The sequence below is a fragment of the Urocitellus parryii genome, chromosome 2 (assembly GCF_045843805.1).
Source record: "Urocitellus parryii isolate mUroPar1 chromosome 2, mUroPar1.hap1, whole genome shotgun sequence".
Lineage (NCBI taxonomy): Eukaryota > Metazoa > Chordata > Mammalia > Rodentia > Sciuridae > Urocitellus > Urocitellus parryii.
The window spans coordinates 184,622,924-184,732,731 of record NC_135532.1 but is presented as its reverse complement, the minus strand read 5'-3'; the positions used below and the strand labels follow the sequence as shown (position 1 = coordinate 184,732,731).

General features: G+C 38.8%; 1 protein-coding gene and 1 pseudogene across 1 annotated transcript; one reads left to right on the top strand and one right to left on the bottom strand.

Moving 5' to 3' along the window:
* Positions 1 to 46,369: 46,369 nt before the first annotated feature.
* Ehhadh (enoyl-CoA hydratase and 3-hydroxyacyl CoA dehydrogenase) lies at positions 46,370 to 80,511 on the bottom strand. Its single transcript, XM_077795023.1, has 7 exons — positions 80,399 to 80,511; positions 71,506 to 71,609; positions 65,922 to 66,094; positions 62,623 to 62,734; positions 58,503 to 58,607; positions 49,654 to 49,995; positions 46,370 to 49,043 (listed from the first exon to the last, which is right to left on the bottom strand). Exons 1-7 carry the CDS (start codon positions 80,470 to 80,472, stop codon positions 47,782 to 47,784), a joined length of 2,172 nt encoding a protein of 723 aa, XP_077651149.1. The 5' UTR covers positions 80,473 to 80,511; the 3' UTR covers positions 46,370 to 47,781.
* A 19,488-nt stretch (positions 80,512 to 99,999) lies between these two features.
* On the top strand, positions 100,000 to 102,932 carry LOC113183090 (transmembrane protein 101-like; annotated as a pseudogene).
* Positions 102,933 to 109,808: the final 6,876 nt, after the last annotated feature.

The following is a 109,808-nucleotide window of genomic DNA, read 5'->3' as shown; positions in this document are numbered from 1 at the left end:
AGGTTCGATCCTAAGAACCACATAAAAAATAAATAAATAAAGGTATTTAAAAGAAAAAGGAAAACAGGCTTCCAGATCCTCTTCTGCAGTGAGGAGGTGGCGTGGAGTAGGTGAGTGGTGTCAGGAGTCAAGGGTTCCATGTGTTAAGTCACATGGGTGACAGATGAGTGAATCAGCCTAACAGTGAGGACCCCAAGGGGACACAAATGGAAGATGGAAATCTGGGTACTAAAAGGATCTCCGGGGCAACACGGAGGGGAAGGTGAGCTAACCACAAATGGAATGAAAAGCTGTTTGTCTGTAATGGTTTCTTCTGGCTTGGATTTCACAGAAGAGAGTGCTGTTGCTGTTCTTGTAGTGTCAGTCACATCCCAAGCGCATTTATTCTGTTTTAAAGAACTAAGGACATAAGATATGGCTCTGCCCGTGCAAACCAAATCCTCAGGTTGTGCTTTAAACTTTTGTTTTCCTGGGCAGCCCTCAGTGTAGGGGACAACCACTGTCCAACAAACTCTAAGAAGAGTCCTATGTAGAGCAATGTCAGGAGATCCCAAGGCAATTGAGCAGAAAACAGTCTTCTTCAAGCTGGAGAATCTCATTGCTCACCCCTTCCCCCCCAGTTTTCTTCATTATTCCTTTTCCAAACTTAAAAAACAAAACAAAAACAACAAACAAACAAACAAAAACTTCCTGGAATCCTTTCTAGATGTCGTTCTATATTTCCTCTAAATTATCCTGTCTACTAAAAAAGACAGGCGTATGGCTCTAATGGTAGCTTGCTGCTAATTCACTGTGATGACCTTTTCTATGTAAATCAAAAATCTGCCACCTTCCTACTGTTTTTACTTCTTGTCTTCATCATGTTGAAAATAGTGGCATTTCTTGAAGCTTTGGGAAGAGACCAAACCTGGTTCTTTTCTTTTTGTCAAAGAAGCCAGTTTTCTTCCTGATTTTCCTCAAATGCTCTTGCCTTTCACATGTAACAATGAAAACAAAGCATTCCTTGATAGTCCCCTATGTGCTGAGTTCTGTAAACCTCAGTATTTAAGACTCATTTCACACCATTAGAACTTTGAGTGTTTCATGCTTCTTTGCTTCCTGTTTTGTCTTTTGCACAATCAACTGTCTCAAGTGCTTTGATTTTCTCTAGTATTTTGGATGGTGAGCCTCATCTTAAGAATTCTAAATCAGACGCTTAAGATAGTTCACCCTCTTTAACATGTATTTATCATATCATTGTAAATTAAAATAATTTGTCACTTGATTTTTTGAATAAATCTAATACTTTCAGTTCTTCTACATCTCCTGTCATATTCTAAGGAGTCATAATACCCACCTCATTTAAAAGTACAAAGCCATTTTTTTTTTACTGTATATAGAATCATATTCTCAATTTGGCCCATAGGCAGTTTTATATTATAGTTTTTCTGTTGAAACATACAGATATCTTTTAACAATTCTCAAACATTTTAGTCTTTTTATTCTTAAAAATTATGAAGGAGTCTCAAAAGCTATTATTTAGTAGGTTACATCCACCAATATTTACTACATTAGAAATTAAAACAGAACTTTAAAAATGTTTATGTGTGAATCATTTTATAATAAAAATGATGAACTCATTACAGGTTAACATAAATTTTTATGCAAAATAACTAAATTTTGAAAATTTTAATGATTTGCTCTTTTATCGTCTAGTTGTACTCAGAAAAAAATAGATATGGGAATGATATTGTATAGCTAAGAATTATGGCGTTCTTACCATATCCAGGTGAGTTCTAAGCACACTGTATTAACCTACCTAATCTTCACCATATCACCATATGTACATTATGATAAATCCAAGCAAAAGAAAGTTAAGATGAAAGACCCAAGATCTCATAATTATACTGGTATGGAGCAAATTGCATATGTTCTTTCTTCCAACTTTACCTCAACTGAAAGTCCCTTTATATATCTCACAAATCTAATATTTGGAAAATCTAAAGGGGATAAAGGGTTACTGCTACTGGATATAAAGTTTCTTTTTTGTGAGGAGAGAATTTTCTGATATTGACTGTGGTGATGGTTGTATAACCCTATGAATATACTCCTACACCATGGAACCACATGCATTCCATGGGTGAACTGTATGGTAGGGAAATTATATCTCAATAAAGCTAACACCAAAGGAAAAAAATAAATTTAAAAAGGTCACACAACAGCAACCTCAGTCCAGACAAGGGTGAACTTGAGACCCTAAGTGCCTCTCCTGCCATTTAAAAGTAGCCAAAATTCTGCCAGTCATTTCCAGTCACAAGAAGGAATAGGAGGCACCGAAATGCAAACTTTAAGGTAATTAGATTGTCATGTCAATAGCTCCAAAATACCTTGGCTATTTGGTGCCTCTCTCATAGGAGGCTCTCCTAATCTCATTTCACCATACTTTCTCCACTGCTCATTTCTACCTGCTGGTTTATGGCTACTGACCTGTATGTCCACTCATTCTGTTGAAGGTCATGCTGAAGGGGACACAGAAAAGGTACACATAGGATTTACATGTGTCTTCATAAGTTTTTAAAAGAAATTAAAACACTGTAAGGAAAAACTTAAAAAATTGATACATGTTGAATACCCTTTATCTGGAATGATTCATGTCAAAAGTATTTCAGATTTTGGATTTGGGAATGCTTAAATATATACCATGAGATATCTTGGGGATGAATTCCAAGTCTAAACACAAATTCATTTATACTTTGTACACATCTTGTACACATAGCATGAAGCTAATGCCATACAATATTTTGAGTATGCTTGCCTTTTGAATTTCACCTGTCATATGTGGTCAGATGTGAAATTTTCCACTTGCATCATGTCAGCCCTTAAAAATTAAAAATGTAAAGTGTTTTGGATTTCAAGTTAGGAATGCTCAATCCATGTATCTCTATGTTATAAAACTATTCAGCCTTCTAAAATGATCCTTTTAAAGACTATTTACAAAAAGAATAACATGATTTCTTACCAGAATCCATGGAGACCAGAGATAGGAATTATATATATATTCAAAGTGCTAAATGAAAAAAAAAATCAACCAAGGATTCTGTCTCTTGTAAAACTATTTTTTGAATATAAAGGTCAAATTTACACATTTCAGGTAAATAAAAACTGAATTTGTTGCTTCAAATTCAGAAGAAATCCTTTAAACTGAAATGAAAGAACATTAGATAAATGATGATTTAATAAACATGAAGAAATGAAGAATAGTGGTAAAGGATAGTTATACAGATGAACATGAAAGATAATACCTGCATACATTTTTGTTTGCAATTCCTCTTTTTCTTTTCTCATTTAAAAGACCACTCGAAAAAACAATAAGGATAGGATCATATTGATGGTCACATTATATAGAAATACAGAATTTGTGGGCTGGGGTTGGCTCAGCAGCAGAGCACTCACTTAGCACATGTGAGGCCCCGAGTGGAATCCTCAGCACCACATATAAATAAATTAAATAAAGGTATTGTGTCCAACTACAACTAAGTAAATAAATAAAAGAAATACAGAATTTGTGACAGTAACTGCATAAATGGGCAGGTAACAGCTACAGGGGAGAAAATGTTTTGTACACTATTAAATTGATATTAATCTGAGCTAGATTGTCATAAATGAAGATATTAAATACAATCATCAAGACTACCACCCCTAAGAAAATAGCTCAAAAATATGTAGGAAAAGAAACAAGAAGAGAATTCAGAGGGCACACTAGAAAATATCAATTTAACACAAGTGCAAGCCCTAATGGAGGAACTGAGGAACAAAGAGAGAAGACAGAAAACAAATAGCAAAGTGACAGAAGTTAATATAAAGCAGAAAGGGGCGCGTGAGATTAGGAACCATGGAACAAAGAATGAGGCATCAAATAAAGACTTATTGGGAGATGCTCCTGGGCAAGATTCAGGGTCTGTGAAAGGGCCAGGGCTGGTGAAGTTGCGAGCGGGAAAGGCAAGCACAGGGTTATAAAGGAAACTGGAGGTAGGAGGACCTAGGCCATCTAACTTGCAGCTACCGACAGCAGGTTGGCGGAGCCCAGTTTAGGGGGACTGTGCCTATCGTGGGGTTGGTCAGGGCTGGTTGAGTTAACAAGGCGATTGTTTCCGCAGGTGGGAACCCTTGGTGGTTGGGGGTCAGCTGAGAGCCATAGCCAAGTGGCATTTTTGCTTGAAAGGTGACCCCAGCAAGCCATTGAGATGATAATGATTATGTTAAGATGTGCATTCAATTGGAGATTAGACCCCTGCTGTCTGCCTAGGCCTGCTACTTTGGAGCTTTCTCGGATTCCTGGAGAGTTCCCATTGGTTGGGGAAGTGCGGTAGGAGGGAATTCCGGAGGAGGGATTTCCTGTTGGTGTAGTGTGTCCGGAGAGGAGCTGCGTGGCGTGGCATTCGGCATTTTTCCCGGGAGCGTGTGTGGAGTGTGCTGGTGGAGTTCAGAAATAAAGTTTGTTCCTGCTTCAGTGGCTCGTGATTTGTGCCCAGCCAGACTGCGGCAGGGGTCCCTTGCCATGTCAGCTTCTGATTGGCCATTTCAGGTTTCTTCAGCCAGGTGGAAAGTCCCCATCTACAGGGGAGGGGGAAGGGAAGAGCCTGCCCACCTAACAGTTTTTCGTACCAGTAAATATACTAAATGTAAATGTGTATTGAACTCTTCAAATAAAAGGCAGAGATGGAGCAGGGAATGTGGCACTTCCCTAAGATGCACGAGGCCCCAGCGCTGCAAAAATGCCAAACAGTGAAACATAATGAACAAAAAAATAAGGCAGAGTCAGGCAGAATAAATAATATTTAATATTGGGATACATATTGAAAGCACATGAAAGAGAAAGTAAGAGAAACAGAGACAGATCTCGATAGATCAGCAATGTTTTATTAAGCAGCACAGTGACACATTTTCAAAAGAGAAAATGGTAACTAGTCACAATAGGGGTCTGAGTTTTATGGGGTTTAGTGAGACTTACTCATAGCAGAGTATGTCCCCGGGGCAGTCAGGGAAACAGATGTAGAATGGGAAATTGTGAAAGTTCAGAGCCCATTGTTCTTCTTCTCTCCCTGGGGGTGGTTGTTTCCAAATCCTTCAGATATGATAGTGATGAGTGGTGATGAAAATCAATCAGGGCCGAGTTCCATTTCCCCAAATGTGAAGATTGAACACTCAAGAAATGCTGAGAGTGTAAGGGGGGGTCCGGCGGAACGTCGGAGGAAGAGACCACACACAAGAGACTTACTCCATGCAATTGGCAAAAGGGGATTTATTGGGGATCCATTCCAGCGCGCTGGGACTCTGTGCCCACTCAAGAAGGGAGCGCAGCTCAGAGCCCAGAGCAAAGGTCAAGCAGAGCTTAAGTACACTTTTTGGAGAGGGCGGTGGGCTTTGCATACATCAGAACAAATCATCATGAGGCGCGGGGAAATTGAACAACAACTCTGAGATGTGATTGGCACATTCATTGGCGGGAACAGGCCGGGCGGCGGTGATTGGTCATTCGTAAGCGGGTTACACATTCAAACTGATTGGTTGGGGCCCTGTGAGGAACTGCCCTAGGCTAAACGGCCAGTAGGGCATTATTTTAACTATCTCAGGAATCTGGGTGTAACAGAGGAACTTAATAATACCTAATCTTTTACATTCAAGCTTTCCAGCTTAGAAACTTTACCCTTTCAAGAGAAGCGTAGAAAGCAACTTTTACTTAAAGGGTAGAACAGAGATAGACTTCTCCATAGAGAAGGGGCCCCAGAGATGGATATCCAAAGAAGTGGGGGTGTCCTGCCCCTTTTATACAGTTTAGATTTCCTTTTCTCCTGCTCTACTTCTCCCCTTATCTGACCTCTCTCCTCTCTCCATCCCGCATAGGTGACCAGTGGCCAAAAGGTGGATTCCAGGGCTGAATGATGCTGCTTAGGGGTAGGGAAGGAAGGGACCAGCCTAAGAGGCATTAAGTAACAACTCTAACTCCCTGCGGGGAGGAACAATTCCAGGGGCAGGTTACCTTAGCATCAGGTTGGAGGAGGCGGGGAAGGGCTTTGGAGATGTCAGCAATTGATTTCTTTCCTTTCCAACCAGCCCCCATCTTCCTGATCATGAAGGGTAAAGTTTCTAAGCTGCAAAGCCTGAACTAAAATGTAAAAGACCGGGCATTGTAAAGTTTCTAAGCTGCAAAGCCTGAATTAAAAAGTGAAAGACCAGGTATTGTTAAATTCCTCTGCTACACCCAGAACCTGAAATTCCTGAGGCAGTTAAGACAACGCCCTACTGGCCATTTAGCCTAGGGCCCTATGCAGCTTGTCACATAGGCATACAGGGCCCGAAACAGTCAGTTTGAATGTGTACCCTGCTTAAGAGTGACCAATCACACCTCCCCCCCACCTGTTCCCGCCAATGAATGTGCTAATCATGTATGAGAGTTGTTGTTCAATTTTCCCGCGCCTCATGCTGATTTGTTCTGATGTATACAAAGCCCCCCCCCTCCCCAAAAAGTGTACTTAAGCACTGCTTAACCTCTGCTCTGGGCTCTGGGCTGCTCTCTCTTCTTGATGAGCCTGGAGCCTCAGCGTGCTGAATTGGATCTTCAATAAATCCCCTTCTGCAATTGCATGAGTCAGTCTCTTGGTGGTCTCTTCCTCCCTTACAATCAGACCCAATTATTTATTATCTACATTGACTGCCTTTTGTCCCCCAGTTTCAATATTAGTATAAAAGTAGAGTATAAACTAAAGATGATTAAATCCTACGTTATTTTAAAAAGATACCCAAAGAGGAAAAACTGCAAGTAAAATTACATAGTTAAAAGACCAGTAGAAAGTAACAAAGAATGGAGTTCCCCTTTAGTTAGTGTAATCCTGGGAGGTCCTAAGGTTAAGGGAAGCAAAGAGATGGTCAGAAGCTCAGAGGGGCCTGTTTACCAACCAGAATGCAAGTGTTTCAGCCCCTGGAACAATCGCTGAACCCCTACAGGAAAGCTCAGCACCAGTGCTGGAGATACCCAGGACTTGTTAACCAGAGAGTTAACCATTCAAGGTGCCCATCTCTGATGCTCATGACTGTATGTTTTGACACAAAAACTATAATACAAACTGTGTATAAATTAGAAAATAATATCATTGTATATGCATTAAAAATTACTTTTTTTTTTCTTTTGTGATACTGAGGATTGCACTCAGGACCTCAGGGATGCGAGCTAGGCAAATACTCTACCACCTCCCCTACACCTGCTTCCAAAGGGACAGAAGATCCTACCCAGGACTCCTTCTCCTTCAACCCAGCAGATGAGCCCCGACCATACCACAATTCTCTTTCTAATGAAGCCTCCATAGCAACTGTCCCCTTGACCTCTTTGTCCTTCTCTCCTCCTGCTACATGCTCATTGGCTGTCACTGCCCAACCTGTAATGTGTCCTCTACATGAGGTGGCTGGGGAATATGGTGTAATTCAGGTTCAAGTGCCTTTCTTTTTGTCAGATCTTTCACATATAGAAAAGTGGCTCAAGTTCTATATCAAAGAGTTTCAATATCTGACTCAATCATTTAATTTGGCCTTCCACAATGTCTATATGATCTTGTCTAACACTCTCCATACAATCTCCTACCCGAAGAGTGCAGGCAAGTTTGGGACCAAGTTAGAAATTATGCTGATGAGATACATCAGACCTCCCCTACCCATCCAATTGGCACTGAAGCAGTCCTTCATTGGGACCCCAATTGGGATTATAATTCACCTGGAGGAGTAACTAGTAGAAACTGATTCATTACTTTCCTCATGGCAGGACTCAGAAAGGCAGCTCATAAGGCTATCAATTATGAAAGGCTCCAGGAAATCTTCCAGGATAAGAATGAAAACCCTTCAACATTTTTAGACCACCTCATCAAGGCTTTATAATAATACCTCAAACTCCAGTTGGGAGACAACTACTAATGACCTACTTTTTCTCCCAGAGTTTCCCCTATATTAAGGCTAAACTAAGGCTCCTCCAGAGGGAGCCTGTAATTCCCCAAGCCGAGGCACTGGAAGTGGCCTTTAAGGAATATAAAGGGAGAGATGAGAAGGCCTGGAAGCAGAAATATCAGATGCTCACTCTAGCTGTCCATCCAGCCTTAGCTTCTGTTCCTGAGTCTACTGACTCACGGAAGGGTCCCTTGGAGTCCCTTCTGTTTTAAATGTGGTCAGATGGGTCACTGGACTTGTACATATCCTAAGCCTCACAAGCCTCTGGGCCCTTGTCCTAATGACATCAGAAGGGACACTGGGCCATTGACTGTCCCCGAGCCTATAGTGGCCCCTGGCCATCTGGCCCTTCTAGTTCCCCTTTCCAAATATTGGGACTGGCTGAAGAGGACTGATAAGGCCCAGGTGAGGATCACCCAACCAAAACCATCATCACTCCATGGGAACCCAGGATACCTCTGTGTATTTCAGGTAGGCCTGTCTCCTTCCTCCTAGACACTGGGGCTCAGTCCTCAAGGAGTTCTGGGGGGCCTACCACTCCTTGTATGACCTCTATTGTTGGGTAGAGGATAAACCCTACCAACCCTTACAGACACCTAGCCTTGTTTGCGCTTTTGGCTCTCTAATTTTTACTCACTCCATTCTGGTCATTTCACAGTGCCCTGTTCCCCTTATGGGAAGGGACATCCTCATAAAATTGGGGACTACGCTTTCCTTCTCCCTTCATTTATACTTCCATCCAGACTCATCTGCCGCTCCCCTGATCCTCACCCTTATCTTAGGACCATCCCCTATTCCGTCTGCCAGTGCCTTCCCATTACCCCCTTCCAAGGTGGACCCTACTGTCTGGATGTTTCAAGTCCTTCTTTTGCCTCACACCACAAGCCCATTCACATCTGTCTCAAAAAACCCCATCCTTGATCACATTCTCTCATCAGCTTTGCTCTCCCCTCCAGGGATTTGAACTGCTTTGGGATCCTGGCCTGAGGGCCCAGGACAATCACCACACACCTTCTCCCATTCACCCACACACCAGCCTCATTTGGGGTTCCCTGTAGAGGATCCCAGTCTTACTTTCCACACGTGTTCACCTTTAAACCCTGCTACTCTCCTCTCTGCTCCTCAGGACTCTTCCACCTCTTCTCCTCTTATCCATTCATGCATTGAAACTCTGGAGGAGCTTCTTCGACATCCCTCCCACATACAGGAAGGCCCCGTGCACCAGGCAACATACGCAGGGTTCGTAGATGGCTCCCTCTCCTTTGGGAGGGAGTTCTTCCGCAGGGTTTGATATAGTCCCTCTAAACTCGGTTTTGGAAGCAGCTCCCCTCCCCAATATCAGCAGGCTGAACTTGTCACCCTCATCGGAGCCTTCACTTTCGCAAAGGGAGCCTCCCTCAATGCCTACTATCTCTTGAATTACATTTAAATTGAACTAAACTCCTTCCCTTGGCTCTTCTTAGGTTAGGAGCCCTCCCAAAGAAGCCACTCAACATCTCCCCTTTTGAGCTTCTATATGGACGGCCTATCTCCCTGATCAGCTCTCCACTCTCTGATTCTCCACTACCCCTTGCTCCTCCTCTTTTCTGGCCCCTTCTTGCATACATTAGGAACCTTCTTTGGCAATACAGCGATGATGCTCTGGCAAAGCCTAATTCTGCCTCTTCCCCTTCTTCCACTCTGTCTCCTGGCGACCTGATACTTTTTCTTTTTAATATTTATTTTTTAGAAGTATTTACACACAATATCTTTATTTTATTTATTTATTTTTATGTGGTGCTGAGGATCGAACCCAGGGCCTCACATATGCTAGACCAGCGTTCTACCACTGAGCCATAACCCCAGCTTGATCTAGTACTTTCCCCCCCCCCAGGCCCCCCCCCTCCTCTCAATTCTCCACAAAATGAACTGAACTCTAAGGGGTCATTCTTACCACTCCCTCAGCGGCCTGTCTTGAGGGCATCCCATATTGGGGTCATAACTCCCATTTCAAACAGTCTTCTTCACCTTTAATACACTGAGACTCACAGGCCCTCTCAAGCTGTGTTTCTCCAAGGCCAGAACCCCCAATCTTCCTTCAGTCTCTGAGGACCATGAGGACACTGCAGAACCATGAGTACTACTATCCTTCCCTTTTTAATTTTTGCCCTCCTCTCTCATTCTGCATTTACCTCCCAGGGGTACCATTATCAGAAATTAGCATTCCAATCTCTAGAAGACTTACAGCAACTTGCTCAGACCATATTAACCATACAATCCCAGCTTGATTCTTTAGCTGCTGTGGTTCTGCAGAATCGAAGGGGCATTGATCTTCTTATTGCTGAAAAAGGCAACTTTGTACCTACAGGAGGAATGCTATTTTTACCAAAGTTGGGCTGCTAGGGACATCATTCCACCACCACTCAACCTTCATCATCGTTCCAATGACATCCCATACCTCTAATGAGGGATTCAAATGCCACCCCTTCCCAGCAGAAAGCAGTTATAGAAGATTGACCTATATCCCTGTTCTGTAAGGAGCCCAATAAAAACCAAAACGGGGGAATATAAGGTCCTTGCTTAGCATCTGGACAGCCATCTTAAAAGACAGTCACCATTTTAAGGAAAAAGTTTCACTTTCCCACCCAAGGGCCTTTCTGAGAAAGATTCCCCACTCCCTCATACCAACCCACCCCTTAACCACTCACATTAGGACCCAGCTGGCTCTGATTCCTGAGCCTCCCCCGAAAAAGTCCCAGAACCCAAGCCTGTTTTGCCTATCTCTCTTATAGAGAGAGATGGGCTTTATTTGTCAGCTCTGACAAAGGAACTCTTGTGTGAAACTCTGGTCTGGTCTCCGTCTTTCATTTCTTGCTTACCCATCTCTCATCCCTCACTTTCCCCTGATTTTTACTACAGCATTATCTTGTAAAGATTATTTCCTTGGGCAGCCTTTTCAATTATTTCTTTTTGCTACCTGCTTCTCAAGCAGCATCAACCCAGAGCTTATGCTTATTTTATTATTATTATTATTATTATTATTATTATTATTATTATTATTTTAGTTTTAGATGGACAGCATGCCTTTATTTTATTTGTTTATTTTTATGTGGTGCTGAGGATCGAACCCAGTGCCTCACGCATGCTAGGCAAGCTCTCTATCATTGAGCTACAGCCCCAGCCCAGGACTTATGCTTTTTGCACACCAATTCATCAAATGTGACTCTCCAGTCCAGTATTTTGTTTTGTGCTGTTCTTAAGATTCTTTTTCTTTCTGCAGAAATTATATCATTTTCATCTGGAATCTCAGGCCCATCATTCCTATAACTTTAGATTCAGATGGGTTTTCATGAATAATAGAAATTAACATTTATTGGACAAATACATCAGGAACTGTGCTAAGTAGTTTCATATAGCCTCTCATTTAATTGTCATAACATCTAGGTTAAATAGTTTAACAATTCTTATTTTGCAGGTAAGGAAGTAAAGATTTTGAGATGTTAACTGATTAGTTAAGGCACAGGACAAGTAACAGATGGAATAAGGATTTAAATTAATGCAGGATTTAGATTACAAACCCGGATTCTTAAATGCTCAACTATAGTCTTCCATTTATCACATAAGGGTAATGTTGTTATTGCAAGAAAGTCTGTTAGTCCATTTTCAAAATACATTATTAATTTTCCACTTAAAAATTTTTTTTTAGTTGTAATTGGACACAAAACCTTATTTCACTTGTTTATTTTTGTATATGGTGCTGAGGATCGAACCCAGGGACTCACACGTGTGAGGCGAGCACTCTACCACTGAGCCACAACCCCAGCCCCCAAATTACAGTTTTTAAATGTAAAATTATTTGGGATGTAAAAAAAAGGCAGCTGGAAGGGAGAGGAGGATGTGAAAGCAAATGGAAGAGAATACAAAAAGAAAAAGAAATGGAGGCAGACCTCAAGGGACCAACGGTGCTTTATTAAACAATGGAGGGAGGGAAAATGGTCTGGGTTTTATGGGGTTTAGCAGGGCCAGGTCACTGAGGAATTGGGGTGGTGGGCTCATTTAGGGTGGGGCAGGAGGGCAGGAAGGGAAACAGTTAAAAGTTAGATAAGGGAAGTTCCCTGGGGCCTATTTTCCAGATCCATCAGGATGAAAAGTTACAAGCAGTTAACAGCCTCTTGACAAAGAGGAGGTAAGAAGGAGGGGTCCTGACCTGACCAGCAGAATGCCAAAAGGCACTCAATCCAAGGGGACTTTCTTTACCACAAGAGAACAAAGGGAGGTGGAGACAACCAAAGACACATTTCTTTAAAGAACCCAATAGGAGACTGTAAAATCTAGGAGACATTACTACTCAGCCAATGAGGAACTGGGGGGGGGGGCTTGCACTCTAGGGGATAAAATGCTGGTTGTTACTGTGGAAAGCAGTATGGAGATCCCTCAGAAAGCTTAGAATGGAACCACCATTTGACCCAGGTATCCCACTCCTTGGTTTTTAAGTCAAAGGACTTAAAATCAGCATCCTACAGTGGGGCAGCCACATTGATGTTTATAGCAGCTCAACTCATAATAGCTAAACTATGGAACCAACCTAGGTGCCTTCAACAGATGGATAGACAAAGAAACTGTGATCTGTATACACAATGGAATATTAGCCTTAAAGAAGAATGAAATGATGGCATTTGCAGGTAAATGGATAGAGCTGGAGAATATCACGCTAAGTGAAATAAGACAAATCCCAAAGAACCGAAGGTAGAATGTTTTCTCTGATATGTGGATGCTAATTCACAATAAGGGGGCAGGGGCTAGGGAAGAATACAGGTAGTTTGGATTAGAAAGAGGGGAGTGAAGGGAGGGAGAACATATGAGGGTAGGGAGGATAGTAGAATGAATCAGACATTATTATACTATATGCATATATAACTATACAATTTGTGTAATTCGACATCATGTACAACTAGAAGAATGAGAAGTTATACTCCGTTTATGTATGATGTGTTGAAAAAGCATTCTACTGTTATGTATAACTAATTATAATTTTAAAATGCTGGTTATAACTGCTCTGAGGGTGCTTGCTTCCCCCTAGGCACCCACTCTTGCAAGACCATCAGCAAAAATCCTTGCTTTTGCTATACCTTGTGTCTCTTAATCCATTCTTTGGGTTTGGACAGGTGAGCATGTTTCTTACATTATTATCTCAATTTGGCAGAAACCGGGGCATAGACAAAGGTATGGTGATTTTACTTTTTAATTATTTTTCAGAATTAATAATTCAATTAATTTGGGGACATTCATTTTATATCCAGCAAAACTGCTAGATTCTCTTATTAATTCTAACAAATTTCTGTTACTTTGGTTTTTTTAACCAAGATTATAATAATCTTCTGAATAATAAAATTTTCTGTTCCTTTCCAATCTTATACCTTTGACTTGTTTTTCTAGCTCACTGGGATGCCTACAACCTCAAATATAATGTCAAATAGAAATGGCGAGAGCAGTCAGCCTTCTCTTTCAATTTACCATTTGATTGGCCTTTGCTGTAGGTTTTTAAAAATTTGTTCTTTTTGGTTACACATGACAGTACAATATACTTTGATACATTTATAAAAACATGGACTATATCTTATTCTAATTAGGATTTGCTGTATGTTTTTTAAAAACTAGTATCTTTAACCTGATTGTCATTGCTTTCTATACCTAATTTACCTAGAATTTTGACCTTAAATGCATGCCAAATGTTATTGATTACATCTCTTTAAATAATACCAATTGTTCATTTGAATCACTTAATAGAATGAATACCATTGATCCAGTGTTCAACCCGTCTGATATTTCTTTTTATTTAATTTTTTTTGGTTGTAAATGGACACAATCCTCTATTTTGTTTATTCATTTTTATGTGATGCTGAGGATTGAATTTAATGCCTCACACATGTGAGGCAAGTGCTCTCCCACTGAGGCGCATCCCCAGCCCCTATCTGATATTTCTAGTGTCACTGGCCATGTGAGTCCTTTAGCTTATATGGGAAAAAAATCCAACACAACAAAGAGAAGGTAAGTAAGAATTATTTATTTTATTGATTCACACAGCAAGGTGTGCCAGGTTTCTGTTCTCGTGACTAAAAGGCTCAAGGGTCACTCCAGTTGAACTGGGCTAACTGGACTGCGCAAGATAACCACACAAGTGACACAAATACCTTTTTCTTTGGGGTCGCTATGACGGCTCCTCTGACCTTAAGGGTCCGCAGGAAGAGAGAGCGAGAGCATGTGCTGACCCCTTTTATTGAGGAGAAGCCATTCAAATGAGGCAAGGGGTCAGGTTTTTGTCAGCAGGTTGACTGACACCTGGGTAGGCCACACCCAAGGACACAATAAGAGAAGGGGAAACACACAAGGCACTTCCATGGAAGATTCTATCCTAAACAGGGCAAGGGGTTATATTACAAAAAAAACAGGTGAGCATAGCTCCACCCATGGGGCTGTAGCAAGACACACCCATGCATGAGACACATTTCTGTGACTGAGTGCCTTAGCACCCAGGCAGGGAGTGTGACTCAGTCACGTGTGAGGTTGGTCTCCCACAAGGTTGCTACCCCACAGGCAGAGTAGCAAGGAAATCAAAGGGTGAGTGGCATATATATGTTTGTGGGTTAGAAATTAGCATATTCATAAGCTATGCTTATGTTATTACTGTGCCCTCACCATTTTGCATTCCTGTGTGCATATGAACTAGGGATGGTGTCTCATGCATGGGTGTGTCTTGCTACAGCCTCATGGGTGGAGCTATGCTCACCTGTTCCTTTGTAATATAACCCCTTGCCCTGTTTAGGATAGAATCTTCCATGGAAATAGTATTGTGTTTTCTTCTACCCTGTGTGTATCTTTTAGCATGGGAATGCATCTAAATGAGGGTCAGGTTACTTTCAGGCAAGCAGTGTGGTCAGATCTGCTTGCAGTGATTCTTGTTGTTTGTGTTAAGCAATGGATGTGTTTGGGAAGGTTCTCCTACCACTTACCTCAAGTATAGAGTGTATAGTTCTTTTCTTTCAACAGTTACCAAATTAAACTTTAATCCCATACTCTTGTCTCAACCCCCCCCCAAAAGACTTAATCCTCCTTATTTTTTAAGGGGAATAGAGGAATGAAGGTCCATCTTCTGTAGCTTCTTCCAGGTTAGGACTTTCTCCTGGAGGAGTAAAACTCTCTGGCCCTAAGCTCTAAATGACTGGTGACTGTCAAAGGCAGGTCATCTTCTGCAGGAAGCAGTTGGAAGTCCTGAATGACTATTATTGTAATTCAAAATGGTTGCAATCCAGAAGAGACAAATTTAACAAGGAGGTTAAAAGATAGCAATGGGAATAGAAGCACAGGAAACAAAGGTCTCAATGGTGTCAAGAACCAGGAAGTTTAGGCAAGGGATTCTAATAATTTTCCATATGTCATTGGCATTACCTTGGTAAATAGTTTTAAGCCAAGCAGCCTCTTGCAAAATCTCTTCAGCACTAGTTTCTTTGTGCCCAGAAAACAGCAGGAGGTGTTGGCCAAAGCGCCCACTCCATCTTTCTGAGCTAACAAATAATCCAGAGCTAATTTATTATCTATCGCCATCTGGGTTAATGAATCCAAAGATTGTGCTGACAATTTAAAGTCTTGTCCAGTTTTGGTGGCAACGCCTGCCCCACCATGGTTGCTAAAATGTTTTTGGCAGTCAGTGCACTGTAGGTTATGTTTCCTCCAAGTCCAATGAGCCATTCAATTAGAGTTGTTACCCCACCTGTAGGGAAAAAAGCAAAACAACAAACAACAAAATTTTTTCTTTTGAAGATGTGAATATTGGAACCAAGAACACAACTCTAAAATTTGGCATCTCTAAAATAACTAAAATTGTATCCAACTATATTAGTCATGTCAGGTTCAAAGGTGAAAAGACCCACCCAGGGGATGAGTGGGAAGGGTAGCTTTAAATGTTGGGTTTAGGCAAGTGGCATTAGCTCAGCAGGTAAATTCTGAATTACTTCTGTTTCATTTGTCCAAATACCCTTTAATGCTGGACCTCTGTCCCTCCTATAAATAAGCTGATGATTGCAAATCCAACATTCTGAAGAGCAATTGTTATTTTTCATTACATCCTGAGTCAGCAAATACAAAGAGTTGTTATACCAGGGTGAGAATAAGAGAAAAGAACAAACAAATATAGTTCTAGTTCAGTTGTGGAGAGCAGGCTGTGCCCTGCTCAGAGTTATTACATGACATATTGAACATCAGTTTTCAGGCTATGCCTAAACCTGAGTACTTCATTCTGTAAAGCAGTAGTTTGTCATAAAATATTCCATTTTGAGATTAAGACTGAAGTGGAATGATTAAATCTTGTTTGTACAAGTAAACAACCACCATCTGCCTGGCACAGCCATAACGTACAAACTGATAAATAAATTCACTGTGTTAATCAAATGACCACCTGTAGACTTATCAAATTAATTAGAAGCACATGGATGCATGGGCTTATCAAATTCTGATCTGAAAAACCAGGTCCACTGAGCTTATAGAACATATCAGACCACTGAATAAAGCAGTCCCCTCACTTAAGGCCCATAAAAGGAGATGTATCCCAAAACTGGACACTGCGATATCCTGACCCTATCACCTGAGTCCTCATCATGAACCTTGCCCAGGAAAATCGTCACAGGGAGGAACTTCAAAATCTCTATTCTGAGACTTCAGCAGAGCACAGTTTCTCCTGCCCTTGCCAACTATTCACAAACCACTCCAAGCTGACACTGTGAAATTGCCATCTTTCTGGACCCTACAGTGACTCCCTGCATTCTATCTACTCTCTGCTTTTGCTCTCAGTTCAGCCTCCTGAACCCCTGTGGTTGTCTTAACCTTTCCTTAGCCTTTCTGTAACATATATGTCACTGTGTGAAGTGTGATGTGGGATTTGAGTGTTATAGATATCAGAGATTATGGTTGGAATAAAAGAACTTCCATTTGCCTGACTTATGACTATGAGGCGACTCACAAGTATTCAGTGAACTGCCACTGACAAAAGTTAGTCAATAAATAATGACATTGTGGAAAGACACAAATGTGTTGGGTCTATGTTAACGGCCTAGCTAACTCATGACACAGTGTCGCGACCCCTTGCCCGCAAGGAAGACGCAACTCGGGAATCTTCTCTCAGCAGTTTATTCAGGTCCTTGATACTTTTCTTCTTTTTTCCCCCCCGGATGCCCCTCCCAGCCTTAATAAAGCACCTCAAGCCCCAATGCGAAGCTGCCACGTGGACTTTTCTTATAGGGTGCCAAGTCACAGCGTGCCAACTCATTCTGATAAGGAGTTGTTTGTCACAGACTACAGGGGAAACCAGCGCCATCTTGTAATGGCGGCCACAGTTCACAGAAACGGCTCACCACAACACAGGTATAACACGGAGAAAGTAATTTACTTTCTCTGTAGCCCAAGCTTTTTTGTTTGGGCTAATATTTATCTGGAAGAACAATATTTTTTGCTATGAACTCTAATTACACATTCTTACCAAAAAAAAAAAAAAAAAAAGTCAAGTGTTCCATAATTCTGGTCCCTCATTCCACATGTTAAAGTCATTGTGTTGAACACCCGAGTTTCAGTGTCCAAACAGCCAGGAAGGCATTTCATAGCTGATTAATGATTAGCACATTAATTTCTCTCAGGCTCAGACTTTTCAACTGTGAATGGGAGGGAAGGACTTATTAAATCCACAGGATTTCTGTGAGAAGGTTTAATACATTCATTCAGGGGAAAAAAAGAAGAGGTGCTTAAGATAGCACTGAATAAATCACCACTTCAGATGCTTTTGCCATACTTGTGCATTTTCACAAAAGGACCCAAGAAAGCAGTGCCACGGGCACTGAGGAGGGTGCCCACCAGAAGGAAAAAGAACTCCTCCTCAAGACTCAGTGTGAATTGAAGGGTGATGCTTATGGAATCTCTTCCCAAAACCACTGTAAGATACACACAGCTGTCCTTACAGGACAGACACAGAAACTGAGATTTAGGAGATCAAGGAGATTTGCCCTGGCTCAAACAGGATGGAGATCTGAGCAGAAAGATTCATATCAGCAGCTACCCCCGCCTGGACCTAAGTGTCTTCCAAAGGCCCAACCTAGTACACAAGAGATGAAGGCCAAATTCTCATCTGGGGGACACTTGGAAGAGACCTGGGGGACACTTGGAAGAGACCCATCCCTTTCTCTAAAATGTTTCTCAGTCCCTGTCTAGTCCCCTCTATCTGTTAACCACACTAAGTTATGACTAAGAGGGACCGCTAATGCAGTATTGATCTCAGTCTGTGGCTGGATACTAGAGATAAAGGGAGAGGGTCAGACAAGCGTTACCTGCAAAGAACATTCCATCTGCTCTGGAAACCACAATGACTTTGATCATATTGTCTATACAGCTCTCTGAAGTTTTATTCCATGGGAATGCAGCCTGACTAAAAGAAAAAAAAATTATATGAAGCAAATGAGTTAGAATTAAATTTCTACCATCTCAGAGATTTTGCCTTTCCCTAATAATGAAAAATAAAGCTCATGAATAATGGATAAAAACCATAGATAGTCCTCCCTAAAACTTTCACTCATTGGTTTAATAAACAATGTACATTTCTATTGTGAATTAAGCAGTGAGGTGATTTAATGAATCTACTTTTAAAGCAATATTATTTTCTTGTACTGTGTTTTAATTTGACCACTTAGATTCAGCAGTAACTATTTCAAAAATATTATTCTTAATATTTTGTTAAGTTAAGGATAATATTAAAAATGTTAATCTTAATATAGCAAAGTACAATGAATTACCCGATAAATGTATATAACTATTATATAAGGTGCAATAAGATGAATGCTCTACTAAAGGTACAAAGAAAGTGATGCAGAAATTCATAGGGGAACAAAATTACTTACAATTTGCCATATTGACAGAAATAGAGGGAAAGTAAAGGAGAAATAGTAAAAATGGTGTTCATAATATTATAAGGAATTTAATATTATAACACTATAATACTATACTATATATAATTTGTATAATACTGTATGTAATACTATAATACTATACTATAATAATATAATATTACATTCATCATAACAGTATAATACTAGTATAATGGTATAATAATAGCATAACAGTAATATAATGCTACAATAGTATAATACTATATTTAATACCTTTTTTTATTTTTATATGGTGCTGAGAATTGAACCCAGTGCCTCACACATGCTAGGTGAGCACTCTACCACTGAGCCACAACCCCAGCTCCAGTATAATACTATTTATAATACACAATGAAAGATACATGTTATGTAAATATTTGTTAGACTGCATTGTGCAGGAAAAATGAGAAGGAAAAAAAAGATTCTACATGCTTATTAGAGATCCAAACATCATGGACCCAACTACATTTTCTGTCCATACTGGTTGAATGGTGGATATATAACCTAGTGACATAGAGGACCAGCTGCATTTCCTTCTGCATAGAGGATAGCCACAAAATGAGCCCAAATTAGGCCAATTAGTGCCACTGACAAGAGGCTAGCTTTTCCCATTTTGACCAACCTCACCTGTTTTATTTAGGTTCTTATTAATTTTTTTGATTTTTTAATTAATTTTTTTTAGTTGTCGATGGACCTTCATTTTATTTATTTATATATGGTGCTGAGAAATGAATCCGGTGTCTCACGCATAGTAGGCAAGTGCTCTACCACTCCAGCCCCTGTTCTTATTAATTTTGAAAAATTCAAAAGCAGAAAAAAAGAAAAGGAAAACCTTTGTAACAGATAAAGCTTTACCAGATTCAGGTGACAGGGACCACAGCCTCCCAGCAGAGTAAAACATCCAAGAAGTAGTTTCCCCCTTAACACTGCCAGATGTGGAGAACGGAGTGTGGAGGAAGATGACATTCATGAGGGCTAACCACAAGGCTTCCCGTTCTGGGACACAGTCCTTTGCTTTGGGACGGATGCCTTGGCATTATGGTTTTGTTAATGAAAGTTTGTCAGATCAAGGTTTTGGCTTGTGATGGTCATTTTTCAAATGAAGAAATAAAAAAAGAAAATAGAATCGGCCAAATTGCATAACAAGTTTGGTTTTAGAAAAATTTCATACCAGTTTTGCATTTATATATTTGTCTTTGAAAAACATTAGGATTCTTACTATATGGATTATAGTTTTAAAAAAAAAAAGTCATGAAAGTCATTGTTCTGGAAAAGGCCTAGTCATCAGTCACATCCTACACTTGTAAAGAGAACTGACATTCAGGCAGGGGATGTAGCATTTGCCCAGCATTCGTGAGGCCCTGGGTTCAATTCCCAGCACTTTAGGGGGTTAAGCAAGCAAATAAAAAAAAAAAAAAAAAACCCAGTAAGAATCTCTCAGTGAGCCAGGAAGAGCTTCCTACATAAAATTAGAAATAGGGAACAAAAAAAGAAGGAAAGAAAGAAAAAAATGGGGGTCTGTAAAAACAAATGTTAAACAATAAGAAACCTCCACACAGGCTATGTGGTTAAGAACACCAATGAGTCAGAAACCACTTGGAACAGAGGAGACACCTACCCTTGCATGATAATTACCTTTTACTTAGTTACTTTTCACCTTCTAACCTAGACAATCTTGTTTTCCATTAGCTATTTAGACACCAAATCTGGTCATGAAAACAGATTCTGAACCATTATGTAACACTGAGAGGTCCACCACGCACGCATTTCCTCTGGGTAAAGGAGAAGACAAAATGAGCCAAGTTAGCACGATCAGGGCCACTGAGGAGAGGACACTAGCTTTTCCCACTCCAACCAACCCGTCCTGTTTGACTTAGGTTCTAGTTTATTTTAGTTAATTTTTAGCAACTCAAAAAAGGCCCAGTCACGGTCTTTCCCCGCCCCCCATCCAAAGGTCATCAAATATGTTGTGGCTTATGAACAAAGAAACAGAAGATAAAATGTTTGAAATTAAATTCAAAATGTTTGAAATTAGATTAGAAATTAGATTCTTCAGTCTGTGAATTGACGTCTTTCATCAATTTGAATAAGCTCTTGACCACTCATTCTTCAAATATTGTGATTTCCATATCCACATTATTTTCTTCTTCTGGATCTGTGATTAGATATGCATCCTATGTTTTCATGTCATCACATATACATTGCTTTTAACCACTGTTTGATAGTGTGAATTCCTGCATCACTACTATTGTATTCTGGAGAATTTCTTTAGATATGGCTTCCAGTTGGGATCTAATTCAGGATGATTTACCACTGAGTTACATCTCCACCCCTTTTTATTTTTTATTTTGAGAGAGGGTCTTACTAGGTTGCTGAGGCTGGCTCAAAATTGAGATCTTCCTGTTTCAGCCTCCCAAGTCACTGGGATTACAGGCATGTGCCACCATGCCCAGCTAATTGTTCTTTCTTTATACCCCTGTTTTCAAGTCCTTTTATTTCTTCCATCAGGATAGACATGCTCATTTTATATTGTGTGTTCTAGTTTGGATCTTGAGTGTCACCCCTTAAAGGCTCCTGTGTTGAGCGAGGGCTTGGTTCCTAGACACAGGCTTTCCTGGGGGTGGTGAAAACTTCAGGAGGTAGGACCTGGATGGAGAAGAAAGGTCACTGGGGGCACACCTTTGAAGGGTGCCCTTTGTCCCTGGCCCTTTCTTCTCTTTGCTTCCTGGCTGCCATGACATGAATAGCTCTCCTCCTTCACATACTTCTGCCATGATGGGCTGCCTCTTGATGGGTTCAAAGCCACAGGGTCATGTGGTCATGTAACCATGACCTCTGAAACCATGAACTCAATAACTCTTTCCTCCTTTGTCTCAGATATTTTGTCACAGTGATGGATACTGAGAGTCCCAGTATTTTAAGTTTTGCAGATTTAATTCTACTGTATTCTATTATGAGCTTTGCTCGTTTGCATGTTTTGTGGTTTTTTTTATTGTGAGCTCCCGTTTCTTGGAACATTATCCTTTGGGATTTTCTGCAGATGGGATTTCCTTTTTTTTTAGCAAGATGCCTGAAGGCATTATTGAAGCAGGATTGCTTTCAACCAACCAAACAGTTCAACATATTTGTATTACCAAGGAAATACAAAGTTTGGTTGAAACCTATTGAAGTGATAGGATAACTTTTTCCTTATGCATTACTATTTCCTCGGTTCATTGATATATTGAGAAATGTCAGAATCTTTTCCAGCATTTCTCAGTTATTTTCAGCAGGTTAGTCAGGTTGCCTACTATATTTCATGTTCAAAAATAAGTCTATTAAAAAAGTTCCGGGCTGGGATTGTGGCTCAGTGGTAGAGTGCTTGCCTAGCATGCATGAAGCCCTGGGTTCAAACCTCAGCACCACATAAATGTAAAATAAAGATATTGTGTCCACCTAAAAACTGAAAAATAAATATTTTTTTAAAAGTTCCTACTATATTGTGTCTTTTACTAGGTTGCATGAGAACTTTTTTGAACAACATGGAATATAGATATATGTACTTAGGAATTCAGCATAATCAGAGAAAGTGAGTATATGAATGCTCTGTTGAAACAGATGTTATCACGTGTCTACTTTTTGTTGAGTGGTAAGCACCGCCACTGGGGACACTGAGGAAATTATCACGTAAACAGAGGCTTGTTATGGTTAATTTCAGGTAAATTGCAACTTCTGTAAAGTTATTTTGATTTGGCTAACGTAGATAGTCATTAGTTTACCTTTTTATACTGTCAAACCATTTTGGAATTACTTTGGTGGGGTTTGGGGGTGGGGTGGGTAGGAGATGCTAGGGAGGAACCCAGGGCCATATGCATGCTGGGTAAGTACTCTACCATTGAGCAATATGCCCAGTGGTAGGATCACTTTTTCAAGTAACAATGAGATATGAGTTTACACCTGCTAGGATGGCAATATCAAAAATACAGATAAAAACAAATGTTAGTGAGAAGGTGAAGAAATTGGAGCTATCAAACATTGTTGGTAGCTAATCTAAAATGGTAGAACCACTTGGAAAACTTTGGCAGTTACTTAAATTATTGAGCAATTCTATTCCTAGATAACCCAACAGAAATGAAAATATATGTCTACATAAAAATGTGCACATATATTCATAGCAGCATTATTGAGTAGAGCAAAAAAGTGGCAACACCCTGAATGTCTATCAATTGATGAATAGATCTATGATATGTGATATGTATGTGTATATATGTAGGTATACATATGTGTTTGTATATATGTATTTGTTCATATTCACATGTATTTATGTGTACACACAGATTACTATTTCACAATAAAAATTAATGGCCTGGAGTACAGAAACATACTAAAACCTTGAAAACACATTCAGTGAAGGAAGCCAGGCACAAACCCCTACATATTGTATCATTCCATTTACATGAAATGCTCATAATAGGCAAATCCATTCAGGTAGAGGAGGTTAATGATTGTTGTGGCTGGGAGATGGAAGAATACAGAGGGGCTGAGATTCAGTATGGGAATTCTCTTGGGAGCAGTGAAAATTTTCTGGAATAAGATAGTAGTGATATTTGTGGAACTTTGTGAATATACTAAAACCCACAGAATTGTATTTTTTTAAAGGATGAATTTTGAGGTATGTGAATGATACCAACTCAAACTGTTATTAAAATACTCTTTTAATTTCATAGCTTTTTATATTGAGAAACTAATTTCCTTCAATATTTTTGTTTATCTATTTACTTACTGTGGTCCTGGAGATTGAACCCATGTATAATCATAACGAAAGTCCTGTCTACACTTTGCTCTACTCTAATGTAGACTTTATTTTCTGGATGTCATAGAACTTACTGTTTTACAACTTGCTCTTAACTCACAATGATATGAATAAGCATGTTATTAATTTTTTTGTTTTAATATAAATAGTTTGGGGAAAAGTAAGTCTAAGATTGCCTTATTAATTAGACAGTAAGTAGATTAAATAGGCATTAATATTGTTAGCATGTATTTAAATAATTTCACTTTATTATATGTTTATCAATTTATATTTTTATTATACTTCCCCTTTTTTCCTGGCAAATTGTTGATAAGTTTGTTTCTCTCTTAATTTTGTTAAGTAGTTGCATGTAACCTTTTTTAAAAAACTGGACGCATTATTGGGCTGGGATTGTGGCTCAGTGGTAGAGTACTTGCCTAGCACATGCGAGGCCCGGGGTTCGATCCTCAGCACCACATAAAAATAAATAAAATAAAAATATTGTGTTCAACTACAACTAAAAAAATAAATATTAAAAAACTGTACACATTATAATTATGTTCTACCTGTATTTTATGATGGCTATTTTATTTATTTATTTTTTTAGTTGTAGTTGGACATAATACCTTTATTTTATTTATTTTTAATGTGTTGCTGAGGATCGAACCCAGGGCCTCACATGTACTAGGCAAGCGCTCCACTGCTGAGCCACAACCTCAGCCCTATTTTTATAAAATATTGTGAGATTTATAGTCATTCTTCTAATTCATTAATTAGTATAGCATGTGAGTGTACTATAAATGCTTACAAAGAGAACCAATATAAAATTAGAGAAACTTGAAAATCATGTGACAAACCCCTCCTGTTTTATTTACATTCCAGTTAATTTTGAAAAACTGAAGGAGGGCTCAGTCACTGACCAAACCACTCCATTTTTTACTTTCTCTGACTCCATGTGCCTTTTTAAACTTTTTTCCTTCTTCTTTCTGAACCACTTATAGCTTCTTTGACAACAGCGGACCTTTCCCTTGGACAATTTCTATTTATTTATTTATCTTTAAACCAAAGGTCATCAAATTGTGATTTGTGAACAAAGAATTAGAAGACAAAATGGTTGAAATGGGAAAAGCTCCTTTCCTCTCCTCAGTGGCTCTGATTGTGCTATAACTTTGCTCATTTTGTGCCCTCCTTTATCCCAAGGAAATGCATGTCTGCTGGACTTGATCTCAGTATTATGTAATGGTTCAGAATCTGTTTTCATGACCAGATTTGGTGTCTAAATAACTAATGGAAAGCAAGAAGTTTTGTTTGATTGTCAAGGTTAGGAGGAGAGAAGTAACTAGGAGAAAGGTAATTATCATACACAAGGGCAGGTGTCTCCAGTATTCCACGTGGTTTCTGGCTTATCGTTGCTGGTTTTAACCATCGGCCTTTATAGAGGCTTCTTGTTTGTTTATATGCCAGAATATGTGAGATGCAAGAACAGGTTTGGTTGAACAACACTTTCTTTTTGTTTATGCATTTTTATGTTCAAGTCTTTTGTTATGTAAAAATAATGTTTCTTACCATTTTTCATAAAAACATGAGAGCCATTGTTCTGGAGACAGGCAGAGTACCCAGCCATGCCCTACTCCTATAAAGAGACTTGACATTGATCTGAATAGAAGGAAACAAGACTGACTAAAGTAGCATTGAAAGACTTAATGTATTTGGGTAAAAGCCATTCATTCCAATATGAATCTCTTGGCCAGCTAAAATGAGATGACTTCCAAAATAAAATTAAAAATAGAAAGGGGAAAAGGAAGGAAAGGAAAAAAAGTATAAAGAAGAAAAACTTGAAGAACGTGTTACGCTAGATGAAAGTTGGGATGCAGTAAAATCACTATTTCTTCATAGGCAGGGGAAAAAATCTTAAAGAACAACAAACTTTCTCTAAAGGCCACATAATTAAGGCCAACCATAAGAAGTCAAAAATTCAGATAAAAAGGAGGTACTGTAGCAAAACAATTCCTTCAGGAAGGTGCTTTTCTTTATTTGATACCAGGGATTGAATCCGGCACTTAACCACTGAGCCACATCCCCAGCCCTTTTTATTTTTTATTTTGAGACAGGGTCTCACTGAGCTGCTTAGGCCCCTCAATATCTTAGCCAGACCCTGTCTAAAAGTAAAAAGTAAAAAATAACTGGGAATGTATCTTAGTGGTAAGGCACCCTGGGTTCAATTTCTAGTACCAAAAAAAAAAAAAAAAAAAAAAAGGTAATGTGTCTATCTGAAAATAAAATGCAGATGCTGGTCCCAGGAGATCTAGGTTCCTTTTAATGCTCTGAGAAGGGAACAGAGACTCAGATACTTGGAGGTATACTTTGAGAAGGGTAAACTCTGCCCAGCAAACATATTTCCTGCCTGTTGTTGCACAGTACCTCCTCCTCGTTTAGAAGATGGAGATTTGAGATGGCCAAGTTTCCTCTCTAACTTCTTCAGAGCCAACTTTGAATAAACCCATTTCTTCCAACAACTTCTCTCTCCTGAGTTTTTTTGGGTTGAACATCAGTAACAGAACTTGCAATTTCAGGAAAAATGGTTGCCCTTGAATATAATGACTCTCTTTCACCTAATTACCTTTAACCGCTTACCCTAGATGAAATTAAACAAAACCTCTTGCCCTCTACTGGTTAATTAGAAATCAAATCTGATGGTGAAAAATAGATTCTGAATCATTACATAATTCTGAGAAGTCCAAAAGGCATATATTTCCTCTGGGTAAAGAACTACAAAATAAGCCAAAATTAGCTCAATCAGTGCCACTGCAGAGAATAGACTTATGTTCTTGCTAAGTTTGCAAAACTGAAGGAGGGCCCAGTCACAGACCAGACCAACTCCATTTTGTCCTTTTCTGATTCCACTTGCCTTTTTAACTCCACTCGCCCCCATTTCAGCCACTTTCTTCTGCAAGTACCTCAGATTCCAGGAACAACAGGCCTGGTCAATAAGTATCTTTTTGACAGGAACTGAAACTATCCCCAAGCCTCAGCAGGACTCATAGAACAGATCACTCCATTGTGAGATTGACCCCCTAAGAGAGAGCAATTACCCCCTGACAGAATCACCTACCCTCCTAAGCAGGAAACCAATACACCATTTCAAGTAACCATGACCTTCTAGAGTTCCACAGAACCAGTCCTGAGACAATAATCCGCCAGACCCCAGGCTGACCACGATGACCTAACTGTCCTGACTAAAGTAACAGGCAGGGGGTACACTCTTCCACAGTGAAACTGGCTGACATTGGAGGGGAAAAACTGCTCAAAGTAGTGCCATAAATGAGAGATGGGATGAAAAAGAACTTCTTCACTAAACCAATGACATCAATGAGGACCGGGGATGTGGCTCCATGGTTAAGTGTCCCTAGACTCAATCACCAGTACCAAAAAAATAAAAAATAGACAATATGCACACTGGGAGAAAATATTTGCAAACACATATGTCTCAAAGGACTGGTATCCAGAACATATAAAGAACTCTCACTACCAAATAGTTTAAAAAAATAAAACAAGCTGAACAAATAAGCAAACAAACAATCTGAACAGCTATTTCAATAAAGATTATACAGATGGCAAATAAACATATGAAAAGACTTTAACATCATTAATTATCAGAAACATCCCATTACAACTATAATGAGGGCTGGGGTTGTGGCTCAGTGGTAGCGCACTTGTCTGGCATGGGTAAGGCACTGGGTTTTATCCTCAGCACCACATAAAAATTAATTAATTAATTAATTAATTAAAGGTATGTGTCCATCTACAACTAAAAAAATATTTAAAAATAACTACAATGAGATGCTACTGCATACATATTGAAGTGGATAAAGTTGTTATAAAAACAGGCCACATCTGATGCTGACAAGGACAAGGAGCCACAGACACTTGCTTATTGCTGGTAGGAATGCAAAATAGCATGGCCACTTTGGAAAACTGCTTGGTGATTTCTTAGACAATTAAACGTACACTAACATGACCTAGCAATCTCATTACTATGTACCTTCTCAGGAGAAATAAAGACATACATCCTATAAAACATGCATGCAAACCTTCATAGCAGCTTTACCACAGCAAAAACTAGAAACAATGAAAATGTCCACCTACTGCATCCATACAATAACATACTAAAAGCATTTTTAAAAGATCATAAATAAGTAGTATGGATCCATGAGGAAAGAAGGATCTCTAAGCCCAGAAATGGTTCATAATTCATCCCGACCCTAAAAAAACCCTTAAGTGAATGAACAACTTGTCAATAAGTCCCTATGTTCAGTAAGCTCAAAATAAGCAAGCAGAAACCACCAACACATAACCTGCTACATCTTGGGAAGCAGGATATGAAAAGTGAGAAGAGAATCAATCGCTACACTGTGACATCGAAGCATTGAAAATGGCTCAGGAAATATATATTCCACCATGCGGCCAGCGCAATGGTTTCATTAATGAGGTTCTTGGCATAAAAGTTAACTAGAAGAGATCGAAATAAAACACACAGACTCAGTTACCTTATTTCTGTTGCCAGGTCCGAGACGGCTCCCCTCTCTGGTTCCCTCCTCTAACCGCCCAGCAGGGCAGCAAGGATTACTCAGGGCTAGCAGGAGAGAGAGAGAGAGTGAAATAAATTAATTTATTTATTTAAAAGCCTGGGAGTAGCTTTTTATTGGGGAATAAGAGATTCAGGGGAGAATTCCATCCAATGAAGGTTGAGGGGGGACTGCACTCCAAGGTCAGGGTCAGTGATTGGGCCCCCGGGGTCAGTGGTCAGGCACACCCCCACACGGATGGGCTCTCTCATCAGGAAAGGGCCGGGAAAGTTCTGACACAGCCAAAGTGCCTCAGACCCTTAATGGGAGCCACCCAATCACGTGTCAGAATGGCTTCCCACAATATATAGTTTAAGAAATGGGAGTGGCCACTATAACAGAGAATCCAGATTTGCCCAACTTCCTTTCTTTCCACTTGGTGAGGTCAAACGATATAATCTTAGGGAAAGATGCAAAACAGCCAGGCACAGAAAACCAGCTTTCCCTTTCCACACCTGCTGATTCACTTTTTTTTTTTTTTTTTGTAGTCCAGAGTAGTAATGTTTCTATTTACTTGATTTTTAGGGGTTTTATTTTGCTTTGTTGCTTCTAGGATCTTCTCTTCAAATTTCTGCTATAGTGTTGGTAGCAGCAAGTCAAGTCCAAGAGTCCACAACAATGGAAACTCAGATCAAAAGCTGATATCAAAAACTTTGCACCCTGTACTATGGGGCAGGGAACAGAAATGGTGGCTGCATCAAGAGTGGATCATCACAAGGCTTCTTTTGACTTTTAAAGTAAAGTTGATGTTGATCTTATCACCTTTTCTGCACTTCAAAGGCCTCACTAGCTCCCCCAAACATCCATCCCCTCATTCAATTAAGATTCATGTTCAGAAAACTTTCAGCCATGAGCCTGGAAACTGCCTTCTCATTGTCACTGTTGTTGTTGGTCAGGAGTGTGGAAAACCAAGACTATACAGGCAATGATGTTGCTAGTGCTATGAGGTATTACATTATTTCTAATATTCACAACAACTTTACAATGTATAACCATCAGTGAGCAAATAAGTAAGCTAGAGGGTGGGGAGTGTAGCTCAGTGGTAGAGTGCTTGCCTAGCACACTTGAGGACTGGGTTCCATCTCCAGCACTGAAAAACAACAACAAGGAGACAGGAAACTGAGAGGTTTCTGCCTATTCTATTTAGCAAACACTAATTCATTTTCTGAAAATGAATGGATTTGTATCTGATTAACCTTCAAGGATACTAAGTCCAGAAAAACATAACTCTCCTTGTTTTATGATAATGTTTATGATTTCCTCAGCTTTTCCACTTTATGTAAACCAGATAAACAGATGCCTGAGTAAAGTGGGATGGGGTCCCACAGCAGGGCACCCTCACTGTGAGTTTTTCAGGCACTTCAATCAAGCCGACCTTACAGCAAACTTGAAAAGCTCTGACACAGAGATCTCTATCTGCTTTCCTTCCTAACTTCTAGAGAAGTTAGTGGTAATTCCTATCACACTAATAACATCTGGATTTTTGAAGAATATATTCTGTCACTGCAGGTTTCAAAAATGTGACAAGTTTATATATTTGTATATTTTTACACAAAACAGAAACAGTATGCTATAACACATACTATTCATACACTGTCCTTATAAGGTTGGCTTCTCTGAACAAGAAACAAATGCTGGGACAGATCTGAATGTATGGTATTTAATCAAGTCCTTTAAAATAAATAATGTCTGATTTTTAATCATTTAAAAAATATTCAGTGTGTGCCCACCATACTGATCATAAATTTTCAAATTTAATTATGTCTCTGAAAAGAAGTTTCTAAGCCTAAAAATTTGACCCTTAAATTTTTACATTTTTGAAGGATGCAATGATTGAATGAGATTTGCAACAAAATATCACTTTTATTACTTTCAAAGTGAAGGGCTATCAAAAATGATAGCTGTACATAAAATGGAAAACTTTTCACGTAAGTTCATCTGTGAACCAGCGATCCTGTTTAAAGTGAATCCAAAATTAAATACAGAAACTAGCCACACTGACTGTAGCTTTAAAATATGAAAACAAGGGTCACAGCTTTAGCCACAAGGAAACAAGTTCAGTGTGACATATATATCAATACTAAAACACAGATTTGCAAGTGGCTAAAAATAGCTTGTAATAATTCTTTGTTATTCAAATGATGTTTTAGATTACTAAATGAGATTTATAAAACAAAAACACTTTAGAGGTGAATTCATTGTAATGAATGTAAAATTCTGCAAAATTATAATGAAGGCAATAGCTTAACTATATTATATATATTATTTGCTGAAAGCAGATAGCAAGACCAAGACAAAACTACATTTCTGCCAACAATTCTACTATACTCATTAGTTCTTGAACAAAAAGCAATATAAATACCATCAGAGATTTCCCCTGCTGGCTACTAGTGTCAAAAAGAGAGAGACAGAAAGAAAAATTTTTAATGTACTCTAAAATATGAAATTGAGGAAGAATAGTCTATGATTTGTATTGTTCTCAAACTAAAAAATGAAAAATTATAACTATGATAATTTGATGTCAATATATATAATGCTTGACTTTTTTAAAAATAAAAGCAAGCTTACCAAATTGTATATTCACTGAAATTAATATCAAGCAAACTTCAGACAAACCCAAATTGAGGAACATCTTACAAAATAATTGGCCAGTTCTTTTTAAAAGGATCAAGGTCATGAAACACAAAAAAGGCTGAGGAATTCTTCCAGATCAAAGACAACTAAAGAGACATAACAATGAAATTCAACATGACATCCTGGATTTGATTCTGAACCAGAAAAAGGACAAATGAGACAAATGGGGAAATTTCACTAAAGTCTATGGATCAGATCAGTGATCCAAATTTTTTTCATGTGAAGTGCAAAATAGTAAATATTTTAGGATTGGTGGACCACATAAGAGCTCTATGGCTTATTCCTCTACACTTTATTTTTAATCACTCCTTAAAAATGTGAAATCTGTTTTTTAACTCACAGGCCTTAACCAGAGGCCTGATTTTTTTTTATTTGTTCTAATTAGTTACATATCACAGTAGAATGCATTTCAACACATTATACATAAATGGAATATAACTTCTCATTCTTCTAGTTGTACATGATGTAGAATTACACAGATTGTGTAATCATATATGTGCAGAGAGTAATAATGTCGGATTCATTCTATTATCCTTCCTACCCCCAAACCTCCTCCCCTCCCTTCACTCCCCTCTGTCTAATCCAAAGTAAATATATTATTCCCTAGCTTCTGCCCCCTTGTTGTGTATTAGAATATGCATATCAGAGAAAACATTCTGCCTTTGATACTTTGGCTTATTTCTCTTAGCCTGATGTATTCCAGCTCCATTCATTTACTGGCAAATGCCATCTTTTCATTCTTCTTTAAGGCTGAGTAATAGTCCATTGTGCATATATAACCACATTTTCTTTATCCATTCATCTGTTGAAGGACACCTAGGTTGGTTCCATAGTTTAGCTATTGTGAATTGAACTGCTGTAAACATCAATGTCGCTATAGTATACTGATTTTAAGTCAATGGGCCTGATTTTGATAATCATAGTATTGAACTCTAAAATTAATAGGGAATCCGGATGGGGGTATTTTATAAGTATTAAATCTTCAAAATGAAGACTTTAAGGTTAAATAAGTGAACAAAATAAAAATCAAGATCAAACTATTCACATATCCAACAAGCTAGCTCATATAAAACAACTATAACAAAAACACACACTGGACTCTTCACTTGCTTGTACCACTGACAGATACTCTATTGTCCCTAAAGATGTTCGGGAATCCCCTCCTGCTCTATGTACTGCTCTCTCCTCCCTCCCATCCCAGAGTCCTTCACAGTTAGACCCTCCCTATACTTGAGCTGTCTGCAAGAACGCTACCTCAAACAGGCCTTCCCCACGATTACCCTCTCCCCCTCCATCTCACACTCCATTTTTCTCTTTAAAAAGGAGAAATGACAGTGGTAATTAAACATTTATTGGTGTAACCAGTTATTTCAGGTGTGTCTTACCTGCCAGGAGAGCAGAAATCATGGCTCTCCTCTTCAATGCTGTATTCCCAGCATCTAGCTCAGGGCCCTGTGTACAGGAAATGCTCCAGACAGCAGGAGATGGATGACAGGTGGGGTGAGGAAGTTCTTCAGTGTGGCACTAGAGGGAGCTAGCACAAAGACACGGTATCAGAGATGGACTAGAAAGTAAGCTTCTCAATAGAAGAGATAACTACTAATAACACTGTCCAACGACATAATCAGTGGCTTTCTAAGCCTCTACAGAAGCTGAAGGCTATTTTTGAAACAGATATAGAAAATATCCAAAGTAACAGGTTAGTCTCACATTTTTTTAAGTTTTTCTAATTTTATATTCTGGCTAATATTAGTCATAAGCAATTATAGGACACTCACATGGTATACTAATTAGTGAACTGGCAGAATAATTATAAGTCTAACAATATTTTATAAAAATAGCCAGGTAGAGCAATATGACTAATGTGACTCACCAGATAAATATGTATAATTATGTATAATTTTAATGCACCAATTTAAAAATAAATTAAGCTCTACCATTTAACAAAATTAAGAGATGAACAAATTTATTAAGAACTCATTAGGGAAAGAGTAAGTATAGTGAAAACATAAATTGATAAAGTTATAAGAAATAAAATATAATTATTTAAGTATATATGTTAATGATATTAACACCTACTTAATCTACTTACTGCCCAATTAAGAAGGAATTTGTGGACTTATTTTATGACCAAACTATTTATATTAAAACAAAAGAAAATTATAATATGCCTGTTCATATCAAGCCTACCTTGATATGAACTGAGTTAAGAGCAGGTTACAGTAAATTATATGACATCCAGAAAAAAATCTACATTAAAGTAGATCAAAGTATAAACAATACTTTCATTATGATTATATGTGGTTTTATCCCCAGTACTGCAATAAATAGATGAACAAACATACTGAAGGAAATCAGTTTCTCAGTATAAAAAGCTATATAATAAAGAGTGTTTCATGTAATTTTTATTATCATGCACAGAATTCAAAATTTATCTTTTAAAAAATACAATTCAGTGTGTTTTAGTATATTCACAAAGTTCCACAAATATCTTATTGTAGAACATTTTCACTGCCTCCAATACACACCCATCCCTCTGTATTCTTCCATCCCCCGGCTCATGGCACCCACTAACCTACTTTCTGTCTCTGAATTTGCCTATTCTGGACAAGTTATATAAATGGAATAATACAATATGTAGGGGTTTGTGTCTGGCTTCCTTCACTGAACATAATGTTTTCAAGGTTCACCCATGTTTTAGTATGTTTCTTTACTCTAGGCCATTTGTTTTTATTGTTGAATAGTAGTCCATACATGTGTACATATATGCATATGTATGTGAATATATACACATATAGATACACATACATATTATATATACATATCCATTTATAATAGATAGACATTCAGGGTGTTTCCACTTTTTTTGCTATACTCAATAATGCCGCTATGATTGTATGTGTACATGTTTTTGTTTTCATTTCTCTTGGGTTATCTAGGAGTAGAACTGCTTAATAATTTAAGTGATTGCCAAAGTTTTCCAAATGGTTCTATCATTTTAGATGAATTACCAACAATGTTTGATAGCTCCAATTTCTTTACCTTCTCACCAACATTTGTTATTATCTGTGTTTTTGATTATTGCCATCCTAGCAGATACAAACTCGTGTCTCATTGTTACTTGAAAAAGTGATCTTACTGCTGGGGATGTAGGATGTAGAGTGCTTACCTAGCATGCATAAGGCCCTGGGTTCATCCCCATTTCTTCCCCCTACACATGAAACTATCCTAAAATGGTTTGACAGTATAGAAAAGGTAACCAATTAAGTGACTCTCCACATTAGGCAAAGCAAATAACTTTACAAAATTTGTAATTTACCTGAAGTTAACCATAATAAGCCTCTAATTAGGTGGTAATTTCCACAGTTTTCCTAAAGGAGGTGCTTAACACTCAACAAAAAGTAGTCACGTGATAACATCTGGTTCAACAGAATGTTAATCTACTCACTTTCTCTCATTATACTGAATTCCTAAGTACATGTATCTACGTTCCATGTTGTTCCAAAAAAATCTCTCAGGCAACCTAGATATGTTGAGCTATTTGTTCAGTTGAAAGCAATCCTGCTTCAATAGTGCTCTCAGGCATCTCGAAAAAGGAAAAGCAAATCCCATTTGCAGGAAATCCCAAAGGATAATGTTCCAAGAAACAGGAGCTCACAGTAAAACAATCACAGAACAGGGGCCAGGATTGTGGCTCAGTGGTGGAGTGCTTGACTAGTATGCATGAGGCACTGCGTTTGATCCCTATACAGATAAAAAAATAAAACAATAAAGGTATTGTTGGAGATTCCTTGCAAAACTGGGAATGGAACCACCATTTGACCCAGTTATCCCTCTCCTCTATCTATACCCAAAGGACTTAAAAACAGCATACCTTAGGGACACAGCCACATCAATATTTATAGCAGCACAATTCACAATAGCTAAACTGTAGAACCAACCTAGATGCCCTTCAGTAGATGAATGGATTAAAAAATGTGGCATATATAAGAGAATAAAATCATGGCATTTGCAGGTAAATGGATGGAATTGGAGAAGATAATGCTAAGTGAAGTTAGCCAATCCCCAAAAAACCAAATGCAGAATGTTTTCTCTGATATAAGGTGACTGACTCATAATAAGGTAGGGAGGGGGAGCATGGGAGGCATAGATGAACTCTAAATAGGGTAGAGGGTGGAAAGAAGAGGGAGGGGGCAGGGGGTTAGCATGGAATGTGATGGACAGCATTATCCAAAGTACATATATGAAGACACGAATTGGTGTGAATATACTTTGTATACAACCAGAGATATGAAAAATTGTGCTCTATATGTGTAATATGAACTGTAATACATTCAGCTGTCATTTTTTAAAAAAAATCAATAAAAAGGTATTGTGTCCATCTACAACCAAAATATATTTTTTAAAAAATCACAAAACATGCAAATGAGCAAAGCCCATAGTAGAATCCAGTAGAATTAAATCTGCAAAACTTAAAATACTGGAACTCTCAGTAGCACAACACGTTAATCAGCTGTTCATCACAGAGGAGGAAAGAGTTATTGAGTTCATGGTTTCAGAGGCTCCAATCCATGGTTACATGACCACATGACCCTGTGGCTTTGAGCCTACCAAGAGGCAGCCCATCATGGCAGAAGTACATGCAGGAAGAGAGCTATTCATGTCGTGGCAGCCAGGAAGCAAAAAGAAGAAAGGGCCAGGGACAAAGTGCACCCTTCAAAGGTGTGCCCCGAGTGACCTTCCTTCTCCATCTAGGTCCTACCTCCTGAAGTTTTCACCACCTCCAGGAAAGCCTGTGTCTAGGAACCAAGCCTTCAAGGGATGTCAAGGGGAGCCTTTAAGGGGTGACACTCAAGATCCAAACTAGAACACACAATATAAAATGAGCATGTCTATCCTGTTGGAAGAAATAAAAGGACTTGAAAATAGGAGTATAGAGAAATAACTGCAAAGAATGAGAAAGTCGGTTTTTCAAAATGGCTACCTGAAAAAGAATCACACAGAAGAGCTATAATGTACTACAAAAAGTAAGATGAAAAACTCAATGAAGTAGTTTATCAGTAGATTAAACCAGCTGAACAGTTAATAAACTGAAAGCCATATCCAAAGGAATTTTCCAGAATGCAATGGTAGTGACACAGGGACTCACACTATGAACAGTGGTTAAAAGCGATGGAGTAAAAATGTAAACTACACATCTAATCACAGATCCAGAAGAAGAAAATAATGTGAATGTGGAAAATGCAGTATTTGAAAAGTGAGTGTCAAGGGCTTACTCAAATTGATAGAAGACATCAATTCACAGACTAAATTAATACAAAATAGGATATAAAAAGAATTCCACATTTGGACACAGTGAAGTATAAAGCACTAAAAAACAAAGAGACTACCTTACAGGCAGCTAGAGAGAAAAGAGGTAGGTAACCTCCAAAGGACCATCAGCTGACATGTCAAAAGGACACAGAACACAAGGGCCAGCTTGAAGGGGCTCTTCCTGGCCAAACTTAAGACAATGAAAGCACTGAAAAGAATTATGATGCTTTATTAGAACACACTGAATAAGAAGAATCAATTGATCTTTAATAACACATAAAATGAAAAAGTGCAGGCAGAGAGGAGAAAATCCTCTTTACAGAGAAGATGCCGTCGAAGGGCTGGAAGAATGTCGGTTAGAGAAGATCACTCTTCTGCACCCACCAATGTAATATGAAATCATTCAAGGATCGTCAGCAGATGCTGAAATGACGACATGCAAGTTGGTTGAGTAACAGGACATTCACTCAGTGTTAAAGTTTCTCCATACAAATTTCACATTGAAAAAAAATTACACTGTAATTTATAAATAAATAAATAAAAATCCCAAAGGGAAAAGGTATGTTTACAACAGGGCAACTTGGCAATAACCATGTCAGCAGCAGCAATAGTGGAGCCCCTGACATCTTGTGCCTTCTCTTGTGATGCTATAAGGATACAAGGTCACCTGACAAAAATTTTAACCGAAATCTAATCATGAGGAAACAATTAGGCAAGTTTGTAATATGGGACACTCAGAAATACTTAACCCGGACTCTTCAAAAATTCAATGTTATAAAAAAAATGTCTAATTGCTTTAAAATGGTTAAGGGAGACTAAAGTGATACAACAAACAGATGTAGCTCTGGATTGGACCCTGGGGTTGAAAATAAAGTTAGCCATAGCAGTCATTTTTTTTGTGTGTGTATGCTTTTGTGTCCTTCAAGCTCTTCTGTTTTCTTGCTTCTACACAACTCCAGGGATGATCGCAACACTATGAGGCTGCTATTATTATTATCCCCATATTGAAAATGAGGAAGTTACCTAACTTCTCAAAGCCCCATAACTAGAAAATGGGCACAGCCATTCTGAAACACAAAGTCCAAGTCAAGAGCCTGCCATGAGGTCATTATATTATCAAGTATTTTTACCGTTTTCTTTGGTGGTGTGGTGGTGGGGGGGAGTTGATGCCACTCTACTGAATTCTGCATTTGTTTAAGCTTCACAACCCTGTGAAGTAGGGTTTTTATTCCTATTTTGCAAAAGAGAAGACAATCTGAGAGAGTTGAGTTACCTGTCTACAGTCACACAGCTGTAGTGTAAAGGACCATGATTAAGCACAGGTGTATCTGACTCCAGTGCTCCCTCTTTCTAGATCAACATTCTGCCTTCTACATTCTGTGTAGAAAACATTCATTTTTTTTTTTTTTAAGAAAGCTAACCTACTGGACAATGTTTGGTTCTCAAACATGTATTCCTATATTTGTTCAGAATAAAAAACCAATTTCTCCAGAAATATTTTTTTCAGTAATCAATGAGATTCTATGACATAAGAGAACGAATTCAGATAGTTGCCAGCATTCCAGACCAGCAGCCCGGTTGGGGTTCCCATAGACGGAATTCAGTCACCTCCATAAGAAATAAGCAAACAATGGAAAAATGAATTTAATTGCAGTTTGGCCAAAACTGGAAAGGTAGCTAATCTACCTCTGCCAGTCTTGAAGGAACATTACAATCTGTGGGAACACAATCCAGGAAACATACCTATGTTGATTTATCCAGCCTGTGCTAGCCAGAGATACGTCACTATTCCCCTTCCACCAGCCCAGGCCAAGGGGCAGCTTCTCATTTTCCATTCTTGGAATGAAATGATGTGAGAGTCTGGTAAATTACCATGGAAGGGCCCTCCAAAGTATCTGGTTTAAATCCCCATGTTCAACAGGTTTGGAAGCCAGTAATAAAATAGGATTTATGAAAAATCAACCAAAAAAAGGCTTGTGCCAGTTAGGAATTGATTGAGGATGTGACATGACTGAAGCTTCATTTCATACAAATAATAACTTTTGTCCTTTTTAAAAACAACAGGAGTGGTTGTCTAATAGTCTCAGCTATTAGAGAGGCTGAGGCAGAAGAATGTCAAGTTTGAGGCCAGCCTGGGCCACTTAGCAACACCTTATCTTAAAAAAAAAAAATTAAAAAGGCTGGGGATGGGGTGGTATCAGTGGTAAAGCTCCTGCCTCACCTGTGTAAGGCACTGGGTTCGATCCTCAGCACCACATAAAAATAAATAAATATTTATTGTCCATCTACAACAACAACAAAAATTTTTAAATAAAAAGGGCTGGGGATGTTGCTCAGTGGTTGAGCACTAACATGTCCAAGGCCCTGGGTTCAATCTTCAACACCACAAATAAACAACAACAACAAAACAAATAGAATGTTTTATTCAAATAATTTATTATTTACTAAAATCTATTTATAGAAATCAAAACCACACCAAAAACATCCATGCTGCAGATCATTGCCCTTCTCTTAAAATCAGAAGTCATTCTCATTTTACTTATTTAGTTAATTTCTGCTTGTTTCAAAAATCATCTAAAACAGCTGACCTCATCCTCACAGTTCCTTCTGTGGAACCAAGTAACCAGCAGCCCTGGTGCCAGGTGGTCTGTCACATTCTGATGAACAGCTACCACTGGCCACTACACATGCATTTGTGACCATGGGCAAGCTTCTTAGTTGAAAAAATGAAGATAGCAAGAGCATCTACTTCACAAGACTGTTGTGAGGATTAAATGAATAAATTCATGCAAAAAAAAATCACGTGCGTTCTAATTGCTGAAGCTGATGAAACTGGAGCATCCATTGTATGGAAAGACCCCTATCAACTTTTTCATGTATGGAGGAGCTTTGAAGAAACTTACCAAGACCCTGATTCCACACCTCTGTTGAATAATGGGCTAACTCTAATGAAACAAAATTTAATAGGGAAAAATACCTAAGGGATCTGTCACCTGTGTCCAAACAGACACCCATAAGATTAAAATGAATAAGCTGTGACTTATTTGCCACAAATGTTCATTTAAAAGTCCATTTAATGGCATTAGATGAAAGCAAGCTTAATTCAATGTGACAGCAGTAGGTTTAGTATGATGAGATGTAGATATCAGAATAGCTAATGGGACTCTAGCAGCAGCAGATGTACTTCAAGATGAGAGAGATCAGTTTTGCTCCACTTTGGATTGATCACATGACAACTGAGATACTGCCTACCTTTCTGGTGGTTGCGGTTTTCCCAGGAACATAAATACATTAGCAAATGTTCAGAGAAAAAAAAAAAAAAACAGAATGCTTAGGATCCCAGAAGAAACTTACCAAGAAGAAGATGGGTCAAAACAATGATTTGGGAGGAAAATGCTAACTAACTTCATTTAGTGAAATTGCATTCTACAATTTCAGGAAAACCCATGGGAACTTATTTCATTTTGTAAATGGCCAGGGATACAAAGGATAGGTTATGACTGCAAGAAATTCCTATGTATATTCAGATGTGTTTATCGGAAGAGTTGAAACTGTCATGATCAGAAAAAGAATTAGATTGTTTCTACACAAGAAGGTACAAATAGGACCAGTGGAAAACAAGTTAGAAAGTATACGTTCACTCATAGAAGGAAGAATATTTTAAGAATCAAGACTAATGAAAGAGCATGCTATCTGATTAGAGGGTAAGGTTCCCATCAGTAACTGTGTACTCACAAGGGACACAGCTGAAATAAAAACGGCACTAATCTGAACCATATTTAACCATACTCACCTTGGACTATGATTGATGCTTCCCCTGGAAATGGATTCTTAAAGAGATTTTGTGTAGACGTTAGCATTGTGGGTCTTCTACAGTTGCTACTCCCAACTCTGTAAACCACTCCCAGAAAGAATGTTTTCTAGTTGGGAATATATCTGACCACAATAACAACAAGGAGGGAAAAAATACACACCAGCTTGAGCAACTTACTGAAATCTTGTCTCAAAATAGAAAATATGCATTAAATTAAGATCCTTGAAGCATACCTACAAGTCAGTTTATTTTCTAATTCTTAAAATAGAAAATAAGAAGGGCTGGGGATGTGGTTCAGAGGTAAAGCACTTGCCTAGTATGGTGGCGACCAGAGTTCAAATGCCATTAATGACCCCACAGTCCTGCCCCCCTCCCCCCCACACACATAAAATAGATAGGTAGAACTTGACCCATCAGCAGAGGGAACACAAAAAAATCAGAACAGCTCCATGTATGTTGAATTTATAAAGAAAATGCAAGCATTATATATCCTTTAATTCATAAATTCAATCAAAATATTCAATCATGTTCAAGTAATGTTGCCGGGGTCCAGCCCCAGCGGGGTCCAGGGAGTCCTGAAGGAGGAGTGGCATCGGCAAAATGATGAGACAGGAGTCGTTCCGTTTGAGCAATCTTCAGAGAGAGAGCTAAAGCTGCTTTCTCTGGGTCCCCTTTTTATTACAATTTTTCTCATCATTATAGATTCACAATACGTCATTGATTATATAATTTAAAACTTTGCCAAGACATGACATTTCCTTAACCATGATTGAAAACACACCAATCTACATCCTTCCAGGATATGACCCCCAGCCATACAATCATCAAAGTACAGAATCATCAATAAAACATGTCACCAATTTACATCCTTCAGATTTTCCCAAGATTTACTATTTTTCCCAAGATATGTTATTTCCTTATTAACTAATGCCAAACTATGTAACCAGACTCTAAGTCTCCTAGCCAATCATTAACCTAAAGTACACTTGTACTTTATTTTTAATCTAAAATTCCCATCTAAAAAAGTCCCTTTAAATCTTATATTTAAAATGTCCTCAAGTTTATGAATCGTCCTTAAAGCATATCAGAAACCTATACAACTAAAGACTTAAGAATTTCTAAACTTAGGAATCTAAATAAAATAATATTTCTAACATTATTCTAAAACTGTGTCTTATAAAGCTATTTTAATTAATTCCTAAATTTATTCTCATAAAACTGGTTGAGCTGCTTTCTCAAAGAGTTTCTTTGTTTCTCAGTCAAGGTGCACTAGTTCTCAAAGAGTTTGTTTCTCAGTCAAGGTGCACTAGTTCTCAAAGAGTTTGTTTTTCAGAGGATGATTGTTGTCTGTTATTAGGTTTGTCCACAATGTACTAAGATAGAAGAATAGCCTTTTATTTTGTCCTTGATATGCTGAGGGATGGTAGAACGGCCTTCAAGGCATGAACTACCTGTTCTGTTCTAGCCATCTGAAATTTAATTTGTTTGGCATTTAACATACTCATGCCTCCTGTGAGAAACATAAGCATGAAAATGCAAAGTCCCAATTACATAAAAAAGGGTCTCATGGTTTCGGTTACCCACCAACCAGCGTGGCTTTGCCAGCATTCATCCTCACTGTGACCCTGTCAAGACAGTGAGTGGGGGATCGCCTTCACCATAATGTAAATAAGGATTTTATTGCATATGGCTTCTCCCATTGTGAACTATTTTTTTTCTAACCAACAACAAAAACAATGTTCAACTTAAGTTCACTTGAAAATTTTGCGTTCTAAATGAGCACCCCCAAATCCTCTATTCTAAGTTATATGAAAACTAACTTCAAAATGTATTTCTAAAAATGAATGATTCATCAGATAGAACAGGCCAAAAATCATGAACTTATCAAATTGTGGAATTCTGATTAAATGGCTACGTATTTAAAAATCAAAGGCAGGATACAGAGAAAGGTCAGAGACAATGTAGTTTTGGCTTTCATGCATTAAATTAAGATCCTTTAAGCACACCTACAAGTCAGTTTATTTTCTAATTCTTAAATACATTCATACACTTGGCTCTAAATGCTGCAACTGGGTATCTAAAGAGTGTGCCCCCCAAAATGGTTCCTTTAAACTTCCTGGAAGCAATTCTTCCCATTTCAGCGCTTTCTCAATTGGAATATGATCAATGGGACAATTTTGATTTCCAAGATTCTTTTTAAAATTTTTTTAAAAATTTGTTTTAGTTATACATGACAGTAGAATGCATTTATGCACTTTGATACATTATACATAGATGGGATATAATCTGTCATTTTTCTGAGTGTACATGTTGCAGAATCATATTGGTCCGGAAAATGATCAGAAGTATAGATTTTTGTTATCTAACATTTATGAAGTTTGCCCTAGGTGTATATTTGCTTATGATATTAGCTAACAGTCTGAAACCATTCCCTATTACCAAACCATTTTAACATATTTCACCACCTCGTCATTTCTAAATTCCTTGTTATTGTGTTCTGTAATGTACACGTATATCAATATAACCTGGTTAGACCAAGGTTATATATTGATATATTATTATAGTAATAATAATATATATCATATATCAAGGTTATATATTGATATATGATATATTGATATATTATTACAGTAATAATGTCTGTTTCATTCTACTATCTTTCCTGTCTCCATATCCCCTTCCCTTCCCTCCCATCACTTCTCTCTACCTAACCTAAGGTAATGCTATTCTTCCCTAGTGCCCTACCCCCGCGCCTTATTGTGAATTAGCATCTGCATATTAGAGAAAACATTTGGCCTTTGGTTTTGTGGGATTGGCTTATTTCGCTTAGCATGATATTCTCCAACTCCAACCATTTACTGGAAAATGCCATAATTTTACTCTTCTTTAAAGCTGGGTAATATTCCACCTAGTATATATAACACATTTTCTTTATCCATTCACCTATTGAGGGACACTTTAAATCAGCATTTGGAAAGGCAAGTGAGGCGCTTCTTGCACCATCTAACCCCGAAAAGAAGCTTCCCCTCCGCTGGCCATCAACTCCACCGACGCTCTACCATTTCTCAACACGTGGCCTGGACATTTCGGGTCCTCAAGAAAAAGAAAAAGGGAGTCCTGTCTGGCCGGGACGAGGATGCCTTGCCAGTGACCAGAGCTAGCTCCCCTCCCGGGAATTCCTCCCGTTACCAAGGCAGCGCCAGGCGTTGCGTTCCAGGGCAATTCCAGCAACCCGGAGCCCAGCGCGGCTCCAGCCTGCGGCGCAACAGCCCAGGGAGAGCAAGGAGCCACCAACCGCACCGCGCGGGCGCCCCCGGGACCGCGGTTCCACGTACAGTGTCATCATCCTAGGTGACTGCACCAGTGCAGCTTGAAGCACTTGCCATGGCTGTGAGTGGCACTGATGGAGAGTCCGTCGCACTGCTGGAAGTCCAGTCTGCGGGCGGCGCAGCTCCGCGCCAGTGCCGGCTCGGCGTCGGTCCGGCAGCTCTGAGCGGAGCCCAGGTAGAAATCCTAGGAAGCAGCATTTGGGTGAACTGAATGCCAGCTGGCTGCAGACGCAGGAGGGAGCTGCGGCGTCCGCGGCTGTCTCGGGCTAAAGGGCGCTGCGACGGGACTGGGTCTGGCTCCTCTTCTGGAGTCCCATACTCACGTGCACCCACATATGGACAGGAGTGATCTGCCGTGGCTGCTTCTGTCATTCTCCCCTCGGTGAGCCCGGCCTCCGCGTGCACGCCGGGCCCTGGAATGTGGGCGTTGGTGTCGCCTCCTACCAGGGGCAAATACATCCCGCACACTCCTGTGTTCCTCCCACAGTCCCTGATCAAAGGCAGTCAAGGCCACCACACCTCGGTTTCTTGGTCTAACCAGGTTATATTAATATACGTGTACATTACAGGACACAATAACAAGGAATTTAGAAATGACGAGGTGGTGAAATATGTTAAAATGGTTTGGTAATAGGTAATGGGTTCAGATTACTGTTAGCTAGTATCATATGCACGTAGGGCAAACTTCATAAATGTTAGATAACAAAAATCTATACCTCTGATCATTTTCCAGATCAAAAATTTTTGGCTAAGTTCTTCTCAGATATAACCATTCTACCTTGCAATGTAAAATGTGCTCTCACACACGCTTCCCTGTAATGCTTCCCTCCGAATTTGGAGAATCACTCACACACACACACACACACACACACACACACACACACGCCCTCCACGGAAGGCTATGCACACCGCATATACCCCTCCCGACCCCCTCAGTGGATGGCTCTGGGCCATTTCTGAGCGAGGTCTTTTTCTCCCTTTCCCCCCAACACACAGCCTCCCAGAATGTCTAGCAAGCCTCCCTGCGCGCAGAGGGGGCAGGATTCGCCCATGCCCCTATGCGCCCCATACTCCCAAGCGTGTCTTTCCTAGTCTCTAGTGGTGCATGGCGGCTTGGGGCCCGGTTCCCACAGCTCCAGCGCTCCCCTGTTCCTTTCTACACTAACACGGAGCTTGTCTAGGGCTGCAGCCTTCCCAGCTTAGCGTGAAAGCAATTAGCTGTGTGCAGACTGTGTTTATGATAAAGTAACTCAGAGATGGAGGTTGCAGAGTTGAGACAGTGATCTTGGCATCAATTCCTCTGGAAAGGGTAGGGGGGATTAAAAGAGAAGGAGGTTTGAGGATGTAAGTCGGTGGTAAGGTCTGCTTACCATGCAGGAGGCATGGGTTGAATTCCCAACACACACACACACACACAAATATATATATATAAGAAATCAAGCTTACAACACAGTACCAACAAAGGCCTCAACCCACTCAATGAAAATGGGAGCTCCAGACTACCTCAGACCTTCAGCTTTGGGGCAAGGGGACCAGGTATAAATTAACCACGTTATTGAACAGTCATAGGATGCCAATGACTTGGGAGAAGATGGATAAGCAAAAGCTGTCTTCTGGCAGCCTTGTAGCAGCCAGGAGGAAAAAAACCTTCCATTCTTGAAAGAGGAGCTGGGAAACACATTATCTAAATTTTTAGGATACATCTCTAAAAAGGATGATTATTGACTTACAAATTACATATTTTAATGTTATATTGATCTACGTGTACATTGCAGAACACAGTAACAAGGAATTTAGAAATGACGAGTTGGTGCAATATGTTAAAATGGTTTGGTAATAGGGAATGGGTTCAGATTACTGTTAGCTAATATCATAAGCAAATATACATGTAGGGCAAACTTCATAAATGTTAGATAACAAAAATCTATACTTCTGATACTTTTCTGGATCAAAAATTTTTGGCCAAGTTCTTCTCAGATGTAACTTAACATTACAGTACTTCCAGTTCTGCTACTGGGGACCCCAATTAGTTTTGCTTCCTTTGATATAAAATAATACATGAACCTACATTTGTTCTCATTTTCTATATGAGGTATTGGTCCTTCACCTTTATGGGTTCATACACCCCTTTTTGGAATGATGTGACATATGGAACCTCCATATGTCATATACTTTTACACAAACATTATCATAAAATTTCAGGGGTTATTGCCTCATGAAATCTCTTTGTGGTTCCAAAACCTCAAACTAGAAGATACTGTGGGAGTAAAATCAGTTTTAAGAACAATAAAATTCCTTCAAGGTTGTAGAAGAAAAAGCTAATGTGGTTTTTGCCTACATTAATCTGAAAATAAAACACATTGGAGACAGTTACCACTTTCAAGACTCTTTCCCTTTGATGCCTTTAATTTCAAAGAGAAAGTTATATAAAACCTAGTAGTATACATCTTAAAAATTACTCTGAAGGGAAGGAATTTAGCCAGGGACAATGCCACAGTCCTGTAATCCCAGTGATTCTGGAGACTGAGAATGGTAAAGTCCAGACCAGTCTCAGCAACTTAACAAGATGCAGTCTCAAAATAATGAAAAGGATGTAGCTCAGAGGAATGGCACCTGTGGGTTCCATTCCAAGTATTGCCAAACAATAAGAAGAAAACACAGACACTTGATTTTTATATTTAGTTTTGATCAATTTTTTTCCAATGGAAAACTCATATTCCATGAATTCAAGATTTCTTAGAGTCTTGCTAAGCTGCCCAGGATGGCCTAAAATTCCTGGGTTCAAGCAATATTCCCACTTCAGTCTCCTTCCTCGCAGGGGCTACAGGTTGGCACCATCATGCCCAGCTCTATTAGGACTTCTAATAACTTGATTCCTGGCTTTTCAAATTTCTCTCACAGGTGAAACTATTGCAAAAGCAGCTCATCTGCTTCATACTGAAGGAAAACAATATTAGCAACGATTTGTCTGTTGAGTAATAACTTTATTGAGACAGAATTTACATACCAGGCAAGTCACTATTTTAAATTACAAAACTTAACAGCTTTTTAGTATATTACCACAATCATTTTAGAACATTTCCAAGAAAACCATTAGTAGTCACTCCCCATTCCAGTATTCGAGACTCAGGAAAATTCTTATCTACTTTGTTTCTATTTGCCTACCTTGGACATGTTCTTAAATGTCTATACAATGTAAGGTGTTTTGTGATTAGCTTCCTTCACTTAGTAAAATGTATTGGAAGTTTATAATGCTGTACCAGATATCAGGACTTCATCTTTTTTCATGGATGAGTAAGAGTCTACTCTAAGGACATACCACATGGTTATCAGTTAATGGACATTTGGGCTGTTTACAGTTTTGGATATTATGAGTAATTCAGCTCTCAAAATTTGTATGGATTTTTATATTGACTAGTCCCTGAACTTTGAACCACATAAGGCAAAAAGTTACACAAGAAGGGCATTTATAGTGAAACAAAACTATACATAACTTGCTTTGCAATCAATTCAGATATTTCAGATTCAACTATATCCACATGTGAATTCACAAAAGTTTATTTTGACAGGGAAACTGGCATAGTTACACTATTGAAGAATTAAGAAATCCTTAAAGGCTAGATGATCACTAAGATCCTTCCATAAGCTAACAACTTATTCTTTCTGTTACTCCTCCTTGAATAGGAAAGACCAGGTTGTAGATGTTCTATGTCCCAGGGGATACACTACAAACATTGCTGAGCCCCTTGCAAGCAGCACGCACAGCTGTGCACAGGACAGAAGTGATCCCAGGAACATGACTTGCCAAGCTGCCCTGGTGTGCCCTATTTGGGTCTCAAATACTTGGTGCCCTCACCAATTTCCAACTATGTTGGGCCTCTTTCTGGCTACTAGTCTGCTTATCCTTGGGCAGTGTTTCATGCCCCCTCCCATAGAGATCCTCACGGCTGACTCTACCCTACAAACCATCTCCACTCCACCTCCGAGGATACAAACCTAACTTCAACACAGGATTCCATGTTGGATTAATGCCCTCTGGATACCAGGTCCACCATGTGCTCAGGAGGTGAGGGGCATATATGATCCACAGGATTTTCCATTAATAATATGTGAGATTAAAAAGCCAAAAGAAGTTTATGACTTAGCTGCATCAATCATGGAATTTATCTGAAAGGAAGACATTCAGAGGCATAGAAAGTACATTCATAAAGATTTCCTTCATTAGAATCAAGAAGAAAAAACATCAAAAAAAAAAAAAGGTTTAAGTAACCAATTACTTCTTTTGCTTTGCATTTCAGAGAACTCTTACTCTGGATTCTTGGAATTAACTTTATTGAAATCCAGTGAGTTTTACCCGATGCCAGCATGGAATGCACAGCCTGAATCACAATTTACTGCTGGGGGGCCCTGCCAAGCTTTGCCATTCTTTCAGAGGAGGGTTTCCCTGGGAAGCCAGCTTTTTTAGGTAGTCGCTGGGCTCCAGTTGGGGAATATCAGGATTCTGCCTGTAGTACTTCTGCAACTTCTCCAGAACTGTGGGCAACCCAATTGTGGAAGCATAGAACATGGGCCCACCCCTGTGCCTTGGCCAGCCATACCCATTCAAGTATATGACATCAATGTGCTCTGGGCCAGCAGCCATCCCTTCTCCCAAGATACGGAACCCTTCATTGATGAGTGCATACAAGCTGCGCTCAAGGATCTCATCCTGGCTAATGACATGGGGTTCAATATGATGGGTTTCTCTATACTGTGACAGAAATTTGGAAAGCCAGGGATCAGGTTTATGAACCTTTCCCAATGGCTTGTCATACTGATACCACCCCCGCCCTGTCTTCTGCCCATAGCGTCCTGATTCACAGAGCATATCAGGAATTGGGCAGTATCTTCTAGTACCCCGCTTTCGGACAGGAGTACCAGGAGGCAGTGTGCGTCCAGTAAGACCTTGTTCCTGGCGAATTTTCCAACCCACATCCAACCCAGCAAGGTCAGACACTCGAAAGGGTCCCATTTTAAAACCAAACTCCTCCAGCACCTGATCTACCTCCTCTGGCTTGCTACCTTCTTCTACCAAGAAATACGTCTGGTTATAATAAGGGACCAGCATTCGATTACCAACAAAGCCACGGCAGTTTCCCACTACTACGCCAATCTTCTTAATCTTTTTGGCTAAGTTCATAACAGTGGCAATGGTGCTGGGGGAAGAGTGTTGGCTAGGAATAACCTCTAACAACTTCATTACATGAGCTGGTGAGAAGAAGTGTGTGCCAATGACCAAGTGTGGTCGATTGGTGGCAGAAGCCATCTCATCCACGTCCAGGGATGAAGTATTGGAGCACAAAAATGCTTCAGGCTTGCACACGGCTGACAGTTCAGCAAAGACTTGTTTCTTCAGCTTCATATCCTCAAATACTGCTTCAACAACTAAGTCTACACTAGCAAACTCCTTCATAGATGAACTGAACCTGATTTTTGGTCCTGACCAAGGCTGGCCATTCTGCTGCATTTTGGATGCTTCCTTTTCCAAGATGGAAGTTATTATCTTCTTTGCAGCTTCAAGCTGCTTTTGGTCTACTTCTACAGCAACCACAGGAATCTTGGCCCTTGCAAAAGAAATGGCAATGCCTCGGCCCATCGTTCCCAAGCCTGTAGAGAGAGTGCAGGAGAAAATGAATGATTCAGTGGATGGGGAATTAGAAACTAACTTATTGGCCACAGTTTCTATGGCAATGTGGCATTTAAAAAGACTGATTCAAGGACACAAATGGATGTCAGGGCATTTTAGTGAGCACAAGGGAGCAGTGGAAGACTATATCACAAAGTGATGGTGTTTCTGTGGTAGGAGGTGTGATGCATCAGGGACCACAAAGACAAGAAAATTGATCCCAAATACTTAGCTGCAAGAGTGAAAGGCCATGCTTGAAATGTGCTACAAATATCAATCACTGTTTGGAAATCCTGGAGCGAGAGATTCATACAGAGAAGGGTTAGAGAGGAGTAAACAGTGCCCACAGTCTGGAGAGACAGCCAAGGTCAGGCCCTCACACCACTAGAGTTTAGCTCACTCTGGAAAAGGTTAGCATCTCTAGGCCTCACACATAAGATGAAGGCAGTTTGAGGACTTGGGAGAGAATTACTGGAGCTAACAGGAGTAGTGATTTCAGCATAGAACCTGGGACCTGGTGTCCTGAAGTAAATGTTAGCTCTTGACATGCACACATTTGGAGAAGCCCATGAACTGCCCCCACATGCTTACCAAGGACACCAACGGAGGAGATGGGTCGTGCTGATGCTGTTTTCCATGAGGCCCCAGAGGGAGTGGACCATTTACTTGCATTCTTTTCAGCAAAGAAAGCATATTGCAGGGCTCTAGCCTGCCCTGATCCCCGAAGGTACATAAATAGCTCCTCTTCCTCCTTGATGCCCACTTCATAGGGATACTTCACAGAGGCCTGGACTGCACGGACACAAGTCTCTGGAGCCAGGCACCCAGGGTACTGCTTCTGCATCTTTGCAAAGGCTTCCCTGAAAATGGTGTCCATGTTGGGCAAGCTTGGCACTGTCTTGTTCAAGATTCTGCGAGATTCTAAAGGTTGATCTGAAAGGAATAAGCATGATCAGAGATTTGGGAATGTTACTTAAACAAAGGGACTAGATTATACAATAACAATGATAATCAAATTCCAAAGTAAATAATATTTATTAATATATTTAATGGAACACTAATACCAAAATCTTAGTCATTGTTGTAACTAGTCATTTAAGAGAATTTAAGGATTCAAGACAATTTTAAGTTACTTTATTCGCACGTGAAAGTCACATTCTATTTTTATTCCAAGGACAAGATAATTTTATAATAGATTAAATATTATTGTGTCAAAGAGTCTAACACAACAACAGTTCTGAGATAATATCTGATATACAAAATAAAGTTAACTCAATTCTTATGACTAAAAAAACCTTTAAAACACATATAAAAGGGGCTGGAGCTCTGGCTCAGTGGTAGAGAGCTTGCCTAGCATGCGTGAGGCACTGGGTTTGATTCTCAGCATCGCATATAAATAAGGGTCTATTGATAACTAAATAATATTTTAAAAAACACATATAAAAGAATACAGTGTGATATTGATGCAAGGGTAGGCATATATATTAATGGAAGAGAATTGAGAGTTCATCAATAAATCAAATTATGGCTAATTGATGTTTAACACAGGTGGAAAGCAATTCAGTGGAGGAAAGGAGAGTCTTTTGAACAAATGTTGAATACCCATATGCAAAAAAGATTAATTAAACTCAGATTGTTACCTAGCAACTTCTGTAAAACCTCAAAATTAATCATAAATCAATGGAATGACTAAAACCATAAGAATTTCTGGAAGAAAACATAGGGATATATATGTGATGTTGGTTAGATGATGTCTTCTTATATATAGCACCAAAAGCATGATCCATAAAAGAAAAATAATCAATAAATTGAATGAAATAAAAATTAAGGACTTGCATTCTACAAGGGACCCCATTAATAAAATGACATGAAGATCCACAATGTGGGTGAAAAATTGAAGTGATGGGCAGGATAGTACCATCCCACAAATGTCTATGTCCCAATCCCTAGAACCTGTGAACAGGTAAACTTAACTGGCAAATGGAATTTATAGGTAGGATTAAGATTAAAGGTTTTGAGAAGGGGAGATTACCCTCTGTTATCTGGGTATACCAATCTAATCACAACTGTGATGGGAGAAATTCAACAACTAAGAAGGGCCTCTACCATTATGATCACTGAAAGAAGCCCGAAGCAAGAGATTACATATCATAGGATGCCATTTATAATATGCCCAGAAAAGGAAAATTTATCATAAGAAAAAAAACAAACAATGGTTTTCTAGGTCTTGGAGCAGGAGTCAGCAATAAAGAGCATAAAGAAACTTTTTGTGAAAGTGAAAAAGTTTTAAAATTGATTAACAGGGACAGTTGAAGAATACTGCACAGCAAATTAGGACTCATTGAAGCTGTAAAAGTAACCTGGAAATGAAAGAATTGAGTCAGGTACAGGATCTTTCAGAAGATAACTGTAACATTTTATAGAAGAACACAAAATCAAACCTTAGTAAAGAAAAACCCCATGTTCCTGGATATACATATTTAATAATATAAAATATAAACATTTTCCACATATACTATATAGGAACATCTACTCAGAACACTTGTGGTTCTATATTTTACTAAATAATTCAACAGGATGAACTTAATGTTTACATAAAAGAATAAATGTGTAAACTCTAGGTATTAGAGAAATTATTTTGTCAACGTGCCACTGTCTCCAGAATAAATCATTAAATGAAAAATGTACAGAAAATCTACAAGCACTTACAAGGCACCTCCATTAGAGAAAAACCTATGACTCTGGCACCATATGTGAACATATATCCCCAGGGAGGGAGCCTGGTCTGGATGTCATCATGTGCACATAGGCATTATGTAATCTCATCCCTTGCTGTAAGCTACGAGGCAAGTCTATTTCCTAATACTTGATTACTTACAGTGTTGAGAAGAATGCTTTTCAATGAATGATGTCACATGGTAAGAGCAGCACTCAGAAGAGGAGCAAAGACAGTGGTTATTAGCATGAGGGCCCTGCTGACCCTTCTGCTTTGGAGACAAGTGAACTGTACCCAAGAGACCCACAGATTACTTGCTCAACTGTCCAGTGAGTTAGCCCAGTCCTCAGTGTTGAGGGGGAGGCAAGCTCAGCAGAAAAGAATGGATGGCCTATAGTCCACTGCTGGTTCCATTCACTGGTGGCCTAGAAGGGAGGCAAGAGAGGACAGGGGGGAGAGCAGGAAGGGGAGGACACGTGTGTAGAGAGCAAGTGGATGAGGAAAGAGGCCCAGTTCACTGCATTGTGACCTGAACCTACTGCTGGCATAACCCTCTCCATGGAACAGGGCAGATGGGTCTGGATGTCCCAGAGCTGGAACTCTGTCCTGCCACACTGCTGCTGCTCCCACCATGCCTGGGGCTGCCTCTCAAAGCACAGTCATATCAGATTTCTTTCAAGAGTTGAAGACATTCAGATGGCCTGGGACCCACCAAGACTCAGTTAAGATCCTTAAGGATGGGGCCAGAGCAGGATGATTTTTAAAAGAGTTTTTAACAGTCGTTTTGAGCTATCTCTCCTGGAGGTCCAAGAGCAGGGAGGGGTGTCAGCCCACTATATCAGGACAGCTGCAGGGTCTGGCAAGTTTGTCTGAGGCCAGTAATTGGAAAGAATAAAAGGGAGAAAATGAGCAAACCAACCAGAAAAGAAAAGCCTGCTTAATGGAATGAAGCAATTATTTCTGACCCACATAATCCTGTTATCCTGAGATCCTCAGAACCTCTCAGGCTGTGCGTAGTCATCCTGGGAGCTCTCCCAGGCTCCTGTCCAGGACAGCCTAGCGCCAAATGAAGCACATCCATGGGACAGGTTTGGTCAGGGCGCAGTCAGCCAGCTTTTCCCTGCCTCGTCTCCTGTCTCTCTCCTTCTGTGGCTGTAGTTGAAGGATGCTGTTTTCTTCCACTGTTGGGTTATTAGCAAAGAACATAGGCAGAACTTCCCCCTCATGTCTACAGAGAGAGATGTTGTGAAAATATTTATTCTACACTCAGACCAGTTAGTTTTAAAGTCACTCAGACTAGCACTGAGTGGAATGTTTTTCTTTTAGTCACTGTGTATTCTTTAACTTTGAACCATGGTGAGAACTATTCTTTCTCTCTGAATCATAATGAGTACTATCAATTTTGACTTTTACTAACTTGTTAAACAGCTATACACGAGAAATTATGATGTCTCTCTCTCACCTGTGTCCCGTGCAGGTGATGGGAATGAGGTTCCCCTGGATGGAATGGGCTGGCTGAGAAATAAAAGCTAGGAAAAATGGAACAGGGAAAGAATCACAGGACACAGAAAATAATTTCAAAAAGTGAGGGCAGGTCAGTCTAACTAATCACACAGAGGCACTGCCTAGTGATTCAGGTATACTTATAACTGAACTCTTTCATGGGCCCATTCACATGAATTTTGACTTCATTCTATTTGGGATCATAAAGATGAAGATGAAGTGTATTCAAATTTTGATTAAAAATAGAAGGAGAGGGAAAAAAAGATTATTTCTCCTTCATCCTTTTGCTAACCTGACAGGAACAGATTCTCTCTGCCTAAGCTAAAGAGCGGACTCAGCATGCAGTTCACAGAATTCCTTTCCTCAGACACACAGGAGCGTCTGTCTCCTTCCTAGCTGTGATAAGCAGTAGCCTCTGTGCATCCTTGAGGCTCTGCAAAGGATGAAACAACTGTACAGGCTTCAGGGAGATCACCTACAGTAAGTGTGTAGCACGTTAAGGGGAAACTAAATGTGGACATGTGCTGAGCCTCCAACATGAGACAGGGTCACTCTTCTGTTTTGAAACTTGTTTATATAGAATGTTCATAGAAAATAAAATTAAACTACAAGATCAAAAGATAAAAGGAGGCAGAAGGCCCAGGAAACCAGTAAGGTTTTTTAAAAGCCACAAATCCAAATGAACAAATACACCAAGTTCTTTGGGCAGAATTGGAGTTCTTCAAAAGTCCAACAGCCCAGTGCAGCCACTACCACATAGACACAGAGAGAGCACCACCTTGAGGCTCCCAGGTGGATGTGCCCTGGGCCCATCCCTGCTGGAAAGGGGGGCACAGAGCCACAGGGTGTTGGTCTTTGCTCTCACTTGCAGCTTCATGCCAGAAATGCACACATGGAGACTGGGAATTCTCACTCAGTTCTGGGACAAGCCAGCTGCTGGCCACATGCAAGTGCAAACAGATGGCCTTACACAGGACCCTCCCCTTTCCAGGTGAGCCAAAGCAAGCAGGTCTGGCCCAGGAATCCTGCATTCCTCCACTAAGTCTATTGTATTGCTATAGACTAAGGGGCTTCATATAACAAGAAAATTAAGATGTGTAAAGCTAATTAGCTAAAATAGCCAATTTGCCAGGATATGTTAAGTTTGTAGAGAAATCTGCAGTACATTAGTAGACCCATTTGTAGATATGTAACCTCTTATACTCCTTTCCCACCTATAACTGGTTCCAAAATTGATGAGTGGAATAGTAACCATAGGATATAAAGAAGGGAATTCCCTATCTCATGAGATATAGAAACTAAATATATCTTCTTAACCTTTACTTTTGTTTGTTTTGATTCAATATTTCAGTAGTGACTAGGGAAAAAAGGCCGAAATCAAAATTTTTCAAATGAAAATTCTTTTCAAATTTTTCAAGTGGAAAAAGTGAATTAAAAATATTTGCACTTATTGTTTCAATTAAGATATCATTCACATACCACAGAAGTCATGTGGCTTTTTAACCATGTTTTTCATAACTGACTTGCTGATGTTTTAAGATGGCAGTCAGGTGCTGGGGATGTGGCTCAAGTGGTAGTGCACTCACCTGGCATGTGCGCGGCGCTGGGTTCAATCCTCAGCACCACATAAAAATAAAGATGTTGTGTCCACCGAAAACTAAAAAATAAATATTAAAAAAATCCTCTCTCTCTTAAAAAAAAAAAAAAAAAAAAAAAAAAGACCGCAGTCATTGCTTGCACATCACGTGGAAAAAGTAGACCCTAGAAAATGTAATCTCCATTCTTACCCCTATGACCTCTACTCAATGGTTCTCAAATGGTGGTCTCCAGAGCACAGCACTAACATCACCTAAGCACTTGATAGAGACAAATTCTTTGCCCCCACCCTCTATATATTGAATCAGAAAGCAAAGAGTGGAGCCTGCAAACTGTGTTTGAAGCCATCCAAGAATTTCTGATACACAGGAAAGTTAAGGAACCGTTTTTCCATATCAAGACAATTGCACCAGCATTACAGAAGCATAAATCTCCTTGTATTCATATATTTATTTATGATAAATGCATATATATTTAATAACTAGTGCATTAGATTTTTGTGGTACCTCTCCATCAAGTCAATACATCAATTTTGTTTTGCCAAATGATCTCATAGAGCTATATTTAAAAGCAAACAACAACAAAAAAGGGAAACATAAAAAGAAAGGATAAGCACACAATCTGCAGTGAACATGAAAGGAACAAAATAAATAGGCACAGCTAAACTATGCATTTTGTGAGAACCTAAGTGGCAAGTAGAGATAAAATTCTGAGTCAGTCCTGTTTTGATCAGTCTGATTTCTCTACCTTATATCTCTAGCGTTTATTATCTACGAGAAAACAGCACCAAGCCATCACAGGATTTCAAACACTGGTACTCATTAAAAAAATAAACAGCAAATGTCCTGGAAATTTTCTTGGGACTCTAGTCACTGAACTCCAAATCTGACAGGGTGAGGCTGCTCAGAGGATAGCAAGGACTACACAAAAGAGAACCCAACCATTGGAGCCTTTGTGGTATCAGAATATGATTTGAAAACAATTTTGTGGATACTTTTCCTTTTATGGATGAAAAAAACATAAAACCCCACAAGGAAATTTGTTGTGGTACACATTTCTTCTGATGTCTAGTCCGAAGCCCATTTCATGCACCCCTTGCATGCTGGCCCAGCTCCCCCTTTCTCCTTTCGGTGAATTAATGACTTGGGTAATAGGGAGAGATAAATATTTTTAAAAATTAAGGATTTTCATTATCTATTATCCTAATACAACTTCGGATAAAAATCTACTATAGTGAGGGCTGGGGTGTGGCTCAGCAATAGAGCACTTTGGCTTCCCACATGTGAGGTACTGGGTTCAATCCTCAGCACCACATAAAAATAAGGTTTAAAAAAAACAATTATAGTTCATTATACTGGTTCCTTACACAAATAGGTACGTGAACACCCAGACATCTGTGAAATTTCACATCAGGCAGTTTTCTTCTTAATACTACATGTAAACATTTTCTCAAGTTCTTCAGTTTTCTTCAAAGACACAAGTTTTAGTGGCTGAATAGAATTGTCTCATTGAGATGGATCATCTTTTAGGTAATTATTTCCCTAAAATTAGACTTTTTAGATGTTTCCATTTGTTTTAAAGTTTGGTTTTTTTTTTTTTTTTAGTTACACATGGACACAATGTCTTTGTTTATTTATTTTTATGTGGTGCTGAGGATCAAACCCAGTGCCTCACATTTTCAAGCCAAGCGCTCTGCCACAGAGCCACAACCCCAGGCCGTTTCCATTGTTTTTCAATGATAAAGATTCAGTAATCATTACTATGCTTGAATCTTTTTATAATTCTGTGATGATTTCTCTAAGTAAATTACCAGGAATAGAAACACTAAGTAAAAAAAAATATAAATACTTTTATGCCTCAGTATATCAGTGGCCTATTGACCTGTAAATAGGATGTATTATTGAAGCCAGATTTAAAGTTAGGTAGTCAGTGTAGTTAGGTAAATCGGGTCTAATATCGAGTGAAATCTAAAATGGAGGCCATGCTGGGAATGACTCAGGGAAAACAGGACAACTCATGGAGTGTTAATAAAGTTCGAAAAGGCCCTAGGCCAAAGTCCACCTGAAAGAAATGTTAATGAACATCCCCCAACAGATTCAAAGACAGCCCATCCCAAAGAAGTGTTAATGAAGCCCAGGATACAGCCCCCAACAGATTTGGAGATAGCTCATCCCAAAGAAGTGCTAATGAACAGCAAACTTGACGACTCGGAAATGACCAGATTACTCCTTTGTCCCAAACCCTTCCCACCTACATTCCATCACCAAACCTATAAAAAGGGGAACACATTGCCCGCTAACTGGATTCCACCTTTTGGGTCCCCTTCTTCCTCCTGGAGAAGTCTTTTCTTCTGTCCTTTAATAAATTTCTAATTTCTACTCTGACCTTGCCTCGGCGTGCTTCTTTGGTGTTATTCTTCAACATCGGGGAGCAAGAACTCGTCACCGGTCAACAGCGGTAACATTATTACAAATAGTTCAAGGAAAGCTTATTAAATATTCAGTCTTATTCCATTAGTTTTCTGTTTTTTCTAATTTTCTTGGCAAAAATTAGCGACTTTTGAATTTTTCTTTCCATTTATGAGGTTTAAAAAGCATGTGAGAGTTAACTACACATTTACTTTACAATCCAGTTATCCCATTCTCAGGTATTTACCTAACAGACAAAATAATATCTATTTATAAACTGGTGGAGGTCTAGAGAAGAATCGACTTAATGTCCACCAACTCATAAACACATACAGAAATTGGGGTTTTCTCATTTTATGAAATATATTTTAGTAATCAAATCTAACCAAATATTGCAACAATACTATGACTCTATAAACATTACACTAAGTGAAAGGAGCCAGACACAGAAGACACCATACTGTATGCAGGATTCCATCTACATGAAATTCTAAAAAACGTAACACTGCAGTGACAGGAGACAGGTCAGTGGCCAAGGGAAAGACAAAAGGACCTACCAGAAAGTGGCTTGAGGATACTTTCTTAGTGTGGCACTGAGCACACGATTGTGCACCGTTACCAACACTCACCACCCTACAGTCAACTTGGATAAACTTATTGTGTAAACTGTAAAAAAAAAAAAAAAAATCTCCTTTAAACTGCTTTGGCTGACTGACAGCACCATTCCCAGAGGCAACCATGCCATTTCTGGTGAATCCTAACATACATTTTGCACATGGACCAACAGTTATATTTGTCCATTCTCCCCAAAATACATTCTATCCATCACCTCTTTTTATAACAACAATGGCAAACCACCACAAATGATGCTTTTTTCACTAACTAATATAATATATCATGGGTTCATGCCACATCAGTAAATTCATTTTTAAGTTCTATGACAAAGCAGCATCAAGCCATCACAGGATTTCAACACTGGTATTCATTAAAAATATAAACAGTAAATGTCCTGGAAATTTTCTTAGGACTCTAGTCATCGAACTCCAAATCAGACAGGGTGAGGCTGCTCAGAGGGTAGCAAAGACTACACAAAAGAGAACCCAACCACTAGAGCCTCTATCACATGGGTGTCCCATAAGGTATTTAAGGACTGTCTTGTTAAAATGGACATTTAGCTTGTTTCCACTCTTGTGAAATTATCATCATCATCTTCTTACCTAAAATTCTCTGGGCAAATTTGACTGCTGCTTCTACTGGGTCTGAGTTCACAACTTCATCCAGAATGCCCAGTTTGAGTGCATCACAGGCCAAAATGTGTCTTCCTAAAATAAAACAAGTCAAAGAATATGAGGTTAAAGTGAGAATCTTGTTCTCTCTAGTAGAGAAGGCTCTTTCTAGGATATAAACATCTACTATGAATTGCCAGCCTCCTGCGTTCAGGGTGGCCCCAGCAGCCTTAGTGTTGGAAGGAAGGTCACCTCTAGGGAGTTACAGAAATTGATCAGGGTTTGCATCACTATAGAACTGTCTGGGCAGTTCTTCACCACTTATAAGATGTGATCTGATGTGCATATTCTGAAGTACAGGTGTGGCCTTAAGCATGGGGCCAGAAGGAAGGAGAAAATGACAGGAACTTTCTTTCTTGCAAGGCACAATCCTGACCTCAGAAAAGCAATCATCAAATCAGTCTTGGTGGCAATAATTCCTGGGTCTTCCCTGCCCTTAAAATATTGGCAGATGCCACCTCTGCAACAAAAACCTCCATTCCTGGGTCCTATGAGTGCTTCAGAGAAATACAAATGGGTTTTTGTGACCAGGTGAACAGTTCAGTGATTTCCAGGGTCCTGCTGAAAAGCAGTCTTGGGTCACTTTTCTGGAAGTGCCTTGAAATCAGGCTTCCAGATCCTCTCCTGCAGTGCAGAGGGGGTGTGGAGTAGGTGAGTGGTGTCAGGGGTCAAGTGTCCCATGTACACAGTCACTTTGGGTGAAGTTAAGTAAATCAGCCTAACCAGGTTAGGGGCACTGAGAGGACATAAATGGAAGATAGAAAACTAAAAGGATCTCTGGGACAACAAAGTAGGGGAATATGAGCCACCCACAGATGGAATGAAAAGCTCTTCATCTGTAATGATTTCTTTCTGGCTTGGATTTCACAAAATGAAGGAATACCACTACTGTTCTCCCAGTGTCAGTCACATTCCAAGCAAACTTACTCTCTTTCAAAGAACTAAGATAGGCAAACCAAATCCTCAGGCTGTGCTTTAAAATTGTTTTCCCTTGGGCGGCCCTCAGTGTATATGACAACTCCTGCCAACAGGCTCTAAGAAGAGCCCTGTGTAGGTCAATGTCAAGAGATCCCAAGGCAAGAATTCTAAATCAGACACTTTAAATAGTTCACATTCTGTAAAAGGAACTTATAGCATTATAAATTAAAACAATTTGTAAGTTCATTTTTAAAATAAATTTAATGCTTTCAATTTTCTAACTTTCCTTCATATTTTATAGGATTTATAAGTCCCATCTCATTTTATTTTAATTAATTAATTAATGTACTTATTTGGGGGAAGTCAAATCATTTTATTGAGGAATTGGAGGTAAATAGTAAGTACTAAAGAAGCACTAAAAAGGACAGTGAAGGTGGATGTCCTTGGCAGGGCCAGATCTTGCTGTCTCCAGGGAAAATAAGCTACCCACATCATTTTTAAAGAATAAAGTCAGGGCTGTGGATGTAGCTCAGTGGTAGAGTGTTTGCCTAGCTAGCATCCCTGAGGTCCTGAGTTCAATCCTCAGTATCACAATAGAAAAAAATTTAATGCATATACCATGATATAATTTTCTAATGTATACACAGTTTGTATTATACTTTTTGTATCAAAACATATAGATTTTGCTGGGCATAGTGACACAGGCCTGTAATACCAACTACTCATGAAGCTGAAGCAGGAAATTTACAAGTTCACAGTCAGTCTGGGCATCTTAGGGAGATCCTGTTGAGACAGTGAGCTCCCCCTGACAAAGGACAAATGCAGTCCTGGGACTTAATTCATAGCCTGTCAGCTATTAAATGTGTGCTATTTGCTTTTTCCTGCTCTCCAACCTTGAACTCATAGCCTGTTCCACATTGAAAAGTGTGGTATGTTTCTTCTCTATCCCTCTCACTCCATAATCTTACCGACCTCAAAGACCAGGTACATCCCTAAAGTCAGGATGCCTTTGACTTAACATCTGCAAAGATAAACTAGATAACAGAGTGAAAATATTTGGGGATTGCTGCAAATGGCTAATGACAAATTCCCTGGCCCCTCAACCTGTTACCCCCATGATTTTGCTTTCTTCTACTCCTCCCTCCAGGTGTCCTCCTAATAGCCAGTAACTCATCTCATTACAGGACAAGGATGACAGACAGGATGAAGCATCAGTAGGACAGACTGTAACATCTGGTTCCAGACTGCACAACTGATTGCCCTTCCCCGGAGACTGAAGAGCTCACATAGAAAAAGAAAACACTTTTGTAATGTACCCAAAGTCAATTAAAGTTTCTAAACTGTAGTTCACTCCTCCACACAAATAAAACTAGCTCTTTCATTTGTTCAGAGAGGGAGTGTGATCTCTACCAGAGTTGACTCCCCCTCCTTGAAGAAAAGTTCCCCAACTAAAGCTTTGTCTATTTTCTATCCCTTGGACCAATTTTCCCTTGTATTGTTCTGGTATCACCATCTCAAAATAAAATTTACTAAAAGGGCTGAGGTTGTAACGAAGGGGTAGAGTGCTTGCCTAGTGTGTAAAAGGCCCTGAATGGAATCCCCAGTTTTGCAGGAAAAAAACAAAACAAAACCAAAACAAACAACATATATCTAGTAGCAATTCTCAAATGCTTAAGTCATACAGCCCTTCACATTCTTAAAACTTATGAAGGACTACAAAATGTTCTTGTTTATATAGGTTATATCCATCAATATTTACTGTATTAGAAATTAGAACTGAGAATTTTAAAAATTAAAAAAAAATTTTTTTTAGTTTTGGTAGACCTTTATTTTATTTATTTTTATATGTGGCGCTGAGACTCAAACCCAGTGCTTTACATATGCCAGGCAAGTGTGCTACCGCTGAGCCACAGCCCCAGCCTAAAATAATTTTTTAACAAGGTCTTTTTAAAAAAAAAAAAAAACTTCAGTTGTAGATAGACACAATACTTTTATTTTTATTTATTTTTATATGGCACTGAGGATCAAACCCAGTATATCACACGTGCTAGGCAAGTACTCTGCCACTGAGCTACAACTCCAACCCCATATGAAATAATTTTAAAATAATAATGATAAAATCATTCTATTTAAAACATTTTTATACAAAATAACCATATTTACAAAATTTTTAAAATTTGCTCCTTTTACTATATATATAGTCTAACACCAAATCCTTATCCTAGTTTTACTCAGTAAGAGTCAGACATGAGAATAATAATATATAGCTAAGCTTATGGAGTCCTTACACATGTCTAGGCGGGTTCAAAGCACTTAATATGTATTGACCTATCTGATCTTCACCACATAATCATAGGGCCAGTACTATTACATACACACATGTGAGAAATCTACGAAAGGTAAAGTGACTGATCTAAGATGGCAGAATTAATTATATTGTTTGGAGTAAATAGATGTATTTGTTCTTTTCTCCAATGCTTCCTCAACTGAAGGCCTCCATAATGTTAAACATAACATTTGACAAATCTAGGGTTTAGTGTTATATTGTACACCTTCTCCACTGAAAAGAAAAACTTCTATTTGTAGCTAATAACTTAAAACTTGGGAAATGAATAATTCAGTCATTTGTAAACTTAAACTGGAAAGTTCATCCTGAAAATTTTGTCTTTAACTCTAATTGATATTAAAATTTCTAAATTAGATCTGATTACAATGTTCCCTATATGAACACAGGGTCTATGAGCAGTCACTTAAACTATAATATAACTAAATTTGATGAACACACACATATGCTTTCCTTATGGAGTTCTTATCATGTCTAAGAGGGTCCTAAGCACATGATGTGTATTAACCTACCTGATTTTCACCACATCACTATATGATAGGCACTATTATTATCCACATATGTGAGAAATCTAAAGAACAGAGAGGTAAAGTGACTGACCCAAGATCTCATAATTAATGAGATCTTCATGGTAACATCTGAGAAAGTCTCAAGGAAGACATTGTTTCCATTTTACAGATAAGACAATTTATAGACAAAAAAGTTAAAATATCCCTTTAAGGTGGTAGCAAAAGTGGTCAGGCCAGCCTCACACTGGTCTAGACAGTCATGGGCAAGGTTTACACTGACCTGAGGTAATTAAGTCAAGTGCAGCAGGAATTCCAATGAGTCTGGGGAGAAGCTGGGTTCCTCTTGCACCAGGAAGAATTCCTAGTGTGACTTCTGGGAAGCCAACGTGAGCCTATCACATTGAAGGTATAAAGGCCGACAGTGAGATAATACATTCAGATTTTAAGACAAACTGGATTAATGCCCTTGGTTTCCTATACCCTCAAAAACATTGTTTCATTGGATTCAACAAGAGTTTCCGCAGGGAAAATTAGTGTATATCCTCTCCCTTAATTAACAGCACAAGTAGAACTGTGCTAGGTTTCACATGTCCAAGACTTTATGCTCCCTAGACATCTCATACATTTCTTCTCTGAGTCACTTATGACAACAAAACAAATAGCCTCCAGGAACAGTTTTCTGGTAACCTGCAAGAGCCAGGAAGCATAAAAAACTGAAAAGAGAACCAACAGAATGGGTTGATAATATTGGTAAATTATAGACAGTGATAAAGGACTTGTATCTAGAATATACTAAGAACTTTCACAACTCAATAGTGAAAAAGTAAAAAAAAAATCAATTAAAAATGAACAAAGGATCTGAACAGACATGTCTTCAAAGAAGGGATAAGGACAAGGAGAGGTGTTTAATATTATTAGACATCAGGGGAATGCAAATCTAAACCACAATGAAATACAACTTCACACCCACTAGAATGAGTACAAGAAAAAAAGCAGACAATAACAAGTGTTGGAGAAGATGTGGAGAAGACAGAGCACTTATACATTGATGGTGGAAATGTAAAAGGGTGAAGTCACTATGGAAAACAATTTGACAATTCCTCAAAGATTAAACAGAGTTATTGTAAACCCAAGAGCAATGGAAACACATGGCCACAAAAATCTCTTATGCTGAAAAAGTAGAAAGAACCCAAATGTCCACCAGTTGATGAACAGATAAACAAAATGTCATACAGCCATTCAATATATTCAACACCAAAGAGGAATAATGAACATATTCATCCCACAATGTGGGTGAACATGAAAGCATTAAGATAAGTAAAAGAAGCCAGTCACAAAAGACCACATGTTGGATGAATCCATTTATATCAAATATCCAGAATGGACAATTCAATTGATACAGAAAGCAAATTAGTGACTGCTTAGCATTACAAAAAGAAGAGGATACAAGGTTACCACTAACTGATCCAGTTTATTTTGGGTGTGGGGAAATGTTCTAAATGTGGGAATGATTGTACAACTCTGTGAATATATTCCTATACTGCTGAGCTGTATGCTTTACAGGGGTGAATTGTATGGTAGGTGAATTACATCTCAACAAAGGGCACGTATATGCACACACACAGGCCTGACAGTAACCTCAGTTTACACAAGAGGGTGAGCTTGAGTCCTTACCACCCTGCCTTTCCCAGCCATTTAAAAGTGGTCAGAGCTCTGTTACTCCTTTACAGTCAGATTGAAGGAAGCTGCCACATACCCAGATGGTTACGCCAACAGTTCCAAAATACCTTGTCTATTTGAGCCCCTCTCCCAGGAGGTCTACCTGTCAGTAGATCACCACACATGTTCCCATTGCTCATCCCAACCTCCTGACTTACTAGTCACTGAGATCTCCCCTCACTATAGAGAAGGCTGGGAAGAGAGGAACACATTAAAGGAGCACTTACAATATGCATGTGTCTTCAAAATCTTATTTGAACACTCTATGGAATATAGTACTGGTTGAGCATCCTTTACCCTAAATACCTGGGATTAGAAGTGTTTTCAGATTTCAGATTTTGCAATATCTGAATATACACAATGAAATCTGTGGATGGGACCCAAGGCTAAACATCTTTATGTTTCATACACACCTGATGCATGTTGCTAGAAGGTCATTTTATACAATATTTGAATGTGCCTGCCTTTCAATGTTTACCTATCACAGGAGATGGATCATGTATGGAATTTTCCTCTTGTGGCATCATGTCTGCACTTAAAAATTGTTGGATTTTGGAGGCTTTGGTTTTGGGATTAGAGATGCTCAACCTATGTATTTATATGATGGAAAATTACGTAACCTTTTTAAATGACATTTTAAAAGAATGTTATAACAAAAATAACATGATTTCTCATCATAAACCATTGAAGACCCAGACAGGCATGACATTCAAAGTACTGAAAGAAAAAACTGCCAAACTAAGAATTGAATAGCCAGCAAAATACCTTTTGAAAATGAGGACAAACTTAACACATTCCAGGTAAACAAAAACTGAACTTATTGCTAGATCTGTCCTACAGGAAACCCTTCAAGCTAAAATGAAAAGATACTAGAGAGTAAGCTGAATTCACAGAAAGAAATGAAAAATACTCATAAAGGATAACTATGTAAGTAAGCATAAAAGACAGTACTAATATATTTTTAAATGTATAATTCCTCCTTTCTCATATCATGGAAAAGACCACCACAAAAAGCAATAAGGATAAATCTGCATTGATGGGTCTATGATATGTAAAAAGATGATTTGTGATAATGACCACATAAAGGGAAGCATTTTTTTTTGTATTCTATCAAAATTAAAGAGGTCTGAATCTGAGCTAGATTGTTAAATATTAAGATGTTAATTGCAATCACCAGTACCACCATCACACACACACACAAAAAAAAAAATTCAAAAATATATAGGAAAAAAACCCAGAAGGGACTTAACAGGGCACACTATAAAATACCTATTTTTCACAAAAGAAAGCCCTAGTGGAGGAACTGAGGAACAAAGACAAAAACACAAAACAAATAGCAGAGTGGCAGAAGTCAGTGCTTCCTTATCAGTAAAGATGTTAAATGTAAATGTATGTTAAACTGTCCAATTGAATGATGAGATAAATGGAATATAAATATAAAAATACAGTATACTAAGTACAATAAAATCCCAAATGTTGGTTTAAAAAAAATAAAAAGATACCAAAGCAGGGAACACTTGCAAAGAACAAAATTACATAAGAAAAAAGACTAATAGAAAGTATAATAGAATAGAGTTCCCCTTAGCTTCCCTGGGAGGCCCTAGGGTGAAGGTTAAGGGAAGCAAAGAGATAGAAGGCTCAGAGTAGCAGCTATTTACCAACCAGAATGCAAGTGTTTCAGCCCCCAAACAATAGCTGGACCCCTACAGGACAGCTCAGCACCAGTGCTGGAGATACCCAGGACTTGTAGCCAGAGAGCTCACCATTCAAAATGCCCACCTCTGATGCTCATGGCTACAGTTAGAACTTGCCCTGAAGAAAAGTCCCACACCAACCTCCACAAGGAGACTCAGCTGTTACCTCTGCATGAGCAATCCTATAGTGACAGCCCAAGGCTAGCTCCAGTCCCCCTCCTAAGGCCACGCCTTGGATAGCAGCTACCACGGGCTTCTGATATCTCTGTATTTCATCAACTAAACTTCCCAATCCAACGGCAGAGGATCTAGGAGTGCTGAAGCTGTGGATATCTGCACCTATAGGACACAAAGACAAAGAGAAAAGAGGGTTGAGAAAGACTTGCTTTGTTATTAACACAAGGGACCCGATCACTCTTAGGAAGGCTTAAACCTCACTGAGTCCAGGAGACACTTTGTCCTTATACTGGAGACACACAAAACAACTAGTCCAGGAAACACAGAATTAAATGAGAGAAGAATCTTCAAATCTCTACTAGGAATCCTGTAACCATCTCTGTCTTTCCATGGTACGTAGCAACTCTAGCTTTAAGCAAATTTAAAATTAAAGCTTAGAGAAGGGGTACAGGGGTCTCCACCCAAGACTATCCTTCTGAGATTGAGTTGGCCTCTCATTGTTTTCATGATCTGTTCTCAACCCTGTTCATGGTAATTTAGTCTCTTATCTTTCCTAAGAGCGTGAGTCATTATAATACAAAATGCCAGGGTAAAATACATACTTGTGAACTATATGTCAATCAACTGGCTTAGAATTATACCTTGATAGATTTTTTTTATGATTAGGGAAACTAACAATATTTCTTGCTTTTCCTGATTATCAAAATTAACACATGCATTATAGAAAAGTACAAAAACAAAAAAATTATAAAGAACATATGGATCACCCTAAATATTACCACACGGAGATAATAATTTAAGATGTGGTGAATTAATAGTTTTCCCCATGCATATATAAATAGTTTTGTAACCTTGAATAAGTTATTTCATCCTTGTCTCAAAACCTTTCTTAAACAACTGATTTGAGAATTGAATTAAAGTTTAATGGTATTTTGAATATCGACAGCATACTGTAAAGTCTTATTTTACATTTTATATTTTCATGTCATTATACACAGTGAGCTTTTTTCCTATAGCATTATCTATTCTTTGAAAGCAATAAGTATGGCACCAGTTTAAAAATTAATTATTTCATGCTTCGCCTATTCACCTATTCTTTTTCTTTTTCTTCTTACTACCTATTCAGGGCATCAATTCAGGGCTTTTGCTTTTTTCTCACCAATCCTTTATATTTGACTTTCCAACCCAGTGTTTTGTGTGTTTTTAAGATTCCTTTTGGTTCTAGAGAAATGAGATTAATTCCTAATTTGAGCCTCAGGCCTATCATTCCTGCAGCTTCAAAATGAGATGGAGTCTCATGACTAATAGAAATTAACATTTATTAGTAAATATATCAGGCTCTATGCTAAGGGTTATGATTTGGATGTGAGGTGCCCCCTGAAAGCTCATGTGTGAGACAATGCAAGGTTCAGAGGAGAAATGATTGGGTTATAAGAGCTTTAACCCAATCAGCAAGTTGGGATTAATTGAGTGATAACTGAAAGCAGGTAGAGTGTGGCTGAGGAGGTAGACATTGGTGGTGTGGCTTTGGGTATGTATTTTGTATCTGGCCAGTGGAGTCTCTCTCTGCTTTCCTCCACTACACTCTTCTGCCATGGTGTTCTACCTCACCTCAATCGCCGAGCAATGGAACTGGCCTTCTATGGACAGAGACCTCTGAAACTGTGAGCTCCTAAATAAACTTTTCCTTATCTAAAATTGCTCTTGTGGGGTCCTTTAGTCACAGCAGCGGAAAAGCTGACTAAAACACTAAACAATTTCATATAGTATGTCACTTAGTTTTCAAAACACCTAGTTTAAGAATTTCCCTTTAATGAATAAAGAAGTTAGGTTTTGAGATGTTAACTGATGAGTTGAGACATACAACTAGGCTAAGGATTTATACGCAGGCAGTCTGGTTACAAATCCTGATGCTTAAATGCTGTATTAGAGTCTTCTACTTATCATATAAGGGTGGTGTTATTATTGCTCCAATTTGACAGAAACCAAGGCACAGCATAGAAATCTGTTTTAAATTATTTCCAGCACAGAGAAATCCAATAATTGTTGAATACTGATTTTATATCTAGCAAAACTGCTAGATTCTTTTCTTAATCCTAATAAATTTCTGATAGATTTTTTCCCTTTTTCTACAAACGTTACTATATCTTTCTTTCAAACATTCTTTTTCTAGCTCACTGGGCCACACAGGACCTCAAATACACTATCAAGTAGAAATAGTAAGATTAGTCAGCCTTCAATTCTTTCTTTCTTATAAAGACACCCTTTAATTGACCATTTGCTTGATATATGCTGATTTTTTAAAGAAAGATATGTTTTTTAAAAAATATTTATTTCTTAGTTTTAGGTGGACACAATGTATTTAATTTTACATTTAGGTGATATTGAAGATCCAACCCAGTGCCTCATGGATGCCAGGCCAGCACTCTATCACTGACCCACAATCCTAGCCCCCCAAAAAAGATATGTTTTAACCAATTGAAACATTTCCTTTCTTTATCTAGTTTATTAACAGTTTTTATTTTAAATACATGTCAAATGTTATTGAATATTTTTCCTGCATTTCTTGAAATAATCATGATTGATCTGGTGAATCTTTTAACAGGATGAATAACATTAAACTATTGTTCAACCAATTGGTATTTCTAGGACATAAGTGATATATTATACCATTTATATACTGTTAGGTTCAGTTTCAGAATGCACTAAGATTTTTATATTTACATTTATGAATGAAATTGGCCTGTGATTTTGCTTCTTTATACTGACAGTAAAGTATAAGGGTTAAGCTTATGTTAGCTTCTCAAAAGGAGTTGAGACATGGACTGGGTTGAATAGTGCCCACCCAGAACCTGGGAAGTGACTTTATTTGGAAATACGGTCTTTGCAGATGTAATCAAGTTAAGAAGATAGTGCTCCTATGTAAGTTCAGGAAATTGATATAGACCTATAGGGAAGAAAGCAATGTGAAGACAGAAGCAGCAAATTGGAGCAAAGTATCTACCAGCCAAGGACTGATGGCACCACAAAAAGCTGGAAGACACCTGTTATCCCTGCCACTCGAGGCTGAGGCAGAAGGATTGCAAGTTCAAAGCCAGCCTCAGCAACTTAGCAAGGCCCTAAGCAACCCGGCAAGACTCTGTTCCAAAATAAATAAAAAAGGGCTGGGGATGTAGTTCATTGGCTAAGCATCCCTGGGTTCAATCCCCAGTACAAAAGAGGAAGAGGAAGAGAATGGAGGAGGAGGAGGAGGAAGAGAAAAAGAAGGAGCAGCAGCAACAGCAGCACCTAGAAGAGACAGGTAGGATTCTTCCCTAAAGCCTTAGGAGGAAGAGTGGCCCAACTGATATCCTGATTACAAATATCTAGCTTGCAGAGCTGAGAGACAAACAGCTGTTTGTTTCTGTTGTTTTAAGCCACTTGGTGTGTGAAAATGTCTTAAGGTGGTCCTAGGAAACTGAAAAAGTCAGGGTTCCCTCCCCTTGGATTCTCTAAAACGTTTGTGTGACATTGGAATAATATTCTCCTTGACTTTATAGCAGTTTGCCAAGGAAGTCATCTGAACATGAAATTCATTTTGCAAGATTTTTTTTTATTACTGATGGCATTTCTCTAATGGTTATAGAACTTCTGGGGTTTTCTATTTTTCCTTGAGTCCATTTGGCAAGCTATATGTGTCTCCTGCTTCATAATATTGTCATTCTCTTTTTTAGTGATGATACAATCTGCAGGGATCACTTTATGATCTCTCCTCATATGCACTGCTCCACCTTCTCTTTTTCTCTGATCAATCTCCCCAGAGGCTTGTCAATTTTCTTAGATTTTTCAAAGAACTAACTTTGACAGTGTTGCTCCTCTTGATTCACTCTTATTTTTCTATTTCATTAATTTTTCCTCTTCATTATGTCCTTCCTTCTACTTTATTTGGGTCTGTTTTACTGTTTTGCTTGTTTTATCCGTTTCATCATAGAGATGTTTAGCTCGTTATGTTTCAACCTTTTTTTCTTTTCTAATATAGTCTTTAAAAGCATTTTTTCCTTTGGTCTTTTACTCTGGCTTCATCCCTCAAGTTTCAAATGTTTTCATTGTCCTTCAGTTTAGAATATTATCTGAATTCCATCAAGATTTCTGTTTTGACTAACAGGTTAAGAAATTAATTTCCAAACATAAGAGAATTTTAAGTTTTATCCTTGTTATTCATTTCTAGCCTAACCCCATTGTTGTCAGAGAATATATTCTAAATGAAATTTATTGAGACAGCTTTATTTTTTTTCTTTTCTTTTTGGTGCTAGAGAGTAAACCCAAGGCCTGGAGAAAACAAAGCACAAGCCCCATCACTGAGTTAACCCCAAACCCAAGACAAAGAAAAACTTTGATGATCCAGGCCTCACTTGATTTTTGTAAATGTTCCATATGTAATTGACAAGTGTGTATACTTTCCAATATTTGGGGTGCACAATACTACACATATCCATTATGTCATGTCTGATCATTCCTTTTTTAGAATAATATTCTTTTCTGTCCAGGAACTCTGATTACATTCTATCTTCACTTTCTTACAAGAAAAATCATGTTCTCTATAATTCTGATCTCTCTTTCTGTGCTCCAAAGTCATTACGTTGGCTGTCCAAGTGTAAGTTTCTAATGAGTAAACGATTTTATAGCTAGTTAATGGTTGGCACATTATTTTAACTTCTCAGACGGGGTATCCTCATTTGTAAATGGGGATTATAGAATTTACACAACATAAAAATATGATGTGTGTAAGAATGTTATTATTTTCATTATAATTGATATATAACCATCACAGTACTAATATCTATTGTCATGATTCCACTCATCTCTGTCTTTTCAGGCTACCATTAATATACATTAAATACCACTGGTAGGTGAAATTCACTAAACCCTAATATCCATGTGCCTTCTGTCAAAGAGCTTCATACATTCATTGATGGAAAAAAGGAAGAGGTGCTATATCATTGAATAAATTACGACTTCAGATATTGTGGTCACATCTGAGCACCTTCAGACAATGACCCAATAAAGCAGTACCACAGGCACTAAAGTGGATGCCCACCAGAAGGAAAAAGAACTTCATTTTAAGACTAGGTGTGAACAGTAACCCTTGCTGATCCCCTTCTGTGGGCAGACGCTGCATGAAGAGAGTTTAGCGAAGGCATCTCACCAAACCTCTCAAACACCCCTTAACATAGACATTACTGTCCCTACTTCATATATAGAGAAATTGATGTTCAGGAGATTATGGAGATAGGGTGGAGATGTGCAAAACCAGTATATGCATCAGCATGTGTATAGCAGCAAGTGTCAGGACCTAAATGTCCACCAAAGTCGCAACTCAAAAAAAAAAAAAAAAAAAGAGACAAAGCCAGAGTCTTCTCTGCGTCTCACCTGGGACCTGTTTCTTTCTCCACAGTGTTTCTCAGTCCCACTCTAGTCTCCCATATCTACCACACACATTAAGTTATTACCCAGAGGGACAACTATTGCAGTATGGATCTCGGTCTGTGACTAGATTCTATAGAGATAATGGGAGAGGGTCAGACAAGTGTTACCTGCACAGAATATTCCATTTTCTCCAGATATCACAATGGCTTTTACTGTATGGTCGGATATGGCTTTCTTTAGTCCCTCTTTTATTCCATTGAGTACAGTCAAACTAAAAGAAAAAAAATACATGAAGCAAAAATTAATAATTAAAGTTCTACCATCTCAGAGTTTTTCCTTTCCTAATACTGAAACTTTAAACACATGCACATTGTATAAAAACCATAGAAAGTTACCATTAAAGCTCACTAATTTGTTCATCATACAATATTGTCTATTGTGAATTAAGCAGTGAGCTAATTATACGAGTCCCCTTGAAAAGTAATATTATTTTCTTGTACTCTGCTCTAATGTTAACCACTTAGAATCAGCACTAACCAATTTTAAAATATCATTACACTTACTATAGAAAAGTGCAAACATACAAACTGACAAACATACACAATGATCACGTAAGGAGCAGTAAGGTAAGTGCTACACTAAAGATACAAAGAAAGTGATGAGGAAGTTCAGAGGGGAGCAAATGACTTTCAATTTATCATAATGACAGAAAGAGAAGAAAAGTAACAAGAGAAGTGGTCCAGCAGATGTGGCAGGGGCTGCTGGTTACCTCAGATATCCATCCCTCCTTGCCTTCTTCACATAATGAAAATGCCTACATTTTAGTTGAATACATTGTAGCCCCCGCCCCCCCAAAAAACTACATTTTCCATCTTGCTTTAAAGTAAGTTCGACTCAAGGCCTTAAGTTCTCGTCAATGAACCATATTTATGCAATTTTGGGGAAGAGTCCCTAAAGGACTGAATATACTTTCCTCCCTTTTTTTTCCTTCTCTCTCTGTACCTGACAGGAATGCAGATGTGATATATAGATGGGGAGCATCCATATTGGACCAACAGGTAAAAGCCATATAATAAGACAAGAGCAAAAGATAGATAGAATCGGGGTCATTGATATTTGTGAAGCACCAATATCATTCCAGGATACCAGTGTGAGAGAAGTTAATTTCTTCTTATTTAATTCATTTTTGAGTTTTCTGTTACTGATATTTAGTTTAATCCCAAATAATTAAGGAGGTAAAGGACAGAGAAAGATAGGGCATGTACAACAATAGATTTTTTTTTCAGCTTTCAGTATCTGAGGGAGTCATCCACAGAAGAGACAGTTAAAGCCAAGACTGTAAGAGTCCAGAAAATAAAAAGAAATTTGACCCATGGGCAGATTCTCTGGATTCATCCTTGTTCAAGAAGGAGGAGAGGTTCAGTACAGTAATCCTGCACCAAGGACCCCAAGGCATAAAGACCAATGGCGGGTAGATTTTCCATGAACCAGGAGATTAACACAGAAAAGGAATAGTGAAAGAGGAAGACCTACGAAAAACAGTGAGTACTGTGCAATGGTTGTGTCTGAAATGTCCCCCCAAAGTCTCATGTATTGAAGGCTTGGTCCCCAACACAGCCATGTTCAGAGGTGGGGATTTGGGGAAGTGTTTGGATCATGCAAGCTCTAACCTCATTAATGGATGAATCCAGTAAGAGATTCACAGCTGGATGCAAAAACTGCATGAAGTGGGACCTAGTTGGAGGAGGTGGGATGAGCTGTGGAAGGGCATCTCTCTTCCCCAGCCCCTTCCTTGCTGGTTTTCCACACTCTCTCTTTCTCTCCTGCCTTCAGCTTCTGTGACCACAGCAGGCCTCTGCTTTGGGGCAACTGGGGTTTTATTTAGTTAATGAAAGTTCATCATCAAGTCTGTGGCTGTAACTAATGTTTTTTTTTTTCAAATAAAGAAACAGAAAACAGAATGTGTCAAACTATTTAACAAGTTTTTGTATTTTTCATTTATCCATATGTATATCTGTATCTTCAGTTGTTATATAAAACATACAGTTTCCTTCTCTTTGTTTTAGGCTTTCAATTTTTTTACTTATCATTTATTTAAAAAATATTTTTATTTATTCTTATTAGTTATACATGATAGAATTATTCTGACATGTTATACATATATGGAGTATAACTTCTCATTCTTCTGGTTTACATGATGTACAATGACATTGGTCATGTAATCATATATGCACAGGAGGATAATACTGTCCAATTTGTTCTATCTTTCCTATTCCCATTCCCTTTCCCTTCCCTTCATTCCCCTTTGTCTAATCCAAAGTACTTCTATTCTTCCCAACCTCCCCACCCCCACATTGTGAATTAGCACCCACATATCAGAGAAAACATTTGGCCTTTGGTTCTTTGGGATTGGCTTATTTTGCTTAGCATAATATTCTCCAGTTCCATTCATTTACTGCCAAATGCCATAATTTTATTCTTCTTTATGGCTAAGTAATATTCTATTGTGTATATATGCCACATTTTGTTATCTATTCATCTATTGAAGGGCACCTAGGTTGGTTCCATAGTTTAGTTATTTTGAATTGAGCTGCTATAAACATCCATGTGGCCGAGTCACTGTAGTATGCTGATGTTAAGTCCTTTGGATTTAAACAGGAGGGTGAGATAACTGAGACAAATGGTAGTTCCATTCTAAGTTTTCTGAGGAATCTCCATACTGTTTTCCAGAGTGGTTGCACCAATTTGCAGTCCCACCAACAATGTACGAGTGTACCTTTTTCCCCACCTCCTTGCCAACATTTATTGTTGCTTGTATTCTTGATAATTGCTGTTTTGACTAGAGTGAGATGAAATCTCAATGTAGTTTTGATTTGCATTTCTCTAATTGCTAGAGATGTTGAACATTTTTTCATATATTTGTTGACTGATCATATTTCCTCTTCTAAAACATACAGTTTCTTACATATGCACACAGTTTTAAAAAAAAGTGTGAAAGCCCTTATTCTGGAGAGAGGCCTAGTCATGAGTCATGTCCTACATTTATAAGGAAGGTTGATGTTCTTCTGAATGGAAGGACACATGGCTGGCTAAACTAGCAGTAAAGTATTTAAACTATTTTCTTGGGGGGGGAAATTAATTTTTCAAATGAGAATTTCTTGAGCCAAACATGGAGCTCAGTGGTAGAGTTCTTGCTTAGTATGCATGAGACCCCATGTTCAATCCCCAGCACCCCAAAATTAAATAACAAATAAGAAGCTCTCAGTGAACTAAGATAACAGAACTTCCTCCATAAAATGAGAAATAGGAAGAGGAAAAGGAAGGAAGGGAGGGGAAAAAAACTGTATAAAGCCAAAACAAAACAAAACAAAAAACATGAAATCTCTTAAACAACAAATCTCTCTAAAGGCCATATGGTTACGGCAGGCAGCAATGAGTCAAAAATTACTAGGACTGTCCTTTCACCTAGTGGCTTTTCACCTCCTAGGAAATCAAACAAGACCTCTTGCTTTCAACTGGTTAATTAGAAATCAAATCTAATCATATAAACAGTTTCTGCACCATTAACATAATACAGACAAGTCCAAAAGGCATATGTAGCCATCTCTCAGTATCTATGGGAAACTGAATCCAAGACCACTCCACCCTCGGGAAACCAAAATCCTCATATTCTCAGGTACTTTATGAAAAATAGTGTAGTATATGCATATAAACTACGTGCATCATTTCTAGATTACTTTTAATAACCAATAAAACATAAATGCTATGTAAACAGTTGCTATACCATGTTGATTTGAGAATGGTGACAGGTAAAAATATTCTAAAGGTTTACTAGAGATCCAATCATCCTGGACCTCTAACCACATGTTTTATCCAGGGTTGGTACCGGGTTTCTGTTCTCTACTAAAAGGCTCAGGGGTCACTCTAGTTAAACTGGGCTAACTGGGCTGCACGAAATAACCACACAAGAGACACAAATACCTTTTTCTTTGGGGTTGCTGTGAGGGCTCCTCTGACCTTAAGGGTCCGCAGAAAGAGAGAGCTAGAGCACCTGCTGACCCCTTTTATTGAGGAGAAGCTATTCAAATGAGGCAAGGGGTCAGGTTTCTGTCAGCAGGTTGACTGACACCTGGGCAGGCCACACCCAAGGACACAGTAAGAGAAGGGGACACACACAAGGCACTTCCATGGAAGATTCTATCCTAAACAGGGCAAGGGGTTATATTACAAAGGAACAGGTGAGCATAGCTCCACCCATGGGGCTGTAGCAAGACACACCCATTTCTGTGACTGAGCACCTCAGCACCCAGCTGGGGAGTGTAACTCAGTCACCCATAAGGTTGGCCTCCCACAGGTTGGCTCAATGGAAGATGTGGAATCCAGGGATACGGAGTATTTCCTTCTGAGTAAGGAAAGGCTACCAAATGAGCCAAAATTAGTTCAGTCAGTGCCACTGTGGACAAGTGTCTGGTTTTTTCCATTTCAAACAACCTCTCCTTGTTTTATTCATTTGTTAATAGTGACAAACTCAGAAGCAGGAAAAAAAGAAAAACATGAGGTACAAAAATCTTAAACAACAAATCTCTCTAAAGACCACATGGATGAAACAGATATGGCAAGGTAAAGGCCTCGGGGACTAAAGAACTAAACAGAAAGCAAGAGTTTCTGCACCAAGGAATGTGCCAAGCAAGGAAGGGTGGCTTTGGTTTTAGGAAACTTGTTTCTGGGTGTACATTTGTATGTGTGTGTTTTTAGTTGCTATGTAAAATATAAGGTTTCTTACTATGTGGATTAGTTTTCTAAATGTGTAAAGTCATTGCTCCAGGAAACAGGCCTACTAGAGAGTCATGTCCTACATGTATTAAGAGGATGATGTTCATCTGAATAGAAGGGAAACATGGCTGGCTAAAGTAGCAATGAAGGATTTAAACGATCTGGGGAAAAAATAATTATTAAAATAAGAATCTCTCACTTACTGAGCTAGGATGTGGTAACTTCCCAAATATGATAATAGGAAGGATAAATAAGGAAGGAAGGAATGAAAGAAAAGTATAAAGAAAAAAATCAAGACACTGTTAGACCTGCTGAACAAGCTGGGATCTAAAATTTCTGTGTTTTAGTATATGGGTAAAAACAATTTAAAACCAACAGCAGCAAACATCTGTGTAAGCGCTATTGTTAAGATACAGGAGACTGTATGATAATTACCTGCCCTCCTGTATGATAATTACCTTTCACCTAGTTACTTTTCACCTCTTAGCCTAGAGGAAAACAAACACTAATCTGTTGCTTTTGCCTGGTTAATTAGAAACCAAATCTCATCCTGAGCAACAGATCTTGGGCCATTACATAATAGTGAGCAGTCCAAAAGCACATGCATCTGTCCCTCAGTGTCTGTGGAGAACTGGTCCAGCAACCCCACTACCCCCTTAACATATCAAACTCCTCATATATGATCAAGTCCCTTATATAAAATAGCGGAGTATCTGAATATAACCTAGGTTACATCACCATCTCTAGATTACTTATATGACCCCATAAAACAGAAATGTTATGTAAATAGTTGTTATAATTCATTGTTTAGGAAATGAATAATCTCTCTCCCTTTCTCTTTTTCATACACACACTCTATGTAGTCACTGGAGACCCAACCATCATGGAACTGAGTATATTTTCTTTTTTTTTTAATATTTTTTAGTTGTAGTTGATTGGACACAATACCTTTATTTTATTTTTATATGATGCTGAGGATCGAAGCCAGGGCCTCGCACATGCTAAGCGAGCGCTCTACCACTGAATCACAACCCCAGCTCCCTGAGTACGTTTCCAATCTATGGTTAGCTGAATGGCAGATGTGGAACCCAGAGATACAGAGGGTTAACAGTATTTCCTTTGGGGCAAAAGAAGGCTACAAAATGAGTAGCCATCTGAGGAGAAGAGACACCCTTTTCCCCATTCAACCAACCTCTCCTGTTTCATTACGCTCTTATTAATCAGGAAAAATTCAAAACCAAAAAAAAAAGGAAAACAGCGACCTCTTTGTCAACTTTACTAGATTCTGCTTACAGGAACCACAGCCTCCCAGCCAGACTAGGGGAAAACACTTCGTGGTGGCCTTTACCACTGCCAGGTGTAGAGGATGAAACCGGGGATGATGACATTCATGAGTGTCTACCACAAGGCTTCAGTTTGTCATCATAGCAGGTCTTTGCTTTTTGTCAGTTTTATTTTTAATCAAAATTCATCAAATCAAGTTTGTGGCTTGTCCTCAGCATTTTTTTCAAAGAAATAAATAAAATATAGAAGAAAAATTAGATTATCCCAAGTTCTGGAAAATGTTAAGAATAGGTTTGGGTTCAGGAAATTTTATTTTCAGTTATTCATGTGTATGTATCTTATTTTTGTGTGTTTTGGCACCAGGATTGAACCTAACCACGGAGCCACATCCCCAGGCCTTTTTTTCTCTTATTTATTTATTTATTTTAGTTGTAGATGGACACAACATGTTTATTTTTTTTATTTTTTTGTTTATTTATTCATTTATTTATTATGTAGTGCTGAGGATTGAACCCAGTGCCTTGCTAGGCAAGCACTCTACCACTGAGCTACAACCCAGCCCCTCCCCCAGTCCTTTTTTATTTAAGACAGGGTCTCACTGAGTTGCTGAGGGCCTTGCTAAGTTGCTGGCTGGCTTTGAATTCACTATCCACCTGTCTCAGCCTCCCCAGCTGCTGGGATGATAAGTATCTTGAGCTGTTCTGAACATGAGGTTCTTACTATATGGGTGGCAATAAAATAACAATAACAAGAATGTATGAACGCCATTCTGGAGGACAGGCCTAGTATTCAGGCATGTCCTGCACTGATGAAGAGGGTTGACACTCATGAGAATGGAATGAAACACGGCTGGCTAAAGTAGCAAGGCAGGATTTAAACTGGACATAAAAGAAAAAGAATTATTCCAATAAGGATCTCTCAGTGAGTCTGAAAGAGAAAACTTCCTACATGAAATGAGAAATGGGAATGGGAGAGGAAGTAAAGGTATAAAGTTTAAAACAAACAAACAAACAGAACTGTTAAAGTTGGTGAACACAGGCATGTATACCCTAACTAAAATAAAAGGACAGAGAAAGACAAATGGTAAAGGGCAGGGAAGGATTTAGTCCCAAGTGGAGTTAATCTTGATAAAGCAGAAGTGAATCCTAAGCATCAGGCCTGCTGATAAGGGCTTGCAACAGGCCTTCTCACTATCAGGAATTAAGTCAGGAATTAAGTGCCAATTTAAAACCTCCAACTCATTTAATCCTCACAATGTTGATTGATTGGTTGATTGATACTGGGATTGAACCCAGGAGTGCTCTACCACTGAGCTGAATCCCCACCCACTTTTTATTTTGAGACAGGATCTCACTAAGCTGCCCAAGCTGGCCTCCTAGAATTATAGATGTGCACATTACTCCTGGGGCTCCATACAACATTATTAATTAAGTACTTACATTATTCCTGGATTGGGGGTGAGCTAGCAGGCTAAATACCAGAAATACATCAAGCAATTTCCAGAAAATATTATAGCTGGAGGTATTAGACTATGAAACCTTTTTTCCTAAGTTCTGGATGGGAATAGTTGCCCAATATGAGCAGAAGCTCCAGTAGCAGGAGAATCTCAGTATGTAATAATCCAATCAGTATACAGTCCAAAGGGATGTGGAATCATATTACTTACATGTTTCTTTGTCAAAACAAATACAATGGGTATTTTGCATTTTTTTTCTGGGAATGGCAGGCAGATATTTTTGTGATTTAATTTCTCTTTTTTTGTGTTATTAAATCCTATTATTCACATTATAATAAGTGCAATATTAAAACTAAGGCTAAGAATCAAATACAATGACAGTAGGATAAAAAAGAAAAACAAATCAGTTAAAATTAACAGCTGTCTTTCCATCTCTGTTTGCTCCAGCAGTGTGTGATGAGAATTTTCACTAAAGACCTATCTATGTTTTATATATTTTCTGTAAGTTATAATTTCTGCTTATCTGACTCTGAGGATGGGTGGCTCTTCCCAACCTAAATGTAGAACTATATCATAGATATGGAAGAACTGCACCAAGTGAACTCCATTAATTTTCATAAAGGCATCGCTGATTTCACTTCTAAAACTAATACCCCAGGGGACTGGGGTTATGACTCGGTTGGTAGAGTGCTTGCCTCTATTCACAAGGCCCTGGGTTCAAACCCCAGCACCACAAAAAAAAAAAACAAAAAATAAAAGTAATGCTCCAAGTGCATTTGGCTTTCTCAGAAAGAACCTCAGGATGAAATAAAAGATTAACTTTCTAAGTTTGTTTTTGTTTGTTTGTTTGTTTGTTTTAATGCTACTTGGGCCTTACTGTGACATGGATACTCCATGGAAGTTCTTCGGTCCTGAGGTTTAGAACAGATCAGGAGAAACTAATTCTGGGCCAGGGACAAATTCCCTTTACTCACCGTGTTGGCATTCACGGGAACCTGCTTCATTTTGTGTATTTTTTAATTGTTTAGTGGTGCTGGGGATGAAACGAGGGTCTCAGGCATGCTAGGCAAGGCTCTACCACGGAACAACGCCCTCAGCCCCTTACTCTCTCTTAGAAATGGGCAGCCACTTTCTGTAGGACACCTGCAGCTTTTACCACTCCTTGTAAGAGCAGCCAGCCTGCGCTCCCAATAGGGGGAGTGCAGCTGGATCAAGGTCCTGCTCTGCACTAACTCAAGTCCTTTGGAACTGAAAGTTTGAGAAGAAGCTGCAAGCAAGCAGAAGGGTTCAGCCCGCAGTGGGCAAGGACAGATTCAGCCCACGCCCAGCTCCACCGCTCAGTAGCATCACTCAGCCTCAGTTTCCTGACCAGTCAAGAGGGGTCGAGAGTTTTCACGAAGATTAACCCAGCTAATCTGGACGAAAAGACTCTGGCATATATTCTGGCTCCAGATGTCAATGTCCTTCTCAGTTTCAACCAGCAGGAAGAGTCAAAGGTTGCAGCAATGCCCTGCTGTCCCCGCGCTGCGCGCACAGGGCACTGTTACCTGATCGCGTTGACCGGCGGGTTTCGGAGGCGGATCAGCGCCAGGGAGTGAGGCAGACGCAAGTACTCAGCCATTTTCCTCTGTCGCCAAAGTTGCCTGTAGTTCCGGCCACTGAACACAGCCGCTTTTCCCTGCACGCTGGGCCAGCCTTAAGAGGAGGGCCGCGTGCCCTGGGCCAATGCGAGCCTGGCGCCGCCTCCCGCAGCCCCACCGCTGTCTGTGGCACGCGACCCGCCCCCATGCTCTGGTGATGTTGTCAGCCTAGTCCTTTTCTTTCCCTCCTATCCTGTTCTCACCCCAGAGCTGTGCACAGATGACCAATATAGCTAGTGGAAATGCCTTTTTGCTTTGCAACTTCCTGGTCCAGAAGCGTTAGCTTCTTGGTCAGGTTCTAGGTTATTGGAGTCAGGCAAGCTGTTCGCAACCCTGTATTCATCCTCATGATCTTTAGGTACAGAAGCAAGTACCTGGCGCCTTGACAATTATGTGAAATGATACACGCCTGGAATAGAAGTACTACATATATCATTCATGCCACTCAAATAAGGATGGTACTAATGTCAACCAATTATTTACAAAAGTCATCTCTAATTTACAGAGCAACCCTGCAACTCTAAGAGTTCCTTGTCTGCCCAATCCTTCGTTTTCTGCTGCTCTTCGAAGGGCTGGGGTTTCTAATACTTCATCAGTTCGTCTGGGAACGGAGCACCTCTCACTCATGTTCTGGACCTAGGCTTAAGACTGAAGATAACAATACCCAACCCCTTCCCTCCAAAAGTCCCAGGTGGAACAAGGTTCTTCTAAATATGCTTTCCTCCCCTGATCACCATAATCCATCAAGTAGTCAGGAGGCAGTTGGGAAGTTTCAAGGAAAAAAATATATGTGAAAATTTTCTTCACGGATGTTTTACAAATTTTAACAAGGATTATTTTTATTCATATTCTTTTATAGCTGAAAATAAAAGCAGTTTCCCACAACTGGAGAATTACTGACTTCCCTAAAGTCCTGGTCACAAATAGCAGTCACAACCCATTCAGCCCAGCAAGGACAACTATCTTGACCATCAAAGCCAACATACCAAATCACTAAAAGCACAGTGCCTGTGCCTCTGAATGCAAACAACCAACCACAGCTTCTTGGGAAACAATCAGCTTTTACAGGTGATATCAATCTTGATCTAATGCCTCTGAAAATGACTAATCCCTAATTCTACCTTGCCAAAAACAAAACAAAACAAGAGCAAAGGTCTGTTCTGCTTGCAAAAACACTGCATGACCAGCCTAGTTCTCCCTGAAGTATGAAGCAATAAATTGAGCTTTGTCTTCATGGAGCTGCCAGTCTGTAGGGGAAAATTCTGCCATGGCATCCTACCAACTGAAACATCTCCACAAGGGCCAAATAGGCAAAGCTTAACAGCTCTGACTGGCCTGAAATTCCTCTGCAGCAGGAGGAGAGAATCAGCATGGTGTGGAGCCATCTTGAGGCAATTATTCATCTCTGCCTTGTAGGAGTCAATGATAGGCCATTCCTCCTCTATCTCCCTAGGTTCATTTGAAGGCAGACTTTTCTGTCTTGTACCCCTACCTTAGCATACATCTGCAAACTTCCATGAAAATCCATAAAACTGCCCATGGTTGTTTTGAGTTGCCACCTTAACAGGCAGGGGCTTGGGTGAGACCAAGGAGACCCCTGAGGGACAACGTGTAAAGGGGACACTTGCTCTCAGTTGTCCCAGTGCTGACCTTGTCCTGATTCTCAACAACGAAGCAACTCATCCACCACTCTATTTACTGCCACACTGTGAAAATGGTATACAGGGAGCTGAGACCATGATGATGATAATATTTGTCTGCCTGTGTAAGTAATGAAGTGTCTCTCTCTCTCTGTGGGTTCCTTACTTGCAGAGTCCAAGGAAGTGTGACAAACTAATTCAGTAGATGCCACCATGCTGTTGATTTTTTGACTGCCTGATCATTCAAAGGTCTCTTGATTGTTGGTATGAATTGTTATATTCTTAAAATCTCTTCTCATTTAATTTGTATCAACGAACACTTCTCAACGAGATGTCATTCCTTCTGACTAAGCACCTGCACGCCATGTTATGTTGCTGCTTTTGCTTGTTAAGCACATTGTTTTCATGGCTGTCATTCAGTGTTTCACGAAGTGGTTCATGAAAGCTTGAGACAAAGATAAAAGAATGTAAAACTATAACTAAGCACAAAGTCCAAAGGGTAAATTGTGAGCTGGATTCCAATGCAAATACAGAACCTCTGCAAGTTAGAATGTGCAGATCTGTACTAGTAGTAAGAACAGAAATGTCTGTGTAAAGCTGCATTGGTGATCTGTTAGCCCTGGAACTCAGAGTGCTGTGTGTGAAACTTCATTCAATAGTGACCTGAAGTCCTTGAAGCTGACTTCTCTAGTAAGACATTCAGGTTTTTGTTTTGTTTTTGTTTTTTTGAAACAAAGTAATGCTTTCTTGCTATGGTGATAAAATCTCTTACACACTGTTTCCCATGATCTTCCTGTTTCACTATGGGATAGAGAGAGACACAAGGCCCAGGGGAGGGCAGCCACAGATAAAAGAAGCCCAGTTGGTTTGTGGAAGAGGGATATCCATTAATTGGAACTAGTATAGACTGTTACAGAAGCAAGACATAAATTTGCATCTGTGTGTGAAAGATGTTTATGCTGTACTAACTATAACAATGAAGAAACAGGCCATACGTACAGTTTCCCACAGTGAAGCTGGCTGACATTTGAGCAGAAAAAGTGTTCAGAGAAGTGTTTGAAATCAGAGATGGGATTAAAAAAGAAATTCTTCTCTATACCAATAATATCAGAAATGCCTATTTATTATAATTTTCAGTGACTTGTTCAAGTGTTAACCTTTGTGGGAGAAGAGGGTGAGTTTGTGTGTCCAGTGTTCAATGATAAAGATATGCTACCAAGATACCCAAAGACCAACTGTGGCAAAAATGACTCAATAACATGTTGATCACCTTCACCAGCTGAAATTCATCAACAATGTTTTACTGAGCATGTTCAAGGATCATACCCATGTGCTACACATCAGAGCTAAACACAGCCAAAAATTGAGATGAGCATGCATTGAGATTTGCTATTGAGTGAACTTTTCTTGTCACCTCAGGTTTGCAGGTAGCTTTCCTTGATGTTATCTCTCTCAGATTCTGAACTAAAAATCATGCAAGAACAAGAAACTTCTGCACTGAACAAGCAACTTTCCTGGCATTGTGGTGTTCTCATGATTCAATTTCATTTTGTTTAGAAAATGCAATTAAGTTATTAGTCACAGTGACACACACCCATGTTCCTGTGACTTGGGAGGCAGGATTGCAAGTTGGAGGCCCTGTTTCAAAATAAAAGTAGCTCAATGGTATAACATCCCTGAGTTCAATCCCCAGTACTGGAAAGGAAGGAAGGAAGGAAGGAAGGAAGGGTGCCACATTAGGCTCTCGCTACCAATGTTCCACCATGTATTTTACTAGAAATAATATTTCATTCTAATGATAATCCCTTTCACCTTTTCCAAAAATTGACACTATTTGGAAAGACATTATAAATAGACATAAGTTTGAGAGATACTCAGGTAATTTATCCTTCCTTCCTTCCTTCCTTCCTTTCTTCCTTCCTGTCTTGTTTGTTCCAAGGATTGAACCCAGAGTGTTTAACCACTGAGCCACATCCCAGTTCAGTTTTTATATTTTATTTAGTGACAGGGCCTCACTAAGTTGCTGAGTCTGGCTTTGAATTTGCCATCTTCCTGCCTTGGGCTGCCAAGCTGTTGGGATATGGGTTGTGCCATCACACTCAATTAGCTGATATGCCTTCTAAAATAAGAAGTCCTCAACAACATTCCTAGGCTCACCCCTCTTTGAGTGATTTTAGTAATGAAGACCCCAATACTCTACACAGTAATTAGTTCTGCTCAATAAAATAAATGGTCTTGAGACTGGAAGTGTAGATCAACACCTATTTAGCAAGTACAAAGCCCTGACTTCAATCCTCAACCCAGGGGGTAAAAAGTTCTGTCCCCAAGAATATTCCACACACCAATTCTATTTATATGTCAGAAATTATATATTAACTCTTCTTTTATTAGAATGGTCTTTTGTCAAATATTTAAGGATGCTACCAAGTCCATCCTAAGCAGCCCTTTTAAGGCTCTTTCTCATGTACTGATATATTGCATATGATTCTCTACAGCATAGTGACCATAGTTAATAATAATACATTCTTGAAATCTGCTAAGAGTGTAGATCTTACTATCCCATGCATACACACAAAAAGTAACAATGTGAGGTGATGGATGTGTTAACATCTTGCCTGGGAGAAGCGTTTCCCGATGTGTGTGTATATCAAAACGTCACATTGTACTCCTTGAATATGTACAATTTTTATCAATTATACTCAAGAAACCTGAACAAAGTTAATGACCAGAGACTGTCCATTTTTGTACACTACAACACTGAAGTGCAATAAAATGAAAACTCAAAGGGAAAGAGGGGGCGACAGAGGGTAGAGACCAAAAGCGGAACATGGATTTAAAGAGGCTGCTTTTCCTAAAAGCAGAGATTCTTTTTTTTTTTTTTTTTTTTTTTTTTTTTTAGGTCTGCCAATAGCTCCTGGGTAATCAAAGGCAGAATAAAGCCTGACATCCCTGTCTTTATTTTATGTCTGTCTAATTTATTACTTTAAACTCTGACATGCTCAGCTCTGCATGGAGCCATGTTAACAATTTAAGGTCTGATTATCTGAAAATTAGCAATCTAAGGTTTATTAACCCTAATTTTATCTAACTTGTCTCATCCCCTTTCAAGACTGAGAAAAGATGTGCAGGGACATTCTACCATCAGCTTTTACAGCATCAGACCCTTTGAACAGTGCCTAGAAGTCTTCAGTCATTGTCTGACTCCTTCCAGGAACAGCAGAAGGCAGGCACAGCACCCCATGATGACAGCGCCCCTAAGCAGGAGCAATCATCTCATGGCAACTGATCCCCATCTAGGATCATGGATCTGATAGATAAAACATCCTGAGCAACAAGTGGAGATCACCCCTCAAGGGATAAAGATTTTTTCTGGAGTTATCTTGAAGAACCAGAACTGAAATAATAGGCAAACAAGACCATCATTTGACCAAGACTGCTTAATTATTTATGTACATCTCTTGCCTCCTGTCCCAGTTCTTCCTCTACTTAAACCTACGGCTCATGTCAACAGTTTGAAGACAGGGCTGAGATGCTAGATCTCACTTTGCCTTCCCCAAAATGAACCTATTGATTAAAGTTTCCTTCCCTGCTTTTCACCATTACCTTCTCTGCTTGGTTTTTGGAGCGATGGCTAGACTCCATTTGTTGGGACTCCCAGAGTCAGGCCTCCAGTAGTAAAAGATGAGTAATAACACATTGACCTTTGATCAAATCTAAATAGATAACTAATGGGCAGATCATTTGTTTTATTTTATAACAAAAATTGGATTATCCCCGAACCCATAGCCATCTATGAGCCGGGTGTGAACTGATCCAGCCATTAGGCAGGGAAGCCCAATTTTGGGAACTCCCAGGCAGAACCCCTGATGTGAGAATGCCCATTTCACCTTGACACCCTGTTCTAGCTCCCAGCTCAAGTTCAAGCACAGCCTCCCAGAGATGGGTGTAGCCTGCCAAATGCCAATCAAGCTGTTTAGTACAAGACCGCTACCACACCAAGAAGCAAGCACCCAAGCAAGACTCCTTCCACTGAAACCTTATCCCTGCTTATGTTGTACTCCCCTTAAATAAAGAATTGGGCCTTTTTCAATTGTTCAGTTCCAGTTCCTATCAGGACTGGAAGACCCATCAGGTGTTCTGCTTTTTAAATCTAATATTTGGCTTTGTCTTACTTCTTACTGATTTAATTTTAGACTTTTTCCCAGGCAGCTCACACCTCCTGAGCAGGAAGTACTCTGTCAGAGTGCTGGTCACCCTGTCATAATTTTTATCTAGCAATTCTTTTTCCTGCATATGATCTGATTCCTGAAGTGAAAGTACTCCAGGAACCTGTCTTTTTTCAAGATTTATGTGTGCTGCCATGATCTCAATTCTCAGCCCTGGTCAATAGTTCATCCAGTTCCTATCTCATGGATCCCCAGACTTTAACTTCCTATCTCATTTCCCTTTGGCACCCAGAGTTTGGCCTTTTCTGCCTTCAAAAGTGCTACATGTGAGGGCTGGAGTTGTGGCTTAGTGGTAGAAGATTCACATAACACATGTGAAGCACTGGGTTCAATTCTGAGCACCACATAAAAAACAAATTGCCGCAGTCTGGCTGGGCACAAATCACGAGCCACTGAAGCAGGAACAAACTTTATTTCTGAACTCCACCAGCACACTCCACACACGCTCCCCGGGAACTCTCCCGAATGCCACCCATGTGGCTCCTCCAGCAACCACCCACCGGAAATCCCTCCTCCAGCACTTCCCCAACCAATGGGAACTCTCCGGGAATCCCCTTGAGAACTCCAAAGTAGCTTGAGAACTCCAAAGTAGCAGGCCGAGGGACAGTAGGGGTCTAATATACGCAGCTTAACATAACCATTATCACCTCAATGGCTTGCTGGCATCACCTCTCAAACACTCCGTTCTGGCAAAAATGCCATGGGTCATTCGGACATGGTTATGGCTCTCAGCAACAAATAAATAAAATGATATTGTGTCCATCTATAACTTAAAAAAAAAAAAGTTCTACACATGAAAAGTAATTCTAGTTGAATTGAACCCAAGGGTGTTTTACCACTGTGCTACATCCACCACTCTTTTTATTTCTTATTCTGAGACAGTGTCTTGCTAAATTGCTGAGGCTAGCCTATAGCTTGAGAAGCTACTCCCTCAGCCTCTCAAATCACTGGGATTACAAGTGCGTGCCACTGTACCCAGCTAGTTGTTGCTATATTGAATGCAAAATTTATCTGGGTTTGCAGGAGGAGGAAGATATTACTTTATCTTATGGAAAATTCCTTATTCACCTGGAAATTCCTTATTCTCATAAATTACTCTTTAAAATCTTATTTTAAGCATACATTCTTCACAAATGTTCTTTGAAAATAAAAGTATTAATTACTTTCCAAATATATTTATTCTTCCTACTATCAAAGTTTGTTGATTCTAATGATTAACTGAAGATAAACAGATTCTGAGTTCTCATTACTGATTTACTACCATTTTATAGAGCTTCACATTACTTGTCAAATGTCACATCTAAACACAGTGTACCACATCCCATTACATATGCAAACATGAAAAGGAACTAAAAAGGCTTTTGTAAGTGTTTATAAAGTTTTGAGTTAGACTTTCAGCTGTATTAATACTGAATTTGTCAGAAAAGCACACCACTAATCTATTTTCAGTTTAGGTCTGCTGGGGGTATCTGTGTTTTGAGAATTTTGATTGCTTTTAGAAAAATGAAGATAAGCTTTATAAAATGTCTTACAAAGATCCTTTATTAGTTATATAATAATACTAATATGGATTTTTTGGGTCGTGTAAGTGATTCCAAATGGCTACAAGATAATTTAGCAAATATAAATACATTATAGTGGTCAATACATATAAGTTTGTGAGGTTCTGTAACTCTTAGTAAGAAACAAGTTTTGAAAATTATTGATTTATACACTAATAAATACATACTATATACCAGACATTGTACTACTGAATATTACCATTCAAGGAAAACAAGATGGGTAAGCTCCTTTTACCTGTAAAACCTTGTCATTCTAGAAAGGTAGATATATAGTAAACATGCAGACATAAAAACAGATAAACAATACCAGATTGTGGTTATGGTTAGGAGGAAAGATTCTATTACAAAGAATAGGTTGGTGTGGGGAGCCATCTTCACACGTGACTGGGTGACTCCCGGTTTGGGTCTGAGGCGTTCTGGCTGTGTCGGAGCTTTCCCGGCCCTCTCCTGATGAGAGAACCCGTCCGCATGGGGGTGTGACTGACCACTGACCCTGGGGGCCCAATCACTGACCCTGACCTTGGAGTGCGTCCCCCACCCCTCAACCTTCATTGGATGGAATTCTCCCCTGAATTTCTTGTTCCCCAATAAAAGGCCACTCCCTGGCGTGCTCTCTCTCTCTCTCCTGCTAGCCCTGAGTAATCCTTGCTGCCCTATGGGTGGTTCGAGGTGGGAACCAGAGAGGGGAGCCCTCTCGGACCTGGTCATAGAAATAAGGTAACTGAGTCTCTGTGTTTTATTTCGATCTCTGCTAGCTAACTTTTATGCCAAGAACCTCATTAATGAAACCAGTGTGCTGGTCGCATGGTGGAGGTTGGACCTACTCCATAGAGGGTGGTCAGGAAAGGCACCTGTGAGCAGGTCATATTGTGGCTAAGTGCGGATTTGAAGGATAAGGAGGAGGTTTACTAGAAGCTCACAGCATGAGAGCCCAGAAGGCGTTGAATGATAGGATGCTCTGGGGTATGAGAAACACCAGCAAGAACAAGACTCTTTTGCAAGAAAGAATTCTGCAAGTTCTACAAGCTGAATTAAGGCTATTATTAGGGTAGATTAGTGCAGAGGAGGGAGCGTGAAATAAGATCCTAGAGGTTGGGGGAGAAGGCCAGGTCATGCAGGACAGTCAAAGAAAGCCATGTTAGATGTATTAAAAAGCAGGCACAATAGTATGTTATCTACAAGAAATCCTCTTTAAACACAAAGATATAAATTGCTTAAAAATAAAAGTATAAAGGAGATATACTTCAAAATAAAACTGCAATCATTATAATTGTATCAAAGTAGATTTCAGAATAAGAACTGTTCCCAAGGGTAAGTAGGAATATAACCTAACAAGAAGAGGGTTTGTTGACCAGAAAATACACAATCCTAAATACTAAAACATAAACACAGAGCTTCAAAATATACAAAAAAAAGTAAAATCTCCCTAAATTGATATACAGATTCAGTGTCAATCCAATTTAAATCCTGTATTTGTTTTGTCTTACAAATCCAAAAGCTGACTCTAAAATATACATGGAAAGGCAAAGGAACTATAATAGTTAAAACAACTTTGGAAAAGAACAGTAAAGTTGGAGGGCTCATACTGACTAATTTACAGCTAATAAGGCTGTAAATTAAGTGTGGGACTGGTGAAAGGGTAAAAACACAGATCAATGCAGCATAATAGAGGACCTCTGCACATTTATAGTCAATAACTTTTAAATAAGAGTCAAAGGAGGGGCTGGGGTTGTGGCTCAGTGGTAGAGCCCCTGCCTAGCATGTGTGGGACACTGGGTTTGATCCTTAGCACCATATAAGGATAAATAAATAAAATAAAGATATTGTGTCCCAACTACAACTAAAAAAAATATTTTAAAAAAAGAGCCAATGTAATTCCATAGAGCAAGTCTTTTAAACCAAGGGTGCTCACACAATTGAATATCCATATGCAACAAAAGAAATTCCAGCTAATATCTAACTGTATATAAAAGTAACAAAATCTATTTTGTATTTTGCAAAATATTATCTCAAAATGCAAGAGTCACATAATTAAATGTGAAACATAAAATTTCTAGAACACACAGGAAGAAATCTTAGTGACTGTGGATCAAAGAATTCTTAAACAAAACACAGATGGCACAAATCAAAATAGGAAAAAAATGTTTAATTGGGCCTCATTGACATTGAAACTCATCTCTGGATATATTTAGAAAATAAAAAAAGAATCCTGTCACTGAGGGAAAATATTTACAAACACATGTCTCTAAGAACTAATATCCAGAATTTACAAAGAACTCTCTCTACCATATAGTTTAAAAAACAAACAAATTAAGCCAGGTGTGATGGTTCATGCCTGTAATCCCAGTAGCAAGGGAGGCTGAGGCAGGAGGATCATGAGTTCAAAGTCAGCCTCAGCAAGTTAGCGAGGCACTAAGTAATTCAGTGAGAGCCTGTCTCTAATAAAATATAAAAAAGGGCCGAGGATGTGGCTCAGTGTATAAGTGCCCCTGAATTCAGACCCCAGTACAAAAAAAATAAATAAGCGAGTCTATAATTTGAACAGATATTCCACCAAAGATTATACAAACGACGAGTAAGCACATGAAATCAACATCATTAGTTATCAAAGAAATCACATTAAAACTACAATGAGATACCACTACACATACATATTTAAATAGATAATATGGGAGGGAACAAAACTGACACTAGGGGTCTGGAGTTGTGGCTCAGTGGCAAAGCACTTGCCTACCATGTGTAAGGCACTTGGTTCGATCCTCAGCACCACATAAAGATGCGTAAATAAATAAATATATTGTGTCCAGTTACAACCAAAAAAATAAATATATATTTTAAAAAACTGATGCTAGGAATTGACAAGAATGTGGAGCAACAGGCATTCATTCTTTTGCTGATAAGAATGCAAAATAGCACAGCTGCTTTGGAAAGCAGTTTGGCGGTCTCTTAAATATAAAACACACATTAATATGAACCAGAAATCTCATTAGGAGGTATTTCCCCCAAAGAAATGAAGACATATGTCTCCACAAAAACATGCATGCAAATGTTTATAGCTGTTTTACTCTTAATTGGCAAAAACTGGAAACAACACAAACATCCAGCAACAGTGACTGGATAAATAAACTGCAATGCATTCACACATTGACATAGTAAACCACAAAAGAAAGGAATGACCAGTGATACACTCAACTGTAGGGATGAATCCAAGGGTACCCACAGTGAGTGGATGAAGCTACATCTGCCATGATTCCATTTATATAACATTCTGAAATACTACAAGAAGTACAAAAAAGGGTTGCATATTGCATGATTCTACTAGAAAACATTCTGGAAAAGACAAAACTACAGAGCACAAAAACAGATCAGTAGTTGCCAAAGCTAAAGAGGTTGTCCAGGGGACATCAATATAAGGCCCAATCCACCAATGTTCTATACCATTTTCCTGTCTTCTTAGGCAAATATTGCCAAAATCCTCAGATCTGATTAACCTTGAAGGATAGTAAGTCTAGAAAAAACAAAACGTTCTCTCTTTTATGAAAACATTGATGATTTTTTAAAAATGTTTTGTTTCTTTTTTAATATTTATTTTATTTATTTTTATGTGGTGCTGAGGATCAAACCCAGGGCCTCGCACGTGCTAAGCGAGTGCTCTACCGCTGAGCCACAACCCCAGCCCAACATTAATGATTTATCCAGTATTTCCATATATATAGACACCTGGTAGTAGTATGAATTTCCCAGGCACTTCCATCGAGCTCTACCTTACAGCATAACCTGAAAAGCTCTGAAACACAGCTTTGATCTTTAGCTACTTTCTTTTCTAATGTCTAGAGATCTTGGTGTGATTTCTATCATTCTAAGAATGTATGAGTCAGTGCATTTGGTATTAAAAATAAGGTAAGTTTAGATTTTTTAAAGTTTTACGCTAGGCAGAAATATTTTACTTATGCTATAAAACAGAATGCCATTATTGATACACTGTCTTTATTAAGGATTGAATAAGAAGAATCAAATTCTGGGACAGATCTGAATGTATGGTATTTAATCGAGTACTTAAAAGTAATGTCTGAGTTAAATCATTTAACAAATATTCATTGTGTGCCCACCATATGGATCACAATTTTTAATTTCAATTATAGACTTCTCATTAATAGACAGTCTCCAAGTATATAAACATGACCCTTGAGTTATTTTATTTTAAAGGGATGCAATGATTGAATAAGATTAGCAACAAAATATCACTTTTACACTCTCTTCAAGGTGAAGATCTATCGAAATGATAACTGTATATAAAATGGAAAACTTTTCACATAAGCTCATCTGTGAATCTGCGATCCTATTTAAAGTGAATATAAAGTTAAATACATAAATTCAACAGGCTGACTGTAGCTCCTAAATAAAATACTTTAAAAAGCATCACAACTTTTTATTATTTTATTATTTTAACAAGCTCAGCATAAAATGTATATCACTATAAGGCACAACTTCACAAACTGCTAAAAATGGTTAGCAATAATTCTTTGTTATTCAAATGACATATTATTATATGAAGTTTATAAAACAGCAAAACCACTTTACTGATAGATTCATTTTAGTGAAAATAAAATTTTGCAAATTTGTAATAAAGGAAACAGCTCCTAAATTTAAATATTATGCATAATATTTTTCGAAAGCAAGTGGCAAGACTAAGACAAAACTACATTTCTGCTAACAGTTCTAATACACTCATCAGTTTTTTGAACATAAAGCAATATAAACAACATCAGGGAATTCCCCTGCTGGCTACTAGTGTCAGAGACAGAGAGTCACTAACATCATTCATAATTTTTTTAAAGTTACTCTAACACTTTGAATAGAAGAATAATCTACAATTTGTGTTGGTCTCAGACTGAAAATTGAGAGATTATAATTCTATAATCATTTGACAACAATCTGCATAATGTTTGACTTTCTCAAAAAGTAAGTTTACCAAATTGAACATTCCCTGAGTTTAATATCAGACAAGTCCAAATTGAGGGGCTCATATAAAATAAATGGTCAGTTCTCTTCCAAAGGATCAAGGTCATGAAATGAATAATCAAAAAAGGCTGAGGATTCTTCAGCCTTACAGGTCACAGAAGATTATAGAAGACTGAATAAGCATAATAACTAATTGCAACATGACATCTGGATCTGATTCTGAACAACAAGAAACAAACACCGAGACAGATCTGAATCCACCGTATTTAATCAAGTAATTAAAAATAATGGTATGCAAGTTTAATCATTTAACAAATATTCAGAAAGCACATAAGTGGAACAAATGGGGAAATTTCAATAAAGTGTATAGGTTAGATCACTGATGTACAAACTTTTTTGTATAAAGTGCATACCAGTAAATATTTAAGATTTATTGACCACAAGAGGTTTCTATAGTATGTTCTTCTATCCTATTTTTAAAGACCCTTAAAAAATGAAAAATTAAGTCAGCAAAATGGTGCACACTTGTAATCCCAGGTATTCAGGAGGCTGAAGCAGGAGGATTACAAGTTCAAGACCAGCCTGGGCAATTTAGACAAACCCTAACTCAAAATAAAAACAAAATAGGGCTGAGGATGTAAGTCAATGATGCCTAAGATGAGTGAGACCCTAAATTCAATCCCCAGCATGGTACAGGAAAAAATAGTGAAACATCTGTTTTTAACTCGAAGGTCTTACCAAAGATGCAATAGGCCTGATTTTGATATTTATAGTATTGAACTGGAATAATAATAGGGAGTTTGAATGAAGGGTGTATAAGAAGTTGTAAAAATATTGTACTATCTTATAATTTTTAAAGGATGTAATTATTTCAAAATGAAGAGCTTCAAGTTAAATAAATAAATAAAATGAAAATTATGATCAAACTACTCACATGTCCAACTAACTAGCTCATACATAACAAATACAACAATAAAAATACACACTGTACTCTTTTTACTTCCTTGAACCACTGCCTAATACTCTTCCTCTGTATGGACTGCTCTCACCTCCCCACTCATCCCAGAGTCCTTCACAGGCAGATCCTCCCTACACTTTGAGCTGTCAACCCAAGATCACTTCCTCAAACAAATCTTCCCCACTGTCACCTTCCCCACCTTATCCCACACTCCAAGTTTCTATACCTTCTTTCTTAACAGAAATGGCAGTGGTAATCAAATGCTTTTTGGTGTAACAGTTATTTCAGGTGTGTCTTACCTGCCAGGAGAGCAGAAATCATGGCTCTCCTCTTCAATGCTATTCCCAGCACCTAGCTCAGGGCTCTGTGCACAGGAAATGCTCCAGACAGCAGGAGATGGATGACAGGTGGGGTGAGGAAGTTCTTCAGTGTGTCACTAGAGGAAGCTAGAACAAAGAGACAGTATCAGAGATGGACTAGAAAGTAAGTTTCTCATTAGAAGAAATAACTTACTAATAACACTGTCCAGTGATGGAATCAGTGGCTTTCTAAGCCTTTACAGAAGCTGAAGGCTGTTTTTGATATAGAAAAGATCCAAAGTAACAGGTTAGTCTTACATCATTTTCAAGTTTCTCTAATTTTATATTCTGATCAATAGTATTCATAAACAGTTACAGGACACTCACATAATATACTAATTAATTAATTAGCAGAATGACTATGAATTTAACAATGTTTTATAAAAAATACTATCATAAAATACAGGTAGAGCAATGTGACTAACAAGATCAACACAGCCATTTAACAAAATTAATAATAAAAGAGAAACTTATCAACAGGGGAAAGGGTAAGTATGGTGAAACCATAAATTGATAAAATTATATGCAATAAAAGGTAATTACTTAAACAGATATGCTAACAATATTAACTATATAATGTAATCTACATACTGCCTAATTAAGTATATTTTATATTATTCAAAACTATTTTTATTAAAATAAAAGAAGCGATCATATGCTTGTTCATATAATTCTGAGAACAATCTTAAAAGCAATAAGTGATATGACATTCAGAACATAAAGTCCATGTTGGAAGAAATAGATCAAAATACAAATAACATTTTTATTATGATTATACGACAAAAGTCAAACACCCACTGATATCTTGGCTTACAGACATCCTCAAAGTGAGTAACTAAAATATTGCCAGCTCTTCTTCCAGTGTGCCTTCTGAGATATAATCCTTTAATTAAGATTAATTTAAAGCTTTCTTTTTTAAAAAAATCTTTTTAAAACTTTCTTTTTAAATTATCTTTAATTAAGATAAATTTAAAGCTTTCTTTTCTCCTAGGAAGTCATTTTATGATATGTAGATTACATTATAAAGTGATCCTGTAAAAATATTTCACTAGGGCTGGGATTGTGGCTCAGCTGTAGGGCGCTCACCTAGCATGGGCGGTTTGATCCTCAGCACCACATAAAAAATAAAGACATTGTGTTGTGTCCATCTAACACCTAAAAAATAAATATTAAAAAATTTTCACTAAAGTTTGAGCTAAAAATAAATGTATTGAGGTGAGTGTGATGGTGCAGGCTCTTAATCCCAGCAATTTGGGAGTCTGAGGCAAGAGGATTGTAAATTCCAGTTCACCCTGGAAAATTTGGTGAGATCCTGTCTCCAAAAATAGGCATGGTGGTGCACACCTTTAATCCCAGAGATTCAGGAGGCTGAGGCAGGAGGATTACAAGTTGAAAGCCAGCCTCAGCAATTTAGTGAAGCCCTAAGCAATTTGGTGAGATCCTGTCTCAAAATAAGAGATTAAAAATGGGCTGGTTAAGTGTCCCTGGGCTCAATCTCCAGTGCCAATAAATAAACATATTGAAAGAAATTTGTTTTTCAATACAAAAAGCAATGAAATAAACAAGTATTTTAATACAATTTATATTTGTAACATGTGACTATCACATCATCATTTTAATCCAAATTCATCCTTTTAAGTACTATAAGAAGTCTGTGGTTTTAGTATATTCACAAAATTCTATGAACATCAGTGCTATCTGGTTCCAGAACATTTTCACTGCTCTGTAAAGAAACCCAACCTATATATATTAGCAGCACTTCTTTTTTATTTTTATTTTTCTGGTATGGGGAATTGAACTCAGAGGCACTTAACCACTGAGCCACTTCCCCAGCTCTTTTTACTTTTTATTTTGAAACAGGGTCTCACTACGTTCCTTAGAGTCTCACTAAGTTGCTGAGGCTGGCTTTTAACTTGGAATCCTTCTGCTTCAGCTTCTGGAGCTACTGGGATTACAGGCATGCACCATCACACCTGGAAACTCTTGAGTTTTAACTCATCAAATTATACATTAATTATGTGCATGTTATTTCAATAAAGATAGGAGGGAACTATGTTAGAAGATGAGAGGACAAGCTATAAACCAAAATTATTTCCAAAACAGAGAAAATATTTTCAAATCACTAAGCAAAGACCAGTACCTAGAAAACAAAGGATTATAACAATTCAACAGTAGAAAGAAAAACTAGAAAAGGATAAAAGACATGAACCCACAATCCACCATCACCAAACAGGATACACAAATAGCAAACAAGAATATATGAACATTAGTCATTAGATAAATGCAAATTAAAACCAAAATAAATCATTAGTACACACCGTCATTGTTTCCTGAATGTTTGTGTCCTCACGAAATTCATATCTTGAAATCCTAATCCTTAATAGGATATTGGGAAATGGGGCCTTAAGAGGTCATTTGGTCATGAGAGTGGCACCCTCATGAATGGAATTAGTGCGGTGGGAAAGAGATTGCAGTGAGCTCCCTATCCCCTTTTCTCAATTTCCACATGAAGAACACAGGTGGAAATCCAGCTCAGGGAGTTTATGCTGAATCTTTTTCCTATGGGAACCAGAAGGTCCTTAACAATTACTTCTGCTCTGTCTCAGCCAGTGCTTACCCTGTGAACTCAGGCACATCTGGAAGTCACTTTCCCAAAACAGTTAAAGAGAAGAGTGGATCCAGGGGTGATTCAAGACAGAGGCTCAGAGAGTACAATCTGTTTTTACTTGGAGTTTGAAATAACAAGTAGAGGAAGATGGGGAAAATTTTCCAGACAGGTGTCACTTGATTGGGGATAAGGGGCTGCAACCAATTTCCTTCTGAGCTCTTTGACTGAAGGACCAGCTGAAAGAAATTGGGAAGATGGAGGCAAAAACTCACTTTTGGGTGATGGGCATGCCACAGGATACCTGCTGTGCACCATCCTCCCAAGAGTGGTTTGCGCACTCCATCCTAAAAGTAGAACTCTGGGGAGACACTAGAAACCCAGATGGCAATCCCCAATCAACATCTACTCAGCCCTAGGGGTATCAGGATTTAAGTACTCCAGAGTAAATACCCCAAACAAGGTCCAAAGTTCAGTTTTGAACTCATCCCCAGAAGCCAGAAATTCCCAAATAGAGCTCTGCACCACTTCCAACCAAGAAAAGCAATGATCTAAGACATCTAGACAAAATCCCAATAGAAGGTACTTCGAGTTCCATCTTCCTAGACTGGCAAACAGAGGAGCTAAGAGCCATTACAACCATCTATATACTTGCGATCTATTCCAGCAGGCAGAGTAGGAAAATAATCACAAAAGGAGGCAGGGTTTATTTTTATGTTTGTTTGTTATTTAATAATATATTTTATTTACTATTTATTTATTTATTTATTTATTTTTATTGTTGGTTGTTCAAAACATTACATAGTTCTTGATATATCATATTTCACATTTTGATTCAAGCAGGTTATGAACTCCCATTTTACCCCGTATACAGCTTGCAGAATCACATCAGTTACACTTCCATTGATTTACATATTGCCATACTAGTGTCTGTTGTATTCTGCTGCATTTCCTATCCTCTACTATCCACCCTCCCCTCCCCTCCCCTCCCCTCCCCTCTTCTCTCTCTACCACCACTACTGTAATTCATTCCTCCCCCTTGTATTATTTTTCCCTTTCCCCTCACTTCCTCTTGTATGTAATTTTGTATAACCCTGAGGGTCTCCTTCCATTTCCATGCAATTTCCATTCTCTCTCCCTTTCCCTCCCACCTCTCATCCTTGTTTAATGTTGGTCTTCTTCTCATGCTCTTCTTCCCTTGTCTGTTCTTAGTTACTCTCCTTATATCAAAGAAGACATTTGGCATTTGTTTTTAAGGGCTTGGCTAGCTTCGCTTAGCATAATCTGCTCTAATGCCATCCATTTCCCACCAAATTCTATGATTTTGTCATTTTTTAATGCAGAGTAATACTCCATTGTGTATAAATGCCACATTTTTTTTATCCATTCGTCTATTGAAGGACATCTAGGTTGGTTCCACAGTCTTGCTATTGTGAATTGTGCTGCTATGAACATTGATGTAGCAGTGTCCCTGTAGCATGCTCTTTTTAGGTCTTTAGGGAATAGACCGAGAAGGGGAATAGCTGGGTCAAATGGTGGTTCCATTCCCAGCTTTCCAAGAAATCTCCATACTGCTTTCCAAATTGGCTGCACCAATTTGCAGTCCCACCAACAATGTACAAGTGTACCCTTTTCCCCACATCCAGGCAGGGTTTAATATCACCCAGCCTCGGCCCCCTTTAAGAGGCTCATAGCCCAAGAAGCAAATGAGAGAAGGGAAGTCTAGAGTAGGATGCAAATACTTAACTTCAGTTACCTCAGTTGGAAAATTTAAGTATTTTTTAATTAAGAATTTCTTCTTTTCTTCTTTAGTATTGTCACTTTTTTATTTGTTGTGCTGAATATATTTGTTGATTAATCTCTATATATGTATACACATATATTTCTAGTTTTTTCTCCTATGTTTTACTTTTTCTTTTATTAACCCTTTACTAATCTGTTTTTCTAAGAGGTAGTGACCTTTTTTATTTCTTTGGGTTTTTTTTTCTTTTAATTTATTGGGGGTTTTTTTGAGAGAGAGAATTTTTTAATTTTAATTTTATTTTTTTAATATTTATTTTTTTTAGGTGTAAATGGACACAACACAATGCCTTTATTTTTATGTGGTGCTGAAGATGGAACTCGGATCCTGCCCATACTAGGCGAGCGCTCTACTGCTGAGCCACAATCCCAGCCCCAGAGAGAATTTTTTAATATTTATTTTTTAGTTTTCGGTGGACACAACATCTTTATTTTATTTTATTTTTTTTAATGTGGTGCTGAGGATGGAACCCAGCACCCTGAGCATGCCAGGCGAGCACACTACCCTTTGAGCCACATCCCCAGCCCCAGTTTTGTTTCTTGTAATTACAGGATTAGTATCTCTCAATGTGGTATTAGAGACTGGACATAGTAGCAAGTTCAAATTAAGTGAAAATATTGACACCAAGATATGTGCCCAACTCAGGGCACATAGTAAAGAGAAAACAGCTCACTAAAAATTTCCCGATGTAAAAGTAGAAGAGAGAATTATTCCGGAATCTGGGTAGAAATACTAACAATATGAAAAGTCAAGAGAATAAACCATCCCAAATAACTCACAACTGACCCCATGTACACTATTGTAGAGGAAATACTAAACAAATAATTTAGTAGGTTGAAAATTAAACTGTTCAGTGAACTAAAAGAAGATCTAAGGGATAAATTAACAGAGAAATAGGAAGTGAAAGAACATTTTGAAAAAGAACTAAACAAATCTTGGAAATAAAAAACTCAATGAATTAAATTAAAAATTCAGATGAAAACATCACCAATTGATTAGACCATTTGGAAGACATATTTTCAGACCTCGAAGACAAGTATATAATCTTGAAAATAAAGTTGACAATAAAGAAAAAAATGTTAAGAGATCATGACCAGAATATTCAAGAAATCTGGGATAACTAAAAATCTAAGAATCACCAGGTGTGGTGGTGCACGCCTGTAATTCCAGTTGCTCTGGAGGCTAAGGCAGGAGGATCACAAGTTCAAAGCCAGCCTCAGCAGCAGCAAGGCACTAAGTAACTCAGTGAGACCCTGTCTCTCTGTAAAATACAAAATGGGGCTGGGGATGTGGCTCAGTGGTCCAGTGCCCCTGAGTTCAATCCCTAGTACCAAAATAATAAAAAAAAAATAAAAATCTAAGAATCGAGGCTGCCGAGGACTGCCCTTTCCCAAAATGGCATCGAAGACAGGTTCGAGATGATGGATGCTGCAGCTGATCATGCAGTTGGGTTCGGTGCTGCTGACACGCTGCCCATTTTGGGGCTGCTTTAGTCAGCTCATGCAGAACACTGAAAGGACCGAGGCGCTCCCACGCAGCCGCCGAACGCGGTGGGGGGCCTGTCCTGAGAAGTGGGTTGCAGTGATGTGGGAAAGAAGTTGGGGCCCAGAAGTTGGGACTGTTGGACTGGGAGGAATTGGTGCCTTGAACTTGGGAGGGTTGCTATGGTCTGCGCATCTGGCCAGATCTGATGCGGTGGTTCTAGCCATGAGAGGGGTCTTCAATTGAGGGAGCAGCGGGGCTTGGGGGGAACTCACGGGGTCTCAAGGCTCTTCCCGGTTTTATTCTGTCCTCATTGTTTCTCCGCTCGCAGGAAGCCCGACATCCCAGTGCCCTACCCCTACTTCGACATGGGGGCAGCCGTGCTGTGTGCTAGCTTCATGTCCTTCCTAGTGAAGCGGCGCTGGTTCGCGCTGGGGGCAGCACTGCACCTGGCTATTAGCACCTAAGCCGCCTATTAGCACCCTCCACTACAGGGACTGGCTGAAGGTGAGCATATTAGCCCCAGAAGGGGGAGCTTCAGACCAACTCCCGGGGCACTTAGTGGGCTTGCGTGGTGTGCTCGTCAGATGTGAATCCTGGGAGGATGGAGTCCTTAGACTTGTGTAAAAGGGCAGAAATGGAAGATCCTTAAGCAAGCACACACACCTCCCCTTCAGTGTGTGGAAACTGAGGTCCAGAGATGGGAAAGACTTTTTACTGAGATCATATTACATCATTCTTTGGTAGGATCAGAACTCAGGTCACGTATGCTAAGAATCCTCTAAACTATTAGTTTAGTAATCCCAGATTTATACATCAACAAGGACCTTGGTGAGTATCTGGTTCAACCATCTAATTTTATGAAATGTAATTAATCTTAGTGCAGCATTTAAACCTGTAAATGTCAGAACCTATGCTGAGCACTACAGGCTTAATGGTAAGGTTGGAAAAGGACTGATTTCGCAGAAGGGACTGTCAGTCCAATAGGGGAGGCAGATATGTGTACAGTTACAGGAGGGTGAGTTCAGCCCTTCTTCCCTCCCTCTCTCCCTCTCTTCCTTTTTCTGACTCTGTTCTGTATACTGTATAAAGGAAAGAACACTGGCTGAGTCTCCAGACCTGCAGGATGGGGAAAGGGGCAATGTGTGGTATCTGAGTTCTGTCACTTACTTTCAGTAAGACTGTGGACAATTTTCTGAATCCCTTTGGGCCTCAGTTTCCACTTCTATAAAAAAGAAATATCTATCTCTGCTGTATCTGCCAACCACACTTAGAAATAAGAGGGATTATCAGTTGGAATCAGATGTGTAGAGATGGGCAGTTCTATCTCTGGGCAGCCAGTAAAAATGTGGTGGCTGCAGTTCCTGACTGGAGTCTCCTTGCCCTGGCCTTAGGTTCGTACATACTCACGTACAGTTGCCATTATCGGTGGCTTTCTGGTGCTAGCCAGCGTTGCTGGGGAGCTATACCGTCTGAAACCCCACAGCCGCTCTCTTCAGTCTACTGGCCAGGTGTTCCTGGGCATCTACCTCATCTGTGTGGTAGGTTGGGTTTCTCATGTTTGGAGGTGCCTGACTGGGAATGAAATGTGAGCCCAGGCCTGACAGAACCCAGGAAGATAGTCAGAACAAGGGCTTGCTGATGGCCTGGCTGGCAGTGGTTGCCCTGGACAGCTTCTGGGCTCACCAGCCCTCCAGGCACCTTAGAGCTAGCTGAGAGCCCTTCTTCCAACATTAAACCCACCAGGTAGAGAAGTTGGATTGACCATTCAGTTCCAACCCTGAAAGACAGGAGAACAAGATGGGGTGGTTTTCTCTTATGGGTTCAGCCTCTAGAGGACTGAGAAAGTGGACAGAGGAGAGGTTTGATGGGATTGAGCTAGGACTCTGCCACCTAGAGCTGATGGGGAGTACCTTGGGTAATCGGTCATGATTCCCCTTGGTGCTAGGGGAGGCCAGTGTGGAAGAGTACATGAACAGGCCCCAGGTACTCGGCCTCATCTTAGTTGCCAGGTATCAAACTCTTATGCAGGACTCCATGTGGGATTCCATGGTATATTCAGAGGTGGGACCCCCCAGTGTGACTGTGGATATATACTTCCTTCCTTTAGTAGCCCCAGGGGGCCAGGCACAGTGCTGCACACTTGTAGTCACAGTTTCTCAGGAGACTAAGACAGGAGAATCACAAGTTTGAGGCTAGCCTTAGCAACTTAGGGAGGCATTGTCTCAAAAAATTTAAAAGGGCTAGGGGTATAGCTCAGGGGCAGACTGTTTGCCTAGCATATTCCATTCCCAACACCACAAAAAAAAAAAAAAAAACAAAAAAAAAACCCTTGGGGAAGAGGAAATACAGCTTAACCTGCTGGGGTCCTGTAGTCAGAGAGGGAAACAGATCCTACTTTCAAAGAGTCCCCATTCTGAGAGAGGACTTAGTGGCCCATTTTGCAGGGCTGATGTGCAGGCGCCATCCCAAGGTTGGCCTTCCCCAGATGGGCATCCCAGCCTGTTGGAGAGTCTTAGAGGATGGTGTGTCTCCAGGCCTACTCACTGCAGCACAGCAAGGAAGACCGACTGGCATATCTGAACTATCTCCCAAGAGGGGAGCTGATGATCCAGCTGTTCTTCGTACTGTACGGCATCCTGGCCCTGGCCTTCTTGTCAGGTTACTATGTGACTCTGGCTGCTCAGATCCTGGCTGTCCTGCTGCCCCCAGTCATGCTGCTCATTGATGGCAACATTGCCAACTGGCACAACATGTGATGTGCAGAATGCTGGAACTAGATGAAACTCCTCTGCGAGAGTGTGGGTAACTTCGGAGCTGCTGTCATTCTGGCCACTGATGGCTGAGTTTTACAGCAAGAGGCTGATATGGGCACAGGGAGCTACTGCTTCACTGGCTCTGTTGCTGTTTATTTATGCTTCTTGGTCTGTTTGATTCTTTGGCTCCCCCCACCCCCGATTTTTTTTTTTTTTTTTTGCAGGTCTCTTTCTCGGTTCCTGGCTTGTCCTTGGGAAGGTGGGATCCCTGAACTTAATGCCTCATGGTTTTTGTTTTTGGGTTTTTTTTCTTTTTCCTGTTTGTTGAGAAGAGAGCTGAGGCCAGCTGCTTCCTGGGTCCCCAGGAAGGGGAGAACTCTTGAGAAGGGAGTGAACTGGCAGTGTGCAGCTGCTGAGAGTGAGTGACAAAGGAAGGAAGATGGAGACTGAGAAGTGCATGAATGGGAAAATTTTCCTTTTGAACCTAGCAGATGCAGCTAAGCTCTGTGTTGCTTTTCAGACTGTGTTGACACATATGGCTCAGGCCCTAGAGGAGCAGAAGAGTTGGCAGTACAGAAGTCACACAGTTCTTAGGGCGTGCTGGGGGCAGAAACAGTACCAGCTCTCTGTCATGTACCTTGAGAACCTCTGGGATATGCAGAGGTGGAGCAGGCAGCAGCCAGCTTCCCATCCCTGCTGTCTGTTTCCAGCTGTATGGTTGGCCTGGTGGGAGTAGAGTGTCCTCCCAAACACCAGACCACACAGTCCTCCAAAAATAAACACTTTATATAGACAAAAAAAAAAATCTAAGAATCATTGGCATACATAAAGGAATGCAAAACCTTTTCCTCGAAATGATACTAGAAAAGCTTCCAAACCTTAGAAATAAGATGGATATTCAAATATAGGATGGATTTAGAGCCCCCCCCCCAAAAAAACAATATCAAAACAGATTCTTTTCAAGGCACATTATAATTTAAATCCCTAATGTACAGAACAAGGACAGAATTCTAAAAGTCACAAAATAAAAACAATTTAGATTTAAGTCAGTTAGAACTTGTACTGATTTCTAAGCCCAACCCTAAAAGCCAGGAGAGCATGGAATAATACATACCAAGCCCTGAAAGATAACCGGTTTTAATCAAGACTGCCATATCCAGCAAAACTATTATTAAGAATTGAAGATGAGGGCTGGAGTTGTGGCTCAGTGGTAGAGCACTTGTCTAATGTGTGCAAGGCACTGGGTTCGGTTCTCAGCACCACATAAAAAAATAAAAGATATATATTGTATCCATCTACAACTAAAAATACTTTTAAAAAATAATTAAAGATGAAATAAAAACTTTGCACGATAAGCAGAAAATAAAAGAATTCATGACTACTAAGCCAGCACTACAAAACATACCCCATAAGAGATTTCATGAAGAAGAAATGAAAAATAAATATCAGAGCTTGTAAATGAATAAATCTCACTAGAAAAAGTCAGTTAAAGAAGAACCAACTCTGGTTTAAACATCAGAAATTAATCAAAATAGCAGAAAATAAAAATCATCTGTCTATAACAACCCTGAATGTTAATGTTCTAAATTCTCCAATCAAAAGACATTGATTGGCAGAATAAGGATAAGACATCCAGAGGCTAAAGGTAAAATTATGGGATAAGATATACTAGGCAAATAGAGAACAAAAATAAGCAAGAGTAGCTACTCTCATTAATTAGCATCCCTAAAAAGATGTTTATTTTGCTAGTCTTTAACAGCAAAATACTTACCCCTCAAATAAGAACTTCACTGGGAATAGCAAATCTCGTAGCATAGGTATATCTCGATTTTTAAGGCAAAGTTTTCATGGGACTTTAATTTTCACTTGATTCCATTTGCCCATTCTGTTGTCGGTCTTTCATTTTATAATATTATTTCTTTCAGAAAATGTTGCTACTAGGGAGCCAGTATTAACTAATATGTTCTTGTAAGAAACAGATTTGTTACTCAGATAAGCTGATTGTAAGTTAGATTCAGTTTTCAATCTCCATGTAGATATGTTAAAGGTCATTTACATTATTTGTTTGTTTGGGGATGATATCAGGACATCATTTCCTCTTCTCTTTGCTAGAACCATTTTTATAAAAATAAGTGCATGCAGATATTTTATCACTTATAATCTATAATTTGTGTATTATCACTTAATGTTTATTCCAGAATAGATGTCATGGTTTATCAGTCATAAATTATCATGCTTTAGTTTTGTAGAGTTCTTTAGTTATTTTATGCATAATTAAAACATTATTTTAAGAAATCATATTCTTTTTATTATTTTTATTTTTGCGTTACAATTCTTAATACACCTTTATACCACAATTTGTCATATCTCTGATTGTATATAAGGTATGTTGATACCAAATTCATATTTTCATACACATATTTTGTATAATGATGAGGTCTCCTTCCACCATCCATGCTATTCCCCTTCTCCCTCCCTTTCCCTCCCATCCCTATTCCCTATCTGAGGTAATCTTCCTCCCTTGCTCTCCCTCCCAACCCCATTTTGAGTCATTTTGAGTCAGAGAAGACATTCGGCAAGAAATCATATTCTTATTTCCTAATTGTAGTTTCTCATTAGTAATAAAAGTTGATTGTTTTGACTAACTAGCCATAGTTTTTATAGCAATCATTTAATGCATAATACCACCAACACTTGAATAAGGCTATTTTCAAACAGTGATATTTGAAAGCTTACAATGCTTTCCTCTGAAAAATACAATACTTACTCTTCTATCCTTTTTATTAACGCTTTATTTTGAGGTAACTGTATATTCACATGCAGTGATAAGGAATAATGCAGAGAAGATATCATTCAATCAGATTTTCCTAGTGGTAACTTATTGTGAAACTACAATGCAATAATAGGAGGAATTTGAGATTGATACAATCTACCAATCTTATTCGGTTTTCATCAGTTTTATATACATGTAAATGTGTGTTTGTGTTCAGTTCTTTGCAGTTTTATAATACCTATATGCTTTTTGACCATCACCACAATAAAAATAACACACAGTTACATCACAAGGATCTCCTGTGCTATCCTTCTACAGAAACATCCACTTCCCACCTCCAATTTCCCTAAACCCTGGCATCCATTAAACTATTCCCCATTTCTATAGTTTTTGTCATTTTAATAATGTTGTATAAATGGAATAATATTGTATGGAAATTTTTGAGATTGGTCTTCTTCACTCAACATAGGTCTATTAAATTGCTTTTACATTTTTCTCAAATTTTGGATATGCATGTGGGTCTATTTCTGAGTTTTCTATTCTATTCCATTGATCTATGTACCTTCACCAATACCACATTGCCTTTATAAATATGGCTATATAAAAAGCCTTATCAGGTAGAATCATTCCTTTTACTCCATTCCTCACATTCAAAGTTGTTTTCAAAATTGTATTTGTGCTTTTTCATGTAAAATTTAGAATAAACTTGCCTATGCCACCAAAAAAAAAGAAGAAGAAAAGTAGCTACTCTCCTATCTGATAAAGTAGACTTCAAGCCAAAATTAATCAGAAGAGACAAAGAAGCTCACTTCATACTGGATAAGGGAATCATCCAACAACAAAATATAATGATTGTAAACATTTAAGCCACTAATGTTGGTGCACACATGTACATAAAACAATTCTACTCAATATAGAGAATCAAATAGATGCTGGTACAATAATACTGGGTGATTTCAACATACCTCTCTCACTAATAGATCATCCAGAAATAAACTAAGACTATTCAGAACTAAAAAAATATTATTAATCAAATGAACATAACAGGCATCAATAGAATATTTTATCCACCAAAAACTGAATTCACTCTTTTCAACTGTCCATGAAATATTCTCTAAAATAGACCATATTTTAGGAAACAAAGCAAATCTTAGCAAATTAAAAAAATAGAGATAATTCCTTGAATCCTGACAGATCATAATAGAATAAAATTAGAAATCAATCAACAAGATTAAAAACAAATCATTTTAACACCTGGAGAGTAAATAATAATTTTGAATGAGGAATAGGTCATAAAAGAATAATTTTGAATGAGGAATAGGTCATAAAAGAAATCATGGAGCCAGATGCAGTGGCACACACATGAGAAAGGCTCTGCAATGAAAACTATAGAACACTGAAGAAAGAAATTGAATAAGACCTTCCATGTTCTTGGATAGGCAGAATTAATATTGTCAAAATGGCCAAACTACCAAAAGCAATATACATATTCAATGCAATCCCCATCAAAATACCAATGACATTCTTTACAAAACTAGGAAAAAACTGTCCTAAAATTTATTTGGAAGAATAAAAAACTCTGAATAGCTAAAGCAATCCTGAACAAGAGTCATGCCCAAAGGATCACAATATTTGATTTCAACTTACACTACAGAGCTATAGTAACAAAAACAGCATGATATTTGCATCAAAACAGACATGAAGACAAATGGAATGAAATAGAATGCACAGGGATAAAACCACATAGATCGAATAATCTGATACTTGACAAAGTTTCCAAAAACATACCTTGGAGAAAAGATAGCCTTTTTAACAAGTGGTGCTGGGAAAATTGGATATTCATATGTAGAAGAATGAAACTAGATCCCTTTTACCCTGCACAAAAATCAAATCAAAGTGGATCAAAGATCTAGGGATTAGACCAGAAACTTTGCAACTGCTAAAAGAAAGCCAAGGGTCAGTGCTCCAACATATTGGCACAGGTACTGATTTCCTTAACAAGACTCCTAAAGCTGAATAAATAAAATCAAGAATCAAGAAGTGCAATGGCACCAAATTAAAAAGTTTCTGCACAGGTGCTGGGGATGTGGCTCAAGCAGTAGCGCACTCTCCTGGCATGCATGCGGCCCTGGTTCGATCCTCAGCACCACATACAAACAAAGATGTTGTGTCACCAAAAAATAATCTCTTAAAGAAAAAAAAGTTTCTGCACAGCAAAGGAAACAATTGAGAACGTGAAGAAAGAGACTACAGAATGGGAGATAATCTTGGCCAGCTACTCCTCTGACAGGGGATTAATATCCAGAATATATAAAGAACTGAGAAAAAGTTAACACACACACAGACATACAAAGAATCCAATCAATAAATGGGCAAAAGTACTAGCAGACACTTCTCAAAAGATGAAATACAAATGGCCAACAAATATATGAAAAAAATGATCAACATCTCTAGTAATCAGGGAAATGCAAATCAAAACTACATTACAGTTAGAATGACAATCATCAATAACAGGAATAATAAATGTTGATGAGGACGTGGGGAAAAGGTACATGTATACATTGTCTGTGGGACTGTAAATGAATACAACCACTTTGGAAAAGCAGTAGGGAGATTCCTCAAAAGACTAGGAATGAAACCACCAAACAACCCAGTTATCCTACTCCTTGGTATTTATCTGAAAGAACTAAAATCAGCATACTATAGTGACATAAGCACATCAATATTTGTAGCAGCACAATTCATAATATGCAACATATGGAACCAGCCCAAAAGCCCATCAACAGATGAATGGATAAAGAAAATAGAGTGTATATATACACAATATTCTTTAATTCAGCTATAACAAAAACAAAATTATATCATTTGCGGAATATGGATGGAGCTGGAGAACTTTATGTTAAGTGAAACAAGCCAAACTCATATGTGGAAGCTAAAGAGAAGAAAGGAAAAAAGGTAGGGTGGGGAAATTTCATGAAAATTGAAGAGACATCAGTAGAGAAAAAGGACAAGGCCAAGAGAAGGGGAGAGAAAAAGGGGAAATACTGAGAAAAGATATTGGCCCAATTATATTGTTATATTGTGTGCATGTATGAATATGTAACAACAAATCCCATGACTATGTATAACTGTAATGTACCAACATAAATAGGGGGAAAAAAAGAAAAGAAAATATGGCTTTTGCCTGTAGATGGTTGGAACTGGAAAACATGGTGCTAAGTGAAATAAGCCAGACTCAGAAAATCAAAGGTCGAATGTTTTCTTTCAAATGCAGAAACTAGAGCAAACTAAGGGGAGGAAAAGCGGGAGAGACACCATGAAAATGGAAGGGTGATCAGTGAAGTGGAGGATGGGGGTTGAGGAAGGGAGAGGAATGGGAAAGCGGAAGAACGGCAGAATGAGGTAGATCAAATTATGCTGTGTACATGTGCGAATGTACCATGTTGAATTCCACTCATATGTATACCTATAAAGTACCAATTGACTTTTTAAAAAATTGGAGAATATCAGTGGAGTAGAGGAGAGGGAACAACTTGGGGGAGAAAGGGAGTGAGAGAAGAGGTAATGGGGACACATATGAAGCAAATTATATGTGATTTATATGTGTGATTATGTGGAAATTAGTAGATATGTGTAGCTACAATGTACTAATAAAAACAATAAAAACCCACAAAGTTCAAATCTCTAAATTCAATAAACTTAGAAGTCACTAGTAAAAATGGTACATATGGAAGTTTAACCAAAAAAAGACTTGTATCAGTTAGAAATTAGTTGAGGATAAGACATGTCTAAGGCTTCATGCCATACAAATACATTTTTGCTTTTTACAACCTTTTTGAGATGGGTGAAGTGGTGCACACCTGAAATTCCTGCTATATGGGCAGTGAATTAGGAGGGGTACATGTCCCAGGTCAGCCTGGGTATCCTAGCAAGTTTCTGTCTCTGAATAGAATCTTTTTTAAAAGGGCTGAGAATGTAGTCCAGAGGCAGAATGTTCCGGAATTCAATTCCCAGTACTAAGAAAAAAAAGGAAGAAGGAGGGAAGGCAGAGAGGAAACCAGCCAGACAGCTAGGAAGGACTGGTGGCACACGCCTGTATACTTGGGAGGCTGAGGCAAGAGGATCACAAAGTTTAAGCCCAGCCTGGGCTACTTAGTGAGACCCTATCTCAATTTAAAAAAAAAAAAAAATGT

Excerpts from the sequence above, each read along its gene's own strand:
- Ehhadh (XM_077795023.1), bottom strand. The coding sequence starts at position 80,472 with ATGGCTGAGTACTTGCGTCTGCCTCACTCCCTGGCGCTGATCCGCCTC. Across the intron at positions 66,095-71,505 it reads AAATGGAATATTCTGTGCAG|GTGCAGATATCCACAGCTTC; the intron begins GTAACACTTGTC and ends TGTGTCCTATAG. Across the intron at positions 62,735-65,921 it reads ATAGGATTGCTCATGCAGAG|GCTCACGTTGGCTTCCCAGA; the intron begins GTAACAGCTGAG and ends TCAATGTGATAG.